Source organism: Coregonus clupeaformis, chromosome 31, assembly GCF_020615455.1.
Source record: "Coregonus clupeaformis isolate EN_2021a chromosome 31, ASM2061545v1, whole genome shotgun sequence".
NCBI lineage: Eukaryota > Metazoa > Chordata > Actinopteri > Salmoniformes > Salmonidae > Coregonus > Coregonus clupeaformis.
The window spans coordinates 27,841,159-27,954,178 of NC_059222.1; the positions used below are offsets into that span (position 1 = coordinate 27,841,159).

Below are 113,020 nucleotides of genomic sequence, written 5' to 3' on the forward strand. Positions count from 1 at the left end.
TGGCCCACCCTTCAAGAGAGATGTGATGGGAGCTGTGACCTTGCTAAAGACCTGGATAAACCTCCGATAGGCATGTGCTCCGACTTCCCTAACGAACCCGGACACTAATGGTCGACTGTCAAGTGCTCGGCTGGGAAGTTGAATGGATAGGGGAACCAATGTAATACCTAGACTACAGTATCTCACAAAAGTGAGTACACCCCTCACATTTTTATAAATATTTCAGTATATCTTTTCATGTGACAACACTGAAGAAATGACACTTTGCTACAATGTAAAGTAATGAGTGTACAGCTTGTATAACAGTGTAAATTTGCTGTCCCCTCAAAATAACACAACACACAGCCATTAATGTCTAAACCGCTGGCAACAAAAGTGAGTACACCCCTAAGTGAAAATGTCCAAATTGGGCCCAAAGTGTCAATATTTTGTGTGGCCACCATCATTTTCCAGCACTGCCTTAACCCTCTTGGGCATGGAGTTCACCAGAGCTTCATAGGTTGCCACTGGAGTCCTCTTCCACTCCTCCATGACAAAGTTCTACAGCTGCACCATCGAGAGCATCCTGACTGGTTGCATCACCGCCTGGTATGGCAACTGCTTGGCCTCCGACCGCAAGGCACTACAGAGGGTAGTGCGTACGGCCCAGTACATCACTGGGACCAAGCTTCCTGCCATCCAGGACCTCTATACCAGGCGGTGTCAGAGGAAGGCCCTCAAAATTGTCAAAGACTCCAGCCACCCTAGTCATAGACTGTTCTCTCTGCTACCACACGGCAAGCGGTACCGGAGCGCCAAGTCTAGGTCCAAAAGGCTTCTCAACAGCTTCTACCCCCAAGCCATAAGACTCCTGAACAGCTAATCATGGCTACCCGGACTATTTGCACCCCCACCCCATCTTTTTACGCTGCTGCTACTCTGTTAATTATTTATGCATAGTCAATTTAACTCTACCCACATGTAAATATTACCTCAACTACCTCAACTAGCCGGTGCCCTCGCACATTGACTCTGCACCGGTACCCCCCTGTATATAGCCTGTATATTGTTGTTGTTGTTTTATTTTACTTTTTTATTAAGAAATAAATGCATTGTTGGTTAAAGGCTGTAAGTAAGCATTTCACGGTAATGTCTACACCTGTTGTATTCGGCGCATGTGGCAAATACAATTTGATTTGATTTGATTTGGCCAGTACGAAGAATTAAGTAAAACCACAAGTCCAAATCCCTATCTCCACCCATGGCTAATTTAGGAAGGGCCGATTTTAACTAGCTAGCTAGCCACCGGAGGACAACAACGAGATGCAACAATTCTATTTATTTCTGTCAATAATGACATTTGGCTTGTGATGTGATTGGTCTGAAGCCAAATCCAAAGTGGTTTCCCTTTACACTTTTTTTTGGTGCGCCTGGACCATTCACAGCTGAGCTCACGCAGTTTAGCTCAACACTGATTGGCTATTATTACTTTATTCTTTTTTATCAAGGGAGGCTAAATGCTCGCCAGCTTCCCTTGCATTCAATGCAACAGGCAGCAACAATGTCATACTCATTATGACCAGTCAGCATCAGACAGATGGCATACACATAATGAGACAGAGGGGCGCTGTTTCGTTTGATCTGATGCTTTTTCCGGTGAGATACATTCAGCAGCCTCTTGCGAATTGAAGGACATTTATAAAACACAGAGAGATGATAGAAAAATTATTTTGTACATTATTTTCTTGGTCAGTTTATTGAGGAAGCTTGGCTTCCCTTGGCATCCATGAATACACATCACTGCCCCCTCTAACCACTCTGACATGTGGTGCGTTCGTAAATTCGCTCTGGCTATCTACTTCGATTTCAGAGCACTCTCGTCTGAGTGTGGCAGAGCGCAGAATAAATGATGAATTTACAAACACTCAACACCCGTTGAATATGGCCGGTGTCAATAAACTTCGACAAAAAAGCGTAATTGAATTGTTGCCAGCATCACAGTTATAGTCACCACGCTCTGGATAACATGAGACCAGCCTAACCAGCTCTGCTAGGGAGAGTGAAATGGTCAGTGTGAGGTGTTCTCTCATTTGTGTCTGGAAGTAGTTAGCAAGCTAGCCAACGTTAGCTTGGGTGCTTGACTGCCGTTGTGAGGTCAGAACGCCCCAATCCACCCTACTCCTCAGCCAGAGCGTCCAGTGTGCACTCTGAACGCTCCAAGTGCGAAAAGCTTGGAATTTACGAACTGACAATCTGACAACTCTCTGAATTTATAAACGCCCAGAGCGCACTCTGAGTGCACTCTGGCACCCCAGAGTGAATTTACGAACACACCCATCAATGCAAATGCATTCGAAAATTACATCAAACACATATCATCAAAACAGTAGGCCTATAGTACTTTTAAAACTCACCTCACTGTGATGATCCATTTCAAGAAAGAAGTTCAACAGCAGGTTGAAGCGGTGTAAAACATGGTTGTTGTGGATGTTGTTTAAAAGCCTAACACAACAAAATGGACAGCCCTTTCTAAGGTGATGATCAATTCAAAACACAATATGCACATTAGAGCTTATGCATATGCATAGGCTTATAAGGCCAAGCCCCCCAAAAAACAGAATTAAAAATTATGATTGTGCCATTATACAATACATAGCCTACCGCATATTACACATTGCAGAAACACATAAAACAAAACTGATTTAAGATGTCTTTGGTACATAATTGGTCTAGCCTATACTCCAAAATTAAACAAATTCGAGTAATCACCTTTGGGTGTGGACTGTATTATTATGCATACTGGATGGACTGGTTACCTTACATGCTCCAAAATGTCTATCCATGAGTCTGGGAGAGAATGTATAGCCCTAGGCGATTGTTGATTCATTGATTGTGCAGGGAAGCTTACAGTTAGCCTACAATTAGCACATTTGTATTTGATTTTGAATAGCCTAGTAATAGGGCATTTTTTATATTTTCATAATCAATTGGGTGACACATTACATTTAGCTATACAGAATATCTCACCACTCTGCATTTCCATCTCCTCCTCTCTCTCTTTTATTCCTTTCTCGAGAGCGCAGACAGGTCTGTCTGCATTTTAGGGTGTGTTCATAAAGTCAATCTGGAGTGCCAGAGTGAGCTCAGTAAGCATTCTGGCCGAGGAGTAGGGTTGATCCGAGCGTTCTGACCTCACAACTGCAGTCAAGCTAACTGGCTAAAGTTGGATCGCTTGCTAGCTACTTCCAGACACAAATGAGAGAACACCTCACTCTGACCATTTCACTCACCCTTGGTTTCCCAAATTAAGCACTGGGTAGCTGCAGGAACAAGATTGGAGAGCCCATGGCATACAGAGTTTGGGCGGAATATCACCTGTTGGGCAGCGAAAGCATGCTCCTCAAACAGTGGTTGATGCGTGGAGTGAAACACCTGTTCTTATATTTATTTCTCAGCTGCTCATATTAGGCACATGCTCCACTATAAAGCCAAAGTAGCCTACAAACCGGACCGGTGGGAAAGCGAGCAGCCTCCATTCGCTACCAAAGTAGCCTACAAAACGGACCTGTGGGAAAGCGAGCAGCCTCCATTCGCTACCAAAGTAGCCTACAAAACGGACCTGTGGGAAAGCGAGCAGCCTCCATTTGCTTTTTGATTGCACTACATACAGATGATATGTATTTTTCACCCGCCCCTGTTCCTGCCCATTTAATAATGGGCCATTCTAAATCAAAACTAATCGTACATATTAGTAAAGACGAGATAAAATTGAGAATAGTCTGATGGGGAAAAATATGATCACTTGATGAGAGAACAGATGTGCGGTCTGAACAGAGAGCAAGTTTTTTTGCTACTTTCTCAAATCATCAATAGCCTATAGTCGCACCATGCAGCCCATATTCACTATATATACAAAAGTATGTGGACACCCCTTCAAATTAGTGGATTCGGCTATTTCAGCCACATCCGTTGCTGACAGGTGTATAAAATCAAGCACACAGCCATGCAATCTCCATAGACAAACATTTACAGTAGAATGGCCCGTACTGAAGAGCTCAGTGACTTTCAACGTGGCACCTTCATAGGATGCCACCTTTCCAACAAGTCAGTTCCTCAAATGTCTGCCCTGCTAGAGCTGCCCCGGTCAACTATAAGTGCTGTTATTGTAAAGTGGAAACCTCTAGGAGCAACAACGGCTCAGCTGAAGCGCGTAGCACGTAAAAATCGTATGTCCTAGGTTGCAACACTCACTACCAAATTCCAAACTGCCTCTGGAAGCAACATCAGCACAAGAACTGTCTGTCAGGAGCTTCATGAAATGGGTTGAGCAACTGTACACAAGATCACCATGCGCAATGCCAAGCGTCGGCTGGAGTGGTGTAAAGCTCATCACCATTGGATTCTAGAGCAGTGGAAACGCGTTCTCTGGAGTGATGAATCACGCTTCACCATCTGGCAGTCCGACATACGAATCTGGGTTTAGCGGATGCCAGGAGAACGCTACCTGCCCTAATGCATAGTGCCAACTGTAAAGTTTGGGGCTGTTTGCCATGGTTCGGTCTAGGCCTCTTAGTTCCAGTGAAGGGAAATATTAACGCTACTGCATACAATGACATTCTAGACCAGGGGTGTCAAACTCATTTTAGCTCAGGGGCCACATGGAGGAAAATCTATTCCCAAGTGGGCCGGACCGGAAAAATCATGGTATATATAACTTCAAAACAACAACTTCAGATTGTTTTCTTTGTTTTAATACGATCAACATACAACATAAAGCTGGAGCCTGAGGACAGTGTGTCCAAAATAGTACAAGCACAACATCACTATTAATCATAAAACACGTCAAGTTTATTTGAAAATTCTAAAGAAAAAGAACACACAAACACACAATGCCTCAGTGATTAACAGAACTGTTTCACAGATCACAGAACTATATCAGGGTGTCATTTCTCAGGCAGAAATGTAGATAAAAATAATGAAATCCTGTTCCCCAAACAAGTGCAAGAACCACATAGTCAAGAATAGGTTAAATATACAAATAAAATAAAATCAATTAAAAACAATAGCACATCAACATAAAAACATATAAACATAAAGCTGGAGCCTGAGGACAGTGTCCAAAAGCACAACATCACTATTAATCATGAAACACCTCAAGTTATTTGAAAGTTCTGAGGACAAAGAACACACAAACACACAATGCCTCAGTGATTAACAGAACTGTTTCACAGATCACAGAACTATATCAGGGTGTCATTTCTCAGGCAGAAATGTAGATAAAAATAATGAAATCCTGTTCCCCAAACAAGTGCAAGAACCACAGAGTCAAGAATAGGTTAAATATACAAATAAAATAAAATCAATTAAAAACAATAGCACATCAACATAAAAACATATAAACATAAAGCTGGAGCCTGAGGACAGTGTCCAAAAGCACAACATCACTATTAATCATAAAACACCTCAAGTTATTTGAAAGTTCTGAGGACAAAGAACACACAAACACACAATGCCTCAGTGATTCACAGAAGTATATCACAGATCACAGAACTATATCAGGGTGTCATTTCTCAGGCAGAAATGTAGATAAAAATAATGAAATCCTGTTCCCCAAACAAGTGCAAGAACCACAGAGTCAAGAATAGGTTAAATATACAAATAAAATCAATTAAAAACAATAGCACATCAACATAAAAACATAAACATAAATCTGAAAGCGTTGCTCAAACTCCTGTAACAGTCCCGTTATTTTATCTTTGAACCGCTTCATGTCTGCCACATGTTGGGTCGCGCACACATTTTTCAGACAGGGGAAGTGAGCTGCATCACCACCGGCAAGTTGCGTGTCCCACAATGACAGCTTCAACTTGAAAGAACGTATGCTGTCATAATACTGCGTGACAACTTTGTTGCGCCCTTGCAGCTGTTTGTTCAAGTTATTCAGGTGCTCTGTAACATCCACCATAAATGCAAGGTCCTGCATCCATTCTGCGGAATGAAATTCTAACACTGGTTTGCCCTTTTCTTCCATGAACTGTTCAATTTCTTCTCGTAAATCAAAGAAACGCCTCAGCACAGCACCTCGGCTTAACAATCTTACCTCAGTGTGGTATGGCAGGCCATAGATGTGGTCTTTCTCTCTGAGAAGGCTGTCAAACTGACGGTGATTCAGGCTTCTGGATCGGATTAATAGATCGGAAATTAATAGTTTGGATGACCACCTTCATGACGTTATCCATCTTTAATGACTTGCAACACAAAGCCTTCTGGTGCAAAATACAGTGAAAAGTCAAAAAATCACGTCCTCCATTTGCAGATTGCACTTTCTCTCTGAACTTTGTCACAACGCCTGCTTTTTTCCCGATCATTGAGGGCGCACCATCTGTAGCCAGGCTGACAGCGCGGGACCAGTCCACTCCGACCCTGTCCAGCGCGCCGACGAGTGCGGTAAAAATATCAGCTGCTGTCGTTGTATCTGTCATCGGCACCAACTCCACGAACTCCTCGGTGACGGTCAATGTGTCATCAACTCCGCGGATGAAAATGGCCAGTTGTGCAACATCTGTAATGTCCGTGCTTTCATCAATTGCAACCGAAAACGCAATAAATGACTTTACTTTTTGCTTCAACTGGCTGTCCAAATCCACTGAAAGATCGGAAATCCTGTCTGCAACTGTGTTTCTTGTCAGGCTGATATTTGCAAAAGCCTGCCGCTTTTCAGGGCACACAATCTCCGCTGCCTTCATTTAGTTTCCTTTTGTTTTGTCGTGTGTTTAAAGTTTAATAAACATGTACCACTCCGTAAAGTGACACCACTCCGTAAAGGGAAACATATCCTTTCTATTTTGTTCAATTGTATTCTTCTTACTATAAAATACAATAATGACACAGGACTTATAAGCATATCTTGTCAGCTAAATGAACAAGCCTACAGCCAATGGCATGGATCATAGCCAGATAAGATAGGCCTACAGCCGGCCAACTCATTTCCTGTTCTTCTGAAATACATTTTCTTCCTATCAAAATGTTTCTTTAGACCTGACAAAAATAAATAATGGATTTATTGTGATGGTGTATATTAAATTGATTTGTTAGGAAAAAAATGATGTAGCTGTTCCAAAGGCGTGGATCAGCTGCTTGTATGTGTGGAGGCCTGGAGATACTAAACGTGTTTATCTTAATTAAAGGCCAATTACCATTAGAAGGCAGTCGTTTGCATGACACTAACCAGCTGATAAAATGTCATGACCGCCACAGCCTAAAGCCTGGTACCTACTACCATACCCCGTTCAAAGGCACTTACTGTCAATCTTTTGTCTTGCCCATTCAACCTCTGAATGGCACACATATACAATCCATGTCTCAATTGTCTCAAGGCTTAAAAATCCTCCTTTAACCTGTCTCCTTCCTTTCATCTATACTGATTGAGTAAGGGATCATAGCTTTCACCTGGATTCACCTGGTCAGTCTATGTCATAGAAAGAGCAGGTGTTCTTAATGTTTTGTACACTCAGTGTATATATACACACATCAGTACATGTACATAGTGAACTCATACACATTGTAAATATCAAAATAGAACACAGTATTTCAGAACGTGACCTACCACTTGCATGTCAATATCAGACTGGGAAAAATGTACATTTGCGATCTCCCCCATCTGCAAGCATAACCAACCAATAGGAATACATAAACATCAAATAAATATTTCTCCAGTGTCAAGTGGAAACATAACCAACCATGTTACACCAGCATAACATCAGCATTAGGGTAGAATAGTTGAACATGCATACATGTGCACAGGCACAGATTACATTTAGAACAATATCTAGCCCAATATAAATAAATATGGCATAACTCTCAACCTTTGCAGTGACCAGACGGTACAAATGTACCTAGGTAGGAATACTATATTGCGTCATGCCTATAATTTTGTGAGATTGAAATGCATCTACGGTCATAATCATAACCAATGTCAACACTCGTCAATTATGTTACATAGCTAGCTAGTAAAATGATTTACAGTTGCTGATGTTACACATGTTTGCTAACAAGTTACAAATGCAAGGCGTGGCACATAACAAGTTAGCAGGTGCCAGGCTACCTAGCTAGCCAACTCCAGTCATGTCAAATCAAATCAAATCAAATTTTATTTGTCACATACACGTGTTTAGCAGATGTTATAGCGGGTGTAGCGAAATGCTTGTGCTTCTAGCTCCGACACTGCAGTAATATCTAACAATTTCACAACATATGCCCAATACACACAAATTTAAGAATATATACATACAGTGGGGAGAACAAGTATTTGAAACACAGGTTTTCCTACTTACAAAGCATGTAGAGGTCTGTAATTTTTATCATAGGTACACTTCAACTGTGAGAGACGGAATCTAAAACAAAAATCCAGAAAATCACATTGTATGATTTTTAAGTAATTAATTTGCATTTTATTGCATGACATAAGTATTTGATACATCAGAAAAGCAGAATGTAATATTTGGTACAGAAACCTTTGTTTGCAATTACAGAGATCATACGTTTCCTGTAGGTCTTGACCAGGTTTGCACACATTGCAGCAGGGATTTTGGCCCACTCCTCCATACAGACCTTCTCCAGATCCTTCAGGTTTCGGGGCTGTCGCTGGGCAATACGGACATTCAGCTCCCTCCAAATATGTTCTATTGGGTTCAGGTCTGGAGACTGGCTAGGCCACTCCAGGACCTTGAGATGCTTCTTACAGAGCCACTCCTTAGTTGCCCTGGCTGTATGTTTCGGGTCATTGTCATGCTGGAAGACCCAGCCATGACCCATCTTCAATGCTCTTACTGAGGGTAGGAGGTTGTTGGCCAAGATCTCGCGATACATGGCCCCATCCATCCTCCCCTCAATACGGTGCAGTCGTCCTGTCCCCTTTGCAGAAAAGCATCCCCAAAGAATGATGTTTCCACCTCCATGCTTCACGGTTGGGATGGTGTTCTTGGGGTTGTACTCATCCTTCTTCTTCCTCCAAACACGGCGAGTGGAGTTTAGACCAAAAAGCTCTATTTTTGTCTCATCAGACCACATGACCTTCTCCCATTCCTCCTCTGGATCATCCAGATGGTCATTGGCAAACTTCAGACGGGCCAGGACATGCGCTGGCTTGAGCAGGGGGACCTTGCGTGCGCTGCAGGATTTTAATCCATGACAGCGTAGTGTGTTACTAATGGTTTTCTTTGAGATTGTGGTTCCAGCTCTCTTCAGGTCATTGACCAGGTCCTGCCGTGTAGTTCTGGGCTGATCCCTCATCTTCCTCATGATCATTGATGCCCCACGAGGTGAGATCTTGCATGGAGCCCCAGACCGAGGGTGATTGACCGTCATCTTGAACTTCTTCCATTTTCTAATAATTGCGCCAACAGTTGTTGCCTTCTCACCAAGCTGCTTGCCTATTGTCCTGTAGCCCATCCCAGCCTTGTGCAGGTCCACAATTTTATCCCTGATGTCCTTACACAGCTCTCTGGTCTTGGCCATTGTGGAGAGGTTGGAGTCTGTTTGATTGAGTGTGTGGACAGGTGTCTTTTATACAGGTAACGAGTTCAAACAGGTGCAGTTAATACAGGTAATGAGTGGAGAACAGGAGGGCTTCTTAAAGAAAAACTAACAGGTCTGTGAGAGCCGGAATTCTTACTGGTTGGTAGGTGATCAAATACTTATGTGATGCAATAAAATGCAAATTAATTACTTAAAAATCATACAATGTGATTTTCTGGATTTTTGTTTTAGATTCCGTCTCTCACAGTTGAAAAATTATAGACCTCTACATGCTTTGTAAGTAGGAAAACCTGCAAAATCGGCAGTGTATCAAATACTTGTTCTCCCCACTGTATATTTAGCAATGAATCCGCTGATAGGAACATAGCTGAAAGAGGTCCAATGGATCTATCGAACAAGGACAACCATATCTACATGCACAAAAACATATAATGTGATCAGTATAACATAGAGCCTTCGCTAAATGCCACAAAGCAGGACTACATTTATTTTCTGATCTCGGCCCCCCTTCCCATCAGTACACAAGAAGCCATCATACGGTGTATCATTCAGCATGCAAAGGCCAGACCTGCCTTCCTCCTGGGCAATTATGTGTGAAACAGGTCACTGACCTAGAAATGCCTCGGACATGATGAAAACAAGCCCAGATTCCCCCAGGGTGAAATTCTCCTTTAATTGGGGAGGATGGGCTCATGGTAATGGCTGGAGCGGAATATATATATTTTTTTTTTTGCGAGAGAAAAGAACATATGGGGGATTGGAAGTGATGCAGACAATAACATTGATGGAAGTTACAATCTATCTGCAATATTAAAGGTGATCTACACTTATCACCATTAAATCGAGTTAAGGAGGAAATCCACATATTACCAGCCTGAATGGAGAATGTTTTATGTACGAATCGGTCCACAGGGGATACGTGTGTTTAGCTGGCTGCATGCATTCCCTTTGGACGGTAAGATGAAAACTCAATATCGTCATCTGCTGGCCTTTGGGCAAAATAACATACTAATGGTAATATTTACATGTAAACTGGAGTAATAGTGACCAGTAGCAGGATAAATAGATACATCTGCCGGCCTTTGGGCTATATATTACCATAAGTATTGATATATTCCTGCTACCAGTCACTTTCAACCCTGCTTACATGTATATCTTACTACCAGTCATGTTTGTATGTACTGTACATGCCCACCTCAATCCCTTCAGTAGCTCTGCACATTGAATAAGGTACTGACACTGACTTGTATATATTTGCATTCTCGTGTTTCTTCAACTTATATCCTATAGCTTGTGTTTTTTTTTAAATATTGTTATTATTATCATCACTGCATTGTTGGGAAAGAGCTCTCATGGTATTTCACTGTACTGTTTTACACCTGTTGTATCCTGTGCACATGGCAAATAAACTTTGAAACTTGAAACACTGACACTCACACATACCCACACTCACACACAGAGCACACACACACACACACACCCCTCCAGCCCCAGAACAACACAGGTGCATGGAGAGAGAGGAAGAGAGGAGGAAGAGATAGAGGAGAGAGGTATGTAGGTTGAAGAGAATGGGGGAGAAGAGGAGGACAAAATACAGTGTGTGTGTGTGTGTGTGTGTGTGTGTGTGTGTGTGTGTGTGTGTGTGTGTGTGTGTGTGTGTGTGTGTGTGTGTGTGTGCGCATGTGTGCTTGTAGGGCAATAGTGTTAGAGAACATTATGTCCACATTGCTCCCTTCAGACACAAATATGACACATCAGACTAAACTAAACACACACACATATAAACACACAGACTAAACACACTCACTGGTCCCAGCCAGGTCCTCTTTCAGCCCCTAACTCCTAGCCTCAGCACCCTACCCCCTAACTCCTACTCCCTAACCACTAGCGGCTTATACAATGGAGTAAGTGATTGGAAAGGTACAGTGCCTTCGGAAAGTATCCAGACCCCTTCACTTTTTCCACATTTTGTTACCTACAGCCTTATTCTAACATTGATTAAATAAATACAAATCCTCAGCAATCTACACACAATACCCCATAATCACAAAGCAAAAACAGGTTTTTAGCAAATGTATTTTAAAAAATGTAAAAAAAATATTTAAAAAAACGTATTTACAGTATTCAGACCCTTTGCTATGAGACTAGAAATTTAGCTCAGGTGAATCCTGTTTCCATTGATCATCCTTGAGATGTTTCTACAACTTGATTGGAGTCCACCTGTGGTAAATTCAATTGATTGGACATGATTTGGAAAGGCACACACCTGTCTATATAAGGTCCCACAGTTTACAGTGCATGTCAGAGCAAAAACCAAGCCCTGAGGTCGAAGGAATTGTCCGTAGAGCTCCGAGACAGGATTGTGTCGAGGAACAGATCTGGGGAAGGGTACCAAAACATTTCTGCAGCATTGAAGGTCCCCAAGAACACAGTGGCCTGCATCATTCTTAAATGGAAGAAGTGTGGAACCACCAAGACTCTTCCTAGAGCTGGCCGCCTGGCCAAACTGAGCAATCGGGGGAGAAGGGTCTTGGTCAGTGAGGTGACCAAGAACCCGATGGTCACTCTGACAGAGCTCTAGAGTTCCTCTGTGGAGATGGGAGAACCTTCCAGAAGGACAACCATCTCTGCAGCACTCCACCAATCAGGCCTTTATGGTAGAGTGGCCAGACGGAAGACACTCCTCAGTAAAATGCACATGACAGCCGGCTTGGAGTTTGACAAAAGGCAACTAAAGACTCTCAGACCATGAGAAACAAGATTGGTCTGATGAAACCAAGATTGAACTCTTTGGCCTGAATGCCAAGCGTCACGTCTGGAGGAAACCTGGTACCATCCCTACGGTGAAGCATGGTGGTGGCAGCATCATGCTGTGGGGATGTTATTCAGCAGTAGGGACTGGGAGACTAGTCAGGTTTGAGGCAAAGTTTAACGGAGCAAAGTCCAGAGAGATCCTTGATGAAAACCTGCTCCAGAGCGCTCAGGACCTCAGACTCGGGCGAAGGTTCACCTTCCAACAGGACAAGAACCCTAAGCACACAGCCAAGACAAGTCTCTGGAGAGACCAGAAAATAGCTGTGCAGCAACGCTCCCCATCCAACCTGACAGAGCTTGAGAGGATCTGCAGAGAAGAATGGGAGAAACTCCCCAAATACAGGTGTGCCAAGCTTGTAGCATCATACCCAAGAAGATTCGAGGCTGTAATCGCTGCCAAAGGTGCTTCAACAAAGTACTGAGTAAACAGTCTGAATACTTATGTAAATGTGATATTTCCGTTTTTTGGGGGGAAATACGTGACATCCTCCAGGTTGTTGCAAAAATTTATAAAAAAACAGTTTTTGCTTTGTCATTATGTGGTATTGTGTGTAAATTGATGAGGGGAAAAAAACTATTTAATCAATTTTAGAATAAGGCTGTAACGTAACAAAACGTGGAAAATTCAAGCGGTCTGAATACTTTCCGAAAGCACTGTATACGTGACTTCATCAAGCCTATCAGAGAGCAAGGTTACTGTATTACAGTAAGAGTTACTGTATTTCTATATTGATTTTGATTTAATTATTTAATTTAGATCTGAACAAGATCATCTGGAGTTAGGGGTCGGGGGCAGAGGGTAGGGAAAGTATCTAGGGGATTGGTGTAACAGTGAACATTTTATCAACCCCGTCTCCCAAGGTCTATGTTACACTGTGACCACCATCACACACACACACACACACACACACACACACACACACACACACACACACACACACACACACACACCACAGGTGGCTGGTGGCACCATAATTGGGGAGGAAAGATTTTTAGTAAATGGTATCAAACACATCAAACACATGGGTTCTATGGGTTTTAATACCATTCCATTTTTTCCATTTCAACCATTATTATGAGCCGTTCTCCCCTCCTCAGCCTCCTGTGACACACACATACACACACACTCCTATAGAGACTCCAAGTAGAGACATTTTCTCTCACACACGCTCAGCAGCAGTTCACACACTCCCACACATAAAGGAAGAAATGCAAGCCTCTTTCAATCTCTGTATGTCTTTCTCTCACTCACTCACTCTCTCTCTCTCTCTCTCTCTCTCTCTCTCTCTCTCTAGTACACACTCTCTCTATCCCTCTCTCTCAAACTCATGCACACACTGCTGACCAGAGAGAGACGGAAAAGGAAAAGGAGGGCTGAGTTTGTGGGCACTGCTGAAGCACCTGTGTACATGTAAACATTTACGGCGGAGAAGAGAGGAGATAGGGATCCAAAAAGAGAAGAGAAGAAGACAGAGGAGAAGAGGAAAGAGGAGAAGAGAGGACAAATAACCGGAGAGGAGGAAAGAGAAGAGGTGCTGGGACGAGAAAAAGACAGGAGAGTTGAGGCCATTCTGGACACTTTAGCACAGAGAAGAGAGGTGGAGAAGGGAGATGATGATGATGAAGATGATGAGGATGCTGCTGTGTGTGTTGGGCAGTGTGTGTGTGTCTCAGACAGAGGTAGCAATGGTCAACTCTGGGACAACGTTTACCTACCTCTGTATGGGCAACACCATCACACATATGCCCACACACATCCCCAAGAACACCACCGACCTGTGAGTACACACACACACCCCGAGATGTAAGGTCGGACGGGTGGAGAGGTGGAGGTGATCCAGTTTTGACTGCTGATGTTGCTGATGGAAATTCTATTGATTTTACTTACAGTGCATTCTGAAAGTATTCAGACCCCCATTTTGTTACGTTACAGCCTTATTCTAAAATGCATTATATAAAACATTTTCTTCATAAATCTACACACAATACCCCATAATGACAAAGAGAAAACAGTTTTTTTGAAATTTTAGCAAATGTATTACAAATAAAAAACAGAAATACCTTATTCACATAAGTATTCAGACCCTTTGCTATGAGACTCAAAATTTAGCTCAGGTGCATCCGATTTCCATTGATCATCCTTGATATGTTTCTACAACTTGATTGGAGTCCACCTGTGGTAAATTCAATTGAATGGACATGATTTGGAAAGGCACACACCTGTCTATATAAGGTCCCACAGTTGACAGTGCATGTCAGAGCAAAAACCAAGCCATGAGTTCGAAGGAATTGTCCGTAGAGCTCCGAGACCGGGTTGTGTTGAGGCACAGATCTGGGGAAGGGTACCAAAAAATTTCTGCAGCATTGAAGGTCCCCAAGAACACAGTGGCCATCATTCTTAAATAGAAGAAGTGTGGTACCACCAAGACTCTTCCTAGAGCTGGCCGCCTGGCCAAACTGAGCAGTCGGGGGAGAAGGGCCTTGGTCAGGGAGGTGACCAAGAACCCGATGGTCACTCTGATAGAGATCCAGAGTTCCTCTGTGGAGATGGGAGAACCTTCCAGAAGGACAACCATCTCTGCAGCACTCCACCAATCAGGCCTTTATGGTAGAGTGGCCAGACGGAAGAGCTTGAGAGGATCTGCAGAGAAGAATGGGAGAAACTCCCCAAATACAGATGTGCCAAGCTTGTAGTGTCATACCCAAGAAGACTCGAGGCTGTAATCGCTGCCAAAGGTGCTTCAACAAAGTACTGTGTAAAGGGTCTGAATACTTATGTAACGTTTTTTAGTGTTAATACATTTAATAAAATGTCTAAAAACCTGTTTTTGCTTTGTCGTTATGGGGTATGGTGTGTAGATTGATGAGGGGAAAAACAATTTAATCCATTTTAGAATAAGGCTGTAATGTAACAAAATGTGGAAAAAGTCAAGGGGTCAGAACACTTTCCGAAAGCACTGTATTGTCTGTTTGATCCTGACGATTTTTGTATTAACAGCTGTTGATGTGGATGTTGTTGTTGTCATTATTGCTATTGTTGTCTCTTTGTGTTGTCATGATGTCGTTGGGTTGGTGTTATGGTGTGGGGATGGAAGGACGGGGGGAGGTGAAAGTAGTAGACTGCGGTAAACACTGTCCTCTTGCTTTTATAGTTGAAACATTTCTGAAGGAATCTCAAGGCTATCACCACAGATGGGCAACAGTGTGAGCATTTGTGCGTGCGTGCGCACACACACACTCCTACAGAGACTTCCAGCACAGACATTCTCTAATACAATAATAATACTGTATATGCCATTTAGCAGACACTTTTATCCAAATCTACTTACACGCATATACATTTTTTACTTACGGGTGGTCCCAGGAATCAAACCCACTAACCTGGTGTTGCAAGCACCATGCTCTACCAACTGAGCTACTCTCACACGCGCCCCCCCTGATCTGATTGAATCCCAGCCAAAGAGGATGTGACAGAGATATCAGGTCCCCCAAACACACACACACACACACACACACACACACACAGCTGGCTGCTGTATCATTCCCAGCAATAATGTGAACTTGTTGTGTGTGTTCTGTTTTCAGGTCAAGGCCAGGGAACATTTTTCATTCAAAACCAGTTTGTTACTGTATGATTGGCTGATTAGTGAATGAGGTGCGATCTACAGTCTAATTGGTTGTTGTGTTTTACAGGGAGTTCAAACAGACTCACATCAGAGTGTTTCCCCGAGAAGCCTTCACAAGCCTACAGCAGCTCACTACCATGTAAGTGCGTGTGAGTGTGTTTCGTCTGTCTATGTGTTTAGACTCTGATGTGGAACATGATGATTAGAAACACTGTAGATATGGATCACCCAAACAGAGGAGAGGGAGACAGGAATACCTTATATTAGTTATATAGTTATGTTATGGAAAAGGTTATTTGTCATTTAATCTTCTGTCTTTGGTTTTTCTCCTTAGGAAGGGCTACAGCTAGGCTACTTAAAGTAACTGTCCAGTGAACATCTAACTTTTAAAAGTTCATATTCTGTTAACTCATACCCAAATAATGTTGTTGATTTCTCCTATACTCGTATTTGTGGACTTCAAAAACCCCACCTCAAACTTGTATCTCAAACAGAACGGATAATAAATGCGCTGCTATGATGTCATCCTCCTGAGCTGGCCAATCAGCGGTCTACTCGCATTAATATTTGTTAGGCCCGCTATATGCCCACACCAGTCTGTTGTTTAGGTGCGCCCACAACATTCCTTTGGATTTATTTTTGGAAGGAAAACTATTTCACTCATATTATAATTAATTATAGGTCATATTTCATAGAAATCTGGAAACACTGGACAGTTACTTTAAAAACAAGTGTGCTATAAATAGATCAGCCAGTCTCACTGCTATACTCCTCGGTCCATTTCTATCTTTTCCAATCTTTCTTCCTTTCTCTCCCTTACTCCCTCTCTCCCTTTCTCTGACCATTTCTCTCTCCCTCTCCCTCTCCCTCTCCCTCTCCCTCTCTCTATCTTTCTCTCTCTCTCACACACTCTCAGTGTGCTAACAGAGAATGGTATGTTAGAGAGCATCGGGGCTTTTGCATTTGCTAACCTCCCCAGACTAACTGAGATGTAAGTATTAGTCCTACAGTACCACAACACAACATTTATACACCCTTCAACACAATTCATACCCCGCTCATACACCATTCAAACAACATGAATCCACCATTCATAAACATCTCAAACACTATTCTCACACCAATTCATGCACCATGTGCATATTTCAAATGTTTAATGTCTGCTCCAGAACCATCACCAAGTCGAAACATTTGGTCATCATCCATCAGCAGGCTTTCATGGGACTTCCGAAGCTAAAGTACCTGTAAGTTCCCTATCCCCTAAGCACTAATCCCTTTGCCCTAACCCTAACATTAACCCCTAAACTCTAACCCTAACCCCTAAGCCCTAAACCTAACCCTAACCACTACCCCTACTTCAACAGGCTTTCATGGGACAGCCCAAACTAATATACCTGTAAGTACCAGTAAACCCTAACCCTTAAACCCTAAGAACTAATCCTAAATCAGTTGGCTTTGATAGGTCTGCCCTGTTTTTCAGGACCATCTGCAACACTGGACTGAGGGTTCTACCTAACTTCTCCCAGATCCACTCCACTGCCCTGAAATTTCTGCTGTATGTCACCATGCTCTCTTACTGTAGTGTTTGTGAGTGTGTATTCAGTAGTTCACATGTTACTGTATTGTGTGGGAAACATGAGCTGCTTCTCTTACAGATGTAGGATCTTAATTTGACTACATTTTATTGCACAGTAGGAAATGCAAACGTGTAGTGTATTCAAGGTTTCAACCCCCCCCAAAAATGCCATTAATTATAATCCACATAATAATTTCCTGTTGCTGCAGGATAATTTTCAAGACACACACATTCAAGACTCACTCATTATTTGTGCGTGTGTGTACTCTGTGTGTCTGTGCACTCTGTGCGTGTCTGTGCACTCTGTGTGTGTGTACTCTGTGTGTGTGTGTACTCTGTGTGTGTACTCTGTGTACTCTGTGTACTCTGTGTACTCTGTGTACTCTGTGTGTGTGTGTGTGTGTGTGTGTGTGTGTGTGTGTGTGTGTGTGTGTGTGTGTGTGTGTGTGTGTGTGCATGTGTGTGGTGCAGGGACCTGCAGGACAATGTACACATAGTGATCATCCCCAGCAACGCTTTCCTCGGCCTCACCACTAATACCATCGATGAACTGTGAGTAGTAACAAACACACATACAGAGTACACACACAAACACAGAGTACACACACAGAGTACACACACATACAGAGTACACACACACACAGAGTACACACACAGAGTACACACACATACAGAGTACACACACACACAGAGTACACATGAGTAGCCACACATCTCCCTGGAAAGATTACATTTTCACTAAATTACTTTATAAATGTGTGTTGTTCTTCTTACAGACGACTGACCAAGAACGGCATCAGTAAGGTCGAGAGTCACGCCTTTAATGGAACCAAGATACACAAACTGTGAGTCCACACATACACACACACACACACACACACACACACACATACTCACACACACACACACATACACACACACACACACACACACACACATATACACACACAAAGACTATAACAGTTTCTCTCTCTGTCTTGCTCAGGTTTCTCATGGGCAACCTGCAACTTTCCCATATGCATAATCATTCCTTCAAAGGAGCAGAAGGGCCGGGGTTCCTGTAAGCATGGCTCCACAACAACACATCAGTGACAATATCAGCTGTCTTTTGTTTTTGTGTCAAAGTGTTGTTGTTGTTGTTGTCTGTGTGTATTTAGAGACATCTCTCATACAGCGGTGAGTTCCCTGCCAGAGTCAGTGCTGGGTGAAGTTGAGCATCTGTCCGCTGTCTCAGTGTTCTCTCTCAGAGCGCTGCCTCCCCTGTTCCTATTCACAAAGCTACGACAGGCTAACCTCACCTATTCATCTCACTGCTGCGCCTTCCATAAACACCAGAGGAACAGGTACAAACACACACACTCCAAGATAGAATATATCTGTGTATATTACGTCACATATAAATGAGTGTGTGTGTGTGTGTGTGTGTGTGTGTGTGTGTGTGTGTGTGTATTTTCGCATTCTTGCGTGCATTTCTCAGGACCTTACGGATGAACTCTGCGTGCTTTAAACCCGGGGCTCAGAATAACCACCACTTCTTTATGGACTACTGTTTAAATTGGACGTCTGTGGCCTGTAGTCCCACCCCCGATGCCTTCAACCCCTGTGAGGACATCATGGGCTCCGCCCCTCTACGTGTCCTCATCTGGGTCATCTCTGTGCTTGCACTGTTAGGCAACACCATTGTGCTGCTTGTGTTGCTAGGTCAGTAGAAATAAAAGGAGGTTTTATGTATATTAGAAACTCTTCAAGACATCTTTATCGTAATAACTGTTTTTAGCACAATAAAAATGTGTGAATGGTGACAAATATTGTAATGAAAGCAGTTATCGTGATAAAACACGTTCTTGTGATAAAAGTTATTACTAAACTTCCCACTCACCCTTCTCGGTTGCTAGGCAGCCGAGCGAAGATGACGGTGCCACGCTTCCTGATGTGCCACCTGTCCTTTGCCGACCTGTGTATGGGCGTGTACCTGTTGGTCATAGCAACAGTGGACATGCGTACGAGAGGTCTGTACTACAACCACGCCATCAGCTGGCAGACCGGGGCGGGCTGTGACATCGCCGGGTTCTTCACTGTGGGTATACTGCAGACCTAGGAGGGTGTGTTTGTGTGGGTGTGTGTGTGTGTGTGTGTGTGTGTGTGTGTGTGTGTGTGTGTGTGTGTGTGTGCGCCCCAGCCTCCGTATACTGAAGTTATCTGAATGTTTATAACTGATGCTCTAACAGTGGTGCTATATGTGCAGGTGTTTGCCAGTGAGCTGTCTGTGTTTACTCTGACGGCCATCACCCTGGAGCGCTGCCACACCATCACACATGCCCTCAGACTGGACCGCAAGCTCCGCCTCCGACACGCCTGTGCTGTCATGGCTACCGGCTGGGCCTTCTCCTGTCTGGCGGCTCTGCTACCCACTGTAGGGGTAAGCAGCTACAGCAAGGTGAGGGATGTGTGATGTTACCTGTTTTTCTACACTTATTATTTTGCCCAGCCTCTATGCTAATGTGGGTATAATGTGTGTGTGTGTGTGTGTGTGCCTGCATGCATCGGTGTGTGTGTGTGTTTCAGGTGAGTATCTGCCTGCCCATGGATGTGGAGTCACTGCCGTCTCAGATGTTTGTCATGTCCCTCCTGCTGCTGAACGTGGTGGCCTTCCTGTGTGTGTGTGTGTGTTACCTGAGCATCTACCTGTCCGTCCATAACCCCTCCTCCCCCCCAGCCAGTGCTGAAACCCGCATGGCTCAGCGGATGGCCATCCTCATCTTCACTGACTTCCTGTGTATGGCGCCTATTTCCTTCTTCGCCCTCTCTGCCGCACTCAAACTACCCCTCATCACCGTCTCCGACTCCAAGCTGCTATTGGTCCTCTTCTACCCAATCAACTCATGCGCCAACCCCTTCCTGTACGGATTATGCACCCGGACATTCCGTCGGGACTTCTTCCTGCTGGCAGCGCGATATGGCCTGTTTACTACCAAAGCGCAGATCTACAGGACAGAGAGTTTCTCCGTCCAGCAGGCAGCATGGATCCAAATGTCGCCCAAAGCCTCCCACGGGATGCTGTATTAACTGCTCCACATCAGCCACGCCGCCGGACTCCTACCGAACCCCTGTCCTTTAACCCCTCACCCCTGAAACCAAGACCAGGCATGGGACACTGTGGCTGGTTCAAACAACAGCTTCTCTGAGAGGGATGGGACCCTAATGCCTCAGAGTACGCACACACACACACACACAGACACGCACAGGATTGCAGGAGGTGTGTGCAGTAACAGGTAGCTTTCTAATAGTAGTAGGTGGCTCTTTAGTAGTACTTTAGTTAGTTTGCGTTTGACTCCACAAATTCACCTGATCGCATCAACATACTGAACCCTCTCTTTACTCTCTACATCCTCCCTCTCGCTATCTCTCTTTCCCCTCCCCGTCTTCTCAATATAGAGTAAATACAGTTCAAGATATGTTAAATGTTTTTAAGAGATATGTAAAGATGTTTGTTTGTTTGTTGTTTACTTAACCCAGGTCTGGTTCTTTCATGAGATATGTTTATTGGTTGAAGGAAAATGTGTTTATATGAGTTGTGCATCTGCTGTTGTTGATAAATCTCTATGATTGTGAATTTTATCAAGAGTGAGAATGTTACTGAGAATTGAGTTGAGGTATAGTGTGTACTGGCAGCACATAGAGAAGCCAAAATGAACCCTCACATATAGACATGCACGCACACACACATATTTGAGCAGTTTCTTGTGTTATCAGAAACATTCTGTCCTTCAGCACATCCAGTCTGTTCAAGGACAATGACCAATCCCACAACCCCTCTTTGTGTGTGTGTGTGTGTGTGTGTGTGTGTGTGTGTGTGTGTGTGTGTGTGTGTGTGTGTGTGTGTGTGTGTGTGTGTGTGTGTGTGTGTGTGTGTGTGTGGGAGGGGAGGTTACACAGCTGCACTCAGCCCGTTCATCAGCAGAAGGGAAATGGCTGGTGGATATGGCTCATATACACACAGTCTATCAAACACACACACACACTCTAAAGATGGTATTTCAAGGTTGCAGGAGCGAGGCAGGTCCTTGGGTCCACCTCAATGTGGAAACACTGTCATGCCCAGTCCCAAATCATCCCCTAGCTCCCACCACTTACCACCTACCGCATACACATGAATGGACCATTAGATTGCGACATTGCACCATATTTCTAGACCGTTCGCTAATGATCAGATTCACAAAAAGGTGGCTATGTTTAGAAGGGGTGAAACTTTTCACCCCCCCCACACACACACATTCTGAAATTGTATTTTTGTCCACCCAGTTTTATCATTGGAATGTGATACAAAACAAGGCAAAGGTGTGCTTTAGGAGCATGCGGACGCCTCCGAGCGTTCGGGTAGGCTGTTTGGAGTGTTTATCCGACTGGATTAAATATATATATATATATATATACAAAACACCAGTCTCAACGTCAACAGCCCTCTAACCAATTGTACTATTATGTGTGTTTTTTCGCGATATTTGTAATTTATTCTGTACATAATGTTTCTGCCATTGTCTCTTACAACCAAAAAGAGCTTTTGGATATCAGGACAGTGATTACTCACCTCGTATTGGACAAATATTTTTTCTTCAACGAGTCGGACGTGATGGATATCCTACAGACACCCGACAAGGCCCAAATCCCCGTCATTTGCAGGAGAAAGAGACGGAGATATCGTGGATTCGGACGCGAAGGATATCCTACAGACACCCGACAAGACCCAAATCCCCATCATTCGCAGGAGAAAGAGACGGAGATATCGTGGACGTAGGTCGGGGTGCCTTGTAAGGATCCGACGGCAAACGAGTAAACTGCCTCTTCCATCAATCCTATTAGCCAATGTTCATTCATTTGAAAATAAATTAGATGACCTAATATTATGATTATCCTACCAACGGGACATTAAAAACTGTAATATCTTATGTTTTACCGAGTCGTGGCTGAACGACAACATGGACAACATACAGCTGACGGGATATACGCTACATCGGCAGGATAGAACGGCTGACTCCGGTAAGACAAGGGGTGGCGGTCTATGTATATTTGTAAACAACAGCTGGTGCACAAAATCAAATACTAAGGAAGTCTCGAGGTTTTGCTCGCCTGAGGTAGAGTATCTTATGATAAGCTGTAGACCACACTATTTACCAAGAGAGTTTTCATCTATATTTTTCATAGCTGTCCATTTACCACCACAAACCAATGCTGGCATTAAGATTGCACTCAATGAGCTGTATAAGGCCATAACTAAACAGGAAAACGCTCATCCAGAGGCAGCGCTCCTAGTGGCCGGAAACTTAAATCTGTTCTACCTAATTTCTACCAGCATGTTAAATGTGAAACCAGAGGGAAAAAAACTCTAGACCACCTTTTATCCACACATAGAGACGCATACAAAGCTCTCCCTCGCCCTCCATTTGGCAAATCTGACCATAACTCTATCCTCCTGCTTATAAGCAAAAACTAAAGCAGGAAGCACCAGTGACTCGGTTAATAAAAAAGTGGTCAGATGACGCAGATGCTAAGCTACAGCACTGTTTTGCTAGCACAGACTGGAACATGTTCCGGGATTCTTCAGATAGCATTGAGGAGTACACGACATCAGTCACTGGCTTCATCAATAAGTGCATCGATGACGTCGTCCCCACAGTGACCGTACGTACATACCCCAACCAGAAGCCATGGATTACAGGCAACATCCGCACTTAGCTAAAGGGTAGAGCTGCCGCTTTCAAGGAGCAGGACTCTAACCCGGACGCTTATAAGAAATCCCGCCATGCCCACCGACAAACCATCAAACAGGCAAAGAGTCAATACAGGACTAAGATTTAATCGTACTATACCGGCTCTGACGCTCATCGGATGTGGCAGGGCTTGAAAACTATTACAGACTACAAAGGGAAGCACAGCCGCGAGCTGCCCAGTGACACAAGCCTACCAGACGAGCTAAACCACTTCTTTGCTCGCATCGAGGCAAGCAACACTGAAGCATGCATGAGAGCATCAGCTGTTCCGGATGACCATGTGATCACGCTCTCCGTAGCCGATGTAAGTAAGACTTTTAAGCAGGTCAACATTCACAACGGATTACCAGGACGTGTACTCTGAGCATGTGCTGACCAACTGGCAAGTGTCTTCACTGACATTTTCAACATGTAATACCAACATGTTTCAAGCAGACCACCATAGTCCCGTGCCCAAGGACACTAAGATAACCTGCCTACCGACCCGTAGCACTGACATCTGTAGCCATGAAGTGCTTTGAAAGGCTGGTCATGGCTCACATCAACACCATTATCCCAGAAACCCTAGACCCGCTCCAATTTGCATACCGCCCCAACAGATCCACAGATGATGCAATCTCTATTGCACTCCACACTGCCCTTTCCCACCTGGACAAGAGGAACACCTACGTGAGAATGCTATTCATTGACTACAGCTCAGCGTTCAACACCATAGTGCCCTCAAAGCTCATCACTAAGCTAAGGATCCTGGGACTAAACACCTCCCTCTGCAACTGGATCCTGGACTTCCTGACGGGCCGCCCCCAGGTGGTTAGGGTAGGTAACAACACATCTGCCATGCTCATCCTCAACACGGGGGCCCCTTAGAGGTGCGTGCTCAGTCCCCTCATGTACTCCCTGTTCACCCATGACTGCATGGCCAGGCACGACTCCAACACCATCATTAAGTTTGCCGATGACACAACAGTGGTAGGCCTGATCCTCGACAACGATGAGACAGCCTATAGGGAGGAGGTCAGAGACCTGGCCGTGTGGTGCCAGGATAACAACCTCTCCCTCAACGTGCCCAAGACAAAGGAGATGATTGTGGACTACAGGAAAAAAAAGAGGACTGAGCTTCAAGTTCCTTGGTGTCCACATCACCAACTAACTATCACGGTCCAAACACACCAAGACAGTCGTGAAGAAGGCAAAACAAAACCTATTCCCCCTCCCCTCAGGAGACTGAAAAGATTTGGCATGGGTCCTCAGATCCTCAAAAAGTTATACAGCTGCACCATCGAGAGCATCCTGACTGGTTGCATCACCGCCTGGTATGGCTACTGCTCGGCCTCCGACCGCATGGCACTACAGAGGGTAGTGCGTACGGCCCAGTACATCACTGGGACCAAGCTTCCTGCCATCCAGGACCTCTATACCAGGCGGTGTCAGAGGAAGGCCCTCAAAATTGTCAAAGACAAAACATTTACCACATTAACTAGGATACAGTCCTGTTACCATAACCTTTACTGTATTAACTAGGATACAGTCCTGTGACTGTAACCTTGACTGCATTAACTAGGATACAATCTTGTTACTGTAACCTTTACCACATTAACTAGGATACAGTCCTGTTACCGTAACCTTTACTGCATTAACTAGGATACAGTCCTGTTACCGTAACCTTTACTGTATTAACTAGGATACAGTCCTGTTACCGTAACCTTTACCACATTAACTAGGATACAGTCCTGTTACCCTAACCTTTACCACATTAACTAGGATACAGTCCTGTTACTGTAACCTTGACTGCATTAACTAGGATACAATCTTGTTACTGTATCGTTTACCACATTAACTAGGATACAGTCCTGTTACCGTAACCTTTACTGCATTAACTAGGATACAGTCCTGTTACCGTAACATTTACCACATTAACTAGGATACAGTCCTGTTACTGTAACCTTTACCACATTAACTAGGATACAGTCCTGTTACCGTAACCTTTACCACATTAACTAGGATACAGTCCTGTTACTGTAACCTTTACCACATTAATTAGGATACAGTCCTGTTACCCTAACCTTTACCACATTAACTAGGATACAGTCCTGTTACCGTAACCTTTACCACATTAACTAGGATACAGTCCTGTTACCCTAACCTTTACCACATTAACTAGGATACAGTTCTGTTACCGTAACCTTTACCACATTAACTGGGATACAGTCCTGTTACCGTAACCTTTACCACATTAACTGGGATACAGTCCTGTTACCATAACCTTTAACACATTAACTAGGATACAGTCCTGTTACCGTAACCTTTACCACATTAACTAGGATACAGTCCTGTTACTGTAACCTTTACAACATTAACTAGGATACAGTCCTGTTACCGTAACCTTTACCACATTAACTAGGATACAGTCCTGTTACTGTAACCTTTACAACATTAAAGAAGATACAGTCCTGTTACCGTAACCTTTACCACATTAACTAGGATACAGTCCTGTTACCGTAACCGTCATTTGGGGGAAACATGGGCCTTGGAGGCTCACAGGGAATATAAGAAGTATGAAACATGTATAATTGGTTGTCACGCTACGTGTATGCGGTCAGCGAAGTCAAACGCAGGACACAGAGCGGCTGGCAACGTACTTTTACTGAACACAGTAATAAACGTACAAAAACAACAAACCTCCAAACAGGCAGGAAAACACAATACCCGTTGTGACGTCACGAGAGGCTACACAGCTTTCAGCGGGGTTGCTCAAGTAGTGCAAGGAGACAAGGTTCAAACAAACCAAGGATTTTATTATAGGTCTTGGGAAATTAACGAAAATATAACAAAATTCTGTTCTCTTGTGGCTCTTTAAGGGTTAACAGTTCAGGGATGTCTCTTCCACATCCAGAATCATAATTCTCACTCGCTCAGATAACTTTTCCCCAGCCTTACTGTAGTCCACGTTGCAGCTAGTGGCCAACCCAGCAAAAAGTCCTTCCAAATGTCTCTCACGTATTTCCACAGGTGCAGATATCCAAAGGTGAGTATTTCCCAAAGGTAAGTATCTCCAAATCCTTATATTCCTCATGGAAGTGGACGTGCAGCACTCTTGTCCTCCCCAGAGCCCAGGTTGGAGACTGTGTCTCTTCCCTTCCCAAACCTTCAGCTCATCAGCTCCTCATTTGTTTCAGCTGCGTGGGAAGATTGGCCATAGAGGGGTGGAGTTCCCGACCATACCAGCAGATGGAGCCATAGCTGTCTGGGTTTGCAGCCACCTCAGGGGATGTAACGTCCCTCCAGGACACAGCCTCTCGTGACATCACACATCCCCCTCCTCGGGACCGACGTCCTCGTCGGGTAAAGGCAGCGAAGAAGGCATCACGCCGGGAGAGGGCGTCCGCATTGCCGTGGTGCTTGCCAGCCCTGTGGACAACAGAAAAGTTAAACGGTTGCAAGCTCAAAAACCATCTGGTTACTCTACTGTTTGATTCCTTGTTCTTGGCCATCCACTGCAGAGGGGCGTGATCAGATACCACCATGAAACGTCGGCCCAGGAGATAGAACCGAAGGGACTCCAGGGCCCAGACTACAGCCAGACATTCTTTCTCCACCGTTGAATAGTTCTTCTCTCTTGGAAGTAACTTTCTGCTTAGGTAGAGAATGGGATGTTCTTCACCGTCATGTGCCTGGGTGAGGACAGCACCCAGACCCACCTCCGAAGCATCCGCTTGGACAATGAATTCCTTCTTGAAGTCTGGTGCCACCAGGATCGGACTGGAGCAGAGTGCTCGCTTCCAGGTTGAGGAAAGCCGCCTCCGCCGCAGGGTTCCACTTCACCATTCGTGAGTGGCGTTTGGTCGTCAGCTCCGTCAACGGTGCAGCTATGGTAGCAAAATCTGCAATAAAGCGTCTATAGTAGCCAGCGAGGCCCAAAAATGACCTTACTTGCTTCTTGGTGATGGGCTGCGGCCAGTCCTGTATGGCCCGCAGTTTGGCTTCCTGTGGTTTGACCAACCCCCGCCCAATGGTGTACCCCAGGTAGTTTGTCTCACTGAAGGCCAGCTTGCACTTCTTCGGGTTTGCCGTGAGCCCTGCTTCCCTGAGCGAATCCAGCACCGCTTGTACCCGGGGTATGTGGCTGGCCCAATCCGGACTTTGTATAACAACATCATCCAAATAAGCCGCTGCGTACTCTTGTGGGGCGCAAGGACTCGATCCATCAGGCGTTGGAACGTGGCAGGTGCCCCGTGGAGACCAAACGGAAGTCGGGTATACTGGTAGAGCCCCTCCCGGGGTGGCAAAGGCTGTCTTCTCCTTAGACGCCGGGGTCAGGGGCACCTGCCAGTAGCCTTTTGTGAGATCAAGAGTGGTTAGGAAACGAGCATGCCCCAAGGAGTCTATTAAATCATCGACACGAGGCATTGGGTATGCATCAAATTCAGACACTTCATTCAACTTTCGATAGTCATTACAAAATCGTACTGAACCGTCTGGCTTGGGAACTAGTACGATGGGACTTGCCCAGGCACTGTGGGACTCTTCGATTACTCCCAACTCCCGCATCTTCCTTACCTCCTTCTGTATAACCACTTTACGAGCCTCTGGCACGCGGTACGGGCGCTGGTTTACCGTTCGGCCAGGCATGGTGCGGATCTCATGTTGGACCACCTCTGTGTGACCGGGAAGGGAGGAGAAGACATCCTGGTTCTGCTCCACGAGTTCCAGGGCCATCTGTCGTTGATGTGGGGACAGATTTGGACCCAGCTGAACCTCTTCTCGCGCCGGTTCCTTGGTCTCTGTGGGGGTAGACAGCTGAACAGCGCCTCTCTGGCGTGCCACTTCTTTAAAAGGTTAACATGATAAATCTGCTCAGTTTTTCTTTTATCTGGTTGCCTCACCTTGTAGTTTACTTCTCCCATGCGTTCAATGACCTCATATGGTCCTTGCCAGGTTGCCAGGAATTTACACTCAACGGTTGGCACCAGGACCAGCACTCTGTCCCCCGGCTTAAACTCCCTGGGTTGAGCAGATCTGTTGTAGGAGGCTTGCTGTTGCCGCTGACTGGCCTCCAGGTGTTCCCGCATCATGGGATAGATGGCCTTCATTCTCTCCCTCATAGCCCGACATGGTCGATCAGTGTCCGCTGTTGGCATGGCTGCTCCTCCCAGGCCTCCTTGGCGATGTCGAGCAGTCCTCTGGGTCTGTAGGAAAGCAAGAGCTCAAAGGGTGAAAAACCAGTAGAAGACTGAGGTACCTCTCTCACCGCAAATACTATGTAGGGTAACAGCTGATCCCAGTTGCGCCCATCTTCCCCCTACCGCTTTCCGCAGCATGGATTTTAGTGTTTTGTTAAAACGTTCGACTAGGCCATCTGTCTGGGGGTGGTAGACCGAGGTTCTCAGCTGTTTGATTTTCAGTAAAGCACAGAGTTCTTTCATCACCCTGGACATGAATGGAGTCCCTTGGTCCGTCAATATCTCTTTTGGGATTCCCAGACTAGTTGAGAGACGGAACAGCTCCTTGGCGATTTGTCTGGATGTAGCCTTCCTCAGCGGAATGGCCTCCGGGTACCGGGATGCATAGTCCAGAATGACCAGAATGTATTGATGTCCCCTGGAACTTTTCGGTAAGGGCCCGACTATGTCTAATCCAATCCTCTCAAAAGGAGTTTCGATAATGGGCAAGGGAATGAGCGGGTTTCTATATGTGGGCTTTGGCGCAACCTGCTGACACTCAGGGCAACTACGGCAGTAGTTCTCTATCTCTTTGTGTACTCCTGGCCAAAAGAAACGTTGCATGATTCTTTCCTTAGTCTTCTCTACCCCCAAGTGGGCCCCTAGCGGGTGTGTGTGTGCTAGGTTGAGTACTGTGGCCCGATAGGGCTGTGGCACGAGGAGCTGTTCATGCACTTCATCATTTTTCTTGACTATCTGATATACTAACCCCCGGTTTACTGCGAAATGGGGGTAAGTAGGGTTTGTCTTATCACCTAACACTACACCTTCTAATACCTGCACATTTCTTAAGGCATTTGCAAGAGTAGGATCTTGTAATTGAGCCGTACCATACTGGCCTGTGAGAGGGGGAAGCTCTTGGGTGCCTGGGACGTCTTCTTCACTGGAGAACGGAGCACTTTCCTGGGCTGCGTTCTCTTCTCCCGTATCCGGACCAGTCTCGGTGTCGGTCTGGGCACCTGCCATCCCTATCAGAGCCCGGGCGGGAGTGAGTAACTCGGAGGATTGCACCGGAGCCTTCCCAGGATGAGTCTTGCCTCTCCGTTTCCGAGGTACTCGGGTTATCCTCTCCTGAGACTCTCTCCAGAGTGGGTAAAAGGCTGGGCAGTCTCGTCCAATTAGGACAGGGACGGGGAGGGAATCAACCACCCCCGCCGTCGTGTGTATGGTTCCCCGTGTGCTGGTCATTGTAAGTTCAGTAATGGGGTATTCTCTGGTGTCCCCATGGACACAGGAAACTGGGAGGACTTTCCCCGGGGTCAGACACGTTGGGCCCACCAAATCCTTATGCACCAGGGTGGCCTGGCTACCAGAATCCAGTAAGGCCTCCACATCATGGTGATTCACAGTTACCGGGCAGGTGGGGGGTCGATCTGGGCCGCCATCTACGACTCCCAAGAGCGAGGCAAAACGGTGTGTGGGTGCTGAGCTGGAGGACTCCGCAGTGGGCATAGGTTCATCGGCTGGTTTCCCCCACTGCCAGGAGATATGTCCCATCTCCCCACACCGGTAACACTGTCGAGTTTCCCCCTCCTGGTGTACTCTTCTTGGACCCGCCTGGTTTCTGGCTCCCCCTGGAGCCGGGATAAGTCCTGACGTGGCTGGGTTCGAGACCTTGGGGTCCTTTGGACGGGTTCTTCCCATTTGTGGTGGGGCCGCCTCCTGGGGTCTTTTCGGGAAGCATTCAGCATCTCCGCTGTGGCCTGGTACTTTTCCACAGCTTCCACGGTCAGATCAGCCGTGGTCAAGGCCTGTTGACTGATGAACCGTTTTGCCTCATAAGGCAGGGGCGCGTAGGTAACGATCCACCACAACGGCCTCCACCACCGCCGCTGCTGTATTCCTCTGCGGATCCAGCCATTTCCTTGCGATTCGGACAAGTTCATGCATCTGCGCCCGAGGAGGTTGGTCTGGTTGGAAGGTCCAGCTGTGAAAGCGCTGGGCCATACCAAACTTTGTGAGTCCATATCTGCTGAGGATCTCAGACTTCAGGGCATCATAGTCAGTAACCTGGTCAGGGCCCAGGTCCCGGACAGCATTCAGCGATTCCCCGGTTAGAAAGGGGGCTAACAGACCAACCCACTGTTGCTTGGGCCAGGCTTCCCTAGTGGCCGTGGCCTCAAATGCATGCAGGTATGCCTCAATGTCATCGGTAGCTCCCATCTTAGATATAAAGTCACTTGCCTTTATTGGGCGGGTATTTTGGACAACCCTCTGTCTCTGCAACTGCAATTCCTCTGCCTTCAGAAGGTTGGCTTTCTTTTGCTCCTCCAAGAGAGCCACGGTTGCTTGCATCTGGGCTTGCTGGCCAGCAACAAGGGCTTTCAATATGTCCTCCATTTCAGTCGGCAGGGAGCCTACGGCCAACTTGGAAAACTGGGTGATCAAACCTTCGGTATCCTCCTCTGACATGCACTATTAACGCTTGAGCGTGCCCGTATTCTCCACCATCTGTGACGTCACGAGAGGCTACACAGCTTTCAGCGGGGTTGCTCAAGTAGTGCAAGGAGACAAGGTTCAAACAAACCAAGGATTTTATTATAGGTCTTGGGAAATTAACGAAAATATAACAAAATTCTGTTCTCTTGTGGCTCTTTAAGGGTTAACAGTTCAGGGATGTCTCTTCCACATCCAGAATCATAATTCTCACTCGCTCAGATAACTTTTCCCCAGCCTTACTGTAGTCCACGTTGCAGCTAGTGGCCAACCCAGCAAAAAGTCCTTCCAAATGTCTCTCACGTATTTCCACAGGTGCAGATATCCAAAGGTGAGTATTTCCCAAAGGTAAGTATCTCCAAATCCTTATATTCCTCATGGAAGTGGACGTGCAGCACTCTTGTCCTCCCCAGAGCCCAGGTTGGAGACTGTGTCTCTTCCCTTCCCAAACCTTCAGCTCATCAGCTCCTCATTTGTTTCAGCTGCGTGGGAAGATTGGCCATAGAGGGGTGGAGTTCCCGACCATACCAGCAGATGGAGCCATAGCTGTCTGGGTTTGCAGCCACCTCAGGGGGATGTAACGTCCCTCCAGGACACAGCCTCTCGTGACATCACACCGTACACAAAGCAACTGCCGGAATGACAAGAACAATCACACACAATAACCAATGAGAGACAGGGGGTAATATAGGGAATACAATACAACATAATGGGAAACAGGTGTAAACAATAAAGACCAAACAAGACAAACACCGAAACATCGATCGGCAGTAGCTAGTACTCCGGGGACGACGAATGCCGAAGCCTGCTCGAGCAAGGAGGAGGAGCAGCCTCGGCTGAATCCGTGACAGTACCCCGGCGAAGGGGCAGGTTTCGGGTCGAGAGCCATGACCGATCTCCCGGTGCATACACCGGAGCCTCACTGTGGTGGCGATCGGCGCTCGCCTTTTGCCGCCTGATAGCCCGCTGCAGATGGACATGCGCAGCATTCCATGTTTCCTCCGAGCGCCAAAACCACTCATCCACTGCAGGGGCTTCGATCTGGCTCTGATGCCAGGGTGCCAGGACCAGCTGATAACTCAGCACACACTGAAAAGGCGTAGGATTAGTGGAGGAGTGGCGGAGTGAGTTTTGGGCTATCTCTGCCCAGGGGATATACCCCGAACACTCCTCCTGCCGGTCCTGGCAATAGGACCTCAGAAACCTACCCACATCCTGGTTTACTCTCTCCACCTGCCCATTACTCTCAGGGTGAAAACCTGAGGTCAGGCTAATCGAGACCCCCAGACGTTCCATAAACGCCCTCCAGACTCTAGAGGTGAACTGGGGACCCCGATCAGACACTATATCCTCAGGCACCCCGTAGTGCCGGAAGACGTGAGTAAACAGGGCGTCGGCAGTTTGTAGGGCTGTAGTGAGACCTGGCATAGGAATGAGACGGCAGGCCTTAGAAAACCGGTCCACAACGACCAAGATTGTAGTGTTCCCCTGGGAGGGGGGAAGGTCCGTGACAAAATCCACCGATAGGTGAGACCACGGCCGTTGTGGAACGGGTAGGGGTTGTAACTTCCCTCTGGGCAGGTGTCTAGGCGCCTTACACTGGGCGCACACCGAGCAGGAGGAAACGTAAACCCTCACGTCCCTAGCTAAAGTGGGCCACCAGTACTTCCCACTAAGGCAGTGCACTGTCCGACCAATACCAGGATGACCAGAGGAGGGTGACGTGTGAGTCCAATATATCAGTCGATCACGGACCTCGAGCGGCACGTACTTCCGTCCCTCTGGACACTGTGGGGGAGTAGGGTCGGCACGTAACGTCCGCTCGATGTCTGCATCGACCTCCCACACCACCGGTGCCACCAGACAAGACTCCGGAAGTATGGGAGTGGGCTCAATGGACCTCTCCTCTGTGTCATATCGTCGGGACAGGGCGTCTGCCTTAGCGTTCTGTGACCCTGGTCTAATAGTGAGCTTAAATACAAATCGGGTAAGAAACATGGCCCACCTAGCCTGGCGAGGGTTCAGTCTCCTCGCTGCCCGGATGTACTCCAGGTTACGATGGTCAGTCAGAATGAGAAAAGGGTGTTTAGCCCCCTCAAGCCAATGCCTCCACACTTTCAGGGCTTGAACCACCGCTAGCAGCTCCCTGTCCCCCACGTCATAATTGCGCTCCGCCGGACTGAGCTTCTTAGAATAAAAAGCACAGGGGCGGAGTTTTGGTGGCGTGCCCGAGCGCTGAGACAGTATAGCACCGATCCCTGCCTCGGACGCATCCACCTCAACTTGGAACGCCAAAGAGGGATCCGGATGTGCCAGCACCGGAGCCGAGGTGAACAGGTCCTTCAGATGTCTAAACGCCCTGTCCGCCTCAGCCGACCACTGCAGACGCACCGGGCCCCCCTTTAGCAGGGAGGTGATGGGAGCTGCTACCTGTCCAAAGCCCCGGATAAACCTCTGGTAGTAATTGGCAAAACCCAAAAAACGCTGCACCTCCTTCACCGTGGTGGGAGTCTGCCAATTACGCACGGCTGAAACGCGGTCAATCTCCATCTCCACCCCTGACGCGGACAACCGATGTCCCAGGAAGGAGATGGACTCCTGGAAGAACAGACATTTCTCCACCTTCGCATACAGGTCATGCTCCAACAGTCTACCAAGCACCCGACGCACCAGGGACACATGCTCGGCTCGTGTAGCGGAGTATATTAGAATGTCATCAATATACACCACTACACCCTGTCCATGCAAATCCCGGAAAATCTCGTCCACAAACGATTGGAAGACTGAAGGAGCATTCATTAAACCGTATGGCATGACGAGGTACTCATAGTGACCCGAGGTGGTACTGAATGCTGTCTTCCACTCATCTCCCTCCCTAATGCGCACCAGGTTGTACGCGCTCCTGAGATCCAATTTTGTGAAGAATCGCGCCCCGTGTAATGACTCCGTCATACTAGCAATCAGAGGGAGAGGATAGCTGTATTTGATTGTAATCTGATTGAGACCACGGTAATCAATACACGGGCGTAAACCCCCATCCTTCTTCTTCACAAAAAAGAAACTTGAGGACGCAGGGGAAGTGGACGATCGTATGTATCCCTGTCTCAGAGATTCGGTGACGTATGTCTCCATAGCCGCAGTCTCCTCCTGAGACAGAGGATACACATGACTACGAGGAAGCGCAGCGCCTACCTGGAGGTCTATCGCACAATCCCCCTGTCGATGAGGTGGTAATTGAGTCGCCTTCTTTTTACAGAAGGCGAGTGCCAAATCGGCATACTCAGGAGGAATGTGCATGGTGGGAACTTGGTTCGGGCTTTCCACCGTCGTTGCCCCTACGGAAACACCTACACACCGCCCGACACACTGATCAGACCATCCCTTGAGAGCTCTCTGTTGCCATGAAATGTTGGGGTCATGAGATGTTAACCAGGGAAGCCCCAACACCACGGGAAACGCAGGAGAGTCAATCAAATATAACCGTATAATCTCCTCATGGCCCTCCTGCGTCTTCATCTTAAGTGGCGCTGTGACCTCCCTAATCAATCCCGACCCCAAAGGGCGGCTATCTAGGGCATGGATGGGGAAGGGCACATCAACTGGTACAATAGGAATCCCTAACTTATACGTGAAACGGCGATCGATAAAATTCTCAGCTGCGCCTGAATCTACTAGCGCCTTATGCTGGGAGTGAGGAGAAACCTCGGGAAACACAACTTTAATACACATATGTGCAACAGAGAGCTCTGGGTGAGTTGGGTGCTTACTCACCTGGAATGACTCATCAGTGCACTGCCTACTGCCTCGATTCCTAGGAGACCCTCCCCAGCACCGACCCGCAGTGTGTCCTCTGCGGACACAGTTGGTGCAGGGGACAGCCTCTCTCCTGGTCTCTCTCCTGGTCTCCCTAGCACCAGCACCCCCGAGCTCCATAGTGCTCGGCTCGGAAGTGCTGGGGGATGGAATGGACGGCCCTGACTCCGGACGTCCGCGGGTAGCCAACAGGGTATCTAGGCGAATCGACATGTCCACCAGCTGATCGAAGCTTAGGTTGGTGTCCCTACAGGCCAATTCCCGACGCACGTCCTCCCTCAGGCTGCACCTGTAGTGGTCGATGAGGGCCCTCTCATTCCATCCCGCGTTGGCAGCCAGAGTCCGGAAGTCCAGTGCGAACTCCTGCGCGCTCCTCTTCCCCTGTCTGAGGTGGAACAGACGCTCACCCGCCGCCTTCCCCTCTGGGGGATGATCGAACACCGCCCTGAAGCGGCGGGTGAACTCCGCATAGTTGACTGTAGCGGCGTCTATTCCCCCCCACTCGGCGTTGGCCCACTCCAGCGCCTTGCCGGACAGACAGGAGATGAGGGCGGACACGCTCTCGTATCCCGAGGGCACCGGGTGGATGGTTGCCAGGTAGAGTTCCACTTGGAGCAGGAAACCCTGACACCCGGCCGCTGTGCCATCATAAGCCCTCGGGAGCGAGAGCCGAATCCCACTGGACCCAGGAGGTGAAGCGATGGGTATAGCTGATGGTGGTGGTATCGTCGGAGGAGGTGTGGGCAAACCTCCTCTTTCCCATCGCTCCATGGTGTTCACCACCCATTCCATGGCGGTGCCGAGAGCCTGGATCATGGCCGCTTGTTGTGCTACGCGCTCCTCCATTGATCCAGCTGGCACCGCCGCTCCTGCTGACTCCATGTCTAGGTGTGTGATTCTGTCACGCGACGTGTATGCGGTCAGCGAAGTCAAACGCAGGACACAGAGCGGCTGGCAACGTACTTTTACTGAACATAGTAATAAACGTACAAAAACAACAAACCTCCAAACAGGGAGGAAAACACAATACCCGTACACAAAGCAACTGCCGGAATGACAAGAATAATCACACAGAATAACCAATGAGAGACAGGGGGTAATATAGGGAATACAATCCAACATAATGGGAAACAGGTGTAAACAATAAAGACCAAACAAGACAAACACCGAAACATCGATCGGCAGTAGCTAGTACTCTGGGGACGACGAATGCCGAAGCCTGCCCGAGCAAGGAGGAGGAGCAGCCTCGGCTGAATCCGTGACATTGGTGGTGTACTGTGGATAGAAATATCCCTGTGAGCCTCCCAGGCCCATGTTTCCCAGAGTTGCCCAGAACATAAATTGCAGATTAATAATAATTCCAGGGTCGAACGCTGACAATTTTTCTCTCTCGCCAAAAATCTATATTCAGCTATTAATAGGCTATATTGGGTTATAATAATATGTCTTAAAAAGCTGTGTAACATAATTTAGCAATGTAAGTCAATATTCTATTATTTAGAATTGTATTGTATTCATTGTATTCATTTTTGTTTAGAAAGTATGTCATTTTGAGATTTTATCTACATCTCAAAATAGGACGTACTTTTAAGACGTCTGCGTTCCAAATGAGATATCGTCCAGGCTACAGTAGGCTAGCCAAGACTCGAGCAGCCTACATAGGTGTATTTTTGAAGCTTTCTTTTTGCAGACTATCAACAGAAGACAGCATATTGCTAGTATATTCAATATTGAAGGTTCACTTTTGTAAATCACTTTCCCTAAAATGAATTATCTCAGCAAGTAGATTGATGGGTGCTTCTTTTTGCTCTGGACAGCTCGGGTGTGCTGTGTGACGGCATCAACTCATGTACTGCTCGAGTGCTCAAGGAAGCGTGGTGGTGCTTATATGAAAGGCCATCATATTGCTCAAATACAAAATAGCATGACTTTTCCGCTAGTAGTCTTCAATGGTTTTTAATGGTGGACTGTGACAGAGCAGGTAAATGTTGAACTGGAACGCAAAAATGCGCTAAGAAGCAGGGGGGACTGGGACAAGAATTCGGCCCTGGCCTTTTACCCACCCCAGAACACAGCACTGCCCGTGCAGCCAGCTAAACTTGGAGAGTATGGTTAGGACTCCTAACTACTTACAAAAAGCATTAGACTGAAAGATATAAGATTATTTCGTCAAACTTGTGAGGCTCTCCATGCTCATTAGTTGCTCATTCAACATATTTGCTGCTATTTCCCTCAATCTCGTTTTAAAATACTCTCATCCAGTGGTGACCCGTCATTCAGGCTCTGCCCCACCTGTTTTGAGCCCCACCTGTTTAGCTAAAAATATAATAAATAAATCATTGAGTTAATAATAACAAACTTGGTCTCTTCTTTTGCTTTCTTTTGTAAGGCAGCTCCAAAAGTAAAGTGTTTCAGCCTAGCTCAGTGCTTTCTGTGGTGGTGGGGCAGCCAGCGGAAAATACGGAGCGTAGGGGTTGGTATTGTTCTCTAGTTGCGCTGTGATTGGCTCATTATTCTGTCACTCATGGGGACACTATGTCACTGCAAAATCTAAGGGTAGAGCTCGAAAATTCAAGCACCTTGGGTGCTGCCATAGAGTAACATTAGAAGTGCCCATCCAAGAAGGCTTAAGGTCATTGGCCAAAGATAAAATCAAATCAAATCACGTTATATCTACAGTAGCATTGATTCAACTAACCATGTCAGCATAATACTTTCAAAATCTTAGCTAGCAAGCTAGCAAGCTAGAAGTCATCATCATGGATCAAGTCGACAATCTACTGGCAAATCCTTTTCAATCCATATGAAGTGAAATAATGAAGAGAAATTATAGATAAAACATATTGGTGCCCATCGGCCATTGGACATATATATTACACAACAAGTTGGAAATCGCAAATTCAACAATGAGTGGTTTGGAAGGAATCAGTGGCTAACTGCAAGCATTGCAAAGCAATCACTAGCCTGATATTCAGTGGAGTGGGTGTGTGGTCCCAAGTCTGGGTTTAAGGGTCTCTTTTCCAAGGTTAAAAGGATAAACATTTAACATTGGCCATGCTGCCAATCCAGCAAGACTTCTAACGCACACAAAACAACTGGAAACTTGGAACTAGGAAATCTGACTTCAGTGAGTTCAAGACAACTGGGAACTCTGAAAGAAACGAGCTCCGACTGGGAAAATACGTTTTGAACGGTCATCAGAATTGCAAGTCGGGAACTTGGGCCTCTTCTAGAGTTCCGACTAGAAGATCACTGACGTCATCATGATTCGACCTTGTTTTTTTCAGTTCCCAGTTGTCTTGAAAGCACCCTACATCCAGAGAATGCCAGACTTTGATGACAAAGTTTGATGACAAAATTGTGCCCATGAAGGACCGCCGCACCACCGTCCTGTTCAAGTGAGCACAGCACAACAAGGTGGGTCCAAAAATGTCTTGTATGCTGCTGCATAAATGATGTAATATGCCAGGGAGATATGTATACTGTCTGTAGCTAAGAAAGTAATACTAAGTGTATGTTGTGTAGTAAGCTGTTAGTAGCCAATGTGCCTCACCCTAAAAATTTGGTCACTTTTCCCCTCATAATTTTGTCTGCTGTTCTGGCTTGGTGGTGCACATGTAGCCTATAGCCCGTTTTAGAGAAATGTAATCCTCAAATATTGTAAGAGCTTTCATTGTCTGCTTATATACCCCCTTTATTCATCCTATGGTTCTGACTTGGTGTACAGGGAGAATACTGTAACAACGGCCCATGCCTCTTATCCGCTCGTCATCCCCTAATGCCATAGTTTGTACATCTCAATTGTCAGCAGAAACCACATTTGTTTAAGCAAGTCAGCCATGTTTTTTAAAAGGCAGTAAATGAGGCTGAATGAACTGTTTCCCTGCCAGACAAGGCTCCGCTGATAGCTAGGTGTAGCAGTGGTAAGGTGTTGGGACTCTGCTGTTAGGACAGCTTTATGTAGGCCCTAACAGTTTGTGAGCACCGTTTGGCACCGTTATAGTGCAATTAATGTATTGTTTAGTGTTGTGTTGTGTTGTGTTGTGAAGTGGCTTTGCTGGCATGCATCTAAACAAAAATTTGTTTAGTTTACCCCACCAAGATTTACATGCTAAAATCTCCACTGCTCTCATCCTAACTGTTTTACATTCCCTGAGACCAACCAGAAATGTTTCCTTAGCCAAATATTCCAAGATTTTCATAAAAGATTTTCTGCATGAAGAGTAGGCTACATTTAAATTGCTTGGTCGGTGCAGCGGACTGCAGGGGTGTAGTGCTGTAGTGCTGCTTGAGCACACCTGAGCACCACTTCTCACAATGGTGCTCATTTAGTAAAGTTAGATCAAAGCTGAATCAATGTCTTCGAAGATCACAATTACAGTATAATGTTACTGTTACACCAAAAAAAAAACTAATTTCTTATGATATTTTAGGATGGTTATCTGAATAGACCCCAAAAATTATAATGGGGCCAAAACTCAACAGCGTGCACCACTAGGCAGAATGTGCTTTGATTGAAACAAAATACAGGAAGGCTATATAGTTTGTTAACACCATCTGCTCTAATTTGCTTACGAAACAGTAATTCAAGGATATCTAAATGCATATTCCCATGAAAAACTGATTGAGATCAAATGATTGGCATGGAGATGCAGTTTGGACGTTTCACTGGTAAAACGAGAAGAATTACCATTCATGATTGACAGTGATGGTGCCATGGTCTATTTTGAAGTTAGGTGTGCTCGCAAATTTGTTTATTAATGTAGGTTACACTGTCTTGTGAATGTTTCGCAAAATCATCCTGTTGTCCCGCATTTGGGCATTTTAAATGTGGTCACCCTAACCCTGATTCTACACTTAGACACAGGCAGTAGTGCTGACACATAACATTGTCAGTAGAGTTCAGCGTTTCTCAACCATTTCTGTACCAGTGACTGGTGAGACATGGTCCCCCTCCTCTTTTTTAACCAGCTCATGTTTAAAACAAATACAATATGTAAAAATACACTGGAGATACAACTCACCACTATATCTGTGCCTCTGCTGTAGCCATTTTGTTTGCCTCCCTGTTGTGCTGTCTGTCTCAGCATCTTTTCTGCTGTCACCCTGTGCGTCTTTTGTTCTCTGTCTGTATGTCTGTCTGCTTAAGCCTTATACGTTATAAAAACCAAGCTAACGACTTTGGCTATATTGCAAATTAGTGCCTGTCCTGTGTTCCCCTGAATCAACAACTACCCTAAGTGTTAATTATTATTACAGGGCTCCAGACTAATATTTTCCCCTAGTGTCACTAACTTTTACAGTTGGTGGCACAGGCACCAGCCCATGAATTGGTCGGACCCATACACCCAAGTCATGAGTAATCATCTTATAAAGTCATTCATAGTGCTTTATTAAGAAGTGTAATAAATAGACTACTGAGGTATTCAAGAAATAAGTTGTTTAATCTAACACGTCCAAGCAGGAATGCATGACTCAAGATATTTTGCACAACCTAATCCAGTGATTGTTGGTGAATTTTGGGTTGACAATTAGACTATAGTATATTTTACTGTCAAAATAGGACTCCAGAATTTCCAGATTTTGTTTTATCAATAGAGATAAATTACATACATATTTATGTGCACTAACTAATATCATAGGCTAATTAATTTGTGGTTCAACGCCCAAGGAACACATTAACTAGATCGCTAACTCTAAATATATACTATCCACTGTTAGTAGCCATGTATTCATCCAACAGTAAATGTAATGTCCTTAAAAAAAACTTTGCAGTTGTAGGCTATTACCCATTAGACCTATAGGCCTATGCCCTCGCAATGGCCGGTGCGCATTTAGCGCACGCGTCAATCCATATCTCAAAGCCTTATCAAATATCATGGTTGTAAAATAGTTGCTATTGAGCTGAATATTGAGAGTTGAGAAATAATACCTATAGAAAGCTGAGGCCCTCTCTTCGACAGGGACAAGTGGAAGAAGCTTCCAAAGCAATGTTTTTCCCACAATTTAATTTTGAAATGTTATATGATCAGAAAACATTTTTTCGAGGGCATGGGGAGAGGAGAGTGGCTCGCTCATTACAGCAGCAGGCCCCAGCAAAACAGGCGCAGGGGCAGGGCACACACTTTAATTACAGGAATCATGAGGATAATGCACTGTACTGTGACCAACATGGTTTTAACCATCCAAAAATGTTACGTTTTGAGTGAAGTGACAATGTAGAATGGGCTCTTTCTACATTTATAGGCACCCTTTCCGTTTTTTAAGATCAGTGTCCACCATTGTTCCTGTGCACAAGAAAGCAAAGGTAACTGAACTAAATGACTATTGCCCCGTAGCACTCACTTCTGTCATCATGAAGTGCTTTGAGAGGCTACTTAAGGATCATATCACCTCTACCTTACCTGACACCCTAGACCCACTTCAACTGGTCCTGGACTTCCTGATGGGCCGCCCCCAGGTAGTGAAGGTAGGAAACAACACCTCCACTTCGCTGATCCTCAACACAGGGGCCCCACAAGGGTGCATGCTAAGCCCCCTCCTGTACTCCCTGTTCACCCATGACTGCATGGCCACGCACGCCTCCAACTCAACCATCAAGTTTGCAGACGACACAACAGTAGTAAGCCTGATTACCAACAATGACGAGTCAGCCTACAGGGAGGAGGTGAGGGCCCTGGCGGAGTGGTGCCAGGAAAATAACCTCTCCCTCAATGTCAACAAAATGAAGGAGCTGATCGTGGACTTCAGGAGACAGCAGAGGAAGCACGCCCCTATCCACATAGACGGGACCGCACTGGAGAAGGTGGAAAGCTTAAAGTTCCTCGGTGTACACATCACTGACAATCTGAAATGGTCCACCCACACAGACAGTGTGGTGAAGAAGGCGCAACAGCGCCTCTTCAACCTCAGGAGGCTGAAGAAATTTGGCTTGGCCCCTAAGAACCTCACAAACTTTTACAGATGCACAATTGAGAGCATCCTGTCTGGCTGTATCACCGCCTGGTACGGCAACTGCACCGCCCGCAACCACAGGGCTCTCCAGAGGGTGGTACGGTCTGCCCAACGCATCACCGGGGGCACACTGCCTGCCCTCCAGGACACCTCCAGCACCCGATGTCACAGGAAGGCCAAAAAGATAATCAAGGACATCAACCACTCGAGCCACGGCCTGTTCACCCCGCTATCATCCAGAAGGCGAGGTCAGTACAGGTGCATCAAAGCTGGGACCGAGAGACTGAAAAACAGCTTCTATCTCAAGGCCATCAGACTGTTAAATAGCCATCACTAGCCGGCTACCACCCGGCTTCTCAGCCCTGCACCTTCTTAGAGGCTGCTGCCTTATATACATAGACATGGAATCACTGGCATTTTAATAATGGAACACTAGTCACTTTAATAATGTTTACATACTGCTATCTCGTATGTATATACTGTATTCTATTCTACTGCATTTAGTCAATGTCACTCCGACATTGCTCGTCCTAATATTTATATATTTCATTATTTTACTTTTAGATTTGTGTATTGTTGTGAATTGTTAGATACTACTGCACTGTTGGAGCTAGGAACACAAGCATTCCACTACACCCGCAATAACCTCTGCTAAATATGTGTGTGACCAATAAAATTTGATTTGATTTGACCTTGGCTGTCTAACTGATGACAGTAGGAGCAGGTCTCTTTGCTGATGTAGTGTTTGACTTTGAATGTGAGTTTGCATTACCTCAGCTCAGCCTATCAGAAAACCGGGTGTTGCCCACTGATCAGCCAAAGGCTCATTATAGATGATTATAATAGAGAAATTGCGTAACATTCATGTTTTGTTTTTTTACTTAAGAGGCCCATGGGCCGCTGGCCATGTCACCTGTTCATTTATTTATTTTTTATATAAAAATATATATTTGTGTGTCAATTTTGACCAGCCCACCCAACAGAAAAATGGTCCAGCCCATCTGGCATTTGCCAGAATTGCCAGATGGCCAATCCACCCCTGCTGAGATGTTACTGGTTGGGCCATCAACTGGCAGATCCACTGGCCCCACACGTTTTTACTGGCTCCGGTCCAGTTGGCCAATGTGTCGGCCCATGATTACATTATATTCTATTACACACTCTAAACTTATTTCACGGATCCCTTGGCCTAAATTAATTTAATATGTTGTTAGTAATATTCATTAAAAACATGAAATGTTTTTAAAAAGTACTTCGGACCCCACTTTGAGAACCCCTGCTCAAGAGGACCTGTCTATTATTGGCCACAGGAGGTCGCTGTGAGTTCAGGATTGGTGGCAGACATCCTCTGACTGTCCCGGTGTGAGTTAATGGCTCCTCCTGCTAGATACAGAGACGGAACTGGTAGAGAGCAGTGCAGGAGGAAGCAGTCCGAAAAACACTAACTACACCTCGGGTAGATAGCTAGCGCGGTGGGTGGTTTGAGAGAGACAGGCGCACGGGGTTGTAGTCGAGGCCTGGTGTTAAAGCGCAAAGTGGACGGTCGAGGAAAGCGTTTTGTATTTTAACAACCGACTCCGCAAATGAACTCCGTCAGAGCCACCAACCGGAGACCCAGGCGAGTCTCAAGGCCGCGCCCGGTGCAGCCCGACCAGAACGAGGGCGACCGAGGTGAGCGGGACCACCGTCAGAGCACTGTAGGGGCTGTAGTCGTGTCAGGGCGGCAAGGTTCCACTGTGACCCCAGCCTCAACTGTCTGGGTGTTATTTAGGAAAAGGCTTGTCGCTCTGTGGCCCAGGCCAGGCCGCGCTTTGTTTTGCTTGAGTGACTGTGGCTACCAGTGGGGCTAGGGGTAACGACGTTAGTGAATGCTTTGCCTGTGTAACGTTAACTAGTCAGCTAGTAAGGCGACTAGCTAAAGAACTAGCCCACACTACGCAGCTATAACGACGACCATGGCGAACCCACTGACCAAATCTATATATATATTTGCACTGACTTTGCCAGGCCGTGTCATGGTCAGGGCAGTTAACGTTACTAGCTCACTGACGTTAGCTATCAACTGTAACGCTTCTGACGAAATTAATCTGCGTTGCGTTTTTGGACTGCCATTTTGGGGTGTGCTAGACATCCACCCATCCTCCAGCAACTAACTAAGTTTGCTAACGTTACTAGCCAACTGATATGAATATCTATCAGCCGCAATTTTGACCGGTTCATTTTCTTGCTAAGCAGTCAACCAGCTAACGGTACATAACTCCGTGGCTCACATTCATCGGCTACCGTAGTTATTTAATTTACCTAACTAGCTAACTACTAGTTAAACAAGCTAAACAATTTTGTCTGACTGAGCGCTAACGCGTTAGCTGGCTAGCTGTATGTTTGTTTACACGACGGATTTACGAGCTAGTTAGCTACGTAACTAACGTTAGTTGAGTTTTGACTCAGTGCAGGACTGGTCGCCCCCGGCAAGTCTGCGGCCAGGTTGCCGTCAGGTCAACTGTTCGTGGCTTATCGGGGCTGTGGCTATAGTATCACAGTGTGACGGGACAGAGGCCGGTGTCCAGCTAGAAAAGGGAAGGGTATTGTGGGGGGACGCATCTGCGGTTATCAATCACCAACCTTTGTTAGTCAGCCACACAGCCCTGCAAAACAACAGCCTGCCCCTGTCATATATTATATGCAGTCAATCAAACACAACCATGACACCACCCAGTCTGTGAATGGCCTGAAAGTGTAAAAAAAAAAAAAAAAGGCCAACTAGAATGCCAGTGATCAGCTGTCATTACTAACCTGTGTTTTGTAATCAGCCCTGTACTCCCCTACCAACTGCAGTACAGTAGAGATCTGTGTGGGTGGATGGTGTTTAAATGTCACCTGCCTGCCGATCTTTGTCTGTTGAACTGTGCTGAGAGAGGATGCAGTCAGTTGAACTGTGCTGAAAGAGAAGACGTGTGTGTCTTTGTGCTGTATCTGTCAGACTGTGTTCTGACTGTGTCCTCTGTGAGTCCAGCAGATGAGCAGGCTCCAGCTGCAGCAGCGGAGGTGGCTGTGGAGGAGTCCGGGCCTGCAGCTGGGAACAGCCCCTACCAACTCCGACGCAAGTCTCTATTGCCAAAGAGAACAGCCTCCAGTACTGCAGTGGCCTGCCCCAGCAAGACCGCTATGGAGGTCAGACAGAGAGAGAGCACCATTCTGTGCTTGTTCACTTCCCTTTAATTGCTTTAAAAGGAAAGGACTGGTTTTGAAACTTGGTGTAAACTCCCTTTAGCACCAGTGTATATTTCGGGAGAAAGGTAGAGGACAGTGTAGTTGTGAGTGTGACAGAGACGATGTTTAAGTGTGTGTCAGTCATTGGGGGAGGTAGCAGAGTGTGTGTGTTGCTGATGTGTGTTATTCTGACACAGGGAGCATCCACCTCGACAACAGAACACTTTGGCCACCGAGCCAAACGGGCCAGAGTCTCCGGCAAAAGCCACGAACTGTCAGGTAACAATGTGTGTCTAGGTGTACAAGTCAATGATGTGATGTGTCTGCATGGTCTTTCTACATCTGTGTATGCATCATCTATAAATACTAATGGAAACTCTGTGTGTGTTTGTAGCGGCTCCAGCAGAGCAGTACCTGCAACAGAAGCTTCCAGATGAGGTGGTTCTGAAGATCTTCTCATACCTCCTGGAGCAGGACCTCTGTCAGACCGCCTGCGTCTGCAAACGCTTCAGCCAGCTAGCCAACGACCCTATACTCTGGTACACACACACTTCCGTCGACTGTGACTCTATACTGAAGGAACACAAACATGCATAACCTAATATTTTCTTGCCCATTATAGTTAACTGACATGTCACAAGAAAAATCAAGTCACTATCGACCACTACTGGTCCATACTGATATGAAGGCTGTTAGTTCGTGCAACCCTCTACGCCGGGAGTTGACATTTGCCCTCTCTGTGTGTGTCCAGGAAGCGTCTGTACATGGAGGTGTTTGAGTACACACGTCCCATGATGCACCCTGAGCCAGGCAAGTTCTACCAGGTCAGCGCTGAGGAACACGACCACCCCAACCCCTGGAAGGACAGCTTCCAACAACTGGTGGGTAGAGTGTGTGTGTGGTTAGATAAGCGTTGTGTTCATGTTACTTTAACATTGTTTTTAAATTGTTGCAGTATAAAGGAGCCCATGTGAAGCCAGGCTTTGCTGAACATTTCTACAGCAACCCTGGGAGGTACAAAGGCAGGGAGAATATGCTGGTAAGACGCACGCGCACACATACTCATGGTCCATTGAAAACACATTTTCAGTATGGCTGTCAGCCAGCTCCAATTTTGCTTGAATTTACGTAACCGTGTTTGTGTTTCCAGTACTATGACACGATAGAGGATGCATTAGGAGGGGTGCAGGAGGCTCATTTTGAAGGGCTGATCTTCGTGCACTCTGGGATCTACACTGACGAGTGGATCTACATAGAGTCCCCCATCACCATGATCGGAGCAGGTACTGTGTGTGGTCTGTCTCTGCGTGTCTTGCTGTTTCTACTTCTGTATGTATGATCTTCTACTTACGGTAGAAACTGCCTTTCTTTTTGTGTGTGTGTATGTAGCTCCGGGTAAGGTTTCTGATAAGGTGGTGATTGAGAACACCAGAGACTCAACGTTTGTCTTCATGGAAGGATCAGAGGATGCCTACGTGGGATACATGACCATCAGGGTACACTGCAAACACAGACCCAGCTCAGAAACACTAACACACACGCACGCACTATTGTATAGACCCCATTACACACACCTCCCCTCTAACCTCCTGTGTTTCATATTCAGTTTAACCCAGATGATAAGTCTGCTCAGCACCACAATGCACACCACTGTCTGGAGATCACTGTCAACTGTTCTCCCAACATAGACCACTGTATCATCAGATCTACCTGCACAGGTAATGCACAGTCTGCAGTTGGGCGTGTTTGTTTCTCCTGTGGAGCATGTTAGATAATGTAGTAAAGGGTTCGCTAACTGGTGGCCCGCTGGTGATTTTATTTGGTTCACCAAGTTATCTGAGAAGAAGAAAAAAAAAATATATATATATATATATATATACACACACACACACACACACACACAGTACCAGTCAAAGGTAAAGGGTTTTTCTTTATTTTTACTATTTTCTACATTATAGAATAAAAGTGAAGACATCAAAACTATGAAATAACACATATGGCATCATGTAGTAACCAAAAAAGTGTTAAACAAATCAAAATATATTTTATATTTGAGATTCTTCAAATAGCCACCCTTTGCCTTGATGACAGCTCTGCACACTCTAGGCATTCTCTCAACCAGCTTCATGAGGTAGTCACCTGGAATGCATTTCAATTAACAGGTGTGTCTTCTTAAAAGTTAATTTGTGGAATTTCTTTCCTTCTTAATGCGTTTGAACCAATCAGTTGTGTTGTGTTGTGACAAAGTAGTGGGGTATACAGAAGATAGCCCTATTTGGTAAAAAAACAAGTCCATATTATGGCAAGAACAGCTCAAATAAGCAAAGAGAAACGACAGTCCATCATGACTTTAAGACATGAAGGTCAGTCAATACGGAACATTTCAAGAACTTTGAAAGTTTCTTCAAGTGCAGTCGCAAAACCCATCAAGCGCTATGATGAAACTGGCTCTCATGAGGACCGTCACAGGAATGGAAGACCCAGAGATACCTCTGCTGCAGAGGATAAGTTCATTAGAGCTACCAGCCTCAGAAATTGCAGCCCAATAAATGCTTCAGAGTTCATCACAGACACATCTCAACATCAACTGTTCAGAGGGGACTGTGTGAATCAGGCCTTCATGGTCAAATTCCTGCAAATCAAATTGTATTTGCCACATGTGCCGAATACAACAGGTGTAGACCTTAGTGAAATGCTTTCTTACAAGCCCTTAACCAACAAATGTCTGCTCTACCCAAAATTACAACCAAATAATTGCAGCATTACCGCGAAAATGGAAGAGGAAAGTGGAAGGAGGAAAAAGTAAGGAACTTGTCTGTTGGCCTTGCATTAAAGAACATAATTGGTTAAAGAAAATTGTGATAAATAAAGTTTACCAGTTTAATTTAAGGACCAAAAGATTGACAGCCGTCCCATATACAGTGGTGAGAACAAGTATTTGATACACTGCCGATTTTGCAGGTTTTCCTACTTACAAAGCATGTAGAGGTCTGTAATTTTTATCATAGGTACACTTCAACTGTGAGAGACGGAAATCCAGAAAATCACATTGTATGATTTTTAAGTAATTAATTTGCATTTTATTGCATCACATAAGTATTTGATACATCAGAAAAGCAGAACTTAATATTTGGTACAGAAACCTTTGTTTGCAATTACAGAGATCATACGTTTCCTGTAGGTCTTGACCAGGTTTGCACACACTGCAGCAGGGATTTTGGCCCACTCCTCCATACAGACCTTCTCCAGATCCTTCAGGTTTCGGGGCTGTCGCTGGGCAATACGGACTTTCAGCTCCCTCCAAAGATGTTCTATTGGGTTCAGGTCTGGAGACTGGCTAGGCCACTCCAGGACCTTGAGATGCTTCTTACAGAGCCACTCCTTAGTTGCCCTGGCTGTGTGTTTCGGGTCGTTGTCATGCTGGAAGACCCATCTTCAATGCTCTTACTGAGGGAAGGAGGTTGTTGGCCAAGATCTCGCGATACATGGCCCCATCCATCCTCCCCTCAATACGGTGCAGTCGTCCTGTCCCCTTTGCAGAAAAGCATCCCCAAAGAATGATATTTCCACCTCCATGCTTCACGGTTGGGATGGTGTTCTTGGGGTTGTACTCATCCTTCTTCTTCCTCCAAACACGGCGAGTGGAGTTTAGACCAAAAAGCTATATTTTTGTCTCATCAGACCACATGACCTTCTCCCATTCCTCCTCTGGATCATCCAGATGGTCATTGGCAAACTTCAGACGGGCCTGGACATGCGCTGGCTTGAGCAGGGGGACCTTGCGTGCGCTGCAGGATTTTAATCCATGATGGCGTAGTGTGTTACTAATGGTTTTCTTTGAGACTGTGGTCCCAGCTCTCTTCAGGTCATTGACCAGGTCCTGCCGTGTAGTTCTGGGCTGATCCCTCACCTTCCTCATGATCATTGATGCCCCACGAGGTGAGATCTTGCATGGAGCCCCAGACCGAGGGTGATTGACCGTCATCTTGAACTTCTTCCATTTTCTAATAATTATGCCAACAGTTGTTGCCTTCTCACCAAGCTGCTTGCCTATTGTCCTGTAGCCCATCCCAGCCTTGTGCAGGTCTACAATTTTATCCCTGATGTCCTTACACATCTCTCTGGTCTTGGCCATTGTGGAGAGGTTGGAGTCTGTTTGATTGAGTGTGTGGACAGGTGTCTTTTATACAGTTTTTAACGAGTTGTGTGTGTGTATGTATGTGATATATATATATATATATATATACACACACACACACAAGTATTTGATCCCCTGCTGATTTTGTACGTTTGCCCACTGACAAAGACATGATCAGTCTATAATTTTAATGGTAGGTTTATTTGAACAGTGAGAGACAGAATAACAACAAAAAAATCCAGAAAAATGCATGTAAAAAATGTTATGAATTGATTCGAATTTTAATGAGGGAAATAAGTATTTGACCCCTGTCGTCGTTCAGCCACGACTCAGTGAAACAGAAGATATTACAGTTTTTAATGTCCCGTTGGTAGGATGTCCTTGATCTTAGGTCGTCCATTTTGTTTTCAAATGATTGTACGTTGGCTAATAGGATTGATGGAAGAGGCAGCTTACTCGCTCGCTGTCGGATCCTTACAAGGCACCCCGACCTACGTCCACGATATCTCTGTCTCTTTCTCATGCGAATGACGGGGATTTGGGCCTTGTCGTGTGTCTGTAGAATATCCTTTGCGTCCGACTCGTTGAAGAAAAAAATCTTCGTCCAATACGATGAGTAATCGCTGTCCTGATATCCAGAAGCTCTTTTTGGTCATAAGAGACGGTGGAAGAAACATTATGTACAGAATAAATTACAAATAACGTGAAAAAACACACACAATAGCACAATTGGTTAGAGGGCTGTAAAACGGCAGCCATCTCCTCCGGCGCCATCTTCACCACTACTAAAGGACACCAATAAGAAGAGACCTGCTTGGGCCAAGAAACACGTGCAATGGACATTAGACCAGTGGAAATGTGGCCTTTGGTCTGGAGTCCAAATTGGAAATGTTTGGTTCCAACCGCCATATCTTTGTGAGACGTGGTGTCGGTGAATGGATGATCTCCACATGTGTATTTCCCAAAGTAAAGCATGGAGGAGGAGGTGTTGTGGTGTGGTGGTGCTTTGCTGGTGACACTGTCTGTGATTTATTTATAATTCAAGGCACACTTAACCAGCATGGCTACCACAGCATTCTGCAGCAATATGCCATTCCATCTGGTTTGGGCTGAGTGGGACTGTCATTTGTTTTCCAACAGGACAATGACCCAACACACCTCCAGGCTGTGTAAGGGCTATTTTACCAAGAAGGAGAGCGATGGAGTGCTGGATCAGATGACCTGGCCTCCACATTCCCCCAACCTCAACCAAATTGTGATGTTTTGGGATGAGTCGGACCGCAGAGTGAAGGAAAAGCAGCCAACAAGTGCTCAGCATATGTGGGAACTCCTTCAAGACTGTTGGAAAAGCATTCCAGGATAAGCTAGTTGGGAGAATGCCAAGAGTGTGCAAAGCTGTCATCAAGGCAAAGGGTGGCTATTTGAAGAATCTCAAATATGAAATATATTTTGATTTGTTTAACACTTTTTTTGCTACATGATTCCATATGTGTTATTTCATAGTTTTGATGTCTTCACTAATATTCTACAATGTAGAAAATAGTTTTAAAAAATAAAGAAAAACCCTTGAATGAGTAGGTGTTCTAAAACTTTTGACCGGTAGTGTGTGTGTGTGTGTGTATGTATGGATGTATATGTATGTGTGTGTATGTATGTATGTGTGTGTGTGTGTGTGTGTGTGTGTGTGTGTGTGTGTGTGTGTATGTGTGTGTGTATATATATATATATATATATATAATATATACACACACAGTGAGGGGAAAAAAGTATTTGACCCCCTGCTGATTTTGTAAGTTTGCCCACTGACAAAGAAATGATCAGTCTATAATTTTAATGGTAGGTTTATTTGAACAGTGAGAGACAGAATAACAACAAAAAAATCCAGAAAAACGCATGTCAAAAATTTTATAAATTGATGTACATTTTAATGAGGGAAATAAGTATTTGACCCCTCTGCAAAACATGACTTAGTACTTGGTTGCAAAACCGTTGTTGGCAATCACAGAGGTCAGACGTTTCTTGTAATTGGCCACCAGGTTTGCACACATCTCAGGAGGGATTTTGTCCCACTCCTCTTTGCAGATCTTCTCCAAGTCATTAAGGTTTTGAGGCTGACATTTGGCAACTCGAACCTTCAGCTCCCTCCACAGATTTTCTATGGGATTAAGGTCTGGAGACTGGCTAGACCACTCCAGGACCTTAATGTGCTTCTTCTTGAGCCACTCCTTTGTTGCCTTGGCCGTGTGTTTTGGGACATTGTCATGCTGGAATACCCATCCACGACCCATTTCCAATGCCCTGGCTGAGGGAAGGAGGTTCTCAACCAAGATTTGACGGTACATGGCCCCGTCCATCTTCCTTTTGATGCAGTGAAGTTGTCCTGTCCCCTTAGCAGAAAAACACCCCCAAAGCATAATGTTTCCACCTCCATGTTTGACGGTGGGGATGGTGTTCTTGGGGTCATAGGCAGCATTCCCCCTCCTCCAAACACGGCGAGTTGAGTTGATGCCAAAGAGCTCGATTTTGGTCTCATTTGACCACAACACTTTCACCCAGTTCTCCTCTGAATCATTCAGATGTTCATTGGCAAACTTCAGACGGGCATGTAGATGTGCTTTCTTGAGCAGGGGGACCTTGCGGGTGCTGCAGGATTTCAGTCCATCACGGCGTAGTGTGTTACCAATTGTTTTCTTGGTGACTATGGTCCCAGCTGCCTTGAGATCATTGACAAGATCCTCCCGTGTAGTTCTGGGCTGATTCCTCACCGTTCTCATGATCATTGCAACTCCACAAGGTGAGATCTTGCATGGAGCCCCAGGCCGAGGGAGATTGACAGTTCTTTTGTGTTTCTTCCATTTGCGAATAATCGCACCAACTGTTGTCACCTTCTCACCAAGCTGCTTGGCGATGGTCTTGTAGCCCATTCCAGCCTTGTGTAGGTCTACAATCCTGTCCCTGACATCCTTGGAGAGCTCTTTGGTCTTGGCCATGGTGGAGAGTTTGGAATCTGATTGATTGATTGCTTCTGTGGACAGGTGTCTTTTATACAGGTAACAAGCTGAGATTAGGAGCACTCCCTTTAAGAGTGTGCTCCTAATCTCAGCTCGTTACCTGTATAAAAGACACCTGGGAGCCAGAAATCTTTCTGATTGAGAGGGGGTCAAATACTTATTTCCCTCATTAAAATGCAAATCAATTTATAACATTTTTGACATGCGTTTTTCTGGATTTTTGTTGTTGTTATTCTGTCTCTCACTGTTCAAATAAACCTACCATTAAAATTATAGACTGATCATTTCTTTGTCAGTGGGCAAACGTACAAAATCAGCAGGGGATCAAATACTTTTTTCCCTCACTGTGTATGTGTATATATATATATATATATATATATATATATATATATATATATATAGTTTGTTTGGGACAGAAAACTGTTAAAACCAAGCAAATCAGCTCCATGTGATTTTAATTTTGGAAATCTGTTCCAAAGTATTCCCACGTGTAATAGTGAGAGATGGGATTGTATATAAATGGAAGCAAGGTTTGAAATGATTGTTTTAGTCAAATATATCTGTTTGGGCTTCTTGCGGGCAATTTGCTGTCTACAAATTATTTGTAATTATTTTCCGGCCCCATGACCAGCCGCTCAAGAAAAGATCGGCCCGCGGCTGAATCTAGTTGATGATCCCTGATGTAGTTTGTCTCCAGTGGGGCATGTTGGGTAATGTAGTTTGTCCCTACTCCAGTGGGCTCGGCTGTCTGTGTGAGTGGCCAGGGGGCGTGTCCTAGCATCAAACACTGCAACATCAGCGACTGTGAAAACGTTGGACTTTACATCACCGACCATGCACAGGTAAACGCACACTTACATTACCTACCATGCGCACACACACACACATCATTAACCACACTTAAACACCCTCTCTGACTGTGTGTATTCCTGCATGGTATCTATGATGATAATGATGTGATAATGTATTGCAGGGTATCTATGAGGATAATGAGATTAGTAATAATGCATTGGCGGGAATCTGGGTAAAAAACCACGGCAACCCCATCATCAGACGAAACCACATTCACCACGGCCGAGATGTAGGAGTCTTCACCTTCGACCATGGCATGGTATCTCACTCTGACCTTTAACGTCAAACCTCTTTTATATCTGCTTTCCACTAGATTCCACAGCCTCAAAGTCAAAATTGGCTGTATCGTAAAGATTAATGAAAACAAAAATTTGCTTTTTGGTCTTAAAGGAAAACTCCACCCAAAAACTATCTTTTGGTATTTGTTTCATTAGTCAATTGCAAAACGCAGCATCATATGATGCAAAATGCATCATACGGGCCATATTTCTGTATTTTGAAAGTTACATATCTTGAAAACTTGATTGCTGACATGCAAAACATTTTGGGGACTATATCAACAATGGACTAATGAAACAAATAGCAAAATATAGTTTTTGTGTGGAGTTTTCCTTTAATTTAAGGTTAGGCGTATGGTTAGCAGTGTGGTTAAGGTTAGGAGTTTGGTTAAGGTTAGGTTTAAAATACAATTTTAAGATACATTTTAGAAATAGGCAGGGTTTAGGACTTTGTAGCTGTGGAAGCTAGTGACGGCCCTTACCTCTCACCCACCATTTTGGAGGTCTTTACGGTTGTGCTGTACATGGCAATGATGATAGTATCGCTCTCTCTCCTTCTCCCTCTTCCCCAGGGTTATTTTGAGAGTTGTAACATCCACAGGAATCGTATAGCAGGCTTCGAGGTGAAGGCGTATGCTAACCCTACAGTGGTTCGCTGTGAGATCCATCATGGCCAAACAGGGGGCATCTATGTGCATGAGAAAGGACGAGGACAGTTCATAGAAAACAAGATCTACGCCAACAACTTCGCAGGAGTCTGGATCACCTCCAACAGTGACCCTACGATACGGTACACACACACACACACACACACACACACACACAGTCAGTGGTGTAAAGTACTTAAGTAAAAATACTTTAAAGTACTACTTAAGTAGTTTTGTGGGGTATCTGTACTTTACTATTTATATTTCTCTACTACGTTCCTAAACAAAATAATTTACATACATTTTCACTGACACTCAAAAGTACTCATTACATTTCGAATGCTTTGCAGGACAGGAAAAAAATCTGAAATTTCTTTCCCAAATTCTGCTGTATATTTTCCCAAAGTATGTTTCCTCTGTATTTTTCCTGGTTTTAGATTTTAGTTTTTCACTCTCAGAATTACAATTGTTCATAAAGAAAGAACAAAATGGGATGTTCCGAGTTCATGTCAATGCTTAAATCACATCAGAAGACCTTAGTTTTCCTCCAGACCCCCCAAAATATCAAATGGATTTTTGAGTGTAATTCCCCTTTAATTGCGCATCTGGCCCTTTAGTTGCGCATCTGGCCCTTTAATTGCACATCTAGCAAGTGAGGAATGTGCCATCTGTGATGGTTCTGTACTGCTGCTGCTCATTTCATTTCATGGCAAAGTGTGCAAATAATAGATACAAATTATATACTTCTACCAGGTAAACATTGAATTGAGAGGGTTTTGGGGAAAGTATTTGTCAACCCAGAAGATGGTTATCACATCAACTGGCTACACACGGAGTGATAGACAAATGTGCACACCACACAGACAGACCGGGGCAATATTGCTGGAAATTAATTGGCAGATGTGTTAGGTTTGGCTTTTTAAGCCAATAGTGGCTAACCAGGGGTGGGATAATGTCGGTGTTGCGTTGATTAGATAATAGCTGGGAGCTTGCGGTGTCTGATACATGTGAGATTTGTTTGACAGTTTGCAGTGGAACACGTGCAAATTGCATGTACTTTCAGAATTATTTGGCGAGCTACTCATAGGTGGCCTGCGAGTTACTGGTAGCTCGCGATCGACCTGTTGGAGACCCCTGCACTAACCTCTCAGTATTATGGGCTGTTTGTTGACTTTCCGTTCTGTTATTCTCCAGGGGCAATGCAATCTTTAACGGTAACCAGGGGGGCGTGTACATATTTGGCGATGGCCGTGGCCTGATCGAGGGGAACGATATCCATGGCAACGCTCTGGCGGGAATCCAGATCAGAACCAATAGCTGCCCAATTGTACGCCACAACAAGATCCACGACGGACAGCATGGCGGCATCTACGTGGTAAACACACACATACTATTTGGATTTTTCAGTCCTTTAGATGCTTGGACTTATGAATCTCAGGAGATGTTGATAAAACATATCTAATCGTGTGTGTGTGTGTGTTTGCAGCATGAGAAGGGCCAGGGTGTGATAGAGGAGAACGAGGTGTACAGCAACACGCTGGCAGGAGTCTGGGTGACCACAGGCAGCACTCCTGTCCTCCGCAGGAACCGCATCCACAGTGGCAAACAGGTAAAACACACTCCACATTCTCTCACAGTTATTGTTATTTAAAAAATACAACTATGTTTTTGTGAGAATTGGAGGCCTGTCTCATTATTCTATAAAAAGTCAGATTTAACAACCTTTCTCCCCCTCTCTCAGGTAGGGGTGTATTTCTATGACAATGGTCATGGGGTGTTGGAAGACAATGACATCTACAATCACATGTACTCCGGCGTTCAAATACGGTAAGTCCTGCCTCTTCAGTCAAATTCAGGGCACATAGTGGTTATGATAACATTTGACTAATGTTAGATGAAGGCTTCACTAACAGTGTTGGTTGTCTATAGAACGGGCAGCAACCCCAAGATCAGACGCAACAAGATCTGGGGAGGACAGAACGGAGGCATTCTGGTCTACAACTCAGGTCTGGGTTTCATCGAGGACAATGAGATCTTTGACAACGCCATGGCGGGCGTGTGGATTAAGACAGACAGTAACCCCACGCTGCGACGCAACAAGATCCACGACGGGAGAGACGGAGGCATCTGTATCTTTAACGGAGGGAGAGGTCTTCTGGAGGAGAATGATATCTTCAGGAACGCCCAGGCAGGAGTTCTGATCAGCACCAACAGCCACCCGGTGCTCCGCAAGAACCGTATCTTTGACGGCTTCGCTGCAGGTCAGCTGCCCATGTGTAGACATTTACATACATTTTACCGTACTGACTGGTCGATACTGTTACCTACTCCTCATCCACCATCTGTGTTGATGTCATTTCCTGTCTCAGGTATCGAAATAACCAACCACGCCACAGCGACTCTGGAGGGAAACCAGATCTTCAACAACCGTTTCGGAGGCCTGTTCCTCGCCTCGGGGGTCAACGTCACCATGAAAGGTAGCTAGTGCTAAAAGGCTAGGCTATTATAGCACTAAGGGCCCGAGTATGTGAGCGGTTGGTAATCCCGCTCATCGCATTCCAACCGCCACGCTAAAAACCGCTCCGCGCTCACAGGAATAAAAAACTGCCGCTCCAAATTCGCTCCATTCATTAAAATCACAATTTAACCAACAGCCATCTATTTTTGTGACTACCTGAATAAACATGAAAAGGTAAATGAAAGAATTGCACATAATTTCAAATAGGATACATGTCATATTAAACAGCATATAAACACTCTAAATAGGTCAGGAGCCAGACAGGGAGCCTAAGAAGGAACACAAATGTATTATTTAGGCTATATTATTTCTATTATTTCAAGGTTATAGCCTACACAATAATACATTGTGAATAATTTGCGAGTGCGACACAATAGGCTGGTAGGAACAAAGCACTCAGCATTTAAACAACATTTAGTTGTATTAAATCATTATAGTCTATACATTTCGCGTATAGGCTGTGACTTACTTAGAATTAAATACAAATTAAATGAAAAATGACTTAGTCCCTTTATAATTTATTTTTAGAAATACGCGTTTGGCCAGTCTGTGGCTTCAGGCTCATGCGATGGTGCCTGGAGAGCCGGCCAGCAGCGGAGAATATCCTCGCCACACTTGCAGAGCCACTGGGGATGCTAAACATCCTTTTGGCCATTCTTGACAGGCTGGGCAGAGATGCAGAGTTGTTTTGAAATGTTTCTGTAGGTAGGCCTAAAGGTTTTTAGGCAAAAATAACCCAATCAAAATGGAAAGCTCCTTGAACGTGGGAATATGCCAGGCCTATTGGGCCAAAATCAATTATGGCCTATTGTATAGATAATACAACACAAATGTTTAAGAGATCTGATTTGTAGTTTATAAATACTTTGCTACAATGACACACTTAGTTATCTACCCACCTCATTCCTTTCTTTAAGCATGTGCAAGTAGTAAGTACACCATCATGCTTTCAGGATACGTGTCTTTTCAGATTCCACTATGATTCTTTAGTTGTGGACACTACATCACCGCCCTCCCTCTCTTGCTCTTGGTCCTCTTCATCTTTGTAAGTCACCTTGATTTTGCAGCTGTGTGTTTTATCAGTTTCTTTATGAAAATGTTTAGCTAACTCCATGACAGTAGCTAAAGCAAGGGGCTATTAGCAGCACATAAGTAGCCTATAAATGCATGCTGAGCTGGGCATGCCCTGAGCTGGTGAAGTGAGCGCTACTGGAGCGGTAGTGGAGTGAAATTGGAGCGGGCGAGAAGGCCGACGCTCCAGCCTTTGGGAAACTCGCTCCGCACTCCAGTCAAATTGGGATTGCTCCATCTCCACTCCGCTCACATACTCTATAGGCTAAAAACACTGCTGTATTACATTATTGTACATTAGCCCAGCCTGTCAGCTGCACTAGCTAATATAATGTAGCACTTAGGCTAATGCTAGTATTATTTCAGTCTGTCAGTTCTTGGAATAGACCAGTGGTAGTCACTAATATTTCTGAAGGAGCCACTTTTGTAAAACAACCTCAATAGGCTACCCCTTGGAGAAGCGGGGTTGGGGGGGGGGGGTCACAAATTCAAACTGATTCATACATGATATCAAATGGATTCACACATGATGTCTAAGATACATGCATGCTCTTCAACCGAACGCTGCTTGCACCCGCCCACTCGGCGGGTCTGACCTAGAGTATGTGGACAACTACAAATACCTAGGTGTCTGGTTAGACTGTAAACTCTCCTTCCAGACTCACATTAAGCATCTCCAAACAAAAGTTGGATCTAGAATCGGCTTCCTATTTCGCAACAAAGCCTCCTTCACTCATGCTGCCAAACATGCCCTCGTAAAACTGACTATCCTACCGATCCTTGACTTCGGCGATGTCATTTACAAAATAGCCTCCAACACTCTACTCTGCAAATTGGATGTAGTCTATCACAGTGCCATCCGTTTTGTCACCAAAGCCCCATATACTACCCACCATTGTGACCTGTACGCTCTTGTTGGCTGGCCCTCACTACATATTCGTCGCCAAACCCACTGGCTCCAGGTCATCTATAAATCACTGCTAGGCAAATCCCTGTCTTACCTTAGCTCACTGGTCACCATAGCAACACCCACCCATAGTCTGCGCTCCAGCAGGTATATCTCACTGGTCATCCCCAAAGCCAACACCTCCTTTGGCCGCCATTCCTTCCAGTTCTCTGCTGCCAATGACTGGAACGAACTGCAAAAATCTCTGAAGCTGGAGACTCTTATCTCCCTCACTAACTTTAAGCGTCAGTTGTCAGAGCAGCTTACCGATCACTGCACCTGTACACAGCCATTCTGAAATTAGCCCACCCAACTACCTCATCCCCATATTGTTATTTATTTTGCACCCCAGTATCTCTATTTGCACATCATCTTTTGCACATCTATCATTCCAGTGTTAATACGAAATTGTAACTATTTTGCACTATGACCTATTTATTGCCTTACCTACATAACGTACTGCATTCGCACACACTGTATATATATATATTTTCTGTTTGTATTTTTGACTTTGTTTTGTTTACCCCATATATAACTCTGTGTTGTTGTTTTTATCGCACTGCTTTGCTTTATCTTGGCCAGGTCGCAGTTGTAAATGAGAACTTGTTCTCAACTGGCTTACCTGGTTAAATAAAGGTGAAATAAATAAATAAACATGGACCATCAAGCCACTTCATTCTCTATTGTAGGAGACTTGGGGGTATCAGAAACAAATGTGTAAAATACATTTGAATCTTTTGATAATGGCCTTATTTCCATTATCTCAAAAGTTATGGCACAAGATATGTTAAATCAGGTAATGTCAGATTTCAGTCTGAAGGAAGTAAATGCTTTTCGAAGGAAGTATATGCTTTAATCAGTTCATTTCCCCAGTCATTCTGTGCAGATTCATCACACTCCCTTCACAGCTTGTGTGTGTCATAGATGGAAACAGAAGACACGTACGTGTTCCTGAGATTCTTGGCTTTCAGGAATGGGGTCATATTCGCTAATAGCTTCAACAGTTGAAAAGCTATAACCAAATTCGTAGGAATATTACCGCTCCGTTTGTCCCAGTTGCTAATAGTGGATATCGAAGGTTACTTGCGTAACCAAGATTCTATGAACTAAATCAGTGGCGCATTCAGCTGACTGAGGAAAACAACTTGCACAACACATTCATTCAGATTGTTGCGAGAGATGCATTATGGCTGGCTTAGACTATATAAAATAGGTTATTGGTCACAGCAGTCTCTCTTCCTCTCTTCCAGATAATAAGATAATGAATAATCAGGATGCCATAGAGAAAGCTGTGAGCAGAGGACAGTGTCTCTACAAGATCTCCAGCTACACCTCCTACCCCATGCACGACTTCTACAGGTACACAAACAATTAGCCAATACATGACTTTTAGTCAGTTACACAGCGGTTACTCCAGTGCTGATTTATTTTACCTATGTGTGTCCAGGTGTCACACCTGCAATACGACAGACAGGAACGCCATCTGTGTGAACTGCATCAAGAAGTGTCACCAAGGACACGACGTGGAGTTTATACGGCACGATAGGTGAGTAGCACCAACCATTTACTACTGACTAGATGCTCCCATTTGTGGTGTTTGTTTCAAAATAATTGAAGGCTTGTCATTACTGTGTCTTGACTATATAATTATTTGTAGAATACCAGGCTGACCCCTCAATTATATATTTTCCTTGTTTTGTCCTGTATGCTGTGCTAACCCTCTCCTCTGTCTTTGTAGGTTTTTCTGTGATTGTGGAGCGGGAACTCTGTCCAACCCCTGTACGCTGGCTGGAGAACCAACACACGACACAGACACACTCTACGACTCAGCTCCGCCCATTGAGTCCAACACGCTGCAGCACAACTGAACACACGTACACACTACATAAACACACGCACACCCTATAGTCTACATACACACATTACACTGTCATACACCACTCACAGAACTGTGGCCATAAGGAGCCAGAATACGGTGTTCTCAGCAGTGACGGTTATAGAGGAACCCTGAAGCTCAGAGACACTGCTGCACTGAGTCTCTTCTAGAGGGAGCTATGGGGCTGGTCTGGTTCGATCTGGTCTGGATTAGCCTGGTATACTGTGATGAGAAACTGACTGAACGGCCACGTGAGATTCTCACCGTTGCATCTCTGGACACCAAATGGACGGATAGAGAGAGCGGGAGTGTGGAGAGGGATGTGGCTACTCTGTCGGCGCGTGGCCAATGAGAGACTTCCTTTGCCTGTGGCCTCTCTGCGACTCGCCGCGGTCCTGGAAATCGGACTTCCTCCCCAGACAGGAAGAGGAGATTTAGCCCCGCCCACTGAGAAAGACACTTCTGGTTCCAAAGCATTGCAGTCCTTAGGCAGCAGATGGCTGATATATACATGTACAGCTCACGGGAGAGAAACTTTGATCGAGCACTTCAGCTTTTATATTATTTTAATGCTTTCTCATGTAGTTTTGTATTTTCAAGCAAAGATCTTACTGTATTTTGATGTCTTTATATATGTTAATTATTGTTATTATTTTTGTTAGCCCCAGGCTTGCTGCAGTAGCTCTTTATGTCCCAGTGGATCAGTTCTTTCTGTGAAAGAGAATCACGTTTAACACTAAAGACCCTCTCCAGGTTAATAGATATAGGACCGGTGGAACAAGGTAGGTGTGTGTCTGGCTGGCTGTTGCGCGTGCGTCTGTGTGGATTGCTGTTTTGTGGGTGCATGTGTATGGTTGTGTTCATATGCAGCCACTGTTTCTGGAGCGGGTCAGATATGAGGCATCAGGCCTTCTAACTGGGACATGAGTTATTCTGCAGTCTCCCTCACTTCCCCCTGCTATTCTCCCTACCCCTGTGGTGACTATGGCTCTTCAGGCAGCCTGGATTGTAAGCATGTGTACCATAACATCTAGACTTAATATATTGTGAAGTATTAAAAACCATTATGTAGATGCTAGTATGAATTCAAAAAGGGTTTAATTTCCTAGAAAGAAAAAAACTAAACTGGTCATTTGTAAGATTAAAGGGATTCTGCAGAACTTTTGTATCCTTTTTTGCCAGTTCTCATGAGCCAGAAGTGGTACCTGAAAATTGCGTACTGTCAGGTGCAGATACAGTGCATTCAGACCCCTTTGCTATACTTTTTGAAATTGAGCTCAGGTGCATCCTGTTTCCACAACTTGGAGTCCACCTGTGGTAAATTCAATTGATTGGACATGATTTGGAAAGGCACACACCTGTCTATACAAGGGCACACAGTTGCCAGTGCTTGTCGGAGCAAAAAGGAATTGTGCGTAGAGCTCGGAGACAGGATTGTGTCAAGGCACAGCTCTGGGGAAGGGTACCAACAAATGTCTGCAGCATTGAAGGTCCTCAAGAACACAGTGGCCTCCATCATTCTTAAATGGAAGAAGTTTGGAACCACCAAGACTCTTCCGAGAGCTGGCCGCCCGGCCAAACAGAGCAATCGGGGGAGAAGGGCCTTGGTCAGGGAGGTGACCAAGACTCCAATGGTCACTGACAGAGCCTTCCAGAAGGACAACCATCTCTGCAGCACTCCACCAATCAGGCCTTTATGGTAGAGTGCCCAGACAGAAGCCACTCCTCAGTAAAAGGCACGACAGCCCGCTTGGAGTTTGCCAAAAGGACTCTCAGAACATGACAAACAAGATTCTCTGGTCTAATGAAACCAAGATTGAACTCTGGTCTGAATGCCAAGCGTCACGTCTGGAGGAAACCAGGCACCACTCATCACCTGGCCAATACCATCCCTACGGTGAAGCATGGTAGTAGCAGCATCATGCTGTGGGGATGTTTTTCAGCGGCAGGGACTGGGAGACTAGTCAGGGTCGAGGCAAAGATGAACGGAGCAAAGTACAGAGATCCTTGATGAAAATCTGCTCCAGAGTGCTCAGGACCTCAGACTGGGTCGAAGGTTCACCTTCCAACAGGATAACGACCCTAAGCACACAGCCAAGACAACGCAGGAGTGGCTTCGGGACAAGTCTCTGAATGTCCTTGAGTGGCCCAGCCAGAGCCCAGACTTTAACCCGATCGAACATCTCTGGAGAGACCTGAAAATAGCTGTGCAGCGACGCTCCCCATCCAACCTGACAGAGCTTGAGAGGATCTGCAAAGAATGGGACCCGAATACAGGTGTGCTAAGCTTGTAGCGTCATACCCAATTAGACTCGAGGCTGTAATTGCTGCTGAAGGTACAAAGTACTGAGTAAACGGTTTGAATACTTAGGTAAAAGTTTTATTTAATGTTTTTGCTTTGTCTTTATGGGGTATTGTGTTGATTGAGGGGGGAAAAAAACAATTTCATCCATTTTAGAATGAGGCTCTAACGTAACAATGTGGAAAAAGTCAAGGGGTCTGAATACTTTCCGAATGCACTGTATGTGCACCATGTCATTACTCTCACTCTGCTGTGGGTGCATCTTGCTGGCAGTCACTCATGGCTAGGGGCTGTTCAACCCCCCAGAATTTAATTTTTTTTCAGAGAACCAATCAAAGCTCGAGACAACTTTTGCGGTAATATTGCACCAACAATGGACTCCTGTCCAGACCAGTGTGTCACAGCTCTCTTTCATTGTGTACCGGTCATGGCTAGAAGGGATCCAGGTTGTCAAATTAACATCAATTCTACTTTCGATGTTAATTTGATAAAAGCTGGATCCCTCTAGCCATGACCCTATGTACCACATGAGTCACGTCAGCCAGGCTATTTTGGGGCTTAATCTATAAAAAATTCTCACATGTTTGATCAGGAATTATGCATGTCAAAAACGCACCAACATTGTTATTCATAGCTTGAACTTTGTGAAAATGTAAGATTTAGTATGTTTGATGTATAAATGAAACTTGTTTGTATGATTTAGCCAACTTTTATTTATGCATATAGCATAGACATTTCATAAAGTTTCTTCAAATTTTAACTGAAATGTAGTACGCCTATAAAACTAGATTTTTAGTCACCTCATGATGGTGATCTCTCCAGAGATCTGAGGTATTCATTATGCAGATTCTGTTGCAAAACATTTCTCAAACAGAAGTGAATGGGGAGGGACCTACCTGAATTAGTCCATTAGAAACTCATTTTAGTTGCAAAACGGAACATGTTTGGACAAATGATTACACCCCTGGCGTCTCAGCTAAGAGGGATGGGGTTTATTCATGCAAATATCATTACTTTCAAGAAAATACAGAACGATTTGAAGAACTCATTTGAACAGGGTTTTTTTTATTGGAAACCTGTTAACATAACACATTCTATAACACTATAAAGATGGTAAGGAAAAACAGAAAAGCAAAACTGACCAAGTGCTGTCAACTACTGTAGATGACTCCTCACACTGCCATGGGTGACATCTGACTAAGGTGCGAGTGTATACAGAACCGGTCTCAGGTTGAGTGGATAGGGGCGGAGCGTGCCAGGAGCTCGGTGATGTAAGCGTTGTTACGGGCAACAAGCTCCTCCTTCATGGCTTTAAGCTCCGCCTTCACCTCCTGGTCAGTCATGGTGACTGCTGGCAGAGATTTCACTTTCTCCAGAAACGACTGGATCAATACCTCTCCCTCCTGGAGAGAGTAAGAGAAAAAGAGAGAGTGTATTAGGAAGTTGGAGTAATTATAAGCGAAGCCAAAAATATAAAATGCAACATGTAAAGTGTTGGTCCCATGTTTCATGAGCTGAAATAAAAAAATCCCAGAAGTTATCCATACACAATAAGCTTATTTCTCTCAAATTTTGTGCACAAATGTGTTTACATCCCTGTTAGTGAGCATTTCTCCTTTGCCAAGATAATCCATCCACCTGACAGGTTTAGCATATCAAGAAGCTGATTAAACAGCATGATCATTACACAGGTGCACCTTGTGCTGGGGACAAAAGGCCACTAAAGTGTGCAGTTGTGTCACACAACACCATGCCACAGATGTCTCAAGTTGAGGGAGCGTTCAATTGGCATGCTGACTGCAGGAATTTCCCCCAGACCTGTTGCCAAAGAATTGAATGTTCATTTCTCTACCGTAAGCTGCCACCAACTTTGTTTTAGAGAATTTGGCAGTACGTCTAACTGGCCTCACAACCACAGACCACATGTAACCACGCCAGCCCAGGACCTCCACATCCAGCTTTTTCTCCTGTGGAATTGTCTGAGGGGGGTTGGGGGGCGGTGCTGAGGAGTATTTCTGACGGTAATAAAGCCCTTTTGTGGGGTAAAACTCATTCTGATTGGCTGGGCCTGGATGCCAAGTGGGTGGGCCTATGCTCTCCAAGGCTACACCCCTTCCAAGTCATGTGAAATCCATAGATTAGGGCCTAATTAATTTAATTTGCTGATTTCCTTATATGAACTGTAACTCAGTAAAATCTTTGAAATTGTTGCGTTTATATTTTTGTCAAAAAGACAGTCAAAAGTATCTTCTGTCTTAGCATTGCAGTAGTGTGTACTGTGTGTTTACCTGTTTATCGGTGCGTCGTTTCTTGGCCTCTGGCCCCTCCTCCACACTAGGCTCCTCCTGAAACTCCTCCAGTTCTGCAGCCTTCTGCTTTGCCATGGCAACCACCGCCGGCGGGAAACACGCCAACTCCGCCACATGGATCCCAAAACTCTGGTCACACACACCTAAACACACACACATACTTTGTCAACCGCTGCTCTGATGTTGCTGTGACGTTTGTGTGTATACACTGAATACTACAGTGTAGTGTGTGTGTGTACCTGGTTTGACCCTGTAGAGCATGGTGAGTGTGTGTTGAGTGGTCAGAGCGGTGACGTGCAGGTTGCGGACGGTGGGGTGGTGTGTGGCCAACGCCGTAAGCTCGTGGAAGTGAGTGGCGAACAGACAGAAGCAGCCAATCTTAGAGGCGATGTGTTCACTGATGGCCCAGGCCAGACCAAAGCCATCGAATGTAGATGTTCCTCGACCCAACTCATCGATTATTATTAGAGAGTTCTTCGTGGCAGAACTATAAGAGAGAAAAGAGTAACAGTTGAGTCAACGTACAGGTAACTGCCAAAATAATGGAAACAAAGTATATTGAAAGCAGGCGTTTCCACACAGGTGTGGTTGCTGAGTTAAGCAATTACCATCCCATCACGCTTAAAGGAATGTATAAAAAATGCTGGGCAGGCTATTATTTTGGCTACCATGTGGTCACTGAATGGTTTGAGGAGCATGAAAACAATGTAAACCATATGCCATGGCCATCTCATTCACCAGATCTCATCCCAATTTAACACTTATGGGAGACTCGCATGAGACAGCGTTTTCCACCACCATCAACAAAACACAAAATTATGGAATTTCTCGTGGAAGAACCGTGTCGCATCCCTCCAATAAAGTTCCAGACACTTGTAGAATCTATGCCAAGGTGCATTGAAGCTGTTCTGGGGTGCCCCAAAGCCTTAAGACACTATGTTGGCAGTTACCTGTACATGTTAATTATCAATGATGCACACAAAGCACTTTGTTATTGTAATCAGGGAGAGCAAAGTATTTCCCTAAACTAAAAGAGACATAAGAGCTGCAGAGATGGTGGTGGTGTGTGTGCACGTGTTCTCACCGGAGAATAGCTGCTGTCTCCAGCATCTCAGACATAAACGTAGACACGCCCTTGAGCTGGCTATCCCCTGCCCCAACACGGCACAGACAGCTGTCAATCATGCTTAGCTCCGCATTCTCACAGGGGACAAAGCAGCCAATCTGAGCCATCAGAGAGATCACGCCCACCTGCCGGATAAAGGTAGACTTCCCGCCCATATTAGGACCTGTAGAGAGGGAGAGTTGGTTAATGTACAGGACCAGTCAAAAGTTTGGACACCTACTCATTCAAGGGTTTTTCTTTATTTGTACTATTTTCTATATTGTAGGATAATAGTGAAGACATCAAAACTATTAAATAACACATGGAATCATGTAGTAACCAAAAAAGTGTTAAACAAATCAAAATGTATTTTATATTTGAGTTTCTTCAAAGTAGCCACCCTTTGCCTTGATGACAGCTTAGCACACTCTTGGCATTCTCTCAACCAGCTTCATGAGGTAGTCACCTGGAATGCATTTCAATTAACAGGTGTGCCTTGTTAAAAGTTAATTTGTGGAATTTCTTTCCTTCTTAATGCGTTTGAGCCAATCAGTTGTGTTGTGACAAGGTAGGGGTGGTATACAGAAGATAGCCCTATATGGTAAAAGACCAAGTCCAGATTATGGCAAGAACAGCTCAAATAAGCAAAGAGAAACGACAGTCCATCATTACTTTAAGACATGAAGATCAGTCAATCCGGAACATTTCAAGAACTTTGAAAGTTTCTTCAAGTGCAGTCGCAAAACCCATCAAGCGCTATGATGAAACTGGCTCTCATGAGGACTGCCACAGGAATGGAAGACCCAGAGTTACCTCTGCTGCAGAGGATAAGTTCATTAGAGCTACCAGCCTCAGAAATTGCAACCCAAATAAATGCTTCAGAGTTCAAGTAACAGACACATCTCAGCATCAACTGTTCAGAGGGGACTGTGTGAATCAGCCCTTCATTTTTTTATATTTTATTTTATTTAACTAGGCAAGTCAGTTCAGAACAAACTCTTATTTACAATGACTGCCTTCATGGTTGAATTGCTGCAAAGAAACCACTACTAAAGGAAGCCAATAAGAAGAAGACACCTGCTTGGGCCAAGAAACACGAGCAATAGACATTAGACCAGTGGAAATGTGTCCTTTGGTCTTGAGTCCAAATTTGAGATTTTTGGTTCAAACCGCTGTGTCTTTGTGAGACGCAAAGTAGGTGAACGGATGATCTCCACACGTGTAGTTCCCACCGTAAAGCATGGAGGCGAAGGTGTTATGGTGCTTTGCTGGTGATACTGTCGGATTTATTTAGAATTCAAGGCACACTTAACCAGAATGGCTACAACAGCATTCTGCAGCGATACGCCATCCCATCTGGTTTGGGCTTAGTGGGACTATCATTTGTTTTTCAACAGGACAATGACCCAACACACCTCCAGGCTGTGTAAGGGCTATTTTACCAAGAAGGAGAGTGATGGAGTGCTGCATCAGATGACCTGGCCTCCACAATCAAGAAAATGTATACGTCTCCATGGTGTGCTCTATTTTTATGGGTATTGACCCTTATACGGTCTATGGTGTTGACACTAGTGTTGTCGCGATACCATAAGTTTGACTTCGATAGCAGGTTTAGTATCACAACACTCGATACTCGATACCACAACAGAAAAAAGGCGTATTAGCCAAAGTCACAGAATGGCGCTTGATCCAGATAGATAAAAATCAGCTACTGCTATGTTTAATCATTGGGCAACTTTTTAGTTCAATATCATTACATTTGAAAAATGTTATATAAAGAAATGTACAGCCATGTATGCATTCACCTCTAGGGTCTTAGCCCTGTCTAAGCCGGAGGGGGTCTAAGACAACATATGATATTGTTTTAAGATGGTCATACCAAGGATTATTTAGCTATTTGATTTTGAATTAAGACCCTTTAAGAGAAAACAATTATTGGATGGAACATTGGATTTGGCATTACTGCTATTAGCCAATAGAAACACAATGAATAACAGATTCACTACATGGAACAACAGAGGTCAGTCCCAAAAAATATCAAAAGGAAGTTTGTTCTGAAGTGTCTGTGCTATATCTGAAACGTTTCATTGTTTTACATGCATTTATCCCCTTATTTTAGGCACTAAACTTTCATTTTTTTTATCTGGTACCGGGGACCTTAAAACAAGTATTTTGAGGCTTGTGGGCATCCTAGAGAAAACGGAGAACACCATCATGTTAGTGAGTCATCTTTCAATAGAGTGGTCATAATAGTTTGTAGGCCAAACCGTTCGGACGCTACAGACGTTTTCATGAGAAGACCAAATTTCGGGATGTCTCGGTTTGACAAACACCGCTCTAGCTCTGCCACCTTTCACCCCAGATGCGGAAGGGCGATATCGGTGGATGCGGTGGATTGAGACGCAGCCCATGCAAAAAAACAGATCTCTAGCTTAAACTGACTGATTTTGATGGGGATTTATTTTATTATGTTAATTCGATTTCCGATTGTAGGCCAAGGGTTAATGAATCAATTATACAGGCAATTGACTTTGTTTTTACCAATCTAACTACAAAACATAATGGTAATCAATTATTTGAATGTTAAATCTCTTGATGAACTAGGTAAATCAAGATGTAGCCTCGGTCTATTCACAAAACAGGTGAATGCATATTTTTCAATAGGAGTGTGTGCATGCATGAGTTATTGAGCTTGTTTTAGCTAATTTCATGGGGCTACAGAGGACGAATAATCCCTTCCATTTAGGATTTATTCCATTGGCAACTGCTAGGGGAAGTTATTTTGTTCTACTGATCAACATTTTCATAGAAGAAGCACTCTTTTATAAAAGTGTGCGCTCTCTTTTTAAGAAAGTAATGAGTCATGAGAGGCAGTGGAATCTGACTTTGTGGGAACCAGAAGGAAGGCGGGGAGACGAAGTGAATTAATAACGTTTTTGGTGGCAATCAGCTTTGAAAGCAGCATATTTTGCATTAAACAAAGTACTAGGGTAGTGAATTCAGCTGTAAGCTGGCAAAGAAAGTTAGCCTACAATTAAAGCTGGAAGCTGCCAGTATCTTCTTGCATTGTAAAAGTGTTCTAGCCTGTATGGACATTGTTTTGCAAAACTTAATGAACAATTTCAACATTTCTGCATGCCATGTTGCATTATTCAAGTGTGTTAACTTCTGTGCAGCAGGAGTGGGGAACTAACAATGCAGTAAGTGGAGCAGGATCTTTGCATTTCGCGCTATAAAAGGGGCTGCGCTGATACAGACTTGATCCTCTCAATCATGTGAGACGCATGACAGAGGTACAGAACGGAACAAAAATTATAGTACCGAACCGGAGATAGTGAATGGAACTTAGCCCTTGTTTCCAATGTCCTCTGACTTTGTGGTCAGTCAAATCCCTAAACAGGTGAATGCATGGCTGCATCCTCCTCTGAAATCCATCAAATAAAAATTAAACTGTGCATGTGTGTGTACCTGTGATGATATAGAAGCTCTGCTCCCCCTGTATGAAGGATATATCATTAGGTATGAAGGCTGTGTCTGCGCCCGACTCCAGGCAGGGGTGTCTGGCCTGTTGGAGCTCCAGACGCCTGCAGTCCGCAGCCAGGAGCCGTGGCCTGACGTAGGGAATGGGGGCGGAGACTGAGGCCACAGAGAAGCTGACCACCGCATCCAGCTGGGCGATGACATCACTCAACGACTGCAGGGGGTCCACATAGCCTGGGCAGGTCCAGGGGTATAGTTAAGAAAATAAAAAAGGACATAGGAGATTCCAATCCAACATGCATTTCTAATTCTAATAAATCAAACCTGATAGAAAGTTGCAGAGTATGTGTGTGTTCTCACCCGAGGCGATGCTGATGATCTCCTTAACGATGGCGTTCTGAGCCTCCTCATACTCCTCTCTGCTCCTGGTGTAGTCTTCATTCAGAGAACTCAGCTTACTACACACACACACAAAGAAAGTTAGCTTACTGCAGGGCACATTGTGTGTATGCATGTGTGCGAGCGTCCCAGACCTGTTGGTGAACCGGACTCCATTCTTCTGGACGTCCAGCGTTGTGAAATCCTTGTTGTTCCTCAGACTCTTCTCCTCTTTACAGGTCACCCTCAGGTAATACCCCAACACACTGTTACACTCCAACTTCACTGTCTTACCAGCATCAAGACCTACACACACACCACACAATTAAATACACTGTGTGTGTCTATACTGTCTGTGTGTGTGTGTGTCTGTGTGTGTTGTGTACCCAGTTTCCGTGCTGCGCTGGTCAGTACACTCTGCATGCTGTTCTCCAGTGTGTCCATCTTCTCCCTCAGCTCAGAGAGCACCGGGTCAAACGACGCCTTCACCAGGAACTCATGGTGCTCCACCTACACACACACACACACAGTTCACATCTAGTGTATTCTACCACCTCACACGGAACACACACACACACCTACCTGGTTCATATCCAGTGTAGTTTCTATCATCTCCTGGTACTTGATGAAGTCAGCCTGCAGGTCTCTGAGAGGAGAGATGAACACTGCCTCCAACAGCATCTGGTGACTTCCTACAACACAGGATGGTGCTAGGGAGTTACAGTGTGTGTGCGCGCATCTTAGACAGTGTGTGTGTGTGTGTGTTTGTGTGTGTGTACCTTGGTGTTTCTCCAGAGCCATCAGAAGTGCAGGGATCTGGCCCACGGCCTGGTAACCACGGTAACAGTCCTGCAGTGTTGCCGAGAGCCGGTGAAACTTTTTAGACAAGCGGTGGAGATCTGGGAATCGCCGCAACAGATCATCCTGAAGAGTCTGTCTGGCCTCACCGTCATTCACTAGACACTCTACCAGGTCCAGTCTACACAACAAATAGTGAGAATTCACAGGTAGTGTCTGCAGTACTTGGAAAGACCAGAAGGTGGCAGCGGAACAGAGGGCTACAGGAAACACTGCTAATACTTCCGGGAACGCCTCGAAGCAGGCTCAACAGACCAGACCAGGGGATTGGGAAGTCAATGGGAGAAGTGAAAAATGCATCTTTAGTTTTTATCTCTCTCTAAATCTAAAGGCACAACCTACATTCGAGCCAGTAGCTAGGTTTCCATTAACTTGTCCAGTGATTTTTTGTTGATATTTAGAAAGTTTGCATAGAAAGTAGATGCGACAATTGCTTGCCATGGTGCGTTTCCATTGAACTGTCGTGTCAACACAAACAGCTGGATGTAATGATAAAAAAGTACAAATCTAGAATGTCTAATCAAATTAAAGTGTTTCCATTTAGGCAAATTGTGCATGAATAAAGTGGCGACACACGGTATATTGCACTCATGTAGGCCTAGTAAAAATCGAACAATTTGATGGTGAAACTTCAAATTGCAATGTAAAGCAATTCAGGCGTCCTTTAAAGTCAAGACCATCCTTGTCTTGCAAAGAAACATTAGATAGTTTAGTATAGATTTAGCAAGCAGTAGGTATTTAGAATTAAATGTGGAGTGGAGCTTTATAGTTATGTGATATATCACGTGCCTCGCGTACCTTCAAAATTATTTGGCAATCATCAGTCACAATAAAGAAAGTTGGACAATAGACAAATCCACCCGTCGAACAGACAAAAATGTATTCTATCTTTAGAAAATATATCCTACATCTGCGGTGTCCATTACAAATGACGCAATGATCTTTGTGACATTGCTTTGGTCGAATAAACCTGGGTCAATGTACTAATGTTGATGATGTCCACACACAGCAGTGCGACATGACTTGTTTTGAAGATGTCATATTGAAGGCCATGTTAGCAAAAGAGGTCCAAGTAGGATGATAGCATATTCAAATCCTGCCTACTGTCTTAAAGTGCAGTCAAAAACTTGAATTTCCTGTGTTTAATATATTCCACAGTATGAGGTTGGAAGAATGCTGTGAAATTGTGAAAATGATGATAATGCCCTTTTAGAATAAGAGCTGTTTGAAGAGACAGCCAGAAATGTCAGCCTGTTTTGGTGGGATGGAGTTTTGACCTGCCTGGTGACATCATTAGTTAATAGACCAATAATGACGCTTTCAAAAACAACTGGGTAATCGGAACTCTCCGACTTCGGTGCTTTCAAGACAACTTGGAACTCAAAACAATTAGCTCCGACTCAGAAAAATCATTTTGAACGGTCATCCAACTCGGAAACTCTGCCTTCTTCCTAGAGCTTCAACTTTCCGACCTGAAGATCACTGACGTCATGATTTGACATAGTCGTCCCACCCCCCGCACTGATCCTTTAAAATAAAGATTCACCCATTTTGAATGTTATATCATATGTGAATCTCTGAGCGATGCTCTATCGAGTCCCGGGGTAATTTTATGTTTATCTGAGCTATTCGCCATTCAAGTAGGTAGAAATAGTCGGTATGATACATGTCACATCATATGATTATAGTCATTATTACAACCTTGTGAAAGTGACAAAACTGACACTTCCATTTGTCAAAATCAACACACATATACATATATATATATATATATATATATATATATATATATATACACATATATATATATATATATATATATATATATATATATGTGTGTATTTTATTTGATGGCCTGCACATGTGCAGTTCTGCGTGACACGACTGTTAGACCTGATGACACGTTTCTACACATGAGCTTAGCTAGCTTAAGTCGCCATGACATCGCCTACAAGCCTGATCAGGGATTTCTATTGTAGAAGCAGTTTCTGGAGTTTGTCATGGATATTCTCTTTGGTAGAGTACTGAGGTGAGCGAGAGAGAAAGGGAGAGAGGGTTGAAGAGAAGTTTGACCTCACCTCTCCTCAATCCTGTTCTTGTCCATGAGTGGCTGTTTGATCCACTGGTTGACCAATCGCTGGCCCTGGGGGGTGCGGCACTTATTCAGTAGCCCAGCCAATGAGTGGGCTCCACTGGTGTCATCAGGGGAACCCTGGGGAGAACGAGCCTATCAGGACAGACTCAGACTGTTCGGAATCAAGACAAATACCAGGAGCACAATCTTTGGGGTTACACGCACACTGAACTGCAACGTATACTCACTAAGTCGATTAAATAGTATATAGTAACTAGGGCTCGAGACAATCTTTTTTCCTCACCGTCCCAGTCCCGAAGCGCAATTTCAACTATCCCAAACTGAACTTGAACCGTTCCAAAATTTAAATACTTGTTTTTTAAGTATTTTGGATATGCCAACATGGGTCTATGTCAATTGCAGTGCTTTTAAAGTAATTGGTGTATTTCTGAGACAGATACAGACAGTCTATATTACATAAACTTAATTTGTTAAGAAAAAAACATTTAGCATCTTAATGAAAACATAAACATCCATTACATTATTAATAATTACAATGTATTAATTGAACGTGCTAACCACACGTATACAATATATCTAAGAGAGAACAATGTTATTGTGAACTGGTTACTGAATGAACTTAAGTTAGAACTTAATTTAGCGTCTGCTAAATGATGTAAATTACATTCCACAACCAGCTTCCCCTTTAAACAACATAACAACAATATACCACTGAAGTCACTGAAGAACAGTTGCCTTGACCTTTTTGAGCACCACCCCTTGCTAACGGCCAGGGCTTAAAATGTACTTTTTTGTACACAGCCACTGTGGCACGTAGATTTAAAAATCTACCAGCCACTCAGATTTTTACCAGCCAAAACATACACAAAAAATGATGAGCATGCTTTGTAATGTCACTAAAACAATAAATGTATTACTAGTAAGGAGTAATGTGGTATATTGTTTAATTTCATTAAATGTTTTGTGACCTGAGACTTAACCAAAATATCACAGATAAGACAAATGCTCACCTGCCCCTTTAAGGGCGGGAGGTTACCATAATGCAACTGGAGTCATGTTTGTGCCTGTGGGATTGAGAATCTGACTAGTATCCGCATTGCTTCTCTTCCCTAGCAGTTGAAACTCAAACATAAAAAAACCTAGCTTATGAACAAAACAATGTAAATAGCCAAGGAACACAAGGACAAAATCTCACTAAAGTAGATTTTCATTTCAAGTAAATTAAACAAAACATTTATGCCAGTGCACAGCGCTTGTAAAAATGAATCTGTCACTCAGCTCTTCACGTGTGCAGGCACAGCCACCAGCCAGGCAGTGTTGCAGCGGGAGGCAGAATAACTTTGGTTCAGGTCAGGGAGATACAACCATATTTTCTAGAATACCATAGTAGCTAGCCATAGCCTACAGACAATGCAAACGCCATAGCAACTCCCGGCACACAAAACCTCAGCTCCGGGCCCGCAGACAGGCTGGGAGAGAGTCAAATGTGCATTCTAATAGGCCTATTTGCTTAAAATTTGAATGATATTCTAATATTAGATATTTCCATAACCTAAATAATTACATATGCGATGACTAACCAGCCATATCATTGTTTGAAACCTGGACGTTCTACATAGCTATAGCCAACCGTCAAAATCCGACCGTAGAAGAAAAAAAAAGCAAAGATTTCCTGATGCCATTGAAACCAGCATTTCTTCTTCTACCGTCCAAAGGCAGTAAGGCACAATCCTATCGTTGCATCTTGAGATATTCCCTCTAAGGTTCTACTATTAGGCTGTTTATCCATGTCTGTCGCATTATAAAAAACGCTCGCATCAGGTGCGCGTTTGAGAACAGTGTTCTCCCGTAATAGCATTTTTGAACATTGACACATATAAATATGGCCGAGACGAGACAACACATTGCTGCGCTCGTAATGTTAATTATTCATAGTTTATCAACTTTTAAGCTAAATGTCGTGATCCGTTTCATCAGCCTCGTCTTTGTGTTTAAACATTTTAGTATGGAACCACTTGTATGTATTTTATATTTTTCTGTACTATCGTCCCACAACTGCCCCAACATCTGTTTTGAACCGTCCCAGACATATTTTTTATCGTCCTTAGGACAATCTTAATTTCGAGCCCTGATAGTAACCCAATAGTACCGAAGCCACATTGAAGACTGTACGGAAAAATTGTGCAGCCTCAAACACACACACTCAGACAAACACACTTACCTGAAAGAGGTTGAGGGCCTGTACAGCAGCATTGTCCAGCCTCATGTACTGGCTCAGGTCAAGGGTCGTCAAGCTGAAGGAACTGAAGTTTGATTGGTCAGACAGCAACTCCAGGTAACGAACCACTGCTGCCAGGCATGACATGGCTACCTGGAACACACAGACACGTCATTTTACTACTAGTGGAGCGTGTTGTGTTTGGAAACAATGGTCATATTATCCGTGTGCAGTGCGGTTACATAAAGAGCTTTACTAATGGCAATGCATGCTGGCATAACAAGCTGCTGCAACCCAGACCGACACACAGCGGTAACAACAACAATTGTTTATTAAGACTCATCCAATACGAGTAGGTTTGTGTGCGTTACCTGTTTGTCTAGTTCAGGCAGAACGTTGCAGGCGTTTGCCTCCCCTTTCCTGGTCCGTAGCAGTCGGTTGAGGTCCTGGGTCATGTCTTTACTACTGAACTCTGTTCTCTTTCTGTCTGACAGCAACACACCTCCACGCTGCACCACCTACACACGTTATACATAAGCATTTATATACACATAAGCATATATATATACAGTACCAGTCAAAAGTTTGGACACACCTACTCATTCCAGGGTTTTTATTTTTACAATTTTCTACATTGTAGAATAGTGAAGACACCAAAACTATGAAATAACACATACGGAATCATGTAGTAACCAAAAAAGTGTTCTACAAACCAAAATATATTTTATATTCTTCAAAGTAGCCACCCTTTGCCTTGATGACAGCTTTGCACACTCTTGGCATTCTCTCAACTAGCTTCACATGGAATGCTTTTCTAACAGTCTTGAAGGAGTTCCCACATATGCTGAGCACTTGTTGGCTGCTTCTCCTTCACTCTGCGGTTGAACTCATCCCAAACCATCTCAATTGAGTTGAGGTCGGGGGATTGTGGAGGCCAGGTCATCTGATGCAGCACTCCATCACTCTCCTTCTTGGTAAAATAGCCCTTACACAGCCTGGAGGTGTGTTGGATCATTGTCCTGTTGAAAAACAAATGATAGTCTCACTAAGCAAACTAGATGGGATGGCGTAGTGCCGCAGAATGCTGTGGTAGCCATGCTGGTTAAGTGTGCCTTGAATTCTAAATAAAATCTCTGACAGTGTAAACAGCAAAGCACCCCCACACCTCCTCCATGCTTCACGGTGGGAACCGCACGAGGAGATCATCCATTCACCTACTCTGCGTCTCACAAAGACACAGCGGTTGGAACCAAAAATCTCAAATTTGGACTCATCAGACCAAAGGACAGATTTCCACCGGTCTAATGTTCATTGCTCGTGTTTATTGGCCCAAGCAAGTCTCTTCTTATTGGTGTCCTTTAGTAGTGGTTTCTTTGCAGCAATTTGACCAAGAAGGCCTGATTCACGCAGTCTCCTCTGAACAGTTGATGTTGAGATGTGTCTGTTACTTGACTCTGTGATGCATTTATTTGGGCTGCAATCTGAGGTGCAGTTAACTCTAATGAACTTATCCTCTGCAGCAGAGGTAACTCTGGGTCTTCCTTTCCTGTGGCAGTCCTCATGAGAGCCAGTTTCATCATAGTGCTTGATGGTTTTTGCGAATGCACTTGAAGCTCGCATCTGCTACAAGACCATGGTGCTTGCCTACGGAGCTGTGAGGGGAACGGCACCTCCATACCTTCAGGCTCTGATCAGTCCCTACACCCAAACGAGGGCATTGCGTTCATCCACCTCTGGCCTGCTGGGCCCCCTACCTCTGCGGAAGCACAGTTCCCGCTCAGCCCAGTCAAAACTGTTCGCTGCTCTGGCACCCCAATGGTGGAACAAGCTCCCTCACGACGCCAGGACAGCGGAGTCACTCACCACCTTCCGGAGACACTTGAAACCCCACCTCTTTAAGGAATACCTTGGATAGGATAAAGTAATCCTTCTACCCCCCCTTACCCCACCCCCCAAAAAAATAATATTTGAGCTGTTCTTGCCATTATATGGACTTGGTATTTTACCAAATAGGGCTATCTTCTGTATACCACCCCTACCTTGTCACAACACAACTGATTGGCTCAAATGCATTAAGGAGGAAAGAAATTCCACAAATTAACTTAACAAGGCACACCTGTTAATTGAAATGCATTCCAGGTGACTACCTCATGAAGCTGGTTGAGAGAATGCCAAGAGTGTGCAAAGCTATCATCAAGGCAAAGAGTGGCTACTTTGAAGAATCTCAAATACTACATGGTTACTACATGATTCCATGTGTTATTTCATAGTTTTGATGTCTTCACTATTATTCTACAATGTAGAAAATAGTAAAAAAATAAAGAAAAACCCTGGAATGAGTAGGTGTGTCCAAACTTTTGACTGGTATTGTATATATACACACACACTACCTTTCTCACTAACCTCACTCCCTTTCTCACCGACTTCATTCACCTCCCACACAGACATTTTCTCTCTCTTACACAGACATACCTACCTGTCGTATGTTATCAGTGTTGTCGCCCTGTGGTAGCAGACATTCTTTAGGGCTCAGTTGAACAAGTAGAGCCTCCAGGTTACAGAAAGTCTCTCCATCAAGGAACTCACACACTCCCATGGTCCTTAGGGACGCGTCCACATAGCCCACGCCCACCACACGCTGTCCATCACCCCCGACAGCCAACCGTACGGCCACAACCCCCGCTGAGCCAGCCCCTCTTCCCTCAGCCCCGCCAAATAGAACCTCCTCAAACTGGGTCAGATTCCCTGGAGACGCCTGGAGAGAGAAAGCGATAAAGCGAGAGATGTAGTGAAAGGTAACTATTACGACACTTATAAATGTAATCTTCAGATTGTGTCTATGGCTGTGTGTACCTTGTACTCCAGTTGCCAGCTGTGGTCCTTGGTTTTGCTATGGTTCCTGTAGACTTCCACTCTGTATTGTTTCACCAGCAGCAGGTCTCTGACCAGAGCCTCAAAGTTTGCCTTGCTGAGAACCACACTCTCCAGCTTGCGGCTACCTACACACGCAATAAATACAGGTCATTAAATTAATGATAATGCACTGCTATATAGTTAGTAGCTGCACAAAACAAATACATGCACAAAACTAAATGTGAATGATTTTAGACAGCTAGCTAGATGGGGCACAATGTCCTTTGCTTCTGCTTGCCACATTAAGGAGGGAAGTAGTTAGATAGTGTAGCTAGCTAGAATCAGGCCAGGTTTACAGCTAAAGCGCAGATCGAACAACGAGACAGATATTTCACTGGATGTATAAATGTGAAGCATCAGCTTGGCATTTCCACTCACTACCAAATATAGTAGTGAGAGGAAGCCCACTGGCGGGCAGAAGATGGAACGAGATGGATTTTGGCGGACATTCTGCAAATGTTATCATTGATTAAACATTTGATCTCAATACATTTCTGTTCCCAAAACTAGAATCTGTTATGAACAGAGTGGACTAAGGTTTGTAGACTTCACCCTTTGCAAAAGTTTAAAATCGTGTTGTTTAGGATTGCAAATGCGAATTGAGTTATTGCCCAGAGTAGGCGTTCCCCTAACGGAAATATGCAGATGATGCTAGAACGTGCCAATATACTCTCGCTAACTTGTGCGTCTTCTGCCCACTATGGCTCAATCGTTTGCATTGGAAATGACAGGATGTGGTCTTTCTTGGTTTAGTTATTTAAAAAAATGGCTAAAGTACATATATTTTAGTGATTTTCACCGAAAATTTACAACTACCGCAATAACGTCTAACGTTACATAAAAAAGATATTTAAAAAAATAAAACGTCCCAAAAATTACCAGGCGTGTTCCTTGACAAATACTAAACAACGCGGGAAAACTATTTTGTGCGCACGTGCCTTCGATAAACGAGGCCCTGTTGCGTAAATTCTCCTAACCTGCTATGAAAAACTCACTTCCGGTCGTAGCTGTATCGAAGTGGCGTGATTTTAGGGAATTTCAAATTGGGATTTAGCTAGTGCCCAAACTAGCTAGCTAACTAACTACATTGGCCACTCAAAAATGCAGTAGTTTAGTATCTAGCTATCAGGATTAGCTAATCTAAAGTGGAAAACCATGCAGATGGCTAGCTTTGTGAGCTAAGTAAGCCAAAGCTACCTGAGCCCAGGGTCTTTATGACTCCGTTGGTCTTGAAAACCTCCTTGGCGGCGAACAGCGCGTCGGTACCGTGCACCGTGTAGTAGTCACCCCGGTCGAAGACCCTGAAGGTGGTGTCTGGTTTCTCCGGCATGGAGAAGTAGTAGCTGAGGAAACCATGTTCCGCAGCAGCGTCCATGGACAAGCTCTGCTTCGGTTGCACCGCCATGCTAGAATCTCCCGCCACGGACTGGAGAAACAGGAAGTTACGTCAAGAGTCAGGGCACAGATAGAACAATGAGACAGATATTTCACCGGATGTATAAATATGAAGCATCCGTTTCGCGTTTCCACTCACTACCACATATGGTAGTTAGAGGAAGCTCAGGCAGTGGGAGAAGATGGAACGAGATGGATTTTGCCCGACATTCTGTTAATTTACTCATCGATTAAACATTTCATCTGAATACAGATTTCTGTTCCCAAAACAGAAAACTGGGGGGGTACCCGACATCATACAAAATACAAAAATAAATCAAACAACCATCCCACTCCTTTAGTCACAGTTCAAATCACATCCCCTACACAGCCTTGTGAGGTTGGAGCATTCATAGACAGGAGCAGTGGCGACACGTCATTCAGGGCAGAGCCCCCCCTGTTTTGAGCCGTCATCAAGGCAAAGGATGGCTTTTTGAAGAATCTCAAATATAAAATATATTTTGATTTGTTTAACACTTTTTTGGTTACTACATGATTCCATATGTGTTATTTCATAGTTTTGATGTCTTCACTATTATTCTACAATGTAGAAAATAGTAAAAATAAAGAAAAACCCTTGAATGAGTAGGTGTGTCCAAACTTGTGACTGGTACTGTATATATATATTTTTTGGAGGGGGCTTGTCTGTTTTGCATGTTATTTTGGCATTAATACGTGGCACATATCAGTTTGCAAACAATGTAAAAATATTCTAAAAATCATTATTTATCCCTGTCATTTGAAGAGAAATTATGAAGAGAAATTTTAGATCAAATGTATCGGTGCTCATCGACATAAACATTACACAACAAGTTGGAAATCGCAAATTCAACAATGAGTGTTTTGGAAAGAATCAGTGGCTAACTGCAAGCATTGCAAAGCAATCACTAGCCTGCTATTCAGTGGAGTGGCTGTGTGGTCACAAGTCTGGGATCAAGGGTCTCTTTTCCAAGCTTATAATGATAAACATTCAACATTGGCCATGCTGTCAATGAAGCATGATTTGTGCCGCGTTCAAAACAACTGTTAACTCGGAACTGAGAAATCTGACTTCAGTGAGATCAAGACAACTGGGAACTCGGGAAAATACGTTTTGAATGGTCATCCAACTCGGAACTGTAAATCCGGAACTCAGGCCTCTTTCTAGAGCTACGACCTGAAGATCACTGACGTCATCATGATTCGACCTTGTTTTTTTCCCAAGTTCCCAGTTGTCTTGAAAGCACCATAAATCCAGAGAATGCCAGACTTTGATGACACCTTCCTGTTCAAGTGAGCGCAGCACAACAAGGTGAGTCCAAAAATGTATTGTATGCTGCTGCATAAATGATGTAATATGCCAGGGAGATATGTATACTGTAGCTAAGAAAGTAATACTAAGTATATGTTGTGTAATAAGCTGTTAGTAGCCCATGTGCCTCACCCTAATAATTTGGTATATTTTCCCCTCTTTATTTCGCCTACTGTTCTGATTTGGTGGTGCACATGTAGCCTATTATCTGTTTTAGAGAAATGTAATCATCGAATATTGTAAGAGCTTTCATTGTCTGCTTTTATGCCCCCTTTATTTATCCTACGGTTCTGACTTGGTGTACAGGGAGAACACTGTAAGAACAGCCCATGTTCTGAATTCTGTCGCTGTACATTTCAAAAGTGCTGAACAAATAGTTATATTGACTACGTCCGTCCTAGCTCGCTCATTAATGTCTTAATCGAAATTACGGATTGCCTCTTATCCGCTTGTCGTCCACTTATACCATAGTTTGTACATCTCAATTGTCTGTAGAAACCACATTTGTTTAAGCAAGTCAGCCATATCAGCTATGTTTTTCAAAAAGGCAGTAAATGAGGCTGAATGAACTGTTTCGCTGCCAGACAAGGCTCCGCTGATAGCTAGGTGTAGCAGTGGTAAGGTGTTGGGACTCTGCTGTTAGGACAGCTTTATGTAGGCCCTAACAGTTTGTGGCACCGTTTGTCACCGTTATAGTGCAATTAATGTATTGTTTAGTGTTGTGTTGTGTTGTGTTGTGTAGTGACTTTGCTGGCATGCATCCCACATTTTTTGTTTTGTTTGCCCCACCAAGATTTACATGCTAAAATCGCCACTGGACAGGAGTCCTTGTAATGCCTCTGCTGAAAGATCCCTGAGTCCCAAAAAACGCTCAACCGCACTCACAATGATGCCTATTTTCTCAGATTTCCTCTCCGTTTGCGCTGTGCAGATGATAACCAAAGTAAAAAACGCTACAAAGTCCACCTTCTTAACATGCAACATGTCAGGATCCCTCTGTTGACAAGGAATATCATCTTGCATCTACTCCAACTACCATTACTTCTTCAACTAAACTCCTTTCTTCCACTTGTTCCAATTCTTCACGTATACAGTGGGGGGGGAAAAGTATTTAGTCAGCCACCAATTGTGCAAGTTCTCCCACTTAAAAAGATGAGAGAGGCCTGTAATTTTCATCATAGGTACACGTCAACTATGACAGACAAAATGAGATTTTTTTTCCAGAAAATCACATTGTAGGATTTTTTATGAATTTATTTGCAAATTATGGTGGAAAATAAGTATTTGGTCAATAACAAAAGTTTCTCAATACTTTGTTATATACCCTTTCCTCCATGCAGATCTCCTCTAGAGCAGTGATGTTTTGGGGCTGTCGCTGGGCAACACAGACTTTCAACTCCCTCCAAAGATTTTCTATGGGGTTGAGATCTGGAGACTGGCTAGGCCACTCCAGGACCTTGAAATGCTTCTTACGAAGCCACTCCTTCGTTGCCCGGGCGGTGTGTTTGGGATCATTGTCATGCTGAAAGACCCAGCCACGTTTCATCTTCAATGCCCTTGCTGATGGAAGGAGGTTTTCACTCAAAATCTCACGATACATGGCCCCATTCATTCTTTCCTTTACACGGATCAGTCGTCCTGGTCCCTTTGCAGAAAAAACAGCCCCAAAGCATGATGTTTCCACCCCCATGCTTCACAGTAGGTATGGTGTTCTTTGGATGCAACTCAGCATTCTTTGTCCTCCAAACACGACTGAGTTGAGTTTTTACCAAAAAGTTATATTTTGGTTTCATCTGACCATATGACATTCTCCCAATCCTCTTCTGGATCATCCAAATGCACTCTAGCAAACTTCAGACGGGCCTGGACATGTACTGGCTTAAGCAGGGGGACACGTCTGGCACTGCAGGATTTGAGTCCCTGGCAGCGTAGTGTGTTACTGATGGTAGGCTTTGTTACTTTGGTCCCAGCTCTCTGCAGGTCATTCACTAGGTCCCCCCGTGTGGTTCTGGGATTTTTGCTCACCGTTCTTGTGATCATTTTGACCCCACAGGGTGAGATCTCCCAGATCGAGGGAGATTATCAGTGGTCTTGTATGTCTTCCATTTCCTAATAATTGCTCCCACACTTGATTTCTTCAAACCAAGCTGCTTACCTATTGCAGATTCAGTCTTCCCAGCCTGGTGCAGGTCTACAATTTTGTTTCTGGTGTCCTTTGACAGCTCTTTGGTCTTGGCCATAGTGGAGTTTGGAGTGTGACTGTTTGAGGTTGTGGACAGGTGTCTTTTATACTGATAACAAGTTCAAACAGGTGTCATTAATACAGGTAACGAGTGGAGGACAGAGGAGCCTCTTAAAGAAGAAGTTACAGGTCTGTGAGAGCCAGAAATCTTGCTTGTTTGTAGGTGACCAAATACTTATTTTCCACCATAATTTGCAAATAAATTCATTAAAAATCCTACAATTTGTCTGTCATAGTTGACGTATACCTATGATGAAAATTACAGGCCTCTCTCATCTTTTTAAGTGGGAGAACTTGCACAATTGGTGGCTGACTAAATACTTTTTTTCCCCACTGCATCCTTTGCATTTACTTCTAGCACCACCCCAGAGATAACACCCTTGATAGGCGCCCTGCTTCGAAGATCCACACATGATACATTCCAATCCCACATCTTCTTCAAGCGCAGAGCCCGCTTCTTCTGTGCCATAGAAACACACAAAAAAATAAAACAAGCCCACTTCTCATTACTCTCATCGACGCCACCTCATCCAATGCATCCACAATTTTAATAGCGACTTCAAACGGATCTCCCAGGTAACAACATCGATCCAAAACCCTTATTCCAGACAAAAACTACTAGTTTCCACAAGCACTTTACTTCTCTTATTTCCTTTTGCATTCGCCACTGTAATCCAATTCTTCTCACTCTCATCTCCACTCGACACGCCATCTGATTCAAACTGAACATCCGCTTCCGCCATTTTCACTGCCCACCAAGTTGACAACTTTAGTGCCAAAGTGTCCTAAAAAGATTAAAGTGTCGTAAAATATAAAATGTGTTTTTATAGCTACAGTAGTTACAAATCATAAGCTATTCTAAAAGTGTTGTTGGTTATAAAAGAAAGGGTCCCACACCTGGATTATGGTTGGAGTTAAACTGGAAACCTGAAGTTAAATTTGATTGAATTCTACAATGACAGGCACAAATGAGCATTTGGATCAGGAAAGTTTCCTCTCACCACCTCTACAAGCCAGAATGTTGAATAAAATGATATTTTAACCTCTTAAATGTAATGGCAAACTGTATATTTCCACTTAAATAGACATACCCAAAAGTAACTGCTATTCATGTGTAAGTACATGATTCTGACATGCAAAAACGTGGTATATTTGGAAAGAAGACATCTGGGAGATGATGAGGAAATAATCATTAGATAGATAGGAGTTACATAGTTACAAAATAACCGTTTTTAATTTTTATAATTTTGAAAGTCATCTTTCATTGACAAGCTATAAGTGAATTATTAATGACTAGAGCTGGAAACACATCAGATGGCTTCCACAATGTGAACAATATCAGAAAAAAATGGGATCGATAGACCAAACAACTACAAATGGGCAGATGTTTTAGTAAGTGGTGTCAGGTGTGGCCACAGGACATTTCCAAGTGTCCCTAAACCTCTCCAAAGTGGCATATGTCTGTAAATGAGAGAATTCCAGTGCTATTACATATTTGAAATCCCTAACTGCTATTTGTTCAGTATAAAAACACAATTACTACCATATCAACCTCACTCAAACATTGTGGTGGTGTTATGGGGTATCCAGGGTACATTCAAGTGTCCTTTCAACCTCTCCAAAGTGTCCGTAGGTGGTAATTGCACTGTTTTTGCACACTGGATGTGCCTAGAAGTTATTGTTCACTATAAAAACTAAAGTTCTACAACACCAACCTCTCTCAAACATTGAGGTGGTGTCGGGGGACATATAGGGGATATCCAAGTGTTTTTTCAACCTCTCCAAAGTGCCTGAACATTTAGCCTAGGCATATCCAATGTATTGGTCCCACATACAAATGAACTGTTTACAAAACAATATAAAAGCAACAGATATACATTAAAAATATATATAAAAATGTCTTATCAAACACAAAATTGGTTACACACGTGTCCTTCACTAGAAAAGGTGCAAAAATAAAAATAAACTATTTACAATGGCATTCGTGTTCGTTTTACATCCCAGGTGTAGATGATTAGATTTCACTTTCACCATAGCTTGTGCATGTCGTGATAGTCTTTGAAGCAGACCCTCTCTGCCAGGAAACAAAAAGCGAACTGGCATTTCGGACAGAAGATCTGAAGATTTTGGAATGAGATGTTCGACGAGCAGGTGTCCACATAATTTTGGTCATGTAGTGTAGATGGATTTATTTGATCATTTAAAACACAATACAACCACACATGTGGATAATGCATTTAAAATCATCAAGGATGACACAAAAAAGTTTGAAAACGTATTTACATTGTGGTCCTCTCATCGAGATGCTCTCGATGGTGCAGCTGTAGAACTATTTGAGCATCCGTGGGCCCATGCCAAATATTTTTCAGCCTCCTGAGGGGGAAGAGGTGTTGCCGTGCCCTCTTCATGACTGTGTGGGTGTGTGTGGACCATGTTAAGTCCTTAGTGATGTGGATGCCAAGGAACTTGACGCTCTCGACCAGCTCCACAACAGCCCCGTCAATGTGGATGGGGGCGTGCTCTCCCCTCTTGCTCCTATAGTCCAGGACCAGCTCCTTGGTCTTACTGATGTTGAGGAAGAGGTTGTTGTCATGGCACCACACTGCTAAGTCTCTGACCTCCTCCCTGTAGGCTGACTCATCGGCGTCGGTGACCAGGCCTACCACCGTCGTGTCGTCAGCAAACTTGATGATGGTGTGGGAGTCGTGCGTGGCCATGCAGTCGTGGGTAAACAGGGAGTACAGGAGGGGACTAAGCACACACCACTGAGGGGCCCCCGTGTTAAGGGTCAGCGTGGTGGAGGTATTGTTGCCTACCCTCACCACCTGAGCCCAGACCATCAGGAAGTCCGCAGAGGGAGGGGTTCAATCCCAGGGTCCCTAGCTTGGTGATGAGCTTGGAGGGGACTATAGTGTTGAAAGCTGAGCTGTAGTCTATGAACAGCATCCTCACATAGTTATTTCCCCTCTTGTCCAGGTGGGAGAGGGCAGTGTGAAGTGCAATTGAGATCGAGTCATCTGTGGATCTGTTGGGGTGGTATGCGAATTGGAGTGGTCTAGGGTGTCTGGGATGATATAGGCTATTTTAATCATATTGAAATCAATTTCATGTTCAAGGAATTTAGTTCTATTTTGCGAATAGGATACTGTCTGTAATTTTTGCCTCAATGTGTTTAATGATGTGTGACAACATGTGGGCAATGATGGGACCAATCTGTGATTTAGTGCATTATTATTGGGTAAGCGTAATAAGCCGCCTCAATAGCCTATTTGCAGCCATAGGTGGAAATATGTCGCTAGGATCTAATCCATCGTCAGTATTGTGGAATTATTATGTTAAAGTAAGATTTGAGTGGAGAAAGCTGATCTGAGAGCAGCGCTGCTTTTTTTTCCGATACTATAATAACGCACTTAGCGAACGTTCTTCTCAATATGTGCTTGTTTGGGAAACACTTTTAAAAAGTTGGTTCGTAAATAACGATGCATCTGGTACGATCATCGTAATGCTTAAGTTAGTTACATCGCAACTGGGAAACGAGGCCCTGGACATTTCTGTTGATGGCTGGCTCTATTTCCACAGATCTCTATTATTATGTTTTAGTGAACTTCTCTATATGTTTTGTGTTCTACGTGGTGTGTGTGCGTGTGTCATATCTATTTATGGATGAGAAATGACAGATCTCTTAATGTTGCCAGGGTGACCAATGCCATGGCAACACAGACGATATCAGGTGTGTGTGTGTTTCAACCAACTCCCTCTCTGCTGGCTGCAACGCCCTATTTTATTCACTCTCTTGCGCTCTCTCGCTCTCCCCCATATTGCCCCAGGGTATTGGGGATCATATCCCCTCTGTTACAGAGATGAGTGACGCAACACTCGCCTTGTCTGACCAAGCCAGAAGTGTGTGTGTGCTGGATGGTAGATGTCTGTCTATCATCGCTAGACAGCCAGATACACACACACACACACACACACAGGAGGCTCCTGACGACCCAACGGCACCGGAGGGTGGCAAGGTCCGGCAGGCTGGTTCGACAAGGTCGTGGACTGACCCGACGTTCTGCGTCGAGGCGGATGTCCAGTGGGTCTGTTCTGGGGTTGACCCTGAGGTCGGGGAACGGGACGATCCGGACGGTTATGGTGGAATGCCTGAATCATCTCTGGGTCAAGGATGTCCTGGTCGGGGACCCAGGACCGGTCTTCAGGCCCATAACCTTCCCAGTCCACTAGATAGTGGACGCGACCTGTCAGGCGTTTGGAATCAAGGATGGCCTGAATGGCATAGGCAGGTTCCCCTCCGACATCTAATGGTGGGGGCGCACTGCGGGTTGAGACTGGAGGATGAAGAGGACTGTAGGTGACCGGTTTTAACAGAGACATGGAAGGACGAGGATATTTTATACTGACGGGGTAACTGGAGGTGGTACGTGACAGGGTTGATGCGATGGGTTATCTTGACGTGACCAATGAAGCGAGGACAGAATTTTTTGCAGGGGAGGCGGAGCCGGGTGTCTCTGGTAGAGAGCCACACACGCTGTCCGGGGTGAAAGAGTGGCGTAGGTCGGCGGCGTCTGTCAGCAAAGCGTTTCTGGGTATTAGAGGCTTCCTGCAGATGCCGGTGAGCGGTCTCCCATACCCGCTCACTATGCCGAAACCAGTCGTCGACAGCTGGGACAGTAGCAGGCTCCACCTCCCAGGGAAACATGGGGGGTTGGTAACCAAGGAAACACTGAAACGGAGTGAGGCGGAGGGATGAATGCATGAGTGAGTTCTGAGCGTATTCGGCCCAGGCCATATCCCGACTCCAGTCGTGTGGAGAGGCAGAACATTGTTGGCAGAGGAGCTTCCCTATTTCTTGGTTCAGGCGTTCCGTCTGCCCGTTGGTCTGGGGATGGTACCCGGAGGAGAGGCTGAGGGTGACCCCCAGTCGGTCACAGAAGGCTCGCCACACCCAGGAGACAAACTGGGGCCCGCGGTCAGAGACGATGTCCTCCGGAATCCCATACAGACGGAACACCTGTTGGAACATACACTCAGCCAATTCCATGGCATTAGGTAAGTGAGGAAGAGGAACCAGACGACACATTTTTGAAAAACGGTCTACTATGACAAGGATGTTGGTGTTACCAGAGGATTCAGGAAGGTCTGTGATGAAGTCAACAGCTATGTGGGACCAGCGTCTGTGAGGGATTGGCAAAGGTTGAAGCTTACCGGAAGGTAGATGACGAGGGCTTTTGGTTTGGGCGCAGACTGGACAGGAGAGTACATAATCCCTGACTCGGATGCCAGTAAGGACCACCAGAATTTACGTGCTAGAAGTTCGGTAGTTTGTGTAATGCCCGGATGTCCTGACCCCAAGGACATGTGACACCATTGCATCAGTTGGGGTCTAACAGCTGCTGGTATGTAACTCTTCCCAGCTGGTGTCTCAGGACGAGCCGGGTCTGAGGTTAGGGCTTCTTGTATGGCAGAGTGAACCTCCCACTGTACCGGTCCCATAATGCAAGAGGAAGGAAGAATGGGTGTAGGGTCTGAGTTACTGGTCAGAAGGTCAAACTGGCGGGAGAGAGCATCAGCTTTTATGTTTTTCTTTCCAGGGAAGTAAGTAACATGAAAATGGAAGCGTGTGAAAAGAGCCCAGCGGGCTTGTCTGGAGTATAACCTCTTGGCCCCTCTGATATATTCCAGATTACGATGATCTGTTAGGACGAGAAATGGATGTTGTGTGCCCTCCAACCAGTGGCGCAACTCCTCGAGGGCCAGCTTGATGGCGAGGAGTTCTGTTCCTCACATCGTAATTCCTCTCAGCGGGGGATAACTTCCTGGAGAAGAAGGCACAAGGATGTGATTTTGGAGGTGTTCCCACCCGCTGAGAGAGTGTGGCTCCTACTCCTACTTCGGAGGCATCCACCTCCAGGGTGAAAGGAAGGGTCGGATCAGGTTGGCTAAGGACAGGAGCTGAGGTGAAGAGGCGTTTCAAGGTGTTGAAAGCAGTCAGTGCGGTATCAGTCCATTGAAGGGTCCGGGTCTTTTGGCTGGTGAGGGGAGCGGCAGTAGAACTGAAGTTCCGAATGAACCGGCGATAGAAGTTGGAGAACCCAAGGAAACGTTGGAGTTCCTTAACGGTGGTGGATTTGGGCCAGTTACTGACGGCGGTGACTTTGTTCTCATCCATGCTGACCCCTCCAGGTGTCAGTATGAAACCGAGGAAGTTTACTGAGGTTACATGGAAGGTGCTCTTTTCAGTCTTCACATAAAGGTTATGGTCAAGGAGCCGTTGAAGAACCCTTTGTACATGCTGTATGTGTTCCTTCAGGGAGTGGGAGTAAATCAGGATGTCATCAATGTAGACGATGAGAAAGCGGTTGATCATATCCTGGAAAACGACAGTAGTTCACCTTGTCGCGACGAGATGGCAGTGTCGTGACGACAAAGCCAGGGGTGTCTGAGGATGAGTGGCTGTTTGGGAGATGAGAGTTCCATGAGTTGAATGGTTTCGGTGTGGATGACTCCAATCTGGAGGGTAACGTTCTGTGTCAGGTGCGTAATGAAGCCCGTGCCCAATGGCTGCCCGTCCAGGGTGTTAATCCTTAAGGGAGGGGTGACAGGTGTAAGATCAATGTCAAGCTCTTGTACTAGCTGGTGATTGATAAAACTACCTGCTCCTCCAGAATCTATCAAGCCCTCTACGTACTTCGTAATCCCCTTCACGGTTATCAATACTGGGATGGATAATTGCTTCTGGGAGATATTTAGAAATACGGACCCGCCTACCTGTATGGCAGCGGTGGGACCCTTCTCATCTCTCTGTGGGGGCAACAGGGCAATGGCTGAGTAGAAGTAGTAGTTATCTTTCCCTCCACAGTATAGGCAGTGCCCTTCTTGGATCCGCCTTTGACGTTCGATACACGGGAGAGGAGCATGGCCCAACTTCATTGGCTCTGGAAGACTCGGACGGGATGACGGAATCATTGAAAGAGAAGGTTTCGGGTTCCTGGGTGGCAGAGTTCTTCGGCGGTCGGCGATGAGGTGGTCGATGGAGATGGACATACGAATGTATTGATTTCAATCCTGAAGGTCACCTCTACAGGCCAGCTCCGCCTGAAGTTCCCTGTTGAGGCCTCTTCGGTAGACGGTAAGTAAAGTAGCCTCACTCCATCCACTACCTTGGTCTCAGATTCTAGTTCTGTGCTGTTGGCAGTCCATATGGCAGTGGCCCAATCCAGGGCTTTGCCTGTGAGTAGAGACACAGCAAAATCCTCCCTGCTCTTGTCGGTGGCGAAGTTAGTGGGGTTGTGCTCAATGTATTTGCTGCATTGCATCAGAAATCCCTGACATTTCCAAGGTGAACCGTCATATTTTCCAGGCATGGATATGAATGAAGGAGGGCTATGGGTTACGATACCTGGTATTGGAGTAGGGATAGGCTGGCGGAGAAGATGGCCGATTACCTCCATACGCTCCTCTTGCCGGGTTAGGCGCCACTGTAGCTCCGCTGAATCCATTCCGTTTTAGGTGAGGTATTCTGTAATGAATACTCAGGGAGAAAAAGGTGTAGATTCACACGCAGAGCGTGGCAGGTGTTTATTACGCCTTCGCAGAAGGCAGGAATCGTGGTCACAGGCAGGCAATGGTCATACACAGGTAGGCAAACAGGCAGGTGAAACAAAACTAGGACTGAAGGCTAAAACTGGTTCTCACAAACGAGCTAGGAAAAGGCTTAGTAGAGTCAAAACGAACAATACCTCACAAGGCACAAACAGAAAGAACTGAACAAAATAAGGAGCTGATGAGACCAGGTGAGTAACTAACACAGATGAAATCAATGAACTTTCAAGAACTCAAAGAAACAGGGCTACGTTCAAGAAGAAAACAAATACAGAACCTTACATAGATGAACCACTGCCCTTCACTTTTCAACGTCATTCTTAATTCAAAATAGCAGTCAGTTTACATTTTGTCAATACACACTATGTGAGTACACTGCTGTAACACCTACGTGCTTTACTCATCAAACATGACTCCAGAGATAGCCTAATGACTATTCTACTATATGACAATACAGTAACCTGCTTTGTTACTTTTGTGGACCCTCACACTGAACTGCAATACAACATAATGTCCTTTACCAGATTAGTGGGAAACTAAATTTAACTGCAACACACACACACACACACACACACACACACACACACACACACAACACACACACACTCCGCTGCCAGGGTTCTGAGAATGAGGCCGGTTTTGCTGTGTGACAGACGCCTGATACTCACATGACGACAGCAAATGTGTTGATTAGAGCGTAGCAGTGATTGACCTGAGAGGCCCAGAATGGCAGACTACGCTCACACCAGACCTGGGGAAACTATATATTTAACTATGCTTTGTGGAAAGTTTTTAGAAAATTGGGGAGAACAAATAGATATTTTGGAGGTGATTACAACTTTTTGAATGCAGATCCCCAAAAATGACTACTTTTTAAAACTATTTGGATACAGATCTCAGAAAGTGATTACTTTTTCAAAACTATTTGAATACATATCTCAGAAAGCAACTACTTTAGAAAAATGAATACAGATCTCAGGAAGTCACTACTTTTCAGAAACTGTTGGATTGGCTCCCTTCAACTAATGGCAGGGCTGTATCTGGAACTGCATGTTGAAGATAGAAATAAAATGAATAGAGCATACACTATACTATTCCAATCTATCTGACACTCATATTTGATCTACACAATACATTTCTAAATAAACATTCTGTAAATGTCCATTTGCCTGAATGTCCATTGCCCCAGGTAATCAAGTCAAACCAATTAACCAATTATATTTTGTATAGATAATTATAAATGAGTTGTGACGCTCAACTACTATATACACACACACACACACACACACACACACACACACACACACACAAAGAATGGTTCTATATAGTATCAAATAAGGGTTATTTGGCTTGTAACCATAGCGGATCCCTTTTTGGTACTATAACCTTTTTTTCTATAACCTTGCTGTTAATAGATCGCAAAGCCGCATACAACTGAGCTAACCTTTGGAAATGACAAGTTCACTTTCTCATCCTTAGCCTAAAAATACATATCAAGTTCAAGTGCGCTGTTTGGCTCACATCTGAAGGCTGAAGTGCATGTAGGACGTCTTCTACTGCGCATCGCTAAAATATCCTAATGATTACGATCACAATTCCTCAATTGAAACATTATGGCGACACTATCTATACCAAAGATGGTTTGGTATGGTTTATACACTTGGGAACCAAGTTCGAGTTATCAGTGTATCCTGTTATCGCCTGGACTTCTTGAAATACAGTATCTTCACGCCTAGGGAAAAAAAACCCAGGCTTCCGTCATAACTGTCAATTTATTGAAAAAAAAGAAAGAATTACAGAGGGCAGTTTGGAAAAAAACGAATCCCCTCCTAATCGTTATCTGGAATAACGGACATTCTGGGGTAATATAGTTACATAACCAACGTTCTGTAGTAATACTAGTCCTGTGCGAATATGGGTTTATGATCTATAATCGATAATTACCGATGATCAAATGATTTCAAGTCGTGACAATTCTTTTTTTTTATTAAATCAAATATTACAAACAATCAGACATTGAGTTAAATAATTGATAAGAACATAACTGACAAGCAAACAAAAAAACAAAACAGAAATGAGTTATGACAGCATAAGAGAATTTGACAATGACACTTATTAATTTAAAAAAATGTTATAATATTGGACCGAATACAAGCTTTTCTAGTCGTGACAATTCATACTAACCCGTTGGAGCGCGGGATGGCGTAACCAGATGTTTTTCATTAGCGTGACGAAATGGGGAGCGAGGTTTGGTTTGGCACGGTGCGCACGCGGCTGCTGCAGGTCTGGTATATAAACAGAGCGCAGGTCAGGGCCATTGACAAGCTGCTGCTGATGCTGACTGCCTGGCGAACAACAAAACGATAACTAGCGTTTACAATCAGCAACTTATTGAGTTAGAAAGGCTGTATATTGTTTCTCTCTCTGTCTCTCTCTCTCTCTCTGTCAGATGGAATACCAAAAACCAGCGGAGATGAACGGTCATTGTAATGGGACCGGGAAGCAGCTGGTGACAGATTTCCGCTATAATAACGGTTTCAGTGAGCTGAGCCTCGAGACCAAGAAGACCACTGTACAGCAGCGGAAACAGCATGAGACGTCCCGTAAAGATGCTGAGGATGAGTCCCGGTTACCGGCACTCGAAGCAGCGTACAGCAGCATCTTGCGGGGGCTCGGGGAGGACACGGACCGGCAGGGGCTCCTGAGGACGCCTCTAAGAGCCGCCAAGGCTATGCAGTTCCTTACCAAGGGATACCACGAGGACGTGTACGGTAAGACCCGGTGGGGACTCGGTATCTGGTCGATTAATAGTAGGGAGAATATGCTAAAAGTAAAAAAAAAAAAAAAATTGGCACATCCAACTTGAATATCAGTACCCTGTTTTTGCATTTTCAATAGCCTATTCAAAAGCAATGCAAACTTTTCTAAACAACTATAGGCCTGTTTTTGATGCAGAAACAAAATAATAATACATTTCAAATACATTTATCAAATATGAGCAGCAGAAGGAGGAGTGCCAAACGGATAGAGAGAGGAGAGAGCTAGGAACACACTCCTGCCTACACTGTAAAAAAAGAGTATTTGGATCAACCCAAAAAAAATTGTCAACTGGTTACAAGTCAATTGAAAAAAATAACATTTCTTGAAACCAAATATATGATTCGCTACCAACTGTTATTTGACAAACCTATTTTTCAGCAGCCTATTTCTTTCAACACTCAACTTACTTTTCCCCTTTGGTATACCTAATAAATAACATAAATACAAACTAATATATATATATTTATACAACAAGTGGGTGTAATCCTGAATGCTGATTGGTTAAAACCGCATTCCAGCAGGTGTCTATTCCACAAATTACCACTGGCTAAATCTCTGACGTTAAAATGACTATTTACTCTGTGCGGTCTGATTGAGCAATCCACTGTCTCAGCCGACATTTGCAATATAAAAATTCGATCTCCAGCTGTCCCATAGTAATGGGGGTCGGGACGAGACTGACAGGCAGGCAGCGTTTCTCAACCAGTCGAAATCATGAATCAGCTGGCATCATTTTTATGGATATATACAAAGAAATGTCAATTGAAAAAAGGTTAAACGAAACGAAGTGCAGCTAGTTTGTAGTCTTTCCAGCTTCAGTTTGAAGTGATTGTGTTAGCTGTGTTGTTGGCTAGCTCCTCTGAACAACAGTGTCCTGACTAGTGAGCACATTTTCTATGCCAGGCGAAATCGTGCCTCATTAGCTCAATGTTATGGATATATCCAAATAAATGTCTCTAGAAAACAGCTTAAACAAATGCAGCTACTTTGCTGTTATTCTGGCTGCACTTTTTGACGTGACTAAATTAGCCGTAGTTGGCCAGCTAGCAAGCAAGGGATAAGAACGTTGCCAGCCAGTATGGCAATGGAACATTTAGAACGAATGACTGGGTCGTGTCCATAGATACAGAACAAAAAGACTGAACGACTAGGTCACGTCCATAGATCAGAACAAAAATAATGAACATCTGTAAACCGAACCGACAGAACGACCAGCCGGCTTGGGTAGCAACCCTAGATTTGTGTTGGGACTGTATCTTGTGGAAGGATGAAATAGTATGAATAAATTCATGAAAATAACGTTTTTAATGAAAATATGTCAATCTTTATTTGAACATAACAACACCCGGCTTCTCTGGCATTATCACTTAAATATACATACAACCCATTTTTTAATGTTGTACCAAGTATATTTTTCACTTTGGAATTACCTATACAAGTTTGTTTAATTGGGTAACAAGCAATTCTACAATTTCCTGTTAATCAAGATATTAAGTTAGATAAACACTTTCTTTACATAAGACATTCACTGGCTACAATATTGTAACCAAATGGTGACCACCTCATTAATGCGCAATGACAGTACTTAAGCAGATATCAGTGCTGGCAGTGAACATATAGTTGTAGAAAAAACCCCAGAACACATTACCTGGAATGACATTCACTCTCACGGGTGGACAAAAAGAACAAACCAAAATCCAAGCCCATAACAGGCCACGCCTTCAACTCTTCTGATAGGCTGCCACCGCTAGATTGCACCCACGGCTATGCAATGCGAATGTGCATGAGGTGTTGAAAGCAATATAGAAGCTTTCATATGATTCAAAAATCACATCTGTCAAATTCGTTATTTGATTTCTGACAAATTGAATAGAATAGGTTGAATGAACCAAAGCGTAATTTTGGATCATACCAATCAGAAAAAGCACTTCAGATGAACAAAAGTGCTATCCCACTTTTTTACAATGTTTATGTTTCTCTCAAATCTTGAAAAATTGATTTATGGATCCAAATTACATAATTTAATTTGACTCAACAGCTATGCCTAATGTGTTATTTATCTCTGGTGTTATCTGAAGTCAGGCAGTTGCGTGGGTCAATCGAAACCCAACTTTACACACTCGATTAATTTGAATTTGGCTAAGAGTTTTTCTATCTTATTCTATTCTATTCTCTATTATATGCTATAACGTAGGCCTAGGCTACATTTTCAAATTACACCGTTGGTAATATACCTCAGTCATTGGTCATCTCTCTTAGACAGATGCACGTAACATGGATCTGACGCAATTACGCAAGATTTTAGTTATGGGTTTCCACGATTACCCCATTTGACGATTCTGATAAAAACATTGTTGCTGTTAGCGCTAAAGCCGGTGACTCATGCTTGTCGGTCCTGGCTGTAGGAGCTTGTCAAGACTGCGTGCATCTTCTTTATATAACCGCACCACACACGGATAATCGGACCATTTTTGCCAAACACCACTCTAACCTGTAATCTAAGAATGTGTGTGTTGGTGTTATGTCATTGATAAGTATTTCCTTTCACTATGAGTTTTGTAATTAGAATAGAGCAGTCTATTGTTCTCTTGTTTGTATGGTCTAAGTCAGGGGTGTCAAACATACAGCCTTTTTCAGTGCAGCCCTCCAGACCTCGTTGAAGACCAAATGCGGCCTCAGGGCAAAATTAGTTTGACACCCCTGGTCTAAGTCTTTTCCCCACCTCCAACCACCTGTTACTCAACCTCTGGTCTGTGGACCAGAGGTTGAACAATACTGATAAGACTTTTATAACAACTTGATGAACTCTCTCTCTTTCTCTCTCTCTCCAGACATCCTGAATGATGCCATATTTGACGAGGACCATGACGAGATAGTGATAGTAAAAGACATTGACATGTTCTCTCTCTGTGAACACCACCTTGTACCCTTTTTTGGCAGGGTAAGACTGGGGGTCTAAAGAGAGAAAGTGAAGTGGGGAGTGGCTGACAGAATAGCAGAGCAAAGAATGGCAGAGAGAGAGTGTGTTCTGTTGGAAAGAAAGGGGGTGGGGGGTTATTGGGTTCTTTGTCCTGGATAGGGAGCAATGGGACACACTCACGCAGAAAGACAGACGCACGCACACACAGTGAGTAGGCTTAGCACACAGTAGCTTTGATGCCAGTCTGGTGTTGTGTGTAGAGTTGACAAACAGTATGAATATACTGTGTGTTGAGCAGGTCACCTGTGAAACTCTGCTCTGGTTGTTTGAACTCTGACCTGTATTTCTACTCTGTTTCATTGACCCAGGTACATATCGGATACCTGCCAAATAAGAAGGTGGTCGGGCTTAGCAAGCTGGCTAGGTGAGTGTACAGTACACACACACGCACAACTGACACACACACACACACACACACACACAACGGACACACACAGTCCATATGTAGTGTGTGAATTGGAGAAGCTGGTTGGCTCATGAGAGGGGCAGGGAATGGTCAGGCTACCCGAGTGTGTATGTTTGTGCTGGGTGGCTGAGTTCTTCTGTTATTTCAGTTCTTTGACCTGGAGGCTTAGACTGTAAGCCCTACTGCTAATATCCTGTCTCACCCCAGACACACACACACACACACACAGAGGGACAATACCCAGACCTAGCCGCTCCCAGACCATGAGAAAATCCCTCCAGACCAGTGGGAATCATTCTTCTATTATCACAGGCTCTCTCGCTCTCGTCATCTCTCTCTCTCTCTCATCCTCTCTTTTGCACTCTGTCTCTTTCTCTCCTCATACTTTATAGCCCTTCAACCCTTTTGTATATTTCTCTCCAAACATGCACACTGATCAGATCTTGCCTAACAATTTCAGAGAATGTTTTGGCAGGCAGTGAATGATTGACAAGTTGATAGAATGATTGACAGATGGTGTATCAGGTCATCTCTGTATTTATAAAGACATTAATCGTTATTAAACCTGCTCACCAATTAGGCATATATGTTTGATGGTCTTCTACTGTATTATATTGTTGTTCAGTGTGTGTGTGTGGTGTGCGTGCGCATCAGTGGAGGCTGGTGGGAGGAGGTATAGGAGAACTGGCTCTGTGTGATGGCTGGAATGGAATAAATGGAACAGTATCAAACACATCAAACATATGTAAACCACTTTTGACTCAGTTCCATTCTCTTTCCCCAGCCATTACACAGAGCCCGTCCTCCTATAGCTCTTCCCACCAGCCTCCACTGGTGCACGTGTATGTTCTTACTGTGATAGTAACTGTTTATTGTTCGTTGTGTGTGTGTGTGTGTGTGTGTGTGTCTGTAGGATTGTTGAGATGTACAGTCGGAGGCTCCAAGGTAAGAATGACAGAGTGCTTACTCAAATATACGTACACAGTACATATGCTGTAGTTCAAAGGACATATACATAAACATATTACCTTGAAACATTACTGTAAGAAATATCCAACATTCTGTGCGTGTGCCCTGTTCCCCTCCCCAGTCCAGGAGCGTCTGACCAAGCAGATTGCCATGGCGATATCAGAAGCTCTACAGCCAGCTGGAGTGGCTGTGGTTATAGAGGCAGCGTGAGTACTACACACTCTCACTCACTTGGAATGTTTGGATTATTAGCTGCTTGAAGTTCCGGACTTATAAATCACATGTTAATCATGTTAATCAGGAGAGTAAAACATGGCATTCTTGTGTTGGCATGTATATAATAATGATGTGTGTGTGTACCAGGCACATGTGTATGGTGATGCGTGGGGTTCAGAAGATGAACAGTCGAACGGTGACCAGCTGCATGTTGGGGGTGTTCAGAGAAGATCCAAAGACACGAGAAGAGTTCCTACGACTCACCAAGAATGCCTAGCAACCACCTCTGACCCCTGACCTCTAACCCCTGCCCTGACCCTGTAAAGTACATGTTCTAGGGTAGAGTTCCTAAGACTCCTCCACACACCTCACAGAAGCCTTATATACACACACACAAGGCAATACAAGCTCTCAAACCTGTGTGTGTGTGTGTGTGTGTGTGTGAGAATTTCTGGCAGAGTGAGAGGCTATAACTCTATAATTATGTGAGAAATTGCAGTCTTTATGCGCAATTATTGATATAATAACCATCATATTGAAGTAAACTTGGAGTCACGTGATATGTTGTGTGGTCCTCCCACTACGACTCAGGAAATCATGCAGTTTATTAGACTACAGATTAGTTATGATGAACTTCACAGGGTGGTGAAAGTGCTATTAAATATCAAGGGCCTTATTCTTGTGACATGATGATCAATGCTTGGCTGCCAAGACCAGAGTGGGCACATACAGTATATAACGTAACAGTTTTGTGACAAAAGCATCAGTAGAGTTGAAAATGCAATGGAAACCCATTTAACTTGTATTTCTTTACTTGTATATTTAACCACAATAGTTATTTGTATGTGCACTACGTCATCATGCACAGCCTTTTATTCACAGCAAGTCAATTTGATGGAAATACATCTCTGGTGGGAAAATGTGCATTTTGTTTTTATGCAGATTTTTGAATATTCACATGAAAATCTGTCACCAATTGGGTGGAAACCTAGCTACTGTCATCAAGTTGCACTTTTTTAGGACCTCTCTTATCATTTTACCTACAGAATGTAGAAACGTGCCGTTTTCACATATGTAGACACTGGTATGGTGCTGGAGATTTTTCTATTTTTTAAACCTTTATTTTGACAGGGAGTCAATGCTAAGACCAAGGTCTCTTTTCTAGGTGAGCCCTGTATAGCACCACAATACACATTAAAATACAATAAAACGCATTAAACTACACATTCATATACACAATTAAATACACATTATTATACACAACAATACACGAAAAGCAAAACACAATCATAAAAAACAGACAAATTCTTCGTAAAAAGGTCCCCTAACAACCATCTGAAATGCTCTAGAGGCAACAATTCCTCCAATTTTGAAGTGTATTGTATGTAGATCATTCCACACTTAAGATGCAAGGAAATTAAAGGCTGATTTACCTAACTCTCTAGAAGCCAAAGGAATCTCCAGAGTTAACCAACCCTGTGAACAGGTTTGATAACTTGTCATTTATAGAGATAATGACTGAGGTTGAAAAGTGGTGGAATGCCCCTTTAAAGGGGCAATCTGCAGTCCCTACATACATTTTTGGACTTATAAATGAATTATATATACACCCATTGATTCTTGAGGAATATAACTTATAAATGCCTAATGAGCTTAGTTCAACTGTCACACCCAATCAGAACCCAAAATATAAGCTTGTTTTACTCCAATGTTCGTAAAGAAACACTGCATAGCCTCAAAACATGGTTAAAACTATAACTGTGATATCATGGATGGTCAGTCCTTGCCTACATATCTCAGTCTATACATTTGAGAGTGGTTAGATTTATCCAGCCCCATCCTTCATCTTTTTACCAAAACAGTTATTTTTCCAACAGCAGATTAGCCCTTTAAGACTCCATAATGTTTCATCTGTATGTGGTACAAAGGAAAATATTTGTAACTAACATTTGTAAAAAAGTGTATTTCAGCACTGTTCAGCAAAAGCATCTCTATAGTTTATAAGCCAACACGTGTTCTACTATATCTATATTTCCTAGAATGTGTCTAACAATGTTTTCCTCTGTCTATGTTGCCATTGTTTTCAGGAATCATCATTATGTTGTGTGTTCTCTCAATAAAACTATATCACCACAATTGAGTGGCTCTTTCTTTCTGTGTAACGGGCTGGGTGTGTGTTTGCTGAGGTAGAGTGGAGAGCCTGAGGGGAGACAGGGCCTTTAAATGTCAGTGGGCAGCTGCAATGACTCTGCCAACCTCTGTTCTCCTGCCGCGTTCACATGCTAGTCAGAACTCTGACATTTCCGACTTGCTAACTGGTTATAGTTGTACACGTGCCACATTCAACCAGTTAGCAAGTCGAACATTTCAGAGTTTCGTAGTTCCGACTAGCACATGAACACGGCATCTAACCTGACCCTGGGTCACACAGGAAGTTACAGCATGCTGTGATGATGATGATGTCAGAAGTTCTTAACCAATCACTGTCGCGTGTACAGGTGACCGAGCAACACAGAGAACAGGGTCTTGAATTGTGTTAAAGCCTATTGAATAGGACATTTGTTTGAATGTTTTGGTCTGAGACTAAACAAAACAAAGTTGATAAATACTAATTTAATTGCCATTACATAATTAATATTTTAATACCCTCAAAAAAATATGAGACATGATAGAATTCACAAATAATTTAAAAAAGGAAACTCCTGTATCAGAGCAGGTTTGGCACAACAGGATAGAAACCATCAGTCCAGGTATTAAAACTAAAAGTAGTCTCGGACTTGATGTGTACTGGCCACTTTTTGCTGCTACAAAGCTGAGGGTTATAGGAGCTCTATAATATGGAGGGAGACATTGCTCCATAATTCACACACACACACACACACAGAGCTGGAAAGAGTAACCCCTTGACTGAGAGTTTTAGACAGGGTCAAAGCAAGCCTGCTACACGATAAAGACGTCATTTCTCGTGCCCACCTTCCTTCCCCTTTCCCTCCTTTTCTTTCTCACGCCTTCTCACCACCTTTCTCTGGTTATACTGGTGGCCTGTCAGACGGAGGTCTGCTTGTAGTTCTTGGTGTCCAGAACCTTCTTCCCACACATGGCACAGATCTCTAAGAGAGAGCGAGAGAAAAAGGGGGAGATAAGGGAGATTGTCATTTGGTGAAGGTGTAATAATGTACACAAGTTACTTCTTAGAGAGCAACCAAAATGGCATAAAAGATGGGGTGTGTGTGTGTGTGTAGTAGTAGTGATGCGTGGGTCAGCTGTTTGTTCATCTGCACCCGCCAGCAATTGCTAATAACCCATCCACAACCGCCCGACTATATCTGATAAAATGAAAATCTGAGGACCACACCCAACCCTAACCCACAAATATAGACAATGCGCTGTACAGTCAGAGATTACATAACTATTTTTTGACAGGGGGTGCAGGGTGTTGTTTTTTAAGCCTAATTTAGATAGGCACGATTCTGCTTATAATTTCCGACATTTTGGTAGGCTATTTGTTAGTCAAATTGTTTAGATACATGCAGCTTCTCATCTGTCATTACTTGTTGCCCTAGAAGACTAAATAAACCCTTGCTCACCAGAATGATGTCATACATCAATAGAATGAATGCTTCAATCTAGTTGACATTGGTAAAGTTCTCTTTCATCTCTGCTTCTCTCCTGCAGCAAAGGCATTTAGGGACCGGGGAGAAAATGCAACAACTGGAATGATTTTCTGTATAACATTTACATCAGTTTGACTGGTTTTAATAGAATTAAAAGCTGTGAAAATGACCCAACATCTTTCTGATAAGATTTCCGTTCAGCTTGGATGCATATTCTATCAGCTTTTATAATGCTGATAAAGATAGCACCTTTACAGACGGTCCCTAACCGCCCATTCATTCTCTCAAGATGCTGTAAGAAATATATAATATTTCTCCACTCATGTTCCCAAGTCAAAATGTACATTTGGTGTATCATTTTACTGCAACAACTGCTTAATTCTGCAGGAGTTAATATTATATTAGGCTATGTGAGAGGTTATAGACCTACAGTCAGTGTCCAGATTTCAGTTACTATTCCATTTAACCCATCTGAACAGTACAGTTATATTGATGTGCCATATCCCTGTCTTGTGACTGTCAAATTTGTATAGCGCCTCACAATCAACATTTTCCCCAAACATTAGGCTACTGTTCTTTCAATTTTGCAGCTTTTCTCTTACTGAATTAAACTCTGACATTGTCCTTTTTGACTCAGTGGTTCGACGTTAACTTTTTCTGCCCAAGTTCCCAAAAGCATTTGGCAATTGGTGTGTATTTGGCAAACGTACAGTTAGGCCCTAAATTAGGCTTATGCACTAACGCCTGATAAAAATAAAAACCTAAATGTAGCCTATAGATATGAATTGCACAAGAAGTATATACATTTATGGATTTTTAATGCATTGTTTTCTCTTTATACATCATGTCCGCCCTTCATCCAAACAATATTTCATGACCCTAAACCCGCCCGCCCCGCGGGGACTGCGGGTTATGAGTCAACCCGCGCATCACTAGTGTGTAGGCAGATATAGTACCTTATAGGCACAGCCCTGGCAGTAGTGAGATCCTGATTGGTGAACAGAACTCTTGCAGATTCGGCAGATGCCAAAGCCCGACTTCCCTGAATTCCCTGGCTTCCCATAAGGATCAAACCTGTCGACAGAATCATATTATCGTAACATAACCATAATCTGACCATATACAACATCAACCTGCTCCCGTCATCAATATCAACAATTGTCTTACCTGGCCTTCTTAGATAACCTCCCGAGTGCCACAGTGGTCTAAGGCACAGCGTCGCAGTGCTAGCTGTGCCACTAGAGATCCTGGTTCGAATCTAGGCTCTGTCGTAGCCGGCCGCGACCGAGAGACCCATGGGGCGGTGCACAATTGGCCCAGCGTCGTCCAGGGTAGGGGAGGGAATGGCTGGCAGGGATGTAGCTCAGTTGGTAGAGTATGGCGTTTCCAACGCCAGGGTTGTGGGTTCGATTCCCACGGGGGGCCACTCACTAACTGTAAGTCGCTCTGGATAAGAGCCCACCGCTCTCTAAAAACATAATACAGTATACTGTTGTGAATAAATAGTATCAAACAACTCAAAACGATGTGTAATAACACAATTCTGTATCTATAATGCGAGTCCTATATCTACATGTAGTGTTCCTGGCTCCGTCCTTCCAGGTGTCTGGAGTTCTCACCCTGCCCAGCTTCTTCTCACCTGAGATAGAAAGAGAAGCGATAGAGACCGAGGGTGGAGAAAGAAAAGTTCAGAAATAGGAGTAGATGTTGAAAGGAGATGGGGAGAGATGAGAGATAGGAATTCATTGCTAGCTGCAGGACTCACACAAACTTCTCGTTCGTTCTGTGATACACAATAGGGCATGGTAACGTAGGCTACAACAAAACAAGCCTTCTGCAACAGTTAGCTGAGATAAACAAAATTAGCCAGTTAGTTATCTTCTTATAACTTCTAATAATCCTGAAAAGGTCTTACTTACAATTGTCGCAAAACATAGTTTCTTTGTTTGGAAGAAAAACAACACGTTTTGCTAATAAACTGGACCTAAATGTGTAGCTAGCTTGTTGTAAACGTCCTGTTTCCGTTTTGAACGTTCGGGACCTCAGAACTTGATTGGTTGGTCTCGCAGGAGTGGTAAACCGTTATTGGTTGCCAGATATGTCAGTCAATGTAGGGACGGCGCAAGCGTCTGACCTTGCGCGGCTCCATGTTTACGGAAGGGAGTCTGACGACCACGACCATATCGGTGTGAAATGTTGAAAAACAGCCACGTAGGCCTATAGTTCATTTGTCTCGTTTAGAATAGTAAACTACTGTCTTATGTCGAAGGATACAGCTAGCTAAGCTACAAAGGCAGTAGTTAGCTAGACAGCCAAAAAACGTCAACTCGACTAAAAGTCATATCTCAGTACTAGGAAGGGGTTCTCAAGGTAGGCTATTCACTGACTGTAGCTACAGTATTATTTATGTATTTATTCTCGTCATTTTAGCAGACGCTCTTATCCAGAGCGACTTACAGGAGCAATTAGGGTTAAGTGCCTTGCTCAAGGGCACATCGACAGATTTTTCACCTAGTCGGCTCGGGGATTAGAACCAGCGACCTTTCGGTTACTGGCACAACGCTCTTAACCACTAAGCTACCTGCCGCCCCACAGTAGTTGGTTTTGTGCTAAAAATAGCTGATGGGTTAGTGTCAGGGGTTTAGACTATTATGATGATAATTAACAATGCAGCCAGCCTGGTATATTTTAGTCATCTAGCAGACGCTATTATCCAGAGCGACTTACAGGAGCAATTAGGGTTAAGTGCCTTGCTCAAGGGCACATCAACATATTTTTCACTTAGTTGGCTCTGGGATTCAAACCAGCAACCTCTCAGTTACTGGACCAACGCGCTCAACCACTAGACTACCTGAGCCTTTATGGCACAGTCAGGTGATATTGCGCTCGCCCTGTAACTGGGGTTGCTTGTTCAAACCCTGCTACGGCTTTTCCTCTCAATCGCTGCAACATGATACCATATTTCCTATCTCAGTACAGGTAGACCTGACCAGACCTCTCTCCAGCACCATGTGGGATCAGGAGATCAGACATATGGCATCCAGCCACGCCATCATGGCATCGGGGGTGTTTATGGCGACAGTGGTGCCAGCGGTGTTAGTGCCGGGCTTCTCTGTGTATGGGACACACCTGCTGTGGCAGTACTCTGTTGCCGGGGTCGTCGCTGTGGTCAACATCACCCTGTTCTGGCTGCTGGGGGTCAGCCCCCCTACCAAGAAACACACTATCACCTACAAGGTAAACACACAGTCACCTGCAAGGTACAGAAACACACACTCACCTGCAAGGTAAAAAGGAATACTCACATCTATGAGGATATGATCAGTTTTTTTATTACAGAACTGAATGGTATGATCATCTCCTCTTCCTCTCCTCCCCCCTCCAGGTGTCTAGGTTGGTGCGTTCCTGTCTCTACCTCCTCCTCTCCTGTCTGTTCTTCCACACTGTAGTGGTCCTGTATGGAGCACCGCTACTGGAGTGAGTTCTGCCAAGACTGTGTTTCCACCTGCCAATATTGAGTGTGTCAGATTGGCCCCGTGTAGCTCAGTTGGTAGAGCATGGCGCTTGCAACGCCAGGGTTGTGGGTTCGATTCCCATGGGGGGCCGGTATGAAAAAATTTTTTATGCACTCACTAACTGTAAGTTGCTCTGGATAAGAGTGTCTGCTAAATGACTAAAATGTTAATGTAATTATTTGTGTTGAAAGTCTTTAGAAGTCTTTGTTTCTGACTCTTTCACTGTGTTTGTGTGTTAGGACTGCATTGGAGACATTCTCTCTGGCGGTGTTGTTGACCAGTCTAACCACTCTGAGGTGTGTGTGTGTCCTCGGGCCCAACGTCCAGGCCTGGATAAGAGTCTTCAGCCGACATGGGTACTACCTCTGACTCTCTCGCTCTCTTTCACTCTCTCTTTCTGTCTCGCATTTCCTTATCCTCTTATTTTCTCTCACATTCTAGTCAAACTCTCTCTCCAACTACCTCTTCCTCTTTATCTTCCTTCCTTCCCTCTCTCTCTCTCTCTCTCTCTCAGACAGAGACAGTCTGTCTGTCTGTACTGTATGTCCACTGGGAGACAGTCTCTACCACTACATCACAAGCTTCACAATGTCGATGCTTTGTGTGTGTGTAAAATGTATACTTGTGTGATTGTTTTAGGGCCATGTCGGTGTGGGACACCTCTCTACAGATGGTGGTCGGCTGCAGTGTTGTGGGAGCCTGGCTGGGAGCCTTCCCTATCCCTTTGGACTGGGACCGACCCTGGCAGGTCAGAACACACACACAGAGAAAGGCCATGAGTAGAGCTGACACGATTCCTTACTTTGTATATCAGCAAGCCATGATTGTTCTACACAATATATTTCTATCACAACATTGTTCCCTGTAGGTGTGGCCTGTGTCCTGCAGTCTGGGTGGAGTGATTGGTTACCTGACTGGGCTAGTCGTCGCCCCCGCCTGGATACACTGGCACCGGAAACACCTCACCTACAAGAGCAAGTGATGGACAAGTCAGAGGGAGTGAGAGAGAATTTGTATGTATGTGTGTTGTATGTGTGTGCATGCTTGTTATGTCACTCCCCCAGGCTGCTGATAAATTATCCCTGTAGTAATCCGGCTGTATTGCTTTGGTATCTGAATATTTATTGGGCTGTTGGAGTGGACAGGCCCTCTCCTGTAAAATATGATGTTGCCATGTAAAAAGATTCCAGACGTCGTCTTTTTTTTTTTTTTTTTACAAATAAAGTCTTAGTTCTTTACACATGTTATTTTTATTCCTCTGATGTTTTTTCCCAATAGGCTTCTAATAGGGTTTTTACAGACAAAACCCATAGTTGTACCACTACAGCTGTGCATTACATACACACACACACACTGCCACTATACCATGAAGTACAAGGAACTGTCCATAGATCTTCAAGATAGAATTGTGATGAGGCATATATCTGGGGAAGGGTATAAAACCATTTCTAGAGTGTTGAAAGTTTCCAAGAGCACAGTGGTCTCCATCATTGGGAAATGGAATGGCCCAGACTTGAATCCCATTGAAAATATGTGGAAAGATTGCTGTTCACCACCGCTCCCCATCTAACTTAAAAGAGTTTGAGAAAATCTGCAAGGAAGAATGCAAGAAAATCCCCAAATCCAGATGTGCAAAGCTGATACAGACAAAGCTGTAATTGCCGCCAAAGGTGCTTGTACACAGTATTGATTCAGGGGTGTGAATACTTATGTAAATGAGATTTCTGTATTTAATTTTCAATAAATTTGCTAAAATTTCAACAACTAAAAAATTAACTTTGTCATTGTGGGGTAAAAAATTTGTTTAATCCATTTTGAATTCAGGCTGTAAAACAACAAAATGTGGAAAAAGTCAAGTGGTATGAATACTTTCTGAAGTCACTGTCAGTAGTAAATAACACTACTCCTCTACACCCACCTGGCATGGTACATTATTAGCTCTCTGCACAAACACCTCTCTAGTGTCATCAGAAACTAACAACAAACACATCATAGTCTCAGACACCTTTATTGCTTCAGTCTAATCACATCAAACTGTATTCCAATCGTTCAGTCTCTTAGTTTCTCACAGACGCTTCAGTTTCACCGTGCTTCAATCAGTATCCTCTCCTCACGGAGAGAGGAAGGCAGGGAGAAAGAAAGGAAAAGAAGGAGAGGAAGCGAGCAGGAGAGACAAATAGACTACCATTGCTGGTCCCTTTTGCTATGATGACATTATGACTTGCAGTCTGGTGTCTCTTAAGTTTATCTAGTCAAAGTGCAACGAGGAGGAACGTATTACTTACAAACACTAGAATCTTAGAAAAAGATAGACCTACTTGGTTTAACCCAGACCCCCACACACTCTCCAAGCCAAGGGTGGCCAACCCTGGTCCTTGATAGCTGTAGGGTGTGCAAGCTTGGTAAGTTACATAACAGCATTAACTTATCACACCTGATCCAGCTTATCAAAGTCTTGTTGAGAGGATGATATGTTGAATCAGGTGTGTTAGTAATGGGCTGGAACAAAAGCATTCCCAATGCAATTCACCTCCCATTCACAGACAGATCCCTCAGTGTCAGGAGAATACATACCAACTTTGACATGAATATAAAATGACATATTATACAGTACATATTGTGAATAATTAGCAGGTTGGCATTAATGTCATGAATCTTGACCTGGAGGCAGCTCTGCAGAGTGGTCACTAGCTAGCACAGCCACAAAGTCATACAATCAGTTTTTAAACCTAACCTTAACCACACTGCTAACCCTTATGCCTAACCCTAACCTTGAATTAAAACCCAAAATAAATATATTGTTTGCAAGAATATTTACAATATAGCCAATTTTGACTTTGCAGCTGGCCCATCTCGCGGATATCTCTCAGTTTTGCCTCCAGAATGCTGCCACAGACTGAACTCTGGCCTACAGGATCACAACCTCATCTCCTATTGTGCGTTTAGGGAACTACTGAGAGAAGGAGGAGAGGAGGAGTAGACTTTCACCCAGGGGTTGGTGTCGCAGAGGGTCGGAGAGGATGTGACGCTGATGGACTGTAGTTTGGTCCAGGTGTGTGTGTGTGTCTAGCTGACAGACTTTAGTTTGACCCAGGGGTTGGTCCCGCAGACCTTGATAGGTGGTTCGTTGGCGAAGATGTGGTTGCAGAGCCCGTCCAATGGCGGCTCAGGGTCAGACATCGCAAACTGTGCCGCATCCGCGATCACCTTCCTGATCTCTACATCTATCTCCTGTAGGGAGGGAGGAAGGACGGAAGGAAGAAAAAAGAATTGGAGTACTTGGACCACCTGTGCGTGTCTCTCTGTGTGTGTGTGTGTGTGTGTGTGTGTGCATGTCGGTGAAGGTGTGTGTACCTTGATCTCCTCCACAGAAGCCATGTTGTTGGACAGCATGCATTCCTTCAGCATAGTAATGGGGTCACTCTTACTGCGCACTTCCTGGATCTCCTCACAGGTACAGTAGATACAGGAAGTTACATCACACACAGGAAGAGGGTTAAGACATGATTAGCAGGGTTCAGCTCCAGCCCTTGGTTAACAAGAAAGAGAGACACAGAGCCCTGGAAAGGAACCGATGCTAGAGTATTGGGATGCATCCCAAACCAACATTGCACTGCACTGAGGGGTGTCTAGACAGGCTAAGGGAGTGAGGGAGTGTGGCAACACGAGGTGGTGGGCAAGGCTAAAACAGAACAGAGGGAGGGAGGAGAGAGAGAGAGAGAGGGAGAGAGAAAGAGAGAGCGGGAGAGAGAAAGAGAGAGAGGGAGAGGAGTTATGGGGAGGTGTGAGAAGAGTGAGGGGGTGGAGAGAGACCGGGGGTCAGGTGACGGTCACAGGGTCAGGGGTCAGAGATCAAGTCTCACCTAACCCCGGGGTTGCTCATGCTATGTCCATAGTAATGGTAGGTCTCCAGCTCCATGACAATAGGACCCTGCCAGAGAGGTTTCCAAACCAAGAGACTCAACAAGCTAGCCAACGACGCCATGACACTGCTCAATAGCCTGATCAGTGATTTCTATTGGAGCAGCAGTTTCTCAGCATCTTCCTCTTTATGCTCTTTGGCCTTGCAGCACACCAGGAGTGTGTACTGGACTCTCTTCCACAGAGTGTCTCTATGCTGGTCACAGAGCCTCCCTCTGTCAGGGAGGAGACACTGGTATGAAACTGGAAGCTGATCATCACTCTGAGATTAGATTGTCTGAGACAGAGGGATTCTTAACACTTCTCGAGGCACTTACACCAGTTATAACTTTCTCATCTTCGCACCAATCAGAACTCCTCTTCTCCAGCTCTACAACCAATCATAGCTCCCCTTCCAGGCTCTGCATGGGTCTGCAGCAATCTTGATGGCCTCCCTTACACACAGAACGTCCATGCTGTCCACCTACACCCAGAGACAGGAAGGGAAATACAGATTCACTCACTGACTGTGTATGTGTGTGTGTGTGTCCTACCTTGAGGCCAGGTATAGAGTCTCATCTCTTGAAGTACTCAGTGCTAGCAGAGGACCTCTCTACAGACGTCCACATGCCAAACTTGTTGCTCTCATAGATGAAGATACACGCCATGTTAAAAGACTCAAAGATCTGGCCCTGATTGGAAAAGAGGAGGAGAGTTGATGATGATGACTTCATGATTTTACTGTAACTGTTAGATGGATAGAACAAGTCTCACCTGGTTGGCTGCTCCATCTACATACAGCATCACACACACCTGGTTGTTACCGTGGTACTGACAGGCTAGGGCCACACCTGCCCCCAATGGAACTTGTAGAAACACACACATGCACAGTGAGAATGTGTGAGTCAGGTGTGTGTGTGTGTGTGCGTTTGTGTGTGTGTGTGTGTGAGTGAGTGAGTGAGTGAGTGAGTGAGTGAGTGAGTGAGTGAGTGAGTGAGTGAGTGAGTGACGTGGGAGCTCAGATAACACTGAACACAGTGTTATCTGAGCTCCCACGATGCCGTTCCCTCAGTAGAAGTGTTTGGAGTACATGTGGAGGCTGCAGAGGGGAGGACGGCTCATAATAATGGCTGGAAAGGAGCTAATGTGTTTGATACCATTCCACTCCAGCCATTAACATGAGCCTATCCTCCCCAATTAAGGTGCCACCAACCTCCTGTGAAGTACAAAGAACCACCTTCACCCTTGTCCACATGTCCTCTACGACCTGAGACAGGAAGAGAGAGAGAGAGAGAGGGCAACAATTACTAGCATAGGCCTACTGTTCTTTTGGTTTGTAACAATTGCTTGAAATTGACAATTTACTTATGAAGCATGCACTTGGAATTTGTTGTTAAAATTAATTATTACTGTGGCGAAGATGCACCATAGGCGCTGCTCTTCACTTGCGCTCTCCAAAACCCGCCAGTGGAGGGTGCTTTTTTACTCTTGTTGAAATGCTGTTGCTTTCACACGTTTAAATGCATAGGCCCTATGTGGTAAATCTATATTCCATCTAATACTACTATAATCGTTAGCGTTTCATCATTCCACCCCCGTACTGTTTATTGCAACACTTAGACATTTCTGTTTCATGTTTGATAGGCCTACGATACATTTCCATTTAGCCAACCATTTACGATACATTTCCATTTAGCCAACCATTTATTACCCTGCTCTGAGTGGGCGCGATGTTTATAGTGCACGTGAATGTTCGCAAGACTCATGAGGTAGAAGTTATGTTTATTTAATTCAATATATGGTTTATTTTGTTCATATTTACCGGGTTATGTCGCAGTTCCGTGTGTCTGTGTCCTATGTCTCTATCATTTTTGTTGTGCGTAGTAGGACCACGCGCTACCCAGTGCGCATACAATTAGGCTACGTAGCCTGCGCTCCACGCTTTGGAGTCAGAACGTTGAATAAGACAAAATGATTGTTCCATGTATGCATGGTGTTGAAATATCATGAATAATCATAAAGTCTTATTAAGAGGAATGTACCAATGTAACAATGGATGTGGAAATTGCCTTTTACATTGTAGAACCAGTTTATTAGTTGTAATTGCCAATTGGGTAATTGTATGGTCCTGGGGGCCAAGCGCTTATGTAGTAGGCTTACCTGTTTGAGCTCCTGTTAGACAGATTCAATGTGGTTTCTCAAGGGGAGGCTGTATAGTCTTGCCCTTTACACGTGTCCGTTCAGATAGGACAGGTTAAGCCTGATACAGAGGGTATTTCTTTTGGGCTATTGACCTTGTATTTTTGGTAAATCTACTTGTATATTTTGTACGATATGGTGCTTTCACCATTGGATCACCAATACTTGTAAATAAATCTAAACTCTGAGCACGTCAACCTGCCTTGCCTTCTGCTGATTTCATGCCCTTACCACTGCTACAAGGTCCCTATTTTACAATTACTTAATCGAAATGTGTTGTAGACAAAATAATGAAAAGGGCTGTTTGGTAGCCTCAATAAATAGACAAAGATTTGAATGCATGACTTGACTCAATTCTTGACCTGTTCTACTTGGGACTCGACTTGAGACTCGGACCTTGTGACTTGAGACTTGCTTGTGACTCGAATAATAGTGACTTGTCCCACCTCTGCCTAAATCCAATGAGAATATACACCATCAAAAATAAATCCATTATTATTTTGTTTAGGCACGTCCTTAGAAACAGTATAAGACTACATTTACATTACATTTACGTCATTTAGCAGACGCTCTTATCCAGAGCGACTTACAAATTGGTGCATTCACCTTATAGCCAGTGGCATAACCACTTTACTTTGACTAATACAATCTATTTTCAAAAGAATAGAATAGCATATTTAGAGTTTGTGCAGCCATGGCTATGGAGGACTAAAAGTGCCACAATTAAATAAATAAATACACCATTAAATAATTACTTAAATGTGTCATTAATTAATTAAAATTAGAATTAAATACATAAATGTGTTATTAAATGTGTCATTAATTAATTCAAATACCGATTCATTTTATGTAAAATACATATATAATTATTTCACTATTTACATTTACATTTCATGATCCTGCATTGCAGTGATTCATGAATTACTTAAAACTGTCAAACTGACCCATCAAAGTCAGTGGGCGGGGCTAACGCGAATCTAGTCTGATCCATTGCTTTGGTCTGAAGTAGAGTAGGCCAACCTGGATAGAGACAATGGAGGATCTCCGTGAACTTTCCAGGGAGTTGGTTAGAGACATTTTAAACTTAGCAGAGGATGTAGAAGCAGGACCTGCTGACCCAGAGCATGTAGCTAGTAAAGCAGAGGAACTTATTGAAGTTGTTGGAGTCATTTCCGCACTTTCCGACGAAGATATCGACCACAGAGTGATTGCAAATCTAGAAGAAGTTGTCCACCGCTTCTCTGGTACCAGGGCACTTCAGGCCCAACACACACAGGGACCGGGGCGTTTGGCGTTTGACATACCGAGTGCAGTTCTGGAGCATCAACTTCTTTGTGGAGTTCCCGCAGTTCAAATTGCAGCGATGTTTGGTGTGTCAAAGAGGACCATCAGGAGTCGCATGCAACAATACAGTTTAAGGTATTTACACTAAATTCATGAGTTTTCTGTTTATGAATTGCTGCTCTCATACACTCGGAAAGAATATGACGTTTAAGGTAACATTACTTGATGTTGTGTTTTTCTTGTTTGTACAGAAAGACAGATCTCTATTCAGCTGTGAATGATGAGGAGTTAGACCGTATTGTAAGTGAAATTCACAGAAGTCATCCAAACACCGGCTACAAGCTAATGCGTGGTCACCTGAATTTAAGAGGTGTGCATGTTCCAAGTGAGTAGATAATAATATGGGCATTATTTAAATGTATTTTTAATTTGGAGCTCTGCCCCTTTGAAAGGTGAAGGAAGCCCGCTTATGGAAAGACATCGCCTCTGAGATGTAGAATGTGTAGAAGAAATGTGAAGAGAAACACACATTTCAGGACGGCTGACTTGTATCATCAGGATAGACATGTCCTGTGATTTTTAGCCTCCTGTTTAATAGAGGTGGAACAATATCTG

General features: G+C 44.4%; 7 protein-coding genes, 1 long non-coding RNA gene and 1 other non-coding gene across 11 annotated transcripts; 5 read left to right on the forward strand and 4 right to left on the reverse strand.

Annotated features, from left to right (window-relative positions):
* The first annotated feature begins 13,663 nt into the window (after window positions 1–13,663).
* Window positions 13,664–21,150, forward strand: fshr (follicle stimulating hormone receptor). The gene is made up of 13 exons (XM_041858604.1): window positions 13,664–14,108; window positions 16,024–16,095; window positions 16,873–16,947; window positions 17,126–17,200; window positions 17,437–17,511; window positions 18,004–18,084; window positions 18,309–18,377; window positions 18,518–18,592; window positions 18,690–18,875; window positions 19,010–19,233; window positions 19,428–19,609; window positions 19,778–19,969; window positions 20,098–21,150. Exons 1-13 carry the CDS (start codon window positions 13,942–13,944, stop codon window positions 20,596–20,598), a joined length of 1,974 nt encoding a protein of 657 aa, XP_041714538.1. The 5' UTR covers window positions 13,664–13,941; the 3' UTR covers window positions 20,599–21,150.
* A 21,925-nt stretch (window positions 21,151–43,075) lies between these two features.
* LOC121547357 (F-box only protein 11-like) lies at window positions 43,076–61,429 on the forward strand. Of its 2 annotated transcripts, none has more exons than XM_041858605.1 (20): window positions 43,076–43,393; window positions 44,736–44,893; window positions 45,130–45,211; window positions 45,327–45,471; window positions 45,684–45,813; window positions 45,888–45,971; window positions 46,083–46,215; window positions 46,322–46,428; window positions 46,539–46,650; window positions 52,817–52,923; window positions 53,055–53,192; window positions 53,784–54,001; window positions 55,053–55,233; window positions 55,345–55,467; window positions 55,600–55,685; window positions 55,788–56,119; window positions 56,228–56,335; window positions 59,644–59,752; window positions 59,841–59,939; window positions 60,132–61,429. In XM_041858605.1, the coding sequence occupies exons 1-20, from the start codon at window positions 43,306–43,308 to the stop codon at window positions 60,259–60,261; spliced, it is 2,670 nt and encodes an 889-aa protein (XP_041714539.1). In that variant the 5' UTR covers window positions 43,076–43,305; the 3' UTR covers window positions 60,262–61,429. The 2 variants fall into 2 exon arrangements, with proteins under 2 accessions (XP_041714539.1, XP_041714540.1); XM_041858606.1 differs by having other exon boundaries at window positions 44,739–44,893.
* Window positions 61,430–63,616: 2,187 nt separating this feature from the next.
* Window positions 63,617–92,192, reverse strand: msh2 (mutS homolog 2 (E. coli)). Its single transcript, XM_041858607.1, has 17 exons — window positions 92,024–92,192; window positions 79,125–79,353; window positions 77,868–78,013; window positions 77,491–77,769; window positions 75,386–75,532; window positions 75,018–75,167; window positions 72,780–72,913; window positions 70,623–70,822; window positions 70,426–70,535; window positions 70,230–70,353; window positions 69,999–70,149; window positions 69,826–69,923; window positions 69,454–69,699; window positions 65,965–66,169; window positions 65,120–65,367; window positions 64,860–65,023; window positions 63,617–63,974 (listed from the first exon to the last, which is right to left on the reverse strand). Exons 2-17 carry the CDS (start codon window positions 79,330–79,332, stop codon window positions 63,798–63,800), a joined length of 2,787 nt encoding a protein of 928 aa, XP_041714541.1. The 5' UTR covers window positions 79,333–79,353; window positions 92,024–92,192; the 3' UTR covers window positions 63,617–63,797.
* Window positions 92,193–92,808: 616 nt separating this feature from the next.
* On the forward strand, window positions 92,809–100,029 carry gch2 (GTP cyclohydrolase 2). Its single transcript, XM_041858608.2, has 6 exons — window positions 92,809–93,273; window positions 96,154–96,263; window positions 96,611–96,666; window positions 97,622–97,653; window positions 97,799–97,883; window positions 98,041–100,029. The coding sequence occupies exons 1-6, from the start codon at window positions 92,952–92,954 to the stop codon at window positions 98,168–98,170; spliced, it is 735 nt and encodes a 244-aa protein (XP_041714542.1). The 5' UTR covers window positions 92,809–92,951; the 3' UTR covers window positions 98,171–100,029.
* On the reverse strand, window positions 98,991–103,537 carry LOC121547007 (cysteine-rich PDZ-binding protein). The gene is made up of 5 exons (XM_045209932.1): window positions 103,427–103,537; window positions 103,032–103,146; window positions 102,464–102,581; window positions 101,530–101,562; window positions 98,991–101,001 (listed from the first exon to the last, which is right to left on the reverse strand). The coding sequence occupies exons 1-5, from the start codon at window positions 103,440–103,442 to the stop codon at window positions 100,939–100,941; spliced, it is 345 nt and encodes a 114-aa protein (XP_045065867.1). The 5' UTR covers window positions 103,443–103,537; the 3' UTR covers window positions 98,991–100,938.
* Window positions 102,857–102,933, forward strand: trnag-ucc. The gene has a single exon. It is a non-coding gene; the product is annotated as a tRNA-Gly (tRNA).
* Window positions 103,538–103,640: 103 nt separating the features above from the next.
* On the forward strand, window positions 103,641–106,262 carry LOC121547361 (phosphatidylinositol-glycan biosynthesis class F protein). Of its 2 annotated transcripts, none has more exons than XM_041858609.2 (6): window positions 103,641–103,877; window positions 104,482–104,744; window positions 104,893–104,984; window positions 105,262–105,378; window positions 105,662–105,770; window positions 105,891–106,262. In XM_041858609.2, exons 2-6 carry the CDS (start codon window positions 104,517–104,519, stop codon window positions 106,002–106,004), a joined length of 660 nt encoding a protein of 219 aa, XP_041714543.1. In that variant the 5' UTR covers window positions 103,641–103,877; window positions 104,482–104,516; the 3' UTR covers window positions 106,005–106,262. The 2 variants fall into 2 exon arrangements, with proteins under 2 accessions (XP_041714543.1, XP_041714544.1); XM_041858610.2 differs by having other exon boundaries at window positions 104,487–104,744.
* A 602-nt stretch (window positions 106,263–106,864) lies between these two features.
* Window positions 106,865–108,526, reverse strand: LOC121547009 (pyruvate dehydrogenase E1 component subunit alpha, mitochondrial-like; the record flags this gene model as incomplete). The annotated part of the gene is made up of 2 exons (XM_041858117.2): window positions 106,865–108,253; window positions 108,377–108,526. Coding segments are annotated over 2 exons (315 nt in total), but the record flags the coding sequence as incomplete, so codon positions are not given.
* Window positions 108,527–108,805: 279 nt separating this feature from the next.
* On the reverse strand, window positions 108,806–110,826 carry LOC121547362. The gene is made up of 4 exons (XR_005996519.2): window positions 110,745–110,826; window positions 110,136–110,189; window positions 109,697–109,788; window positions 108,806–109,614 (listed from the first exon to the last, which is right to left on the reverse strand). It is a non-coding gene; the product is annotated as an uncharacterized LOC121547362 (long non-coding RNA).
* Between the last annotated feature and the right edge of the window lie 2,194 nt (window positions 110,827–113,020).

Bases quoted from the DNA above. Each gene is read 5' to 3' on its own strand.
- fshr (XM_041858604.1), top strand. From the start codon at position 13,942: ATGATGATGATGAAGATGATGAGGATGCTGCTGTGTGTGTTGGGCAGT. The intron at 14,109-16,023 runs GTGAGTACACAC...TGTGTTTTACAG, and splicing joins CCCAAGAACACCACCGACCT to GGAGTTCAAACAGACTCACA. The intron at 19,970-20,097 runs GTGAGGGATGTG...TGTGTGTTTCAG, and splicing joins GGGTAAGCAGCTACAGCAAG to GTGAGTATCTGCCTGCCCAT.
- LOC121547357 (XM_041858605.1), top strand. From the start codon at position 43,306: ATGAACTCCGTCAGAGCCACCAACCGGAGACCCAGGCGAGTCTCAAGG. The intron at 52,924-53,054 runs GTAAACGCACAC...AATGTATTGCAG, and splicing joins ACATCACCGACCATGCACAG to GGTATCTATGAGGATAATGA. The intron at 55,686-55,787 runs GTAAGTCCTGCC...GGTTGTCTATAG, and splicing joins TACTCCGGCGTTCAAATACG to AACGGGCAGCAACCCCAAGA.
- msh2 (XM_041858607.1), bottom strand. From the start codon at position 79,332: ATGGCGGTGCAACCGAAGCAGAGCTTGTCCATGGACGCTGCTGCGGAA. The intron at 72,914-75,017 runs GTAAGTGTGTTT...CGTTCTCCCCAG, and splicing joins AGGCCCTCAACCTCTTTCAG to GGTTCCCCTGATGACACCAG. The intron at 69,700-69,825 runs GTGAGAACACAC...GGACCTGCCCAG, and splicing joins GATCATCAGCATCGCCTCGG to GCTATGTGGACCCCCTGCAG.
- gch2 (XM_041858608.2), top strand. From the start codon at position 92,952: ATGGAATACCAAAAACCAGCGGAGATGAACGGTCATTGTAATGGGACC. The intron at 96,264-96,610 runs GTAAGACTGGGG...TCATTGACCCAG, and splicing joins TTGTACCCTTTTTTGGCAGG to GTACATATCGGATACCTGCC. The intron at 96,667-97,621 runs GTGAGTGTACAG...GTGTGTCTGTAG, and splicing joins GGGCTTAGCAAGCTGGCTAG to GATTGTTGAGATGTACAGTC.
- LOC121547007 (XM_045209932.1), bottom strand. The intron at 102,582-103,031 runs GTTTTGAGTTGT...TTCTGTCGACAG, and splicing joins GAATTGTGTTATTACACATC to GTTTGATCCTTATGGGAAGC. The intron at 101,563-102,463 runs GTACTATATCTG...CCTTTGCTGCAG, and splicing joins GCCAGGGCTGTGCCTATAAG to GAGAGAAGCAGAGATGAAAG.
- LOC121547361 (XM_041858609.2), top strand. From the start codon at position 104,517: ATGTGGGATCAGGAGATCAGACATATGGCATCCAGCCACGCCATCATG. The intron at 104,985-105,261 runs GTGAGTTCTGCC...TTTGTGTGTTAG, and splicing joins TATGGAGCACCGCTACTGGA to GACTGCATTGGAGACATTCT. The intron at 105,771-105,890 runs GTCAGAACACAC...TGTTCCCTGTAG, and splicing joins ACTGGGACCGACCCTGGCAG to GTGTGGCCTGTGTCCTGCAG.